This window comes from Carex rostrata, chromosome 1 (genome assembly GCF_964058835.1).
Source record: "Carex rostrata chromosome 1, lpCarRost1.2, whole genome shotgun sequence".
In the NCBI taxonomy this organism is placed as follows: Eukaryota; Viridiplantae; Streptophyta; class Magnoliopsida; order Poales; family Cyperaceae; genus Carex; species Carex rostrata.
Window position 1 is genome coordinate 10,791,453 of NC_135918.1, and position 128,649 is coordinate 10,920,101.

Genomic DNA, 128,649 nt, shown 5'->3' on the forward strand with positions numbered 1-128,649 from the left:
CTTGTCTCGTACTCACGGAGACGGCTTGCTCTACAAGGCTTTGGTTATTCCATGACAAATAACATGGATTCAGATATTATGTTCCGCACTTATGATTTATATTTTGAGTCTCTTTGGCATAGGACGGTCCTTAGGTTAAGGTGGGAAACTGTTTCTCCTTCCCCGAGGTGCAAGTGTTTGACCCCTAGATGAGATGTAATTGTTTGATATCTAGATAAGATGTAATTGTTTGGCTTTAAGATTCCCCAACATGATATTCTATTTTATTCAATTTAAATTTATAGGTTAATTATTTGCTCAAGTACTTGATTATTAGCAGTCTATATGGGGATCGATGTTGGTGTATGATGGAACCACCACCCTCGTCACCATTTTTTTTTTTTTTTTGATTAAATTGGTGAGTCCTAATCAACATTTAATCCTTTTGAGTAAGAAGACTTACATGTCAATCGGTTTTGTTAAAGCTGCAATCAAATAAACAAATAATACCATATTATAATCAGATCTTTGAAGAACTTAACAAATTTAAAAGAGACGTAAGGTGAACAACTGAAAATGAATATATCACTGGCCTTGCCAGTTGTCATAAAACCCCTGATTAAACACAAACTATAAAACAAAAAATTTAAAATAAATTATAGAGTATCAATGGACCCACATCAACTTTTGCTAGTAAATATAAAGGTCTATGGAATTTATCGAACATTCAAAAGTAAATATATTGTATTTCTGAAGAACATTAAAGAGAAGTTGGTATAATGATAATTTACTAAAGTAGTTGTAAACGGACCATTTGCTTCCATGGTGTAGGAAGACTTGCACACAAAACATTCTGCGGTGCCAACTATCGCATGTAAGTTTATGCAAAATAAAACAGGTATTAACTTGACGAAAAAATCCATAAATTAATCCTGCGACTATAATGTTAAAATTAGTGCCGTGCCAGTTAAATAAGACCATCAAACTTCTCTCATAAAAAAATAACAGAAGAAAATGCCACCATCTAAGATTTCACGGGTAGATATATATAGTTGCGAAAAATAATAAAGTTTAATATACTTGCATAGTGCATGTGACATTCTTCCCACCCGAATTAGGTCAGATACAAGCACTCAAGATCTTGCTCACAACTTTTCATAAAATATCTGGTTTAGCAATCAATATGAACAAATCGGAGTTCATCTTGTCAGACAGCACACTTTCTCAAGAGCAACAATTGCTAGATGTGCTAGGGTGTAAAAGAGGTGTTTTTCCTTTTACATATCTGGGTCTTCCTCTTTCCAACAAAATGTTGCCTAAAATGGCTTATTTGCCATTGTTGCAAAAGTTAAACAAAAGGCTGCAAGGATGGACTTCTAAGCAGTTATCAATTGCAAGAAGGCTGATTTTAATCAATGCAGTATTGTCTTCTATTCCTACTTATTTCATGACAATTTTCAAATTACCAGAATGGGTAATACAAGAGATTGATAAAACCAGAAGAAGTTTTCTTTGGAAGAATGTTAATGAGGACAAGAATGGAATGGCATTGGCAAATTGGGATTTAATCTGCAGACCAAAGAAATTTGGGGGGTTGGGTATAATTGATATCCAGAAATTCAATGATGCTCTCCTTGCCAAGTGGTATTGGTATTGGCAGAAACCTGAATCAAGATTATGGAAGTCAATAGTTCAGGCAACACATACTTTTAATCGTGCCAGTGATCTACCAGAATGTAGATTTTTTACTCAGAACCTTAGGAAGATTATAATCTTCTGTGAAAGTTCTATGCAAAGGGTATTACAAAGTGGGGAGAGGACACAATTCTGGTTTCACAACTGGGGTCAAGGAATATTAAAAAACGAGCTGCCATTGTTATTTGATGGAGCAATAGACAAGGGCATTTCTGTCCAGCAGATGTTTCAGACGTACTTCCAGGGTCAACTCTCAGCCGCTTTTTCACACATTGAGTCAATACTGGACATCAATCAAGGAAGATCTCAGGTCAACAAACTCAGGGGTATTTTAGGAAATCAACCATCTCTGGCAATGGGTCTGGATGATACTATCTGGAATAGAGAAGCATCCAAATCATTTACTATCAAGTCCGCTTATCATGGTCTGAAGGATCAACCAAGGTTTGATGCTAAGATTCATAGAGTATGGAAACTTAAAGTGCCGCCAAGGATGAAGGTGTTTGCTTGGTTAATGTTTTATGATAAAATCTTAACAACAGATAATTTGGCGAAAAGAGGATGGAGCTTACCAAGCATATGTTTTTTATGTAGAAGGGCCAACGAGAATGTCCAACATATGTTCTCTGAATGTAAATTCACCATGAAGGTATACGAGTACTTGTCAATTTGTTTTGCTTTACCAGAAAAAAGGTGGAGGTTAATCTTTCAGGAGGTAAGAGCTCACCATTGGATTACAGAAAAGGGAGGTCAGACTAAATCAAAAGAAATAATTTTAATAGCCATGTTTGTGTGCTCGAGAGAGAGATGCTCAAGGATTTTTAGAGAAGAATACAAGGAAGTTCATCAACTGATGCAATAGGTTATTGATCAGTGGTTATGGCTGCAGGGGTAGTGTTAAAGATAGATGAGTTTTACTATTTAGCAAAATCTTTTTTCAACAGCTTTCTTTTTCACATAAATGTTCAATAGGTATTGAACAATTTTGTAAATCTTGTAAAAGGTTTTTGTAAGGAAACCTTTAAACTTTTAGAACCAATAAATAAATTCAAATAAGGACTTAGATCCTTATTTTTTCTCGAAAAAAAAAATCGGTATCAAGCTTTGGGGGCCTTATTTTGGGAGCAAGTCTTCTAGATTTTCTCTTCCCCATTTTCTCTCTTGGAATTCCTGAAATAATAATATCGAAGTAAACAAATGTAAGTTAGGTTCCAAAATTAATTAAACATAAACGCAGACCTAGCTATTTATTGCTATCAACAATATATAGAGCAGATAGAAATATTCAGATATTACTTTTGGCCTTTTCAAAAAAAAAAAAGAGGAAGACAAAGAAGTTTTGATTTACTATATACTTAAGAATTCGTCGATTCAATATTTACGCTAACTTTGTTTGCGAGAAACCTTTGCGACATTTACGAAATACAATTCCAAATGATAAACCAAATTCAACACACAGTTATGGAAACAATCTTGAAATTGATGAATATACAGTATTAAAATTCAGAGTGCTCAATACAATTTTCTACTTTGTTTTTCGAAAATGATGTTTAGTGTAACAAAAGAAAATCAAGTAACATTTCATACTTGAGAAATAATAATATGAAAACTTTAAACAACCAAATGTGACATAATCTTTTGCAAAATAATCAGCACACAAGTCACAAAATGTATTTACCCAGTAGTGAGAGGGAACCTGTAATGGGAAGTTCTTCTGCTTATACGAAATAATGGGAAGATGGATATTATAGTGCATTGGAAGAGAACTAACGGGTATATATATAATATAAGGACATAAGTGTACGTATTGAATTTGGTCAAACTAGCTAGTGAACAATTCTCTTACAAAAGATCGACACAGGTAGAAAATACAAAATAGTGCTACAAATTAATGTGTGTATATATATTTTTTGTCATTATTTAACATATCTTTTCCATTAATTGTCCTTGGCATATATTTTCAATTGAATTAAGTTAGTATATCTTTATAAAAATTGAGAAGTTACTACTCAAGGACATTAAATCTAAATGAGTGTATCTTTATCTTTATAATAAAAAAAATCCAAATCCAAATTTATTAACAGCTCAGCGAGAACCTTTATCAAGACTCAAGCAAAACTGGGCCCAACTAGGTTTAGGGTTTAGGGTAACTATGAACTGGGCCTAAAATTAAAACTTACACTAGAGAGGACATGTTATACAATTCGTATAATATATGCAAATTAGTGAGGATATATAACTTGATTCATAAAATGATTCCAATATATATTTTTTTAGCAAGCGATGAAGATAAAAGTTCATCTTATGTTCAATGTTAGTTCCGAATTTTGATCTGTGATCTATGTCATAAATACAAAATTAATGAACCCGAAATTATTAGGTTTATACAGTGAGGAACCTCCAATACCAGAATCCATATCCTCCGCATTAGCGCACAGTTTGAGTTAATATTTTGGACCATGTGATCAGATATTACTTCGGCCTTTTTCAAAAAAAGAAAGGAAGTAAGTTTTGATTTACTATATACTTAAGGACTCGTCGATTTAATATTTACGCTAACTTTGTTTGTGAGAAACCTTTGTGACATTTACTAAATACAATTACAAATGATAAACCATATTAAATTTCAGAGTGCTCAATATAGTAATGTTTAGTACTAACGTTGTTTGGCCTGCTAATGTAATGACGCTATTCCAAACGAACATAAATGAGGAGAAGTTTATAAGAATATTACAGAATGATGTCACTTTTATTTTATTTTCCTTTTTAGTCCTCTTGATGATGGAAAGAATATTACAAAAATGCTAAAAGGGGTTGTTTGGCAATTGGCACACTGATGTCACTTTTCTTTTATCATCCTCCAACCTGGGCCAACTATTGCTTGAGTTTTGATAAAGGCTTTGGGCCTGATCATGTTAAGGTATAACAATTGCATATATATGGTCCAGATGTTAATTAGTTTGTAAAATTTTCTAAAGATTTACTAATTTAATGCCATCGAGCAGTACGTAAGGCTTTTAATTTTTTTCTAAAGATTTGTAAATTTTTATGAAGATTTACTAATTTAATGCCATTGACCAAATTCAAATGATCTTACATCTGTTAATCATTATATAAGCTGCTTATGTACTAATGCTATCTTCATCCAATGCTTTTTTTTCTTAAAAAAAAAGGCAATAAAGCCTGTTTCATTGACATGAAACTTTGAAGTTTTACAAAAAGGAAAGAAAAAAAAATTATATATCCCTACTAAAAGATAAACTGAGAATCCTAGAGCAGTTTTGTAGAAGCATATATATATGACAAGTTGTAATAAGCCACATCAGGGCTGAGGATATTTAACAAAACAAGTATGAATCAAAAGTTAGCCGACTACTCCCTAATCTAAGTTGAATCATCTGACAGCCACACAATCATTGTCTCTGCCTCTGGGTTAATTAGCTACTTGGAGTGGCACAGTATCCATATCCTGGGGCAGGGGCAGCCATTCCTGTACTGCTACTTTCATCTCCTTTGACATTGTCCCTGTCCAATATGTTACAATAGAAATAATAGTTAGGATAACTGATCTCCCAAAGTGAGTAACTGAATCGTTAAAGCAAAGTTCATTTCTCTGGCGCTAGATGCTCCAAATGGTAGCACTGACCACCAATAGTAGTGCAATTCGCCTGATTTTGGAAAGAGATAAAGCATATAAGATCACATCCTCTAAGAACTGCCAATTAGAAAATATATTTTGACACTGACCCAGATATCATCAGTAATTAGTATGTGCGTATATGGGTCAGTGTCAAAACAATTAATTAGTATGTGCGTATCTGGGTCAGTGTCAATTACAAACATGATCATGAGTAAAATCTGTGCTAACAATGGACATCAATTGATACCAATCTTGCAAGAGTCTGCTTGTCAGACTCCTACGAAACCTAAGAGTGCCACCCTGAGTAGAAACTACCTCTTGTACTGTTATATCAGGAGTAATAGAAATATCAAATAATTGTGAGTAAGTCATGCCAAGAGGGCATTGTTGAAACCAACTATCCTACCAGAATTTGACTTGCCCTTGACTGCCAGGTTGAATCTGCATCCCTATTTTACCAATGTGAACTATTTTTTTAATGGCATTCCAAAATGGGGATAAAACCTAAATCCTAAACCTCTCCGTATTTGGAGCACTCTAGTAATGTCTCTATATGGAAAGATAATAGGGCATTGGCAACTCTAACACAAAATTCCAATTGAAGGTGTTTCGAGCACTCTAGTAGTGTCACTATATAGCAAGCTAATAGGACATTTACAACTCTAATATAACACTCCAACTGAAGCCGTTTAGAGCACTCTAGTAGTGTCTGTATATGACAAGATAATAAGGCATTTCTAACTCTAAACCAACACTCCAATTGAAGGTATTTCGAGCACTATAGTAGCGTCTCCAAATGACAAGATAATACGGCATTTACAATCCTAATACAACACTCCAATTAAAGGTGTTTGGAGCACTCTAGTAGTGTTGCTATATAGCAACATAATAGAGCATTTACAACCCTAATACAGCACTCCAATGGAAGGTGTTTGGAGCACTCTAGGAGAGTCTCTATATGTCAAGATAAAATGGCATTTACAACTCTAATACAACACTCCAATTGAAGGTGTTTGGACCACTATTGTAGTGTCTCTATATTGCAAGATAACTGGGCATTTACAACCCTAAAACAACGCTCCAATTGAAAGTGCTTGAAGCACTCTAGTAGTGTACCTATATGGCAAGATAATAGGACATTTACAACCCTAATACAACACTCCAATTAAAGGTGTTTGGAGCACTCTAGTAGTGTTGCTATATAGCAACATAATAGAGCATTTACAACCCTAATACAGCACTCCAATGGAAGGTGTTTGGAGCACTCTAGGAGAGTCTCTATATGGCAATATAAAATGGCATTTACAACTCTAATACAATACTCCAATTGAAGGTGTTTGGACCACTATTGTAGTGTCTCTATATTGCAAGATAACTGGGCATTTACAACCCTAAAACAACGCTCCAATTGAAAGTGTTTGGAGCACTCTAGTAGTGTACCTATATGGCAAGATAATAGGACATTTACAATCCTAATACAACACTCCAATTGAAGGAGTTTGAAGCACTCTAGTAGTGTACCTATATGGAAAGATAATATTGCATTTACAACCCTAATACAACACTCCAATTGAAGGTGTTTGCAGCACTCAAGTAGTATTTCCAGATAGCAAGATAACAGAGCATTTAAGACCCTAATACAATACTTCAATTGAAGGTGTTTGGAGCACTCTAGTAGTGTCTCTATATGGCAATATAATAGCGCATTTACAACCCTAATTCAACACTCCAATTAAAGATGTTTAGAACTCTTGTAGTGTCTTTTTATGGCAAGATAATTGGGTATTTGCAACCCTAATACAACTCTCCAATTAAAGGTGTTTGTAGCATTCTTGTAGTATCTCTAGATAACAATATAATATGGGCATTTACAACCCATATTAATACTCTAATATAAGGTGTTTGGAGCACTCTAGTAGTGTCTCCAAATGGCAAGATAATAGGGCATTTACAACCCTAACACAACACTACAATTGAAGGTGTTTGGAGCACTGAAGTAGTGTCTCTAGATGACAAGATAACAGGGCATTTACAACCGTAATACAACACTTCAATTGAAGGTGTTTGGAGCACTCTAATAGTGTCTCTTTTTCTTTTTCCTTTTTTGAATGCTTGACTGATGCAGTCAAGGTAATTATATGCACAAATTTTCATTGCTTTGTTTATGTTGTTTTCTTGTCATTATATATTGGTTTACTTGCTTTACACACAGGTTTATATGCTTTAAAATGTGTTTGAAGAATAAGTTTTAAAATGTGTTTGTAAACACAGGTTTATATGTTTGTAAACATAGATTTTTCAATGTTTGTAAACACAGGTTTATAAATGCTTTAAAATATGTTTGTTAACACAGGTTTATATGCACAAATTTTCAATGCTTTGTTTATGTTGTTTGCTTGCTAGTACATATTGGTTTACATGCTTTACATGTTTACATGTACTGTTCATGGCACATTCTACACAAATGAAGAAAATTTGTGTTGGGGGACGCCCTCGAGGATTAGTACAAATTTAGAGGTGTAAATTTCGTGCTCGGGAACACGCTTGGGGATTGGTTCCAGTTTAGATCTGTAAATTTTTGCTCGGGGATGAATTCGGGGATTCGTTTTTGTTTTTAAAAATGAAAATTTAACTCATTTACAATGAAAGTTAAACATTTGAACGCAGCAGATTAAACGCTTTCCTTTATATATTCTGAAATATGCCAATCACGTAGACGCTGTTATGTGTAGTGTGTGATTGAGGTCATATAGCCGTTGTTATGTGTAAGGCATGACTTAAAACCAAAAATGAGTTTCAGTCGATCGCGTAGGCACTGTTATGTGTAGCGCATGATCGAGGCATAGAGTGCTCCATCATACTATGGTATTACCCTTACCTATCGTAAATATGAACAGTTGTGCATTTGACTTGATTAACAAATATAAAGCATATTTAGACAATGAGATAGTACAAGTAAACTGAATTGAACTCTTAAAACAGATGCATCTTAACATTAGAGCATTTGTCTTGATACATAAGAATTTCAAATTACGAATTTCTTGTTAAGTTTGATTGTTATAATTTTATTGACTGCTTTGCTAACTTGTAGATTTTCTTGGGGTGCTTGAGTCTTTCATAAAGTGAACTGTTGTTTATTTTGCTTGACTGATTATAATTGTTAAATTAGATTCTGTCTCCTAAATTATTGTTGTTTTCTATATTTTGTGTGCTTGGTGCTATTTGGTTCTAGTTGGTTGAATCTAAGAATATCTCGATTGGAACTGAATACCGCACTGGGAGATTTTCCATCTCTCACCCTTTTCACTTCGGTGGGTTGCAGGTAGGAAGCCCCAAGATGCGAGACAGAGCTTGCCAAAATAAATATTGCGGTATCATCAACCACAAAGAGAAGTATTTTGTTTTGGATACATATTTCTTATCAAATGAATCTGCTATAGTACTCCAATTGCACTTATTTACACTATAATAGATTTATTTCATTTTGTTTCTGTACATGTATAATATGAGACCAATGCAATTAATTAGCTTATTTATGTATAAGCTGAGTATGATAATATGATTGTCTTACGCAAATAAGTGCGGCGGGTTGTCAATCTTGTCGTCGGAACTTGTGACATGATCAGAAAAATATGAAATAAAAATATAAAATATTCATAATTCATAATTCAGGAATAATTCAACAAGTGCAACAATAATTTGCATATTAAAAGGCATTCAAAATGGAGAAAAGAAAATCAAGGAGAGCGCTTTTACCTAAAAGAATGCTGCCCGAGCTTTAGACACTGAGTTCATTGATGTACCCCGTCTGTAATTACGAAAAAAATGTGAAATGTGATATGCAACGTCTATAGTTAAATTTTTCTATTTTCATGATGCGTGGCTATTCTAGAAAAGTGTTATAAGAGAATAGAAAGTATTTCTGAATTATACTCACATTATGCTCGAACAATGAATTTTATACATTATATATGATACTTTTTTAAATCTTCAATTTTGTAAACAACAATTCTTTAGTTAAGCAAACAAATTGCCACACACCACGCGCGGCTATTCGACAAAAAACTGCATTCCTTAGACCATATCTATTACAGCAAATGCTTAAGATCACATTAAGCTTATTCTCCAAAACAACTCAGAATTCCACCATTCGTCAATAATGAATTGTATTTCATTATTTTTTCTAGTAAAATTTAGATTATTGTTTTGTCTTTATGATTTAGATCACAGATTCGAAATCAGTACTCACATTTGTAAATAAGATGAACTTTATTCTTCATCACTTGCTACAAAATTATATTGGCATCATTTTATGAACGAAGTTATCCTCGCTAATTTGAAATATACGAATTATATAACATGTCCTCTCTATTGTAAGCTTTTTAGGCCCAGTTTCAAGCCCGTTCTTGAGTTTTGATGAAGGTTCTCGCTGAGCTGTTAATAAATTTGGATATTGTTTTTTTATAAAGATACACTCATTTAATTTAATGTCCTTGAGTAGTAACGTTTTCAAGTTTTATAAAAATATACTAACTTAATACAATTGAAAAGATATGCTAAATAATGACAAAACAGATATGCTAAGGACAATGAAAAAGATATGCTAAAAATGACAAATAAATTAAGCTGGTACTCATTTATTTGTAGCACCAATTTATATTTAATTTGTAACTGTATCTTTTCGATCGAAGAGCATTAATGTTCACTCTAGTTTGACCAAATTCAATGCATGCACTTACGCCTTTATATACATATCCCCGTTAGTTCTCTTCCAATACATAATTTCGTACAAGCAGACCGGAGGACCGAAATATAGTGTGTGATATTTTTGCAATACATATCCCCGTTAGTTCTCTTCCAATACATAATTTTCCAGTACTTGCTCTCCTCTCACAGGTAAATATATATAGTGTGTCTTGTGTGCTGATATTTTTGCAAAACATGCATTATGTCATATTTTGTTGTTTTAATTATTCATATTATTGTTTCTGAAGTATGAAATGTTAGTTGATTTTATTTAATTTGTTAATTACACAGCATCATTTTTGAAAAACAATTGAAGTATAAATATTGTATTGAGCACTCTGAATTTTAATACTGTATATTCATCAATTTCAAGATTGTTTCCTGAACTGTGTTAAATTTGGTTTATGATTTGCAATTGTATTTAGTAAATGTCGCAAAGGTTTCTCGCAAACAATGTTAGCGTAAATATTGAATCGACAAGTTCTTAAGTATATATATAGTAAATCAAAACTTCTTCCTTTTTTTTAAAAAAATAAAAAGGGCCAAAAGTAATATCTGAATCTTTGTATGTGCTCTCTATATATTGTTGTTGATAGCAACAACTAGCTAGATCTGGGTTTATGTTTAATTAATTTTGGAATCTAACTTACATTTGTTTACTTGGATATTTATTATTTCAGGAATTCCAAGAGCGAAAATGGGGAAGAGAAAATCTAGAAGACTTGCTCCCAAAATAAAGCCCCCAAAGCTCGATACCGAGTTTGTTTGTCCCATTTGCAATTATGGGAAGAATGTCACATGCACTATGTAAGTATAATTAAATTTTATTATTTTCGCAACTTAGTGACTAAATATTTTGGGAGAATTATTTATTGTTTCGATAATTTAATATTTATAACCACATCTAGCACAAAGTTTCTTTAACATATGATATATCTGATGATATATAATACACACATACATACATACTCGTGAAATTTTAGATGGTGGCATTTTCTTCTGGTATTTTTTTATGAGAGAAGTTTGATGGTCTTACTTAACTGGCATGTCACTAATTTTAACATTATAGTTGCAGGATTTATTGATTTTTTTGCCAAGTTAATGTTACTGTTTTATTTTGCAGAAACCTACATGCGAGAGTTGGCACTGCAGAATGTTTTGTGTGCAAGTCTTCCTACACCATGGAAGCAAATGGTTCGTTTACAACTACTTTAGTAAATTATCTTTATACCCACTTCTCTTAAATGTTCTTCAGAAAAAAAAAATATATATTTAATTTTAAATGTTCGGTAAATTTCATACAGACCTTTATATTTACTAGCAAAAATTGATGTGGGTCCATTGATACTCTAGTTAATTTGTTTTATAGTTTGTGTTTAATCAGGGGTTTTATGACAACTGGCAAGGCCAGTGGTTAATTTTCAGTGGGTCACCTTACGTCTCTTTTGAATTTTTTAAGTCCTTCAAAGATCTGATTCTAATATGGTATTCTTTGTTTATTTGATTGCAGCTTTAACAAAACCGATTGACATGTAAGTTTTCTTACTCAAAGATTAAATGTTGATTAGCACTCACCTATATAATTAACTTTAGTATTTCTAGTAAGTTGTCAAGTGATCATAGAATTGGTCTCAAAGAAGGAAAAAAAAAAAAGGATGGTGTATACACCAAAATCCCCATATAAACTGTTAATAATTATGTAATGTAGCAAAAAAATTAACCTAGAAATTTAAATTGAAAAAAATAGAATACCATATATACGCACATACTAATTAATTGTTTTGTTCCTCTCAGATATCATCAGTGGTTCGACACTGTCGAGGAGAAGAACAACAAACGTGCAAGAACATAAATGAGATCCTTATTGCCTTTAATTTAAGCGACCTAGCTTTCTTGTGATTTCATGTACTTCTGTAGTTTAAATCAATAAATTTGAACATTTCTGTTCGTGTTTTGCAATATATATATATCAATGGGTTCCGATTAGTATTGAGTCAAATTTCCTTTTGCAATAGGTATAATTCACCGTGAAGATTAAGCTGGTATTATATATATATATATATCAAGGTTCTAAATAGCGTTTATAGCGGCATAGCGGGGAGACCAAAAAAAAAGCTTTAACGAATAGCGCAGCTATAGCGGAAGCTATCATAAATAGCGTTTTCTTATTTCAAAAATTATATTTTATATTTCTACTAATAGTAAACATGTCTCATCGAGAGAAAAAAAATACCAAATTGATTAAGAAGTTCTAATATTCATATTGAAGTTCAATTTCTCATGGACAAGGTCCCTAGACATTGTTTTAATTTTTCATTTTTGGAAAACCCAACAATAATGCATAATACAAAATTTAATTGATATAGCGGTATAGCCCGCATATGTTCCATTATATTGATATAGTTTGATAAAGTAAAAAAAAACCCATCTGGACATTAACGCCCATTGAAATTGCAAAATCATAAGCCCATGTAGCATAGCGGACCGCTATTGCCGCTACACGCTATAGCGGCCGTAGCTCGATTAGCGTAGTTTTACCCCGTAGCTTAACTTTCTAATTCCAAAACCGCTATAGCTAGCTATTTAGTTAGAAGCTTGATATATATATATCATCGATAATACAAAGTACAACAAATGGGAATTCTTATGCTGCTTGTTTCTTTGTTGAGAATCGTGCAAGCTTTGATAAAACCACCAAGATAGATGCCACATTAATGCCCCACATGGAACTTTTGCAACCTCATATCTTGCAATAAGATATATATGCTACACCAATCCTATGAAATTTCCACATAAGCACAATTTTTGAATCACACAATATGTAGGTCGTACTTAATCTCTATATTTTAATAAATTTCCCCAAACGTCATTTTTTAAGTATAACGATCGATGGAGGTTACTGATTTGATTAGTGAGATTTACATAAATCATAAATAATTAAAGTACTTGTCAAATACTTTACTTGTACTGAGACATAACTGAACACACTGATTACCATTTTCGTGTCAAAATATTTAACTTAGAAAATTAAAGTGAGAAAATAGAAGACCATATGCATCATACTGATTAATTGCTTTGTTTTCCTCTCTCAGCTATCATCAATGGTTTCGACACTGTTGAGGAGAAAAACAACAAAAGCACAGGAACATGAAAGAGATCCTGAAGGCCTTTAATTTAAGCGCCTTTCTTGTGATTTAATATATGTGTATTTTCCTAGTTTAAAACTTTAAATCAATATTTTTTTTTTTTTTTATAAAGTGGGTGTAGCCCACCAATTTCATTAAGAAACCATAATGTCAAATGCGAAGAGCTCCAACTATCTACAGCTCAAAGCATGTATACAAAGTACTGATAGCTGAACAAAAGAACGATAATAGCAAACTACAAAAGAGCAAACATGACAGCAAAATAAATGCTGGTCTAAACTACAAAGGGATGCAAGTAGTCAGCATATCTTCAAAAACTGTCTCCATCCTTGCACAATCAAGCTATGTAGTCGGGATTATACCAAGCATATGGATTGAACCGTCGACTATTGGGGTGGGTGCCCCTGGTAGCTCCTCTCTCTCCACTTCTTCCTCTAGGGAAGTGGCTTCTTCCTCGGAATGAGATAGAAGGTCCTGAGAGCAGAGATCATTAGTATCCATCGGTAAAATAAGAGATAAGTGTAAAAGAGATCCTGTATTAGAATTAGTACACCAAAATTTGACAAGTGAGATAATTTTAGATCCTACCGATTGCAAAGAGGGTAGAGAAGAGCCTTGAAAACGTATTTTATTCCGTTCAAGCCATAGGATCCAAAGTACTGCACCTCTAACAAATTCAACTAAAGGAATGTGTTTTAAAGGTATACATGCATTAATAAACCATATGTCATCCATAGTAGTGCCTGCAAAGGTGAAGTTATTATGTGATCCGATCCATTTCCAAATAGAATTGGCAAAAGTACACTGTACAAACAAATGGTCTGTTGATTCAAATTTACCACAAAAAGGGCAAGCATGATCCCCTTGCCATCCTCTCTTAATGAGATTACCTTTAGTGAGGATTTTATTTCTTTTCAACAAGTACAAGAAAATTTTGATTTTGAGGGGCATTTTAGACAACCAAATTGTTTTAAAAGTAATATTTGTAATGCCTCCAAACTCTAGCCATCGATAAAAAGAATGCACGGTGAATTTACCCACCGATGACCATCTCCAGTAAAGTGCATCAGGGGTAGAAGGATTGGGGACAAAGTTTTGTAGTTGAATGTGCAGGTGATGTCACTCATAGTATAAAGTACCAGTAAGTTGTCTTGTGAAAAGTAGTTGCCATGAAGAGTTTACATAGGCCTCAATAACCAAGAGATCAGGGTCTGTAGTGTGTAAAAAGAGGCTAGGAAAGAGAGAGGAGAGAGGTTGGTCAGAGCACCAACGGTCTTTTCAAAAAAGGATGGTTGAGCCATTCCCCAAGTGTCTAGTAAGACCTAATTCAACAGCATTTGTATGTCTCAGAATACCAGACCAGAAAGGGGAACATGTAGACGAGAACCCTAATAGACCATATTTATGCAGAATTATAGTTTTCCACATGCCAGAGATTTGGTGGTTCTTGAATCTGACCCACCATTTGGCTAATAAAGCCTGATTTAAGCGTTTAAGATCTATTATTCCCAAACCCCCCTGTGATTTGGATTTACTAACAGTGTCCCATGAGACGAGGCAATATTTTTTCTTCACTGTATTACCTCCATACCAAAGGAATCTTTTCCTCAATTGATCAATTCTCAATCGAATTTTAGAGGGCATCACAAAAACTGAAAGCCAATAAATAGGAATAGAAGATAGAACAGAGTTGAGGAGAGTAAGTCTCCCTCCATAAGACAAAAGTTTACCTTTCCAACCTTGAATTCGAGATTCAATTTTATCAACCACAGATTGCCAATCCCTAAGGGATGGCTTTTTATAATGCAAAGGAAGCCCCAAATAAGTAATTGGCAACTGAGAAGCTTTGCAACCAAATATAGCTGCCAGTGCAGCCCCCTCCTCAGGTGGTATATTGAGGGGGATCATTTCAGATTTATTATAGTTTATTTTCATACCTGAGAGATTTTCAAAAGCTATCAAGTGAAGCTTGAGTGCTTCAATCATTCTAAAATCAGCTTTAAGAAATAATAAGGTATCATCAGCAAATTGTAAATTTAAAACTGGTCCTAGAGATCCAAAATTACCCAAACCAGATATAAATCCTGCTGTTTGTAATTGTTGCAAAGATTTGTTAAGGGCATCAGCAACCAAATTGAACAAAAGAGGGGGACAAGGGATCACCCTGTCTCAAACCTCTTTTGCATTTGAAATATGTACCATTGGACCCATTAAAATTAATACAAGTCTGTCCACTATGCAATATAGATTTAATCCATGTGATAAAAAGATTTCCAAATCCCCTGGCTTGGAGAATTTCTAAAAGAAAGTCCCAATGGACTCTATCAAAAGCTTTCTCGTAATCCAGCTTAAATAAAACCCCTTTTAATTTCTTTTGGTGAATAGTGTGTAAGACCTCATGTGCACAAGCAATGTTGTCAGTAATTAACCTTCCCTTTTAATTTGAACATATTTTATTTTATGTTTCGTAATTTATCTTATATATCAATGGATTCCGATTAGTATTGAGTCAAAATTATACCTTTTGCAACAGGTATAATGAACAAATTGTGTGATCAGAAATTAATATAAACAACGAAGATTAAGCTTTCTCATTGAAACTATTTAATTACAAAAAAAAGAGCTAGTTGCCTAAGTCCAATTCTTACTCTTGCTAAAAGTCCACAAAAATAGGCGGCCTCAGTACACACTCTCCCCTTGTTGATAGAACGATCAACTTCTCACTACAACTAGCCCAGAGCGTGTCACTTCCATTACAATATTGGATCATTGACTATTTCAAGTAAACTCAAAATCACATCTTTGTGTCACCTGTAAAAGTTAACATAGCTATACTCATTGGGAGCTTATTATTACAATGAACTCTAAAACTCATTGTGCAGTATTCATTCATTCCACGTGTGGTTCATACACTTCCTTTTTTAGGCTACAACTTGTGTATCATCATGCCAGGTGCCAGACTTGCAATGAAATGCATTCAAGGTCCTCTGTACCCACTGTGCAGCAGCCTTTTTAATGGTATATTTACATGCCCTAGCCAATAATGGACACGAGATCGATGTAGTTCCCACTTTCCAGAATTAAATTCCTTGTGGTTTTGACATTCTTTCAGAAAAACAAACTTCGATTCTGTGTTTCTAGATAGTCAAACATATTATTATATATAAGAAAGGCAACTCTATTATCAGATGAGATCTCAAGCTCAAAGAAAATTAGATTATGTCCATCCACCATAAACCAATCTGTGAAATGATCCTGACACTTACATTCCAAAACCAAATATTTCTTATATCTCCATAGGTCAGAAATAGATGCGATACATCTTATGCTTGCCCACAAAAATGATAAGCTAAATTGCCAGTTCATCCTTGTTGTTTTGGCAAATTGATTTTCCACCATAGTAATGGTTGTGTCAATGTTACTCCCCTAAAATTTAAAACTTGTTTAAGGATTGACTATATATATTGTCAGAATTATATTCGTATCTCTATGCTATATATGTTGTCATGCAAATGTGTATAGGAAATACTTCCTAGTACTAATAGAATTTCAGACCATTCTTGTAGAAACACCTAATTGTTATGTGTTGTAAACATTTGGAAATGTCATGCAAAGAAATCCCAAGTATTTTATAGGGAATTGATATAAAGTGCATCTAAATATTCAAGTTAATTCTCCTGCCTCAAAAGCAAGTTAATAGGAAACATTTCAGTTTTTCATTGAAAATGGAAAATGCAACAAATGGGAATTCTTATGCTGCTTGTTTCTTTGTTGAGATTCGTGCAATGCTTGATATATAACACCCAGATATATCACATATTAATGTCGTACAGTGCGTAATATATACTAGTATATGTCCTTTGAATAACCTCTCTATCAAATCTTTTTGTTTTAGAACTTAGGAGAGACTGCTAAAATCAATTATATATATGGGTTAACTAATTATATTCTTTCGATAGCACTTCGGCCAAAATATCATAGGATCAAATTTCAAATTTTCAGTGGAAACGTCAATCTAAGTTGCTCAATAATTTGGTTATATGAAACTTCTAAAATACCAATTTTTACTAGGAATTTTGTTACTATATTTTTTGTAATTTTTGAAAGAGGGCACAAAAATGCCTAAAATATTGTTATTTTAGGTTTACTGTTCACCTACAGTAGCAAGGGTAACTACTTTCGTCCGATCTATTTTTGAAGGTTCATGATTGATCGCTATGCGTTACTCACTTTTGCTCTTTCGACGCATGTTCTTTCGGCGCACCTCGTCCTGTCCCCCTTCCTCGATCTATTAAATTCCTCCCCTCTTCCTCTCTTCCTTTTCCATATCCGCTTCCCACCTCGCTTTCTCCTCTCCTTCAAGCCTGATATCCTCTCTTCTGCCTCTCTCTCTCCCCTGCTCTATAATAGCCGACCTCACTCTGCTCTCCTCTCTAAGATCGGATCGAGCCACCAACGTTTCTCAATACAGCCCATTTCTTAGTTCCTCTCTGAAAAACCTAAAGCTTATCCACTACTAGCAGATCCCTGACCTCCCTGATCTCTCTAGCTCAAATCCAGCCGCAAGTTATTTTTATTCCAAAACAAGAAAAAATCGAGCCACAAGTTCTTTTCTCTGATACAACTTTCACACCTAGCAAGAGAATTGGAGGCTGATCTGAAGAGAAGCACAAAGTAGATTATTAAAAGCACGAACTTCTGAGGGCTGATTGCCTCTCTCAAATGTCATCTGGAGCAAGTCCAGGTAATTAAAAACAATCTGCGATTTTTTCTTGAAATGTAATATCATCTACGATCATCCTTTTTCTAGAACTTTTGTAATTAACCTTATCTCTTACAATAACGTATGCTAAAGCAAACCTATGAAAAATCCACATAAGCACAATTTTTAAATCCAACAGTAAGTATAGGGAGTACTTAAACCCCTAAATTTTAATAAGTTCACTGATCCCCCTATATTTCAATAAGTTCTTCCGAAAGCCATTTTTTAAGCATAACGACGGAGGTTACTGATTTGATTAAACGTCAGATTTAAATCAATAAATAAATGAAGTTCTTGTCAAATACTTTACTTGTAACAAGACACAACTAAACAGGCTGATTACCATTTTCCTGTACTAATTATACATGAAAAATTATTAATAGCAAGTTCTAATCAATTAAATCTAGTTTTGTGCACCGACTGAAAATATAACCATAGCTAGCTAGCTAGATCATCTATATATATATAAGTCCGGCATCGGTTATTATTTACATATCTTCCAAAATTTATTACATTTTTTTTATCATTCTGTTTCTGTTGCGTTTTTCTCAATTGTTCCACTCTTAAAGGACCAAAAATTATCTACTATTGTAGAACAAATCAGCATGAGCGGTTTAGGAAATGAAGAAGCAACAGCAAATGGCAACCTCAGGTAACAAAAATCATACTTATATTTTATTTTTTTATAGAAACTTTACTGAAGAACTTATTTTTAAATTTAATCAAATATTGGCGTTAATAATTTCTCTAAAGCTAGTTAAGATTAGAGGATTAAGATGGGAATTAAGAGCGGATCCGGTTGTAGAACGAGATGGGGATTAAGATATTATGGTGATTATGAGTGTATATAAGTAGGATTAGAAGAGTAAATCTAGTAAAATAGTAGTAGATCTAGGGATTAAGAGAATGATTAAAGGTGCTTAGAGTAATTTGAGTAATTTTGAGGATTTCATGAGAATAAAGAAGTTGATCTATGAATTAGAGTCACTTGATTTGTTATAAATACGTTTTTTATCTATCAAATTATTAGTAGGCATTAAAGTCACTAACTTTAAAAAAATAATACTTTTGTAACCTCTATGCTTGTAGCAAACTTTCAAATTAAATCCGTATAAAAAATTATTTATAGAGTAATAAAATAAAAGGGAACAATTTCATATTAGAAAAATATTTAGTAATTAATAAAATATAAACGACCAAAAAATCTCATGTAAGCTTAAAGATAATGTTTTTACAATGACAACTGTTTAATTATATAGACATGTAAATTTAACTCTTGTCTAACTATTCTGAAATCTTGACTAAAGAAAAGAGAGAGAAAAACCGATATCTTTTATAATTTTCAAAAAATTATTAGAGGTTAATGGGAGTCTAATTTAAGTACGTTTAAATTACATGTTTTGTTCTCTAGCTAGGCAACAAAGAGAGAAAGAAACACATCTTTTAATATAATTTTGGAGAAAAACAATGAGAGTAAATTGACGGAACAGAAAATTTATTATGAGTGGGTCCCATAGGAACGTTATGACAAGAAATTTATTAGATAATATTTTATTTTATTTTCAAAAACCAGATCAGTTTGTCAAATTTCCCATTGTTTGATCAATACAGAACAATTTAATAAAACTGCGTATACAATCTGTTAGACTGTTTCTATACTGCGCAAGTTATTCCTATTTGTAAGCTCCAAAATTGAAATTTTATGAAAAGATTATCGTACATAATACAGAACGTCATTCAACCTAAAAGTTATACGAACATCATTAGACTTTCCAATACCAATGGATTTTTTTTTTTTTTTACAATCCATAGCAAGGCATCATGCATGTTTTATATATATATATATATATATATATATATATATATGCCTGAAAGGTAACGAAAGTATTGTCAAATGACTATAAATTTTTTCATCGAATTTTATTTAGTATAAGAAGAATTTCATAAGCCTAAACTAAACAAACATACATAATACAAGTTTATTTTGTAACAAAAACAATTAATATGGTTATAAATTCATGGTATTTATTTATTCTTTAAAAAACAAATTAAGTAATAAATTAATAGATCATTTTAATATAGATATTCTACATGTAACTTATTCGGTATAAATAAATGTGGGTTCCACAACTATAAACAAATTATCACATCACATACTAAAAACAATTAGTTGAAGTGCTCATGCTTCAAGTAAAATGTACTAATTATTTATGCAATATAATCTTAAGAAATTAAGAAACAAATAAAAGTTAACCCTTTTACTAATCAATTGTATTTTTTTTTCTAGTTGCTCATTATACTAATAGAAGTTAAACATTCTCGTTGCTCGTCAATTAGCTAGAAAACCAACACAACAATAAAATACAGTAACATAAAATATTCCAAAATATAAATCATGAAAATAAATACTTTCGTGTAGTAAACTTTCAAATTGAATCCATACAATAAAATTAAAGTTAACAGTTTCATATTACAAATATATTACGTTGTAATTAATAATCTCTAAACGACCAAAAAAGCTCATGTTAGCTTAAGGATAATGTTTTTCTATCATATGACCGATACATCGCAAATAATACAACTCTTTAATTATATATAGGCATGTAAATCTAAATTCTAGTCTAACTATTCGGAAACCTTAGTTAAAGGAAAGCATTAATCCTCATAATTGTCACGCACTTCTATCTCCGCATTAATTATTCTCCCACTTAACTTCTATAACTATTCCGGAGATAAATTTTTTTTTTCAAAAGTATTAATACATATGCACGGAAATATTTATATCTATAAGGTGAATAACTTTTACATAAATAATTGTATCTCCAGTCAAATCTCAAACTACATAGGGGGGACCATACATGTTTTTATATTTTCTTTCTTCGTTCAATCTCGTCAACACTTCTAACAAACTATGAAAAAATTTGCGAATTTAAAACCACGAATGTCTTCTACGCAATTTTCTCTTTCAAATGAGATCCATGATAACGTGCTTTCAAACTCGCCGTCACAAGTGTTAATACATATGCACGAAAGTATTTATATCTAAGAACGGAAGTATTTATACCTATAAGGTTAATAAATTTTACAAAAATAATTCTCTCTACAACTAAATCTCAAACTACATGGGGGTCATACACGTTTTTAAAAGTGGATTTTTTTTTTCTTCGTTCAATCTCATCCACATTTCTGACGATTTATGAGAAATTTTGGGAATCTAAAACCACGAATGTCTTCTACGCAATTTTCTCTTTCAAATGAGATCCATGATAATGTACTTTCGGGTTCGTCGTCACACAAGTATTTATAACTCGTCGTGCAAGTATTTATACCTATACTTACAAGTTTTTTTTTAACATATGATACTGACTGATATCTTAAAGTATTAATATCAAGTATTACAAGTATTTATTCCTATGCGCTAGAGTTTTTATAACTATTTGGTCAACTATTGCTTGTTAAAGAAAGGTTAATGCTGGGACGATTGGAGAAGGTTGATGCGAGTATGCGGGGTCCCCACTACTTCATTTGATATAGATTGACGCGGGGACCATTGAGAAACTAGAAAAGAGGGTGGTCATATCAAGTTACGCATACAAGTATTAGTATCTTAGTTTGTAAATTATAATTTCTTATCCTCCAAGTATTTATACCTATGAAAGTTAACGCATGATGAGTGAGGAGATTGAAAAAAGAGGAACCATATAATTAGTGGGAATTATAGTACAATATTTTTTTACTATAGCTGCGGGGATAGAGAGGAGACAGGAGTGTAGGGTTGAATATAATTACTCAAAGAAAAAATAGAAAGATTAACCAAGTTTCAAAAAATTACAAGAGGTTAATGGGAGCCTATTTAAGTAGGTTTAAATTGGAATTTGGTTCTCTTGGCAACGAAGAGAGGAAGAAACAAAAAAAGTATGGAAGCTGTTTTGTTCTCTTTTCTTCCTATTTGTAAGTTCCAAAATTGAAAAATTATGGAAAGATCATACATAATACAATAATATAAAAAAAATAAAAAGTGTTTGTCGGTGCAAAAAAAAAAAAACTTCTGCCTGAATGGAAAGTTTTCCCTTTCTTAAAACATTAAAAGAAGAAAAGAAAAAGAAAACTGGGCCCACGGGCTCTCTTCACACTGACACTGGGCTACAAAAAAATAGCGCAAATATGGATTTAAGTGTTTGTCGGTACTTGTGATCAAGCAAATAGCAAAGCAAACAGGCGACTGCCCTTGTGTCCCTCTCCGTCTCTCGTTCGCCTCCTCCACAATCTCTGATCGATTCCCTCACCACCCGTCGCCTACTCACACTATAGCTACCCACCACCTTAATTTTATTTTTCTAAAGCAAAGCAATCTATATATTGTTCCGAACAGATCACTACTGTCTCTAGACTCTAGCTAGCTTCAAAAACATATGGCGCGCCGAGGACGGAAGACCCAACGCCAAGCCTTGTTTGGAGAAGAGAATTCTGATCATCAACCTCCACCACATGTATTCATTTCTTACTCTGCCGAGCTTGCTATTGTATTTCTTATATGTTATCTTTTTTCTCTAGGGTTACTTTCAAAAAATCACACACAAAAAATAGAAGAATTAATCTAAGTGCTAGACTACTAAATTCAGTTGGCATGGGTTGATGTAAAGCTTCTGGCATTTTTTTTTAATGAGTCGTATTAGGTATTCTGGGAATTTAATTTTATTGTTAGTTTCTTAAAAACAAAAAGATTAAAAGGGGGATGCTCTGTTGTTTGTATCACTAAGGTCAAGTTGTTTTGATGTGAATTTTAATTAGATTGGATTTTGCCTCTATATGAATATGCTTTATATATACTTAAACTGCTGTGACTCGTCCCACATTAATTGTCCTATCTTCAGTCTCAACCATCAATAGCAACCTGTCAAATTTGCTGCTGGTCATGCCATCAATAGCAATCATCTGCATGTGTAACATATGCATTGGATGGAGCATGAAACGCTCAGGTGGGACAATACACATGCGCCATATACCAGTGGATATACTTCGCTATTTCGGGATCCTTTTTTTTATTTTATTTTTATTGTGCGGCTCATACTACTTTTAAATTTTCATATATGTAAGGAATTAAAGATCAAGGGATGTCAGCTTTTTCTTTCCATGTACTTTTAAGTTAACTTGGCAATGACACTATTTTAAATTTTTAATTCAGGAGACCAACGCGATGACGATGGAGAGAAGGAATTGGTCTTCACTCCCTGAACTCGTAGTGGCGATCATCTCCAACTTTCTACTTTCTGAAGATGTAACAGAGTACATCCGCTTTCGTGCAGTTTGTCCTGGTTGGAGGCAATCTACTGCTCCTCCGTCCACCATTGAGAGCCTCTTTCGGCCACGAAATTGGATCATGATCATCTCTGGTAAACGTGAGAAGTATTCCCCTCGTGGGCTTAAAGATTGGAGTACCTTCTTCAATGTCTCAAGTGGACGCTGCCTTCTAGTCAACATTCCGCTGTTCCGTGAGGGTTACACGCCAATATCTTCTGCTGATGGTCTCCTTGTACTGCTAAGAAGGAATACGGGTGAATTATGTCTTCTCCACCCATTCACATTATCTATTACTCAATTGCCTAAGGTGGATTCCCTTCTTTCCATCATGATCCGAGATGAGCCAAGTAGTGTGAACTTCCTCTCATCTTCCATTGTTGTTTTCTTCTTTCAAAGATGTCATAAAGTTGCATTTGCAAGGATAAGAGGCAACAGATGGTTTGGTACGGATTATGAGGTCAATTGTACTTCCACTCTCTCCTTTCAAGGCCAGCTGTATGCGGCTGATCACAACACTGGAGAATTATTGCAGTTTGAGCTTGAGGAAGCGACTATTGGGCCTAGTTGGGATCCAAAACTCAACGTGACAACTCGGATCCCGACCTACAGTTATCCCTTGTATCTTGGTCTTCTTGAGTATGGAGGAAAAATGTTACTCCTACGGAAGTGCCGGGATGTGCCACCCTTATGGGGTTTACACTTTGAAGTATACGAGATTGATGTGGAGAATAGGAGGCTCATCCCAACCACCATACCTCCTGATCACACTATTTTTGCATCAGAGAGCCGATGCCTATCTTTACCTACTTCAGTCTCTCCTTCAATCTTGCCCCAATCCATTTATTATTACAGAAGGTTTAGTCCAGACATCGATGTTTACGGTTCTCACCGCCCAAACCTTGCACCCACAAATTCATGTTATCCTCATCCTGAGATTATCTACCGCCGCACCGCCCCATACCCAAAAAATTATATCGGTCCATTTTCCCTTTCCAGCTATCTTATTAGTCACTGTTCAAACTTTTTATGGTATGTGCCCATGCTTTTTCTTTTTTATTTTTCATGCTTATGCTTTTTATTTTTATTTGACATACTTGTGGGGTAAAACAAAGGATGATTATTATTATTATTTTTTTCAAGTTAACATTTGTATTACCACATGATGTTAGTGATCTACCGGCTTTGTTACAGGCCATTTCAGATGAAGAGGAAGTAGTCCAACTTTAGCAGCTCTTTCAAGCTTGGGTGTGGAAAACAAATCGATGATGCGCTTCTAAATCTTTGTTTCTTTATGGGATTTTTGTTGTAAAAATATTTATATTCGGGCGTTATTTATAGGTCTAGAACAATGTAATATCGTACTATAACTTAAAATGATATTACTGGTGCTAGGTTATGCTGATTTCAATGAAATCAGAGGGATTTTTTTTTCCCAGTTTTATCCAAAAAAAAAGAAGCTTCTATTAACTCGTCTCTTTCTCTGGTTGCTTGATTTTTTGTTTTTATTTAATATTTCCATATGGTTCTGTTAATAGACGTGAACTATCTAATACTTCCCCAAAAGTTTCATGTACAAGTCTGTGATGTAAACTGAAACGTTTGGAGTTGCCAACCTGTTGTTTCTTAAATATATTGCTTGTTGTTGGATTCCTTGTGTTCTTATTTTCTTGTGTTATCTGAATGCCTTGAGGTGGACAGAATATTAGAATTTCTGTCTTGAATTATGCCTCGGCCTACTAGATATAAATAAGCTGGGGCAGGGGCGGATTTATGTGTAGAAAAACAGGGCTAAGTCCCCTGTAAATTGAAAATTTTGTAATTTTTTTTATGCATCAATACTTTTTAATCGTCTATAATATGAAAGTGTATCTAGATCTGGTTCCTCTTTTGTTAGGACTATCTTAAGGCTTTGGTCTCGCAGCAAACTGTGCTACCGTCCTAGAACATTTTCTTCTAGCCGACTGTGCTACCGTCCATAAGTGTTATAAACAAGAGGGAGCGTTGGATGTTGGAGACTTGAAATATACACCATGATACGATGACATAAGATCAGAAGATGATTGGCAAACAAGACAGAAGATTGCGGAAGATTTGTTTTCCTTCAATATAATATTTAGGCAATCTTATATTAAGGAAATAATGTGGAAAAGGAAATATGTATATGTTAGGAAATATTCAATTAAGGCAAGATAGATTAGCAATCAAATTATATAGGAATAGATGATGCTTAGAAAAACATATACAAAAATACTTTGTAGTTCTATTTTGAATTAATAAAAATAAAGGGAGGGAAGGGAGCTTTATGGGAGTGATTGTGTTCTTATTCTTTGTCATACTATCATAATAATTTTGACATGATATCAGAGCATGGTTGTTTGGTGGTATAACTAGAGAAATTGTTGCTCTTCTTATCTTTAACTTTAATTTTTTGTGCTATATTGCTCTAAGGAGCTATCCATTCTCGATAAAACAATGTCTGAATCCAGTGAGACCATAAATCCTATGGATCTTCTAGAAAAACTCACACAACTTACCCAAGCAATAACCCTCCAACAAATTCAAATGGTGGCTATGCAAAATGCTGCCCTTACTAATTGTTAACCAACGGCACAACCTGTTATCATAACTGATGGGTCAATTCATCCTAACCCAATTGACGTAAAGATGGATGGCACCAACTATACCTTTTGGTGTCAAGCAATCGAGATGTATGTCAAGGGAAGGGATCAGATAAAGCATCTCACGGGGGTTCCTGCACCCTCGGAAGTGACACATCCTGGAATCCAAAAATGGGAAGTAGATGATGCAGTCATCGAAGGGTGGCTCATAAACTCTCTTGAGCCACAACTGTGAAGCAAGTACATTCGACATCCTACAGTAAAAGACGTGTGGCAAGCACTAGCAACCACCTTCTATGATGGAAGTGATGAGGCACAAGTGTTCGCGCTAAATTGGCGGGTCTCACATGTTAAACAGGACGAAAAAACCATAGAAGAATTCTATGATGAACTGCATGGTTTATGGAAAGAAATAGACTTCTGCAACCCAACTCCATGGTTTGTTGCAACGGAATAAATAAATCATCAGCCAAGTCTGTGACAGTTTAAATCGATCAGAACCGTCACCTGACGATCGGCATTACAAAGGATTAGCGTTGAGGGAACCATTACAATGGTCAATCTACCGTTATCAACAAATTCCACCGTTATGGTTCCTTCAATCCAAACCTATTCAAATTGACCTATCATTGTAACGGTCCATGTACCGTTGCAACGGTCAAAACCACTTAACTCATTTTTATCAACTCTTTATAAATAGAAGCAATACCAAGGTTTGGACAATCACTCTAGCCACCTCCAACTTTAATATTTCAAATTCTCAAGTCTAGATAAAGTCGTAGTTGCTTATGCACTTAAGCTTTAATACCCACAATCAATCTCAAGTTTATTCAATCAATACAACAACTGATCTTAAAGTGATTATGTGAGATCAAATCAACTATCCCTTGAGCCTTAGTTGCTCACCTTGTTATCCTTGAGCCATAATTGCTCACTTTGTTATCTTTGAGCCTTTAGTATTCATGAGCCGATTTCGTACTCGGGCCGTGTGACTTCCCAGAAGATTGTAAGGGCTCACAAGTTACACCTTGTAATCCTTTCTCATTGGATAAATAAAGGCGCACCATCTCGAAGGTCGCGGGCTCCGAAGACGTAGGCATTAGTGTAGAACTCCGTAAACAACTCTCATATCAAGTGTCTCTAAACTCTACTTTTATTTTACTGTTTATTAATTTAGTTTAGAACTAAGTTATTCTAGTTTTCGTCAAGAATAACTCTAAGACACACTGGGGACTTATAACTTAGATTAAAAGTTTAAAAAGGCCCTATTCACCCCCTCTCTAAGTGCCTTTGAGACCAACAAGTGGTATCAGAGTAGAAAAATCAAAAATTAAGATACACTTAATTTGATTATTATATTAGATTCTAAAAATGGCACTTCGTACACCAAAACATGTTAGAGATCTCCAATGTTGACTCCATCTACTAAAAACTTTAGTTATTGAAAACAAGATTATAACCAACTATTTGAAATTGATTGAAGTATGAGAAGCTGTAGAAAATGATTTCACACCAGTCTATAACTCAACCACCAACATAATTACCACATAATCCAAACTTGCCAAAAAGGTATATGACCTTGCCATGAATGCTATTATGGGTGTTATACATGAATCAATATGGATTGTGTTCTCAAATGTTATAAATACAAAAGAGATGTGGGAATCTCTTATACACAAATATGAGGATAATAACCAAATCAAATAAACCAAACTAACGGGTCTAAAAATAAAATTTGAGACCTTTGGTGTAGAAAATGGTGAGTCTATAGAAGACACCTATAATAGATTTTATAAATGCAAAATGAATTTATCAAACTTGACAACCACTATCTAACAATAAGATTGTAATAAAGCTTTTACAAGTTATGCTTAGGAAACCTGGATGGAAATCAATGGTGAGCGCACTAGAGGTATTGTCGAGAGTACAAGTCTTCACATCAGAGGAACTGTTTGCAAATCTCAGAAGTTGTAAAGAAAAACTCCAAGAAACCGAGGATTCTAAACCCAAAACTAAACTCACGTCCCTATATGCACAAACTCATAAACCTACAAAGCCAAAAGAATACAACCACTACTAGAATTCACAATATTTCCCTGGGTAGAAAATCGGCTTTTCCATAGGCATACCGTTGGAAAAAGCCCTAAAATCGTCATTTCCATCGGATACCGTTGGAAATACTACCGTGGCAACAACCCTCGAAGGAAATAGTGATTATTTCTGACGACACCGTGGGAAATACTCATTTTTTTTATTTTCCATGGGCACACCGATGGAAAAAAGACCGTTGGAAATACTTTCACGCCTGGGAACTGTCTGGAGTATTTCCAAGGGTTGTGAGTAGGACCCACCTAAGTATTTCCCAGGGCAGATTGCGTGGGACCCACCCCTGTATTTCCAAGGCAAACAAGCGTGGGACCCACATGTTTATTTCCAAGAGCCATGTACGTGGGACCCACCCCAGTATTTTCAAGGGCTAATATTTACCTGGAAAGATGATTTTTGTTATTCCATTGATTACCCATGGTAATAACAAGTCTAAATGGAATTATATAAGCATGCTCTCATTATACAATCCACCCTATACCAACACAGTATTGACCCGTTTACATTCCCCAATTGTCATTCAGCCAAATTAACAAACAAATTGAAATATAGAGAAAAATCATACAATTAATATTAATCAACATGGTATAATCATCATTTATCAAATAACCAAAAAATATTACAACACAAGTGCTAAAAGAAACTTCTATATATACCTAAAATATGCCTTAATTCAAGACCACTATCAAAATAATATTTAGAAGTGACTAAATTTGCAAAAATGTTTTTACAAGAACGATGCAATCACTCTTTCTTTTATCTTGCTATGTTGTCCTCCTTGCTGTAAAAATGAAAACATGAGTTAGTTTGTTTTGGAGAATGAAGTATTGTTGATTATTGGATATTTGAATATTTCAAGAATTGTTCAGTACTGTACAAAAAAAAATACATGTATATGAGCTTGATACAAATTTTGAATTTTTGAATTATAAGAAGAAAAAAAAGCTAGACTGACTAATATATACAAGCACTTGACAATAATTTTGAATTGAGCTTTAGCAAGTACGTGTATATATATATACACCATTTTTAGGCAATTAGCTGTGGACATAGTCGGTTATTGCGGTAAAACATGCAATGAATTTTATGAAAAATAGTTTGGTCAGATATTGCCCATAAACTTAAAAACTCATACCACCATTTAACCTAATAGGTCAACTATAGGATGTCTCTACTTAAGTATATGTATTGACTTAGGATAAACTATTCAATTATTAATTAAAGCATGCAAAAAGAATAGGCTATGTTTACAAGGATATGCATTTACTTTTGTATCAATTTGGAAGGACCTAATTCTGATTGAAGCTAACCTGCATGTAGATCTATGATTAGCCTTTTCAATCATATAAAATAAGAGTGAAAAATTACCTGAAACCAAATGTTTTTCAGGGGTCTACTGGGCAGCCAGTCCCTCAACCACCCATGTTTATGGAATATGCACATGAAAGGTGGAAACCCCACCACCTAGTACAATCCCCGATACAGCCTGTTATAAATCAATAATGAAATATAAGCACCTATCTCACAAGTTGTCAAGTTTAGCAAAAATAAAAAATCATACATCTAAAAGTTACATCACGCAAGTTTGTTCAAAACTTCCTACCTTCCGTTACAAAAAAAAGGACAAAGTAATTAGACTTGTTCCTTTCAATTAGATAGACTTGTTACTGCCTCACCTCATCACCTGCTATGTTAAATTAAATGAAGCTCTTCTTTTCATCCCTCTATATAAGCAACCTATTGGTTCATAAAATTTCTTTAATATTTTTCAAATGAAGGGCCAGAAGATATCACTCCATAATTAGAGTTTTCTTATTACTTACCTTATATAAGTACGAGTCTGTAAAAAAGTATTCACTCCGACAAGTTTATATTGGCATGGGATATTTATAACCTCATTAACAAATTCCATGGAAACGGACAGAATAAAGCATAAAGCAACATACAATAATTGTTTGCTTCAACATTGGAAAAGTGTTTTTGTATACTTCAGCAGTACCTAAGAGGAACTCATATGGAACTTTGGATTGAATGGAGCCTCTTCTCCTCTTGAGTTGTACACAGTACATCCCAATAGCCCTGAAAACGATGACAATTTATAAGAAAGAATATTCATATAGAATTGCTAGATGTGCTTATCAGTAAGTTGATGACAAATAAAGTATAATATATGGTATACTTTGCAGTAGAAAAAAAGAAAAAAGTCAAATTGTGTACTGTTTCAAGTGTTACCAATTAGGTTGTACCAGTATAATCACCATAATAAAGGTTTCAGTTGGCTTGCACAAACTGAGACAAATCCAAATAACTGGTAATCGAAACTGAAAATCCTTGAATGCAAAAAAAGGGTCAAAGATTCATAGTCATCTACGCATATAATCCAAATAACAAAATTCTCTTAGATGCAAATTAACTGAAACAAAAATATTCATCTTTGCTGCAATATTTGATGTAGACAGCTACCATAAGTAAAATAAATGCATAATAGTGGCTAATTTATATTAATACCTTCAGCACAGCACCCACAAACTTCTCTATATTATCAGATTTCAATATTCTGCAAGAACAATATGAAGAATCAATTAACACAATGAAAAAATAATCAAATAAATTGTATAGATGGAAATAAACTGTAAAAATAATCAAACTCCTCCTGTTGTTTCTCTCTATTTGAACCCCTGGCAAGTGGCCATTGGCTCGGAAACGGCATGAATTTGCCTTGATAACCCGTGCATTTATTTCTCTCTATTTCAAAACCAAAAACACATGAGAATCTTTTTCAAAGAAAAAATATTCAAAAATATTCAAAACCAAAAACACCTCACCAGCCCCGCACCTCGTCAGCGGATCAGCTCCACGCGCCTAAATCTCACCTCGCTTGACCAAAAGAACGATTTGGGAGAAGATGGGGATTGAAGGAGATGAGGGAGATCTGAGCGGGTTTGGGAGGATCGGGTCTGAGAGGAGAAGAAAGGAAGCGAAACGAGGTTGAGCGGGGCGATTTGGGAGTGATTTGGGTTCTTTGCTGGAGAAGGAACCGAAATTTTCTAAAAGTGGGAGAATAAGTGAAATTTTGAGAGGGAGTTGAAGGAGGGAAGCGAAAAATTTAGGGTTTTGCCGCTCAATCTCGGTTTTTTACGGAGAGTACACGGAGGAGAGTAGCAATGGAGAAATATTGGTCCAGATAGAAAATAGAAGAAGTTTGTTTGTATTGCACTGGGGGAATTCATGAACTCTGAGGTAACATAACTTTTGTGTTTAGATCAGGACCGTCTGATGATCATTACACACGAATATTAAAGGATCTTACACATCACTTAGGGTCGGATCTAAACAGAAATATTAGGTTACCTCGGAGAATAGAGACTCCCTATCCACAGCATCTAAAATTAAGACATCAAGACTACTCGTTACCTATCAAACGGCTCTGAATTTAATATTTACTAATTAGATAATGTACGTACAACAAGTAATTTTAAAAAATTCTAAAAAATTAAATTAAATTATTTACATCTTCTGTGACCAAATCATACTTATAATTGTCCATTTTATAGACTTTTACTATTATTTGTCACTTCATATTTAACAAAAAACTGTGAACCGTTCATTTTCACATGAACAATCAACGGTCGATCTGTAATGAAATTATTCCATATTTGTTTTAAAATGATCAAGGGAGAATATTGAACGTAACGAACATAAAAATTCTGAAATTTTATTATATTTGAGTTTCGATCCAATGTGAATTGTTCATAACCCTTTGATGTTTCAATATTCCGTCGGCTCGATGGATATGTAAATAAAAATAGAATTTCATCAAAATTTACTGGAGGAATATATATGCAGTGCTCTTCAATTTCAACGGTTCCGATCGACCAACGGACGACGTGTTTACGTGTGTCTTCATTAACTCACAAAGCAAGAGTATATGTTTTATAGAACATAAACTCTTGCTTTGTGAGTTAATGAAGACACATGTAAACACGTCGTCCGTTGGTTGATTGGAACCGTTGAAATTAAGGAGCACTGCATATATATCCCTGCAGCAAATTTTGATGAAAATTTATTTTTATTTACCTATCCATCAAGCCGACGAAATATCAAAACATCGAAGGGTTATAAATATATGTAAATCTGAACCGTTTGATTGAAGATGTGTTGTTCTAATTACCAATGGATACCTCCAACTATTCAATATTATGTCACAGACTAGAGGGACCCAATGTAGCAAATTTTGTGTCAGCCCTCTATGTAAAAATCGTCTCTTCTCCTAACTTTTATGTTTTTTTCTCTGAATTCAGAGAGGTCTGGATGGTCCTTTGGTTCAATGACTGACTGACCATTCGATCTAAAATAAGATGCGTGCACTATACTTCAATATCCGTGCATGAATGTTCAATTTTCGTGCGCACATATCTTAATGCAGATTGAACGGTTCTGAATCTTATTGGACTCGAAAGTTCCGCATCCCTTCATTCCTCCTCTTCCTATCTTCTGCCTCCGCCAAACTTCCCTTTTCCTCTCCGCTTTCTCTCTCCTCCGCCCTCCGCATGTCTTCTCCCGTTACTTAAGTTCTAATCCTTCGCCTGATCTTTACTCTTTCGCCCGTTCCTCCGATCTCTCTTCTTCTCTGTCTCTTTCGTTTCTTCTCCAGTTACGACGGAGGAAAGAAAAGCCCAACCGTACTCTGAAAGCAATTAGGTACGTCTATTTCCCAATTAATTTTTCAATTTCTCTCAATTATTTGCAAATGTTTTTGAATTTCTCCCAATTTTTAAGTAGTATGGACTGTATTTCATTTCTGTGATTCTTGATTTTGCCTCTGTGAATTGTTCATGCTTGTCTGTACCAGTTTAATACCAGAACCGGTACCATTCTTTACATTGATATGGGTGTGTTACTGACCTAATGAATTTACAGTTCATGCAGGCCACAAGTGAGCCAGCACATGGCATGCATGACAAAAACTCAAATGGAAAAAAAAATTACTCTCACATGCATTCTAAAAAAGTTACTGATTGTAATTACATCTCCAATTTACTGCCACCTATACCTATTACATTATTATTTGTTTTCATTTCCTTTCAATTTTCTAATTTGCAGTTGGATTTGTTACATTGGTTTCCACAGTATCATTGCACTTGCTGCTACTGCTTCATATGTGCATCGTTTGAGGTTCGTGTGTTATATTGTTTCTTAGATGCCTTCAGTCCCTTTTTATATGCTGACTGTATAAATGAAGATAGTCTTTTTTTACATACTGGTACATATTAGTACATATATAATTTCATGATTTTATTTTTACTATAGACAAAATCATACTGGTACATGCATTTTCACTGACACATACACATACACAAGAAATGAACTATATATATAAACTGTACCAGTATACACTAGTTTTGACGTGTTACCTTTTTTTAATAATGGGATATTCTTGACATTGCAACAATTTCATTCCATACCAGCAATGATGATCTAAATTTTTATTTACTCCTTAGAATAGACTCATTGCAAAATTTGTTGTTTTCTAATTGACAATGTAAATAAGCTGTGTATGGTTCCTGATATGCGAGGAAGCCACCTAAGTCTATACTTGCTCATGGGGAAGAGAACACAAAGGTCTCGACTAGAATTGCGTGGTAATGCCTCTTAATTAGTAATGAATTTTACCTTCACCAGATTCTTAATTATTATCCCTAAATTATCTTGAAGTTGTAGATTAAACACAAGAATTTGTTTGCTAATTATCACTGTTTACTAATTGGAACTAATTTTACTCATTTACTAACACTCATGTGTTTAAAAACATATATTGTAGGAGGACACAAGAGTCTTTCAAAGGAAGATCTTATGTATTGCTTGTATTTATGAAAATGTTTTGTATCTAAATTAAATAGATCAGTTTAATTCAAATACCAAAATATATATTTTCAATTTGTAGTGTTTCATTTTATATATCACAATTAAATACTGCTTGTTGTATGTTGTGATTTATTTTTATTGTTATAAAGGGAGATATCAAATAAACTTAAATGCTTCTGTCTCCATGAAATAAATTTTTCCGACGGTAGTCTCATGGAAATAATAAGTCTAACATAAAATAATGTAAACTGGATGAATAAAACATTTCCCAGGGTATAGTTCTCTGGTATTTCCATGCACCTTTGCTATAAAATAATATAAAAATATTAAGCAAAACATTTCCAATGGTAGCTCATGGAAATAATTTCTCTCTCAACTTCTCATTTATTTCCAACGGTATGGGGAGAGGTATTTCCATGAACTATCAATAAAATATATTTTTTTGGTCTATTTGGTGGGTCATGGGTCAGGCATTAGTATTTTCAACGGTATGGGGAGAGGCATTTCCATGAACTTGCAATAAAATATAATATATGGTCTGTTTGGCGGATCATGGGTCAGGCATTAGTATTTCCAACGGCAAATAGAAAACATTTCCATCAGCAAACAGGAAAGATTTCCATGCGCTACTTTTTCCATAGGTCTACCGTTGGAAATAATGGAGTGTGTCAGAAATCGCAAATTCTTTTCCATGGACCCTTCCTACCGTGGGAAATCACATTTCATACCGTGGGAAATATTGTAAATTCTAGTAGTGAACTCACCATCATCTAGCTCACCAAACTACTTTAACTCACAAAGCAATAACCCTCAACCAAAAGAAAATGACAAATTACTGAATGTATTAATCCAAGGGATGTTGTACTTTGAAATAAAGTACAACAAAAAGAGAGAAGATAACAATAAAAAAGTCATTTGTTTTGGGTGCAGCAAAGAAGGACATTACATCCAAAATTGTTTCAAACTATTCCCTTCAAAGAAAGAAGATGGTGATCAACATAAGGGATAGAAAGTTCAAGAGCAAGAAAGAAAAAGCAATGGTCGCAGACCAACAAACGGAGACAGACTACAGCAGTGGTGGAGAATCGAACTCAGAGTCTGAAAATGAGAAAGTCATTAACCTAGCATTGATGGCTACCCATGATAGTGAAGCATTTTCCTCCAGCTCAGCAGTCAAGGTACGCCTAACCCCTGAGTTAAATAAAGTACAAGCTTCTAAATAGCGTTTATAGCGGTGTAGCGGGGAGACAAAAAAAAAAGCTTTAGCGAATAGCGGAGCTATAGCGAAAGCTATTATAAATAGCGTTTTTTTATTTCAAAAATTATATTTTATATTTCTACTAATAGTAAAAAGAGTGATGCTTCTATGGACATAAGGGCATATTTGTAAAATGAATATATTTTTATTTTCAAAGTTCAAACAGCCGATCCGAACCGTTCATCTTGTTCTCCATATTAATATATCTTTGGAGACCAAATTTTACATTTTTATGAATTTATTTACTATTTATTAAGATGGGTATAAAACATATCAAATTCAGACCATTGAATTTTGTACCCATCTTAATAAATAGTAAAAAAAATCAGAAAAATGTAAAATTTGGTCTCCAAGCACATATTAATATGGAGAACAAGATGAACAGTTCGGATCGACTGTTTGAACTTTAAAAATAAAAATATGTTCATTTTACAAATAGGTCCTTATGTCCATAGAAGGCTTTGCCTAGTAAAAATGTCTCATCAAGAAAAAAAATATCAAATTAATTAAGAAGTTATAATATTATTCATATTAAACCAATACAAAGTTCAAATTTTCATTCAAAATATCCCTAATTCAAAAACTATCGATATATTTTATATTCAAAATATACCACTACCATATATTAATGCATGATACAAAATTTAATTGATATAGCGGTATAGCCCGCACATGTTCCATTGTATTGATATAGCTTAATAAAGTAAAAAAAAAAACCAATCTAGATATTAAGGCCCATTAAAATTGCAAAATCATGTTTTCAGAAAAAAAAAAAAATTGCAAAATCATAACTCATGCATGTAGCATAGCGGACCGCTATTGCCCCTACGCGCTATAGCGGTCGTAGCTTGATTAGCGCAGTTTTAGCCCGTAGCTTAGCTTTATGGGTCCAAAACCGCTATAGCGGCGCTATAGCTAGCTATTTAGAAGCTTGATAAAGTATGATGTGATAATGAATCTTTAAGTGTCAATGAATCAACTAGTGATTCAATTGCTTCTTTAGATAAGAAATTAATTGCTAAGGTGGATACCAGGTTGAACAACATGCTTGATGAATCACATGCCTTACTACATAAGAAAGATCGATGACGTCATCCAAAATTTAGAATCTGAGATTCTTGAGCTAAAACTTAAGATAACTAGTTTAAAGTCCACAATACTAGAGTTAAATACAAAAACAACTTGTGTAGGTGAAATTAAAAATCTTAAAATTGAATCTAAAGAATTACAAGATAGGAATGAAAATCTCAATTCAAAATTAATGATCGAAACAGTTGAATGTGAAAACCTATGTTATGAGTTGGAAAAATAAAGAACTAAAAATAAACAATATATGTAGAAGACACTCAAGTGAAATAGCAATTTTGAAAAATAAGATACAACACTTGGAGACCGAAAATAAGGCTTTGAGACCACCTAATGAACCTAAGAGTGTCATTAGGATAGATTCAATAAAACATGCATGTGAGGAAATTTGAAGTTCTATCCAAGCTCCCAGAGTCAAGAATGGTAACTTCTCATTTGGTCTCACTCACATGAAAAGCCATAACATCAAAGGGGAATGCACTCAAAGTTTTTGTAACATGACACCTCAATCATCCACACCTAGAAATAAACTTAAGTATAAGAAATGTACACCTATCGCACAGATCACAAAGAAACAATTTTGTTAGTCAAAGTATATAAGGTGGTTACAATAAGGATAAAATTTACACACATAACAAGATTCAAAGGAATTGATCAAATAGAGGTGTTCCCCTACATTCAAATAAAATCACAATACAAAAGAAAAATATGGCAAATAATGCAAATTATAAGGTTGTCAAAAACAAACACTATCAGAAAGTAAGTAGTGGTGTCAATAGGTCTATACACCTACATAATGCTCAAGAATCACATAGGTCTTACCTAAGCACATCAAATCAAAGATCTAACTTCTACTCAAATTCTTCGTCTAAGTCCATTAATAAAACAAATTCAATATTATGCAATTATTGTTGTAAACAAGGACATACGTCGGTGGATTGTTGGTTTAGGAGAAAGGACAATATGTCAAATGTTGTTTGGATGTCTAAATCAAGAAACAAATGAGTTCTACAAGAATCATCTCCCCAAAGTACTTGAAATTTTAAAATGATTAAGGGGAGATGAACTTAATATGTGTACTAGTATCCTTTGTCTAGTATACATTAAATTTAGGAAAAAGGAGTTAATATTTTTGAAATAAAATAATAGTTGGGTTATATGTTAAATGGCTCGTTTTAATATCTGATAAAGTTTAGAAAACGTCTAGATAGATAGAAGGCATATATAGCAACTACTAAAAATAAATTATTCGTCCAAAAATAATCAAAATGAACCAAAATGTTATCTACCGTTGCAACGGATCATTCATTCACCGTCACCCAACGGTAAAATTAGCAAATCTTCATAACATGTACAAATCATTAGAAAATTGAAAATTAAACGTTACTGCTCAATGGCATTAAATTAGTAAATCTTTAGAAAAATTTACCAACTTGTTAGCTTCTGGGCTATATATATGTAATTGATATCCCTTGACCTGGTCAGGCCCAAGGCCTTTATCAAAACCCAAGCAATAGCTGGCTCAAGTTGGAGGATGATAAAAGAAAGGTGGACATCAGTGTGCCAAACAACCCCTTGTAGCATTCTGTAATATTATTTCTACACCAAGAGGACTAAAAAGGAAAATAGAAGAAAAGAACTAATTAAAAGAAACAAGTCCCTCTATCCCTTAAATCTTCTTTTTCCAGACAAGGAAAGGAGCTTTCTTTCCCTTTCCTTCTCTGTTCTTTCTCTCGCCATCCTCTCCTCTCTCAACTCTGCTATCGATTTCTTCTTGCTCTTACCTTCGATTCTACTCACCTCTTTATCACCATTCAATGCCTCATAAGAGACTGGTTTTGCAAGGTACCATGGTTTATTTACGCCCTTACCAGCCAATCCGTAACCTAGCCTGTATTTCTCCTCCTCTGGATCAATAACCTTTGCCTCTTTAGGCTTCTCCTTCTCCTCTCTTCGCCTCTTGTGCTCTTTCTTATGGGACCCAGCTGCCTCTTCACGCTGAAATTTATGAGAATATGTTAATATATAGCTCAAGTTAAAGCTGGAAGCGTGTGTCATAAATTTTCAAAAAAAGAACTATCCTTTAGAATTATTTAATCTAACAAATCAATTGATACTATCCAGCAAACATTACAATGCTTCTAATAACATATAAAGAAACAAATTAGGGAAGCTAATTAAGAGATTCAGGCTGAGAAAAAAATTTCTCTTTTAGCATTGAGAAAAAAGAGCAGATTAGTACGTGATAATTAAGATCATCTCATCTCCATTGTTATTTTAATTAATAAGGCGATGTCCCTTTACAACATACAGTTAATCCAACAACTGCTACTAAAACTTTAAACAGTGTAGTCCTTAAATAAGAGGACAGGCAATTAGATAACCTCACAAAGACCAAAAGTAAATCATTTCATGAGACACTGATCAGTACACCTAACTTTTTCTGTTTCACTAATATATTGGTGTATATGACATTATTTGTTTGTTCTCCCTACCAAAAAACAATGCTTCAAAAACTAAAAAAGATAAAATCACGGTGTGATTTGAAGCATGTGAAGAAACAACCCTATGATTGACAAAATAAGGTTAAAACTCTTAAGAAAATTGAGCAAACTATTGTAAACCATCTCCTTCATAATTAAAAATTCAAACAATAAAGGCGTATAATGATACCATAAAGAAGCCAAATGTTAGCAAATACGTCCCATTAAACAACTGCGTGTAACACTTGTTTGTTGAGTCTTTGCGGGCCTAAATTAGTTTCACAGTTTAGCAAGCCATATGAAAAATGATTCATGAGGCTGCAAACAACTATTGTTGGGATACCTTTCGAGCTGAAACTTAACAGAGAACAAAAGGGTGCTAAAATATATCTTCTTGTGTTCTGTCTTCTTCAGGGGTAGCTTGTGAGTTTGAGAGATTTTAGAGTATCGTCACTAAGATTTCTATCTTAAGTGAGTGAAGAGAGCTTTCTAAATCTTGTAATCAAACTTTGTAACCGAATTTTATGATAGTGAATTGCTTGTCAGTGCTTCCGCCAAGGTGGATGTAGGGGAAACCTGAACCATATTAAACCATGGTGTCTATTTTTTTTTTTTTGCTTATTTTTCATTTCTCTTTTGTTCATTGCTATTGTTGATTGCCAAGTTGTGACCCAAGAAAGGTCCCAATTTTCTTTCACACACAAGGTGTTAGACAATTTGCATCAGAGATCCCTTGTGTTAAAAAAACAAAACCACACAGATAATGTTCCAAACCTAATAGTAGTTGAAAACTTCAAATCAAGGTGGGTCTGCAAAATAAATAAATAAATAAATAAAGAGAAAAACAAAGGGGGGGTAGAAGAACAACCTTAGCTTTCTTTGATTCCCTGCGCTCATCTGAACCGAGAAATCCAAAATCAGACAAGTCCCCAAATAAGTTTATATGGCCAGAATCCCCCTCCGATGCCTCGACACCCGACTCCGCAGCTTCAACTACGGGTTCTGACGTAGATGCTATCGTGGCAGAGGCCGTGGCGATGCCTCGGGCCCGGCGGAGGCTTTCGAGGCGGGAATCGGCCTCAGCGCGACGGGACTGCTCAAGGCGGAGCTGCTCCTCGCGCGCCGCGGCCTCCTCGTCCCGTTTGACCTTCTCGCGGTTGTCAAAGTTGTAAACGTTCCATCGTTTCTGAGGAAGTATGTTGAGACCGCCATGGCCTCCCATCGCCTCTTCTCGCTTGCTAGACTCGGAGGATTTGTTGGAATCGGGGAAATCGACTCGAAAGAAAGCGAGACCGGAAAATGAGGAAAAAAGCAAGAGCTAATTGGGCCGGGCCTATGTAATTGACAGCAATAATCATCAGCCTGTTATTAATATTATCCGAAGAGGCGATAGCAGATTAGCAGGAACGATGAACTTGATTGGATTAGTGTGGAAAAATAGAACGTCCGAGTCAGCTCTAGCTCTGTTATGGGAACAGTGCAATTAAAGCATGTGTGACTGTTACGTGTCATGACTTATGTGTCATCCAATCGTAAAAAAATCCAAAAAAATATAAAATTTGATCTGTAAGCACATTTTAACATATTCATTATGTTGAACAGTTTGGATCGACTGTTTGGACTTTGAAAACTTTAAAAATACACGATATCATCTGATGTCACCAAAAAAGAGTGTCATCCAATCCCTCCTCTATTTATATACATGATATTCACTTTTGTTTCTATTAACAAATAATTAATTGGATGTATTTCGGAGAAAATAAGCAATCGTAGACACGTACATAGTTAAATAATTTTGTCCTTTGGCAAACAACCACAAAACATATATTTTGGCTTCATCATTAATAAAATTAAAATATGAACAAAATATTATTTAGCCTTTTTTTCATCTATTCTTAGATGAGCACAAGGAAATATCAAATTCTATAAACATTTTCGAGTGCGTATTTGTGCGTGCTGCAATATTGTCGATTGATCTGTGACATGCCATTGAGCAAGTTGCATATAAAGGATGTGTTTGATTGTTATGGACTTGTACAAAATTGAGATTTCACGGATATAAGAATTTACAAAACTAATTTATGAAAATTCATATCCATAAAAGCAGATAAATGATTATGAAATTGTGCTGTGAAAATTATTGTGAGGTTTTTATTCTTCTTTTTTAAAAGCATGATGTCAAAACAATTTTTCTTTGTTTATAATTATTAATATATTTTAATGAAGTAATTGTTTTTCTTCGTTAAAAAAATTGAAAGGATTTGCAAGATTACCAAAAACCTTAGAGAATGATAATGGAAAGAGTTTTCAATAGTTATTAAAAAACAATGAACTACTAAAATTTATAAAGAAATCAAATAAAGGGGCTTGTCTAGAATATACAAAAAAAAAATGTTGACTATGCACATGAAATTACATCTGATAAAAAAAATATCTACTCCGGCCTCCAAATTTTTTTTCCCTATTGATTTGTGCATATTTTGGTTCCCATACATTTCTTGTTGATAATTTTAGTGTGATCTGATGAGGCCTTAATTGTTTAAATAATTTGCTCTATTGTTAAGCAATCGGAACGCCGCAGAAGATCAGAGAAGAAGAAGCTGGGCCCAAGCAACACAGACACACACACAAAAAAAAAATAATGAAATAAATGAATTCATGGTTTTATTCTTCAAAATAACATCTAAATTATGTTATGTTAGAGTGTATCACAGTTTTTTAATAAATAAAAAAAGGTACCTGAAGGTGATTCAATCAACGGCATTATTTTTGCAATTTTTTTGTCATCAACTTGTGACTTATTACTGAAAAAGATCTACCGCTTGTATATAAACTAAGAATGTTTTCCTATTTTTACTCTGAAATGGAATTATATGTCAGATAGAAGTTGAATTTTTGAATTAAGATTAAGACTATCATATTGAATACAGCATAAAAATATGCACAAAAATTTCGATAGAAAATTACACAATATAATAATTTAATTCATACAATAAATTATGTAGACCCTACACAATAACGAAGGAGCCTATGATGAACACTAAAAACAATCCAACAAAAAATATGAGCTGATTGTAAAATTAGCAAAGAAGCATAGCATCCAACGGAGGATCAAAATCTGTTGTTATTCTCGTGCATGAACAGTGTTCCTGCTATTCCTGTTTTTTCAAATCCAAACATTGAATTGTTTTGAGATGTGTGCATAGAAAAGTTTTGAAAAAAAGTTGATTTGAGATTCGTTCCAAAAAAAATTGATCGGTTGGATTCGGAAAAGGAGGAATATATAGCAGGATTACTATTCACGGGAAGAGAATAGTAGCGGATTTCATTCCTCCAACGGATTAAAAGTACACGTGATGTGACAAAGGTAAGAAGATAGAAAATTAAACCATTTAACCGATTATTATTTAGAACCCTCCGATACAAAAAATAAGCAGACTAAAAAGAACATTACATTAGGTGAGATCATTATTGGAGTAAAATTATAATTTTTATTTCAACATCCTAATAATTTTGTTTAAGAAAATAACTAAGCTCTTTTAATCAAAATTATCACATAAAACAATATATTATATATTTGTAAAACCTTTTGTACTTGCTTGATGCATATGGAGAATGACTGGTTATTTTTAAAAATTAATCCATGCAAAAGGTTTTATCTATGATATTTCTTCATCATAGTAAAAGGAACATCAGATAATTAATTATTCCTTTTATTTCATTTACCATGTGTGTGCTTGCTTGATGCATATGGAGAATGACTGGTTATTTTGATAATTTTGACATTGAATTCTTGAAAAATTAAAAATTAAAAATTGAAAAGAAAATTTTATAGATATGTTATTCAACATATAAATTGTTATACTGTCAAATTTTATGCAATTTAAGTATTATTTGAAGATGCATCAAGGATCGTTAATTTTGGACCATTGATATATTAAGTCACATGATGTACGGTGAAACATACACTAAATTTTATCATTTTATATTAAATAATATATATGTATAATATAGATTATGTATATAATATTTGTTTCAAATTTAAGTTTTATTTTTAAGGTTCTCAAAATTGTCAACGATAAGTTTTTCTAATGATTCCTATCATACATATATGCTTATCATTTTCTTAGCGTGTAAAATGCATTTAATTCATATTGTTGATGCATGGTTGTATTATTGATTTTTCAAGATAATAAAACACCAAGGATAAAAGCACGAGTTGTATTTAGTCAGAACTCGTAGTAGTATTTCTTTTGTTCATCCACAAATGGCATGCATATAAAGTTCTTGGCCTTTTGTGTGATGAGTTCAATCATAAATAATGAATTTAGTATTCATCCATATAATATTAAGAGTATATATAGAATGGCAATTAATAAAATTTGTAAATAGTGTAAGATGCACACACATTAATGTGCATATAATTTGATTCATATTGTGATGCATGTATTTATTATTGACCTCTCAAAATAACAAACAATAAGCGTTGAAAGCATGAGGGTTTGTATTTAGTCAAAACTCACCGTAATGTTTTTTTAGAACCACACATTGCATATAGTGTTATCCTTTTGTGTGATGAGTTCATTCATAAATTATGAGTTTAGTATTCTTATCGTGATGATCAGTTCATGCATCACACATTGCATATAGCGTTATCCTTTTGTGTGATGAGTTCATTCATAAATTATGAGTTTAGTATTATTATCGTGATGATCAGTTCATGCATCACACATTGCATATAGCGTTATCCTTTTGTGTGATGAGTTCATTCATAAATTATGAGTTTAGTATTCTTATCGTGATGATCAGTTCATGCATCACACATTGCATATAGCGTTATCCTTTTGTGTGATGAGTTCATTCATAAATTATGAGTTTAGCATTCTTATCGTGATGATCAGTTCATGCATAAATTATGAGTTTACATCTATAATAAGTTATGAATATATATAGAAAGACAATTAATAAAAAGAGGAGGGTTCCAATACCTCATGCCTTTCATACCTCATCATACCTCATATTTTATATCTTCATTTTTAAAGTCCAAATTGTTGATCCGAACTATTCAACATGATATATATATATATATATAAAATAAAATATGGTTAGGGATAAAGTTTTATAATTTTTGAAATTTTTTTACTATTTTTTAAGATGAGTAGAAAATTATTGTTTATTGAACGGTTCAAAATAGTGATTTTGTACCTATCTTAAAATTTTCAAAAAATATATAATTTGATCTCCATGCATATTTTAGTATAAATATTATGTTCAACAGTTCGGATCAATAATTTGAACTTTGAAGACAAAGATATAAAAGATGAGGTATGAAAAAGATGAGGCATTAGAACCCTCCTCTAATAAAAATTATTACCAAATAATTTCAAAAGAAAACTAATGAAAATTAATACATAATGAATATTTATCGTAGTTTACTTGACTAATGATATTGGAGAATAATCAATTTAAATATCAGAAATAAATTTTGTTGCTCATCATCTTATGTTGCTCATCGATAATAAATATATTAAAATATTAGTGATACGACATGCTAACAATGCCCCCAGCTATAACAATACCTGGATTTAGCATTACAATAACAAATTGAGTTTGGGGTTGATTTTATTTATTGAATTTAGCAATTTAAAAAAAGTTTGTTCTTCTATTTATTTATTTGTAAATATCGATATATTTTGATGTTTTGTATTGTGAAAATAATAATTTAAGTAATTTATTTATATTTTCTTTCAAACAATTTTAATTTATGTGTTATGATCAATATTTATGTGATGTTGCATCATATAAATAATCGTGGGTGAAAGTAGCATTTTAAGTTTTGTATGGAAGGTTACCAAAATGTTGAACGAAATATTAAAAAAATATAAATAAATAAATAAAGAAAATCTACTCCAACCTCTAAAATTTTTTTTGACTGATTTGTGCATATTTTGGTTCCCATAAATTTCTTCTTGATAATATTTCCCTTTGACCAAAAGACCACCGAACACCATTTTAGTTGTAATTCCAATACATATCAGTTCTCTCAAGTTCCATAATTTATGGGTGATCCATAGTTTTTGAGGGGATAATCAATTGTTCAAATTGATTGCTCTGATGAAGAAAAGGGAACGCCACAGAAGATCAGAGCAAAAGAGGTGGGCCCCGAGCGCACACGCACAAGATTCCAATGAAAGATCAGCTCTAAATTATTTACTGAAGAATTATTGATGTTGATCTAACCGAATCATTGTGCCTTTGTGCGTGTGCGCGCGGGGCCCACCTCTTTAGAGCTGATCTATCTTTTATTTACTCAAGTCTGAAGAATTATCAACATCAATAATTCGGTTAGATCAGCTCTAACAGTGCGGTTCCAGTGTTTTCTGATGTTAAACTTTCAATTTTTTGAAGGAAAAAAAAAAAAAAAAAAAACAATCAATCTCATTTTTTATTTTATTTTTATTTCTAAAACAATCAAAGTGTCATCATAAAAATAAAAATAAAAATAAAAATAAAAAATTCGTGTATGGTGACACATCCATATAACTTTCCGTCACGACATATCTAATGAGCGTTGAAGTATATAACAAGGAACAAATGCATTTCATTATTTTTATGATTTTATCTGAATACAATTTCTGAAACTCCCAAACTTTCACAATTTCACTGAAATAATCGTGAAATTTGACAAAGAATACTTGTGCGTGTGCACTTACATATACTTGCATACTATACATACTATATAACCACCATAATTTGCCAAAAAGCCGCAAACATGGAGGATAGTACAACAATTGACATATAGTTATATACATCCCTTTCAAAATAAACCATGAACCTATACTATATTTAAAAACAGAAAAAATGAACATGAAAATATAACAAATTAACATCATAACAAACTTGAACTCTCCAGATCTGGCAGTAGTTTCCTGTCCGAAATTTTTGTTTCCTTGCTATCTTTCTGACTACAAAACTTACATGGGCCCACGCACTCTTCGGAAGAAGGATGAGTGATCCAATCATCAGGAACAGTGAAAAAGTACTTGATCATGAATTTACGGAACCTCTTTTTGTACTCTTTTGGGGAGATAACAGTGGGAGATATATTCTTGGGGACGACTAGCGAGGATTTCACCCACGTCTCCAGCTGTTTGTCCCAAGTGTATTGTCTCAGGTAATCAATTATTCCAAATACAAGCTCGTGTCGGTGTTTGTCAACTCCAACTAGTAGAGAATAATCCATTACGTTGATTGACTGTATTGCAAGAAATATCAAGGGTTATATTGTCATTTTGGAAACAAAAACCATCAGGAACTTGCAACAATACATAAAAAAGATATCAACATGACTTGGGTAGAGTGAAGTTCTGTCAATTATACTTAAGTTTTTTTTTCTATTTGAACTTATTTGATATATTGTTTCTCTAAATTCTAATTAAGTTTTTTTTTTTTTTTTCCTTGAGTGTATGTATAGTGAAGTTCTGTCAATTATACTAAAGTTATAAGCCTTTGTGGCGGAGCTATAATTCAAAGTCATGTAACAAAGGATAAAGGTTTTATTTTTTTAAACTCCAAAACAATATTAGTGATTACAGTTGAGTGCCTAAAATTAGAAGTACTGAAAAGGACATGTGTATGATTTTCACCATTTAATGGACTAATAATATTTTACCCAGATGACAAAAAATTCAGCACTTACAGTGAGAAATGTCGTGTCATTCCAAATTGCGCGCTGTAACAGGTGTTTTGTTTTCACACCCACATAAAAAGGAGAAACTCTCAAATCTTCTATGAAATTCTGATCCAAAAACACTGGGTTCAGGTCTTTAGAAGAATCAGAACTTGAAATGTGTCGAGAGTAAATGGCTCCTTTTAGATCATAAGTGCGAGAAATATTCTTCCCAAAAAGAAGGTTTTCCATCACCATCAAATCCATCTTCATCTCTTTGCCATTCTTTATTTGCCGGACCTACATGTAAAATTAGATCACATTTTACCATTATTTTATTTTTGCTTTCTTAGTTTGATAAGCTTGCATTGTCTGGTAATGTTTATATCAGCTTTTGGATATTACTGACATTTCCAAGAGTCCAAGAAATAACTACAGAAACTTAATCAGATATAACATATCTATTATAAATAATCTGTTGCATCCTAACTTCTTTAAGAAAGTACCAATTATTTTAGCTCGTCTCGTATATTGACGAAAAATATGATCTTAGTAGCACACAAGAAAGATATTGTAAAACTAATGATGACAATGGCAACGTCACCATCATTTTTATTACATAAAATTACCTTATCTTGGTCCACTCCCCATTAGTCCAAAATATTGTTATCATGAATATGAAAAGAAACAAAAATATTTGCTCAATTTATGAATGTGTGTGTGTACATCCAAATTAACATAGAATAAGTACCTCATAGATCCCAAGAATCTTAGCAAGACCTGTCGGGTTCCCCGAATCTATCGACTCATTCACATACTTGAAATATTCCTTCTCAATTTTCAGAAATGACTCAAATTCAGCCCTCTTAATCTGCTTTATGATAAACCTGTCATCTTTAGTCTTCGCAAAAAATGCTTTGCTTTTCCCACCTTGTGCATCCCACTTTTCACACCTGCTCGTAAGTAGTTTATACTGGTTCAGTTATTTCATTTTTGAACTAAACCGAACAATTTTCAATCAGTAAAAGTTCACCTAACCCGACCAATTAAGATGTTCCCATTGCATTTTAGCGGAACTTGGTTTGAGTCACATTTCTTGACCTCTTTGGCATGATGAACATGTCACCCGGACATTTTGTCACTTAATTTCAATATAGTCATGAAAATAATAAGGTTAAATTTAAAGTAGCATAAGAGTTTCACTTAGGGATGTATAAAAATGACAAATCATCTGTATACGCCCACACCAATTTTGACAATTTGAGATTGCTCAACTCATTTGGGTCACAAAATGGTCACCAATTTTGACACATGTTTTGTTCACTGTTTTAATTCTCAAGGTATTCAACTCAGTACTTTTTCCAAGCTACGAAAACCTAACTAACATTCAATTGGTTTACTAATTTTAGCAATTTTGAAGAAACAAACCTGCTCAGCGAAATTATATATCCCATTTCTGACGGGCAGCATTTCTTTCTCAGATTATAGAATTCCTCGGCGCATACGCACACCACTATGTACTTTCCTTTTAGTCCCAACCCTCCGTTGACAATAACTTCTGGGTGCTGATCTTTTGAGAGTGGGACCGCCTCGTCAACGGAGAGAGAGTACTGACTACCTTGTGAGTCCAATGAATCTGCTGAGTCGATAGAAGACCATTTATTTGACGATGCCCACGAGCTCATAGATAAAAGACTCTCAGATTTCTCCAAGGTTAGTTCATGAGTGAATTTATTATTGTGCTTTATTTCAGATACGGCCAAGGCACGTGATATGATGCTTGATATCTCATCTTCGCAGACTAAGAGAATGCTGCCATCAGGCCCCACCGAAAACCGAATCGGATCTCTCTCTCCGTTTAAAGGCGAGAGGAGCAAATGTACTGGTGTGTACTTATTCAACATGTTGAACCTCGTCAGATAGAAATTCGAAATTTCACTATGATACGTAGACTTCAATTCAGCGAAAGGGGTCCAGACCCATTTCTCGGTGTCTTCTTGGGTTGAATTTTCAATTAAGGATTCTCTTGGCTCAGGCACAAGATAAGATTGGGTCATGTCAGTGTCCAACTGTGCTTTGCCGGCATTCGAGATGGCTTGACTGGAGACCTCCAGTGATTCTAACTTGTTGATGGCTTCTTCCCCGTTGTTTTCAGTGTGCTCTTGTTCTTCATTTGATGATTTGTATTGCAAAAGGTGGTGTAGGCGGCGGTCCCACACATAAGTTTGGAGGACAAGGTCCTGGTACACCAAATTTAGACTGAGAAGCTCATTGGCTGCTGTATCCTCATTTTTCTCACTCTTCTCAATACTTTCTAATAAGCTCTGTTTAATCCACGAGAGAGAGCAAAATAAAGATTAGTATGATAGAAGGATTACAATCTCATAAACAAAATGTACAAGCACAGTGCCAGAAGACCATTTCTCTTTACTTTTTTTTTATTGCCTAATTCACTGTACTACAGGTGTTACCAATATTAACCAATTAAGAGGGGAAGAATTAACCTCAAAGTCGGCTTTTTCTCTGTGAAACATCTCTTCAACACCAGGAAGTTCTTTAGATGCAGAGATATAATACTCTTGCTTACTCTTCAAGCGTTGTAATATGGTTGCAATTTTGGAGAAGAGTTGTGAGCCTCTTGGAAAAACCTTCTACAATAAAAAGTAAAAATATTGAGCCTTAAAATCACAGAATCATACTTCAGAGAATATATACTAAAAGTTCACCAAAATACCCCTTTCTTTCAAAACAGACATACTCCATGTAATAAGTCACTGCATGCCCCATGAATACTTCTTCAAACTTTTAAACTTTATAATTTTGGTAATTCACATTAATATCCTATATAACAATAGCCGCATGCCTTCTTTTTTTTTTGCAAAAAGTTAGGCGCATTCCACCACCTGTTTTCATTGAAACTGAAAACACCCTGTTTCTACATCATACAAGAACCAGAATAAAAAAAACCTGAAACAAGAAGTATACCCTAAACAATCTAATGCCCAAACATATTCTTAGTCAGTTAGTTAGTTGGAGAGAGAGAGAGAGAGAGACGAGTCCAGCCTCGGTCAAACCGCCACTGACTTCACTACAGAAACTAAGAAAGCAAAAACCGAACAATCAAGCAAACACTCCAGACTGATACAGACCCTTTTGTAAAATAAAAAAACTGCATGCTTTGCCTCTAATTCAACAACAATATAACAGTTATTGTGAGATTATATCATACCTTTCTATATTCATCCTTGAGCCATCCCCGTCTGTTGGGATTATTAAATTCAAGAATTGATGGTGGCTTGAAAGCAGAGAATACCTCTACAGGAGTGTACCAAAACACAGCAACCTTTGATCCCAATCTGAAATAATAAAAGGAAACAGAAATATGGTATTTAATTATTTAGCACATCTACTCATAAACAGAGATGTCTGTAATTTTCATGTTTATCACACAAAGAAGATCAACTGCTAATTAATAGCATTGTAAGTTGTAACTTATTGGGAATATAATGAGGTCCAACGTGCTTTTGCAATAACATGGTAATTTACGCATAATTGAAATGTGCGTCTTTTTGCAACATGTTATTTAAAAATGGAACTTTCTAAAAGGAGATAAGAAAAGAAGAAATTATAGTACTAGTGAAACATACCCAAAGAACCTCAAACAATCTCGATGCAGTAAATGGCCACACTTAGAGAGTCTTCTAGCTGCAGACTGACTGGAAAAACTAAGTTCCAGGAATTTCCCAAAGGAGAGACTACATGCTGACGTGGACATGACAACCCTAGGGGTTGCTGTGGAAATTCCTGTTTCACTCTCACATTTGAGACAGCGAGACCACATCCAAATCTTCCCCTCATTTTCCCCTGACAAGTGGTGCTCTGGATGGAGATGCCTAACAATTACTGTCAGGTTCCCATTCCGGTGAGTGTACGAGTATTCATGGGCCTCTTGAGGCTCGCCACATGTACAGCAACTGTACTTCTGTTACAGAAAAGAATGCACCAAATTGGAATCACTTTTACCATATGAGTAGTTGAAATTATCTAAACATGGAACAATATATGCGACAGCCCAAGAATTAGTATCTCGTGATTATAAAAAAGTCTGGTTTTACATATGGATCCATATGGAGGTTAGAAAACAAACCTGACTATACAACAGGTTTTGCAGATACCGTCCCAAGGAGATGTCGCTATTTCCATAGTATTTTATACGGTTGTACCGGCTCTGTTCACACATTGACTGTTTTGTGATGCACTGACTTGTTGTCAGAACCAATATCGTCTCCAAGTCATTGCCATCCATTTTCCCTTTATTTACACAACTACCACTATCATGTCCTCCGTATTCAGTAGAGCCTACAGACCCTTCTTTCTCACAAACTTTACAATCAACGCCTTCTTTGTCGGTATCAGTTGCTCTTTCTTGAGTAGAGAACTCTGCAGCTGAATCAGCACTAATATCATACAAATCCATGTTTGAAGAACCGTTCACGCGGTAAAAACCAGGTAGTAATGGGAGTTCTTTAGCATTTTGTGAAGGCTTTGGATTATATTGTGTGTGTCCATTAGACAAAGATGGGAGATGAGGGACCGCCGAAGGCTCCACTTTGGGGGCAATTTTGTCATTTAAAAACACCCTTTGGTCTTCAAAAAATGAGGTTTCTAGGATAAGGTGGTAAGCGGCAAAGACGGTGTATTGAAGCATGTGCTTCACCTTCTTCAGTTCTTCACTATTAGCTCCTCTTAGAAGTATCTATAAAATGATAAAGACAATAATGTTAAACCAAAATCAATAAAAAGTGTCATTATTACAGCATGTAAATCTTGTATGAATGAGCATGCATTAATGATAGAGTTATGCAGACGAAAAAAGGAAATAATCAAATGAAATGAAATGTCAAAAGGAAAATAGTAAATAGATGCAACCGCATAACTAACCGTGCACCCAAGCGGTCTCGGGAACCCCTCCAAAAACATCAAGGTCTTAGCTGGTTTTTTTCCACCTTCACCAACACTATTGTGTTCCTCCACAAATTTCTCTATGTGAAACGACTCACAAGACTTCAATGTGGGATCTTTAAACACGTCAGAGAAGGATATGACAGTTGACCCAGTGCACCGAGAAATTCTCTCTAGGCGGTTGAGCTTCATGTCGAGCACAAGCGAGACGCCTTTTTTCAGAAGGAGCTCTTGAATGTCACGTGACACGGTTTTCTCAACCAATATCACATTTGGTTGGCATATCTCTATCATTTGCATGATTGATTTTTGCAAATGATCATTCTCCTGATTACATTAAAGGGAGACAGGTTATTGTTATACTGGAATAATGTTCTGATAATTTTATACTGGAATAAAGTTGTTATGCACTTCATAAGAAAGGAGGAACCAAAAAAAGTCGATTAATTGAAGAATACGAAAGCAAGTACCTCTCCCAAGGCATCGAATGAAGATAAACCAGAGTCAGAGTGACCCAAAACTCCCTTGAGGAGTAGAAGCTTAGGGTTCTTAAAGCTACTCAGCATGTGCTTGTGAGCTGTGTTCTTCTTGAATACTAAACCTTTGATCACCACACTACAATTCCAAATTAATAAAAAAAATACATATGAAAATAAAATCAGATTGATAAGATACTAAATCATGAAAAAGACCTTATATTTTTCAAAAATACCAGACTTTTTAGTTAGGTTAAGACATAAGCCAAAGAACAAGAACTAAAGCTGGATGGTAAACCCACATGATGCAGGGATACTTTTCTTTCTATTTTCATACTATTCACAGGTGCTCATATATTCAATACAAAAATAAAGAAAAAAAGGAAAAAAAAAAGTGACGGTACCTCTGATTGGGGGTACCACTAGCAACACACTTGACCTTAACATATGACCAAGGGTCCATCTCCTTTCCCTCACTAGGTTCTGGTCTTATAAGTTCAGCTGCTTCCCATGAAATATTGGCCACCACATCAAGCCAACTGTCACCTTCATTTGACATTAACGGAATACCCTCAACCTCAAGGAAACGCCTCACCAGCAGCTTGAACTGTCCATTCATCGCCTCCTTCATCGCCACCTGTCTCTCCCCATCAGAAATAGGATTAGAATTAGAGGTGGGACTTGGGCTAGGGCTTTCATCCTCCCATTTTGTCCCAATCCCACCACCAAAATCATCTTCGTCTTCTTCAAGATTCGTGCTGGTTAAGGAAATATCATTTTCTTCTTCTCTGACAGCTGGGTCGGGCGGTACCAGAATCAATGGGTTGATACTAATATTTGATATGATGGGAGGACTAATCCTCCCATTAGATCCACCGGGTTCTTCTCCAATGCGGATATGTTCAGTTCCATTAGTTCCATTTTCATAATGCAAGCTGTTTCTTCTTGCCAGATCATGGGGCTCTTCATCCCTAACCAATACAAGGGCATTTTAGTAATATACTAACACCTTCAAAGAACTTCTAGAAGGGTAAATCTGGCAATACAATTTACTCTTTGTTTAATCATGGGTTACATGCATAACATATCTATTTAGATGTCTCGTCAAATCGAATCCAGTCAGCAATGTTTGAAATGAATATATAAAAAAAAATGACCTAAAAAGAACAAATCTATAAACCTGGCCTTAATAAAACTTCGGTTTTATTTCCTACACTAAAGTATAGCTATACACAACACGCCAAAAATAAACAAAAAGAATTCAAAGTACCTGACAGGTGGATTCATGTTGCTGGAAAGAAATCACCTAAAAAGAACATAGGATTAATAAATGGATAGATTTGCAATTTGAAGTAAAACCAATCATAATATCATACACAGCGTCCTATGATAGGATCTATACCAGTAAGTGGAGAGATGTGCACCTGCACATATCACAGATTCAGTATGTATGGTCGGACTCTGGAGGTGTATTATTATGAGACCCCTGATATAATACCTGACAAATATAGCCAAAAAAAAAAAAAATTAATTATACTATCATGGTATAAACAACAGTCATGTTTTTCAAGTCTACTACCTCAAGTTATCACAAAGACTATTTAGGGAACTGACTAAATATGTAAAGAGTTCTAAATGTACATAATTTTTTTGGCAAACTATACCATGCAGATAGCTAACTTGAAATATTTTGAGTTAATTTGTAAAAAGGAACAAATAATGATTTTTCCTTGGCATCAGTTCACTCCGCTTGACATAGTTTTTGGGCTTTGAAACCTTCTATTAAAAAAATTAAGTCAAATGGAAAGAGATAATAGTAGCAAACCCCCCCACTTTGCCAAACTCACTAAACCGATCTACATTAGTAAACAAGCAACCTTTATACAACCTAACTTAGAGAAAAGAAAGCTAGTTTCATTTGTATTGCCTAAAAGGATATTAAATTTATATTGTTTCCATAACTTCTTCTCAGCATTCCATGGAATCAGGATATAAATTTTCCAAAAATTAGTAGTCTTGATCAGTTACATGATTTGGACTTGCACACAAAAAGCTATGCTTAAGACCAAAAACGCAACCAAAAAGGAAACAATAACAATCAAATATTTATATCTTCATATTGAATCGTGGAGAACAACTACTATTACTGTAATTTAAATTTTGGACGGGATAATTGGAAGCATAAAAAAATACCAAGAATTAAAAAGGAAACATATTTTATGCTGTTCTTATTCTGACCTACAAACGATGTAATTTATTTCTTGACTTTTCTCTAAGGTCAGAGAAAATACAAAAATCCAAATCCAAATCTAAAAAATCTGGGAGGTAAATATCCCAGACCCAGAGCGCTTGCTCAAACCTATGAAATTAAGACCTTTCACAAAAATATATTTACTTGTAGAATTTGAGGTTTTCCCTGTTAATTTCATCTTTGACCCAAAGAGCTGGGTACAAATTTCTCAGAAAGGCGAAAGCAAAAGCTCGACTTCAAATGTTCAGATGAAATGAACTTGGAGGTAGGTGAAGAGTAGAGGCAATTGCTAACCTGAAAAGGCACGAATTACAGGAAACTGTTCTTCCTGCGCTGCTGGATCTATTAACAATTTTGTTTGTCTTCCAAGAAAATGAATGAAAGAACGAGAGAGAAAATTCTGAGGTGCTTGTTGCACTTTTCTACTCTTCAGTGGAGCCCACACATTCCATCTTTGTTTTTCGTTGAGACATTTTCATTATATTTTTTTTATTATCCGTGTTATTTTCAGGTACATCCTTCTGAAAAACGAGTATTAGATTCTCATCTCTGTGGAAATGTTTTTTTATCCTCTTTGAAAAGAGAAATTATTCTTGCACCTCATATTTTATTTTATGTATCAATTATCTACACATAGAAGAATTTTTCAGTTTCATTCGTATGACAAATATTGACACAAATTGAAACTAATAAAATTTGGATCGAAGATATTTTCAAAACCATCAAAACTCAAAAAAAAAAAAAAAAAAAAAAGTTTGACTTATGTAATGTACGGAAGGATAATTGCAAAATAACCGAATCTTTGTAGGGTATTGGCGTGATTTTGGAAGACACTAAAAAGGAAAACATAAACATATTTCCATTCTCAGTCTGAAAATTAAAATAAGTATTTAACTTTTACTGTACGCCAAGCTAGCCGACAGAAATGATTTGTTTCTCAAATTCAGGAACCGAACAAGGAAGAAATACTATAATTGAGCGTTATTATTCTTACTTACACCTGGTTCAAACCGTACCAAATTATTCTTTGATTAATGAGTCGGCGGGACAGCGTTATGTTTGAGAGGTCCATGTGACATATCTAGACCCGGTTTACGTGTTTTTATGAAAATCAATATCGGTGGGAAACGAAACCAGACGTTGTTTGCACAGATTTTCTGTGCACATGAACGTGCGGATAAGTAAGTGTCGTAACATCTATTTTGTTAGATTTTTCGGATGATGCTCCAGTAGACCACTCCAGTACACCAAAAATATTTTTGACGATTTATATTGATTTTATTTAATCATTATAATTTAATTAAAAATTTCATAGTTATAGTGAACCTCATGTGTTAAGCTTTCAATTATCAAACTTTTAAGTAATAGATTTATTCTTATAATAATTGAAATTATAAATTTAATTTATAACATTGGTATTGATTAATTAAACGACTGAAAATACTTGTAAGCTTGTAGCATCTTATTCTATTAAAACGACTGAAAATACATTGTTTCTCAACCATAGACGTCTGAAAAAGGCCTCAAATCCTAACGTGTGATGAATAATAAATAAGAAATATTTGATTGGTATTTTATTTTAAATTAGTTCCAATTTAACCATTATTCATCATTTTTAAATGAAAATGTTAAATGGCAGGACTTTTCGAAATTTTTTATTTTCTTAATAGAATTATATAATGGAAATATTTAGATTTGACAATTTCTACAATACATCATTCAAATAAATTTGAATTGAATTCTTAAGTCATTAAATTATATTGTAATGTTATTATTAAAATCATATTATTTGATTTGATAGGTACCAATTTACTACTTGGCTGTTAATTTTTGCCGCTTCTCGCTAGATCAAGACCGATGCTTGAAATGTAATATTTGGACAATCAAAATTGCACACATCATAGAATATCCAGTCCATTTTTATTTGTGAATACAAGATTTTTTGTAAAAATAAAAAAATAAACTATTATATTTAGCTCGGTTAAAACATAGAAATATATATATTTGCTCACTTTTTTGTTGTTTTTAATTTCTACACACAAGGTATTACAGTTAGTAATATTCACATAATGCACACAAATAAACAACATATGCATGATAGATCATGCAAAATATCCCCTCTTCCTCCACGTGTAAATTTTGTTTTAATGTTAATTTGCAACGAAAACTTGTAAAATATAATACTATTAAATTTCAAGTACCTTTGGGGCAAGGGCATCCAATCCTAAATTAGTTTATTTATTTTTAATTTTTAATTTTTAATTTTTAAATGATGATGGGCTCAACAAAAAATTAAAAAGAGAAATTAAAATAAAATAATTTCTCAGGTCTGGGAACCTGTGTTGGGTAATGGTCGTTCATTACTGAATTTAAAAAATATTTACAACGTCATTACTGAATTTAACAATATACTCGTGATAATTCATTACTGAATTTAAAATATTCATTAAAAAAAAAATTATTAGAATCGTTTACATTTACCTAATTTTCTGATGTAACGACGTTGTAAATATTTTTTTTTCTTTAATGAATATTTTAGGCAGGCAATTTTCGGCTTCCTCAAAAAGATATTCATTGTTTTTGAAAGCCGATGACTAGATATTCGGTATTTTTATTCATAGCGCTAATAAATAAATTAAACGATAGCATCATTTAAATTTTCAAAATATGTCCATTAAAAAAATTTGATAATATAAACAAAATAGGTAATGTATATTTAGCTAAATTAATTAAGAAAAAATTATAATAAAATTAAAACTATAGGAAACAGTTAAACAATAAAACTCCAAGCTATATAGTACAATATATTTTTATATGATGCCTTAAGAAAAGAAACTCATAAAGAATAAAATATAATGATCGATAAATTAAATTCAACACATTTCAGTATATAATTTACGTTAATATAACAAAAAAAAATTAGAAGAATAGAAAATAATTTATCAAATATATTCCATATATTGCACTGAAGGTATGTTTTAAAATATAATATCATTTTGCGCTCAAAATAGATAAAACATCATTACTCAACTTATAATTTTCTGAGAGGCTTCAATATATTATTTTATATATTCAAAATTAAACATAGGTGTGTCAACGGATACGATATGGGTCGGGTGGAAATATTTTCATACCTGTACCCGTTATGATAACGAAAAAAAATCTTTACCCTTACCCGTCTTTTCCGATACGGTACAGGTCGGGTAAACAAATAAAAAGTTTCATTAACATTTCGATTTGTGCTTTCGATAAAATATTTTTTAAAATAAGAAAAAAATAATGAATGCAACTAATTTGTATTATGAAAATTTAATAATAATACTTGACAACCACTGTCAAGGTTAAAAAAAAAAATTTAATAAAATACAAAAATTGATTGTGTCATGTATCATCTTCATACAAATATATCTCTATATATATATAATTTTATTTTTAAAAATTATTTTATACAAAAACAGGTAATGTAACGGAAAAAAATCATTATCCTTATCTGTACCCGATTAGCTAACGGAAAAAAAATCTTACTCTTACCCGTGTTTTCAGATACGATATGGGTCGGGTAAACTGGTAAAAGGGTGCCATTGACACCCCTAATTGAACCATATATACCTCTGATTTGACATTTTTTTTCTTAATTACAAAGTTAAGAAAACCGGGTCAATTTAAATGAATTAAAACAAAATATAGTTTGATTCATCAAATGAATAGAGACACTTTCACAATTTCACCCATTTTTTTATGCAGCGTTGATTTTCTGATATATAATTGTTTTATGCTCTATTATTATTATTATTATTATTATCAAAAGACGAAGTCGAGATTAAATTTTCGTTCGTACGTTATAAAACAAAACCGTCGTCTAATTAGGATATTGACATTTTTTTTAATTAAAATAACGATTATGAAATAATATAAAAGATCCGGTCTATTATCCACGTCCGCTCTGACAATTGTGCAAATAAAAAAACATATCTCTAATAAGCCGCCTTTGACCACAGAGAGAAAATAAAAGAAAAATGATTTCAAACCATGTCAAAATGTAAAAGGTTGAATAACTATGTTCTTTGAATAAATGAAGAGTCCATTTATTATTAAAAGAAAAGAAAAGGAAATGAAGATTCCAAGAAATTTCAGGATAAAACACATGTAGAGAAGAGTTCAAAATGTTATAATTTATGATAATATTTTTTTGAAATACTTTTAATATCAATTCCAATAAAGTTGAAAATAAAACAAATACGGCGTTAAACATTAGATGATATATACTAACAAAATTTTATGTAATTTGTTAATTGTTTGGTGATGCATAAAAAATTGTTAATTTTATAATGTATAAAGTTAACTCACTTGATAGTAAATTTCATTATATTTTAAAGCATGGTACGAAAACCACATAAACATGCTCTAAATCGGATTTTAATTTGGAACATTATTATTAATGATATTCAAAATTATTAAATAAATAATTGTTAAATAATTATATATGACCAAAAACATGTTGTGGCACAAAAAAAAAATGACTATTACAACCGAGCTTTTGCAAGAGTATGCAAATTTTTTTAATTAATTTACAAATTTTTATCATCGGCTACAATGTAGTAAGAGAATAAAATAAACATTTAGTAGCTGCAACTAAAAATATTTCATGACATGTTTAATTTTAAATTAGCGGCGAAGTTACTTACACTCTGTTTGGATGGAGAGTTGAGGAAGAAAGGGGAGGTGAAAAATAAAAAAAGGAATGGAATAAAAAGAAAGATTAATATATTTAACATTTTCCTATTTAGATGATTAATGAAGGGAAATGAATTTAATTTTTTTCCATCTTATTTCTTGAATGGTTGATTAAAATTTACAAGGTTAATGAGAAATTCAACAACTGTTGTAGATTTGTGACAAAAAACTTGTATGAAAATTATATAGGTATGATATAGAGTTGGACATTTGTGTTATTTTTTCAAAAAAATATTTGCAACAAAATATCTTTACATCCGTTACACTCTAAATTGGATGGAAAACCGATTCTATTTATTACAATGATACAGGGTTAAACCTTTCACCTCCTGTACCCTTCAATTCCGACATAATTTTGCCAACTAAACATAATTCAACGAAAAGTTTTATTTTTTTTCCATTCCCTCCCATCCTCTGCTCTCCATCCAAACAAGGTTAAGTTTCAGGGAGACATTTACTGCCCTGCTTCATTTTTTTTTTCAGAAATATACTTTTGTTATTGTATTTTACAGAAAAATTGTAAAAATATGCTTGTTAGTTGTTACTCAAATAATTACAAAAAAAATTTAGTCCATTATGAATTTGTCCTATTTTATCATATATTCTGACGCCGCCCTAATTTTAAATAATATATTTTTAATTAATTGAAATTTATCTGATAAGGAATAAAGCGGGTATATGATGCATAAAGTCAAAACTAATCAATTAAAAAGTTTTACCCGGTATAAGGTGAGAATTCGGATTTATTGCACTACCGGACTCAGTACAATGAGATACCTGAGATGCAATAAATAGATCTACACCGTTCTTTCAATCTGATACAAATCTCAAAACAGACTTCCTATAGTTTCACCTAGTGTTATAAAATGCGGTTTCTATGCGGTATGCGAAAAGCCACCGCATACCGCATATACGGTATACAGCTGCATATGCGGATTTTAAAATAAAAATTCATATATATTTGGAATTGAAAGCATAATCTCACAAAAGGAATAAGAACACACATGTTTGTAGAACTATTTTATATCCATTATTCTCTAATATTTAAGCAACATACATATATAAGAATACACAATAGCAAGATAATAAAAGCATATATATTTTAAAATCCACTGATTCAAAAATCTCACAACAAGAATTTTATGCGGATCATATGCGGTTCATATGTGGTATACGGATCATATACAGTATATGCGGTTCATATGCGGGTCATATGTGGTATGCTGTCAAAATTACGCGGCCACATAAGCGGGTCATATGCGATATGCGGTCAAAATTATGCGGAACCGCATATTAATTTTTTATGCGGTTTGGAACAGCATACGCATATGCGGCCGCATTTTGTTACACTGGTTTCACCAGACACCATATTCTTTTGGTCCAGTTGGGACAAATCCATACCGTTATTTTTAGTGCAATACTTTCAGACATAGTAACGAGATTCACAAATAATTTGCATGCAAATAATTCGCGAATTTTTCAGATTTGAGTTGTTAGCGAATCAATCAGCGTATTATTCGGTATACCCAAATTATTCCGAATTTTACGAATTATCTCGAATTATTCTCTGGACAAAATAATTTCTAGTATATATTCTTTTTTGCTCTCTTATGAGACTATAATTTTGAATTATTTTCGAATCACGAACTTCTGACTCCGTCAAAATTTTCCAAAATCATAAAATTATCACTATAGTGTCAAGTGTCTAAGGAGATATGGATTCAAATTTCACTCGCTCAACTAAAAGTTAATATCAGTTCATTAAGGGTGTGCTTCAATTGGGGTTACACAGAGAGAGATAAAGGAAAACACACTGTGCGGAGGGGAACCGTGCCTCAGACTGCAGTTGTTTGAAGATTTCATCTACTCCAGAACTGAAAAAATGGAGAGGAAGTAAAGGTGAACGTGTACTGATTTTTAACAATCTTCACCTCCAAATTAGAGTGCAATGATCAGTGTTCAAGGTGAGCTTCTTCCTTTCTCCTTGCATTAATGAGAGTTTTGACATCAATTGCGGAGCACACCACAACGAGCACGGTACCGTTGAAGATACGGGTTTGTTGAGCCCTTCGGTCAAAAAGCCAGAAATTAACCTCAGACTTTTCCTGCAATGAGAGGTCGCAATTTGTCTCCCTTGATTTTGTATACCACATCTTGTTTCTTTTGCAAGCATGGCCAGCGATTTTCACCCATCATAAAGGATAATGAAACCCGGCACATAGTCTAAAACAAAGATACTGCCACAAGAACATATATAAAGTTCAAGGAACTTCTTAGAAAGATCGATGAGCTTAGACAGAGATGGGATCATGGGATGTTCGTTCTCGCCTTCTCTTCCAACATCTTCCGATACAATTAAAATTTATTATTTGACAGTAACTTTTTAGTAAAGTAACATAACATTGTACAATTATATAATTTAAGATAAGATTAATTAATGTTATTGTTAGGATAGAGTACATAATATATATTGTCAACCAGCTTTTAATTATAACAATTCTCCTGGGAAATTAAGACTGCGCAGTATTTTATTATTTCAGTAATTATCCTTATCTTATCTGGTTGATTGATCTTGGGAGAATTTTATAACTCTGATTTTTAGCTTCATTGTCAAATATTTTATTATTTCAGTAATTAATTATCCTTATCCGGTTTATCTTAGTAGAATTTTATAACTGTGGTTTTCAGTATGATTGTCAAATATTTTTCCACACGAGTACTTATCCAAATATATATCCGATTGTTAAAATGTATACTTGAAATTGTGAACTTCTACAGTTAATTATGTCCATATATTCGCTGAGTCGATTCTGCAATAAATTATGATTATATGTGTTATCACTTATCATGTTGAAAATATAACTAATTTATAACAATAATGAATGAGCATGCTGTTCTAATAAATGTGTCGACTTTTGTTTATGAAAAAAAAAATGCTTATTCTTATGTTTTCTATATTTTTACGGTTGTTAAGTTTATCAAACCAATCAGTCATCATTATATATATTTCTTTTAAAGTTATTTGTGTTACACCATAAACATTAATTCATAAACATTAATTCACTTATGGTGCTCATTTTAAAACCATTTAGTGGTATACCATAAAGCATACAGCTTTGACCAAATACAATGAATTATTCCTTATACATGCACATAATTATTATATAGAGCTAACTTCCATGGATTCTATTTCTCAGCAAAAATATGTACACTGTCCAAAGGTCCATATGTTATATTTTCCAGTCTAGTATAAAAATAGAAATCAAGCATAAATTATTTTAAGTGAAAAAATAAAATTTACATACTTTATTTCTTATTAGATGTCTGATTTTTGTAATTAATAAATGTAATTTTTTAAATTAAAACTGTAGGAAAATTAAATGAATTTTTATAGAATTATATTTGCATTAAGCAAATTTTAAACACAAATAAATATCTTTTTGTCCAAGCAAAAAATTATTTATAATGAAAAATAATACGTGTAATATTTTTTTCAAGAGATTTAATTTAAACCTGTATTTATTACACATTATATATATCTTCTAAGATGAGCTATATGATTGTGCAATTTGCCAATTATTGATGATTGCACATAATTACAAATAGTCAAATATAATTTATCTCCTTTCGCCAATCATCATAATAACGACTCCTCTATTATTGTTAATTTTAAGCCAGGTGGAGCAAACCTCATCCACATTTAAATTTACACCTAATTTAAATTTTGGTAGAAATAAAATTAAGAGATAATCTGAAGCTTAATTTCCTCAAAGTGAAACAAGTGTATCCACAAATCGCCAAAAAGGATTTAAATTTAGATTCTTTAAGATTAATATTCAAAGATCTGGTGCTGCTGATGAATTTTGATTGCAAATAAACTTCTCAATAATTCTAGAATTTTCCACCTAGAATTAAAAAAACACGTGCATGATATATCATGCAAATATCTCCTCTCTGTCCACGTATAATTTCTTTTTTTTTTTTATATTAATTTGTATCGAAAACTTGTAAAATACAATACTATTAAATTTCAAGTACTTTTGAGGTAAGGGTATCCAATCTGAATATTTCATTATATATAAGGTGATAACAACTGCTTGATGATTCTATCAAGAAATATTTCATTCGTGTTGTTGATGATACTAATCTGGACATCTGCAAATACTTAGTAGTGGTTGAAAATATTACCAAATCACATGTACTGAAGATAAGAATGGAGTTAAATTTTCTAACTATAGATCAAACGCGAATGAGAATCAATTACATGAAATTTATATACAACCAATACTACTCATGACATCTTACTCTAAATTATATAAAAAAATTATATATAAATACAAAAAGTTTGAAAGAAAAATACTCCGTTCAATCTACGTACATAGCTTTGTCTCTGATCAGACCTTAATTCAGTTCAAATTTAGTCTGTGATATGAATCGCTTGATCTACATGGTGATTTATGTGTCCAATTTAAAAGTTATAATTTGAATTGTACGTACGAATCTTGACGGGAGTATTTGATATCAAATCAAATTTAGTTGAAAGTCCATAAAAAAAAAAACACTCCGCTCTCCTCTACTAAAGTTTCTAAACTCTAAAGCATACAATTTTACTGATGAATAGCTGATGCATATGCATTGCACCAACGAATCCGGATCCTCCGAAATAATTCAAAATTTCAAATCTTAAATTTAGATTTAAACCAACGAATCAAAATCCGGACCAATCTGATTCGACACAGAATGCACGAAATTCTTTTAATATTCATGTCATAGCAGATATGACGGGTTTTTTTATCATTTAAATTCGAGTTAAATTTAGTTGATATAAATTCTTGCACCAACCACTTACAAATTACCACAAAAGTCAAACTGTCCCACATAAATAAATTGACAAAAGTACCTCAGCTGACGTCATTGAACACGCGTTCTCATAAAAGAGAGCGACCTTCAAACTTGTTTGATACTTTGATTTGAACGCCCAAAAACGGACGCTCAAGATAAGGATATATTACGGCGCAATAACAGTCTATGACGTAATAAAGACTGATGAAAAAGATAAAAAATTAATAAACTTGGAACATAATTCACCTTCAATTTTCTTTTTTCTTTTAAAAAAAAAAAATAGTGATATGATCATCAATTTCATAGAAATAAAGCATACTTAATTTCATATCCAAAATAGATACTAAAATCAAATACGTTAAATCTTACAACAGTTTACTATCAACATCAAAAAACATAAAAGCATACAAGTAAAAACAATATCACATCAAAAACTAATCTCCCAACAAAATGAAATACTAAGCAAACAAAAGCTTAAAAGTCGGTCAAACTCTGGAAGACTACTCATCCAGTAAATCATCATCCGTCAACTCATCTCCAAACATTTGACCTGAGGGGCTGCCAGCTTCAAGAGCTTTGATTGACTCCTCTTCCTCTTCCATTATCAGATCTGGGAGGTCCTTAACATCACATGAAAGCATTATATTTAATTTTAAGTATGAATTTTCAGATCTAGACTTACACCAAAAAGTAGCTAAATAAATTATCTTAAATTCTAATGATTTAACGGAAATGAGAGTAGTATCATCATTAAAAATAACTCTATTTCTTTTTAATCATTCATTCCATAAAATAGATTCCCTTAACAATTCTACAAGTAATCTATCTTTTAAGGGTATAGAAGCTTAAGTAACCACAAATCATATAATAAATTACATTCAAAGGTGAATGAATTGTATGTTGCAATCCAATTCCAGATCAATCGTACATAAGAACAATGTATAAATAAATGTTCAGTACTCTCAGGTTGTTCACAAAATGTACAAGCAAGATCCACTGGCCAACCTTTTTTTTTGCTAAGTTAACCTTATATAGAATTTTATCTCGTCGGACCAGTCAAAGAAAGATTTTGATTTTTGAAGGGATGTGAGATTTCCAAATGGTATCATATTCATAATTTGGTATACCACCATACTCTAACCATTTATAAAAAAAAATGAACAGTGAAGTGGTCATCTTGTGATCATCTCCATATCAATCTATCTTTTAAATTAGAAGACAAAGTAAAATGTTGGAACTTGTGATGCAAGGCAATCAATTCGGTTCTATATATACCAGTTATTTGCCTTTGAAAAGACAAACTTAAATAAGAATTAGAAAAGACCCTTGCAACAAAAATAAACTTATCAGTAACAATAGAAAAAAGGTTTGAAAATTGATGTTTTAAGGCATGTTCACTACACCACCTATCTAACCAAAAAAGAAGTATTTTCATTTCCAATCTCTTTATTTAAGCCTAAATTGATAACTACAAACTTTTAGGATTGATCTCCAAAATGACAAACAAAGAGAAGGAGAAGTTCTAGTTTCATATTTACTTAGTAAAATATTTTTTCATCTACCATAAACAAAATTATCTAGAAAGCAATACCACCATTTAGCCAGAAGGACCTTATTCATAAGCTTAAGATCTAAGACTCCCAAGCCTCATTGATCTTTACTTTTGCATATAATTCTCCAAGAGACTAAGACGTATTTTCTTCTAGTAGAGTTAACCCCATGTCATAAAAATTTACGTCTAATTTTATTTATTTTATATCTAATTTTTGCAGGTAATCTATATATTGATAACCAATATAAAGAAGAGTCTGGTTAGTATGACATCAGTGTCATATGACACCAACTACAAAATTGATTGGAGAGACTTCAAACGACTAATTCAAACCATTCAAACCGATTTACTTTATGAGTGACGCGTTTGCATGCAAAATATTTATTTTTCTAGTTATTTTAGCATCAAATCAAGCGGTCAAAAATGTTGAAAAATGAATGAATTAAAATTAACTTAAAAACTCACACGTTTGACCGCTTGACTAGATACTAAATAAATTCAAAAAATTATAAATGTTGCATGTAACGCACAACAAATGAAATAGATAGGTTTGAACAGTTTGGATTCACCGTTTGAAGTCGATTCGATAGGTTTTGAAGTTAGTGTTATATAGGCTGAAATGACACTGATGTCATATAGCCAAACTCTATAAAGAAATAACAGAAAGCACAAAATTTAGAAGGGTTACTCTACCCCCAAAGATAATAAAGAGTATTTTTACTCTTGCAATCTCTTTTTAATTTTATCAATTAAAAATTGTCAATCAATATCATTTAAAAATTTGTTATTAATTGATCTTGAATTAGCATTTAGTTGTCCTGGGTGCTCCTTTTCTTTGATTTTGACTGGACCTAATATTGGTGGTCCCCATGTGGCACGCGTTTTTGTCTGGTACAACAAGCAATTGCTCAAAAAAAAAAAAAAAAAAAAATTGTAGTGTGGCTCAGATGACTTGAGTTTTGATACCAAAATCGAACTCTTTATCCTCTCGGTTTCTGAAATCACAAATATTCTGCTGCGCTGAAATTCGTGCGAGCACGTTGTTTGAGAGGACGAACGGCTGGAATTTACTTGTTCAGTATATAGTATTTGTGTTTATGAAAGGGTTTTAAAAAAAAATCATCATCCTAATGAAATAGACGGCTGCAGGAGAATCAGTCTTTGATCTCTACGTACGAGGTCGCAAGTTCAAAATAAAATAAAAAATTATAAATTTAAATAATTAGGTGACTTAATCTTCAATATCTACGTACTAAAAAAATAAAATAAACGGCTGATATAAATTATGAGTTGTCTTCTGGGAATGGCTTGAAATTCACCATAATACCTTTTAAAAAAGAAATTCATGCATATATTTGGATTTGATGGACATAATTTGAACCATTAATACGAATTGAGGCCTTTATTTCCATAATATATATATATGTCGTATCTTTTTGTTTTTTCATGGGATATTTCACAAGAATTGAGGCCTTTATTTGATCGATTTATTCAAAAAAAGAAAAGAAAAGAAAAGAAAAGAAAAGAAGGCCCATTCGGCCATAGTTTGATCCAGCGAATAAACCTTCGCTTTAACGGGTAAATATTTTAACAGAGTAGTTTGGACTTGATGCAGCGCACGAACTATAGAATCAAAACGGAACTGCACTGATTCGTGCCCTGCATGAGCCAAAAGTGGTCTGTTAAAATCTTTACCCCATTAAACCCCTACCGTTCTAGTCACACCACTCCAGTGGTCGCACAAAACCTTGAGCTCACTGCTCACCCAGTAATGGCACGAGGGAGGATACCGAGACTGCCACGGGAATCCGTACCAGACGAGGTCAGACGCACTCCCACTACGAGAAAAGCTGGGAGCTCCTTTCAGCGTCGGCTCCTTGGCGGTACCATCCTCTCCAAATATCATACGCAATCTCGATTCCAGTTTAGACTAACAAAAGCTAGGGCTGGGCTTAAACCTCTCCAATTCCTTCTAAGACCTACAAAACCTAGATCTCAGGTTAAACCTCTCCATTGCTACAAGCGTCGCAAGACCCTTCTGCTCAATCCAGGCGCCGGTAGAGACTCGCTTTCGCCAGGAGTCTTTGGTGCTTCCACCGCTCCAATTCAAGGTTTGTTTGCATGTTATGAAATCCGAAATTGAATGTGTATCTTTTGTACCGATTAACTATCTCCAGCACTAATTGCTACTTTGGATTAGTTTGATAGTTTTCCAGATGCTCAGTTGTTGCCTTTTTCCCAATGATAGTTAATCTTAATGTTAATGAGGTGTTTGGTTGGGCATAAATCATACGCAATCTCCAAATACAGATTAATTAGGTCCACCTAACTAAGCCTAACTCTAAAATTGGCTCTTTAAGTTTAAACCACCTCCTCTCCAGGTGGTTTAATAGTTCCCCAATGGCCCCATTGTCAGCAACTATCCAATTTTTCCCTCCTTTCTCTCTTCTTTTGTCGATTCTATTTCTTAAGGTGGTGTTTGCTTGTGGATTAAATAGTGGAATAAGGGCTTCGTGCTTCTATTATTCCACCAAATGTGGTTTAAATGACCCGGTTTAAGATGGCATAAGCTGAACTTTAGACCGGCCTAATATGCAAAAAGTTAAGGTGCCTTAACAAGTGGTTTATCATTGAGTCCACGCTTAAACTATTTTTCCTTTTTTTACTTGACAGTATTTCTTACTAGTAACTAATTTCTAACAAGTATATGAATTTGTGTTGTATTTGTAAGCTTGCCTTAATTATCCTGTTGTATGTGCAGAAATTTCTAATCGCATATATATAGGGGTGTTCATCGGTTCGGTTCGGTTGAAACCGAACCGAACTAAGCAAACCAAACTTTTATTCCGGTTTTAAAAATAGAACCAAACCGAACCGAACCGTTTTAGCCTATCAACCGAACCGAACCGAACCAAATTTTATTTCGGTTTGTTCAGTTTGAACCGAAATTTAACTGCACATCACATAATAACCAGAAAACCGTGTATAAAAATTAACACAAAGAGCAAGTATTAAAAATAGAAATCCAGAAATCAACGTAATAACAGTACTTAGCAAGAAATCCAAAAAACCATCTCACTAATGATCTCTTTGTTCATTTCCAGAAAATCCAGTATAAAAATTAACGGGTTCAAAGAATCATCATAACCCATTATGAATTTTATGAAAAATCATCAGATCTATTGTTAAAAAGGGAAAATTACATTGTAGTCCAAAAATTATAAAAAATTGCATCATCAGCCTATTTTATTAATATCAACGTAAAAGACAAAAATATTCTAAAACTTTGCAACTTGCAAGTGAATGAGCATGATGAAGTATTCTCCAGCCTCTTGCTCTTCTCCAGCCCATTCTACCACATTCACGTAATTAATCTAATTGAACAAAAACAAAGAGAGAAAGGGCTTAACTTTCAAAGCTAATTTCAATTCTTGCGCAACTGAGAGAGCAAGGCAAAAGGGTAGCAAAGAGCCAAAGAGTCAAAGAGAAGGAAAACAATTATTGTTCAAGAAAATCAGAAAACTCAGTGAGAGAACTAGAGAAGGAAAGAGGATACTCAGAAAATTATTTCAACTTTCAAAAAGCTTGTTATTCGCAAGAGATTAAGAGAGACTGAGAGAGAGATAAAAGGGGAAGCTATAGTATCGTATCTGGGGATAGAAGAGGACATCGTGCTACTGTGCGAGACGATTCGGCGATTTGACGTTGGGGTAGGTGAAGGCGTGAAGCTGTGCGACAGGACAGGACGGGTGAAGGCGCCGCACGTGAAACCCTAGGTCCTAGTCACGCGTGTGAGTAGGAGAAGCTGGGTTTTAATCGTGTTGGGGTCGGGGGTGGGGGCTAATGAATTGAATCTGAATAGTTCGGTGGTTCAGTATAAACGGTTTTGAAATATTTAAAACCGAACCGAACCAAAGTAGTATATCGGTTCTGAAAAACAAACCGAACCGATCCAATAAACCGAAAAAACCGAACCGTTTGAACCGAACTAATTCGGTTCGGTCCAAAACCGATTAAACTAAACCGTTTGAACACCCCTACATATATGTGTTTATTTATAAATATGTTAGAAAATTTGGCTGTTTTTTTGTCCTTTCCGTATTTTTCTTATTCTTCTACTAATGCATGCAACACACTTTCTAATTTTTTTCTTCTTACATCTGGGGTGATTAGTTGTCTGGCATGGTGTGCTAGAAATATTTTACTGGTTCATTTCATGAAGTTCAAATTCTTACCAAATGAGGAACAACTTAAACCATAACATAATTTTAGACCTCAACCCAACATGAATAACTTAGGTCGGTTTAAGTTGGAATAACCAAACATGAATAGCCGGCCTAAGTTGGAATAAACAACTTAGGCCTCCAAAAACTTGCAACCAAACACCACCAAATTTATTATTCATTGGGTCTAAATAAGCAATAATAGGGAGTGATGTAATTGGTACCAGTTGTTTGGTATTGATAAAAACATTCTGTTTCAATGAAACAGGTGGCTTGCCTCCACTTTTGTATATAATAAAAATGCAATATTAGAGAGAAATTAGTGTAGTTTTGGTTTGTATTACAGGTTCCTCGGATACTGCCAACCAAAACCCAAGCTCTGTTGTAGAGGATCTGGTTCCAGCAAATGCAGGAACTAAAGAGGGGACCCCGAATTCTGAGGCATCAGTGTCGGCCACAGAAAACTATAATGCTGACCCTAACCCTAACCCTAATTCTAGCCCTAATGGGTTCCAAAAGACCGCGTCTATTTGGCAAGCAGTAGAGAAACTGAAGGTATTCAGTCAGGCCCCACAGCGACCTCATTTCACGAAACTACAAAGGTAACTCAAATGTAATTTGTGTGGTTCTTGGTACCATATTTAATTGGTACAAAAGTATTTCATTGCATGGTTCTTGTTACCAGATTAATTAATTGTGTTTTATTTTCACTTGACTTTTGCTACCACAGAACCTTTCTCATATGCATTGTACATTATTTTTTTGCAAATTGTACTGAATACTATTGCCTTTAGAACCTTTCTCATATACATTTTACAATACCAGCATCTCACTTTTTTTGGGCAAGTTGTGAGAATACCAAAATGACTAAAATGGCCGAATCAAACACCTATATGTACTGGGTCCGATTTAATTATAATTTATGCATAATCCGTGTTCCTTTCTTGCCAATCCACTTTTAAATTCTCAAGTGATTTTTACCCAACACGTCAGATCAATCAAAATTGAAATCACAAACAATATTGGCTGCAATTCACAAGAGAGTATATCTGCGCGCCACATAATACACCTATATAACAGTTTTTTCCCCTACTATATAACAGTTTATGTCCGGAGATGCGGGAAGGCATAGCATTGGGTCTCATGGTCACATATGCAAACCTGACAGACTCGATCAAAAACCTCTCTTATGATGATGATGTGGCATTGATTATGGAAAAAATATCCTGTCTCAACCCTCTTGAGGAGAATGGGTTTGACATGGGTCAGTATCGGGCCCGCCTTAGGCAACTCCTTTATATTAAGACCGAGTATACAGATTCCGAGTCACAGATCTCCAGGCTGGAGGTACAGCTGGCAGAGAAGGAGACAAAATTGGCATCTCTTAAGAAGGTTCAGTTGGAGATGGGGGATGTATCAAGAGAGATAAATCTGGCCAAGGAGAGGATTAATTTTTTGATGGTCAAGAGAGATCGGTTGTTGGATCTGACGGTAGGGAATGGCCATGAGATATCAAGACTCAAAGAGGAGATTTCGAACCTTAGGCTGAATGAATCGGCAAGGCAAGAGTTTGCATCTCTGTTAGTTAAGCCTCTGTGAGGTTTTCTTCTTCTCTTTTTTTGTAATTTTAGATGTGAATAATATCTCTTGCATGCCTGTAGTAGGCACACCCATTCAGAACACGGTTCAAGTGTTTATTTTGTCTGTGTTTAGTGGAAGGCAGTAATGTATCAATGGTTGTTGTAAGATTATGGAAGAGTTTAGTTCGGGTAATGTGAAATTGGATAGAGGCAATTTAGTTTTTTTTGGTAGACTTGGTTTCAATTTCAATTTCAATTTTAATTTCAAGAACTTGGTGTAGCCATTAGCAATGGTATGTTTGTTCACTATAGGAAATCAAATGTTTATATATTACTTGTACTAGGAGTGAAATTGGTGATGAGTCACCTTGATTTACTGTCTCAAGGTTAGGAGTGTTTATTGGATCCGGTCTATTCGGTTATAGAAATTTTAAATTCAATGATTTGGTTTTTGGGTTTAAATGATTCATTCAAAATGGTTTTGTTTTTGGGTTAAATAATTCAGTTCGATTGAATTTTTGAATTACTTCGGTTGTTTTATTTGATTTGGTTTAATATTCGACCAAACCAATCTGAATTTAATTAATATTTATTTGAGTTAATTCAATTTAATCTCTTATCGAACGAACTGATATATTTTGATGTTTATTTTTATAATTGTTAAATGTATTTGTGTATTTATTGAGTTTTTATCTTTTAAAATTTAATATTAATTATTTCAATTTAACTAAATAAATGAAAATTTACTTGAGTTATTTTTTTTGTTGACTGGTTTAATTTTAGTTTGACTATTTTAATTCGGTTTTGAACCGACCGTTTCAACCGTTCTCAACTAATATGCCAATAATTTGCTTGAAGAGAGAGTTGGTGATAAAATTCACAAAAAGCTAACAGATGCAGCATGAAAGCTAGCTGGATGTACTTGCAATATAAAGTTGCTATTTAACCTGATCTGATATAATATCATTTGTTGTATGATTTCACGAAAGTGCTTAATTATATAGTTTTGGGGTCCTGGAGGTAGAAATTCTCGTAATTACTTGAAAAGTGGCCTTGTTGAGTTGTTGTATACTTGCATGTATAATTTATGGTTATGGAAAGACTAAATACTACGCCTAAATTGCATAGGTGTATACGCGGTACAGAAAAGAGTACCAATTGTTACTTATTAGTTGCATATATGATATATAGTGTTGTTCTTGTTAATTATGTTTAAACTTTTAAAGATATCTACATCAAGTTAATTAATAATTGAGAGGACACAGCCATACATGCTGTGTGGCAGCTGCCAGCTGGTTACAAAAGGGGAAACAAAATAAAAATAATTACATAATAGATCATAAAATTAAGAACTGAGTGAGGGCTATGCCTGTATGGTAATATATTTCGGATCGACTGTACTATGAATTTATATCTTAATTTTCAAAGTTAAATTAAAGTTCAAACGGTCGAGAGCTATATCAAAGTTCAATGTCTTAAATTTTTTTCATCTTTATTTTGAACACAACCAGCATTTATTACAACTTACTATATATTATCAGTTCAGTATTAGACATAGAACCCCTAAATCATCTAAACAAGCAAGCAAACGAGTCACAGACCAAATTTATATCTAACTACCGGTTCTCTTCTCATTTCCACCTCTCTGAACTTTCACCGGATCTGCATCCTCTCCCTCATTGCGGCGTTGGTTTGCTTGGTCGGCCGTGTGCGCAATTCTATCAGCACTCTCAAAAAGGTTGACCGGCTTTGAATCGGCAATCTTACCGGCTTCTAGTGGCGTGCCGTTATGGTACCCGGTTCTCAGCATCTCGTCCTCTGACAGCCTCACCTGTGCGGCGCCATGTTTTATATCTTCTTTGCTTATTGCCATGTTCTCCTTTTATTGCTTTCCTTCCCTTTTTGTTTTTTTTTCTGTGTTCTCTATTGCTTTTCTATCCATGGAGAAAGTACAGATGCTGCTATATAGTGTAAGTAGGGGTTTAGGAGGATGGGTTTGTAGGTGACACGTGTCTCCAGTTACATGTCTACGTGGCCTTGGAAGAGGAATCCATATCCCAAGCTGGATTAACAGCTTGCACTTTTCCAGTTATTCCACAAGGATCGACAACGGTGAAGTGTTTGTTTTCTATTTTAATGTACTTAAAATTTGGTCTATTGATTTGGGCTATGGCCCATACAGTAGTGGATTGCGGCCATGTGCCATTCATTTCTTTCATTTCTGATTTTGCTCAACATTTTTCTCATCTTTTGGGTTCTTTTTATATTATCAGAGTATTCGATTTTCATTCAACCCTGAAATATCGAGATGCATGTGCATCTACTTCCAGAAAAAAAAAACATGTATTTCAAAATTACAGCAGGTGTTAGTATTATCATGCATTGCTCAAAGAAACCTGAATAAGAGTAATAATTCTTTTGTAATATTTATTTTCTCCTTATAGAGTAATATTATATGATAAATATCTGTTGCTTTAGACGATCGGAAACTTTGTTACTGTTCAGCGGCATCATCACAAGGCACAATCTGTTTGGTCATTTTACGTATGAGAGATTGCAAGTTAGAAATTATTCCATGTAGATATTACAAGTAGTAAGATAATTTGATTTCTAATCTTAACTTAAAAAAAAAAGGAAGGTCAATAACTCTTGACTATGTACTGCATTTCTTCTCATATTTTTTGTTTTTTGTTTTTTGTTTTTTTAATATATATTTTTTGGACAGTAGAAGTTGTTGGATGATTGCATACTATTAATTAAGTAGGAGACAAGGGGATTGGTGTTCCAGCAAACATCATAATGATGATAGCTTGACTCCTATTTCTTACTCAAAAAAAAAAAAAAAAAAAAAAAAAACATCATAATGATGATGATTGTGATTATGATTACTACATTATTGTTTCAAGCCATAAATTTACATTAACCAATGACTGAATTTTTGCATACTCATTTTGTTATATATGAAAAAACATAATTCTCCTTAAAAGCTATTCCCCTGGGAGATGTATCTTTTTCCAGGAAAATTTATGTTAACAATGATTATGTAATGGTGAAATGCCCTTTCCACTCACACCTAAAATATATGTAATTAAATAATATTATCAATTTTGTGTTTCTATCATCTTGCTTGACCTCTCCTTTTCCTGGTCTTGGACTGAGAGCAATGGCAAACGAATTATTGCAATGTACTATTAAATACGCTAGTGACTGTTCACCCAAATCAATTTAATGCTTCCCTCACTTAACAAACATCCTCTCAAGATAATTAATATTGCATCTCTTATACTATTATACATTTTAAATATGCTAGGCAAGACCCACAATAACAATAACACAAGTATCTATATGGAATGAAATAGATTTAAGATTTTGTGTTAAACACCTAATTAGAAAGGATGAAGGTGGCAGTGGAGGTGATAGAGGCAGCTGATTTGTTACCAAAAGATGGCCATGGTGCTTCCAATCCATTTGTCGAAATCCGTTTCAACAACGAATCACAGCGCACACAAACAAGATTCAACACGCTCTCTCCTACATGGAGCGAGACATTTTTCTTCTCTGTACCTGAGTCATCTCTTCTGGCGAATTTAACTGTCACCGCCTCTGTTTTACATGAACCGGTGAAAGGTCGCAGCCAGTTCATGGGTCAAGTTGTATTATCTGGATCCTCCTTAGGGCCCGCCATTTCGTCGTCCATCCAGTGGTTTCCCCTCGAAAAACGGTTCTTTTTTTCGCGCGTGCGTGGCGAACTCTGTCTTAAAGCATATTTTTTGGATGATGAAGATGAATTTATTACTAAAAACACATCACAAAAGAAAGAGGATGAAAAGAGCAAAACGGATACAGAACATGTCAAAACTAAGAAGCAAGGTAATGTTCTGAAAATAAAATAGAAGCGGTAACATTAGATTTTTTTTTCTTCCTGTAGTTTTTTTGTCTGATCAAAGTAAAATCAAATTATTATCAACAGATCCAGAGACGCGTGTTTTCCATGCGGTCCCAGCTGGCGGTGACAAGAAAAAAACAGCTCCATCACCATCAGGAAAAGGTGGTGGACCGGCGCAACCAGATTACAATTTAATAGATACCTCACCATCAATCCCTGCTCTAACTCGGGAGCATGTAAACAGCAAGATTTCATCAACTTACGACTTGGTAGAAGTCATGCAGTACTTGTTTGTTTATGTTATGAAGGCACGGGACCTCCCGACAAAGGACGTCACCGGATTCCTTGATCCCTATGTGGAGGTGAAATTAGGCAACTTTAAAGGAATCACAAAATTTCTCGAGAAAAACAATAACCCGGTGTGGGGCCAGGTTTTTTCCTTCTCGCAACACCAGATGCAAGCTGATTATTTTGAAGTAATTGTCAAGGATAAAGATGTGCTCTTGGATGACTATGTCGGCCGTGTAAAGGTAAATTTTTAAAAATGATCCATGAAAAATAAGTTTTTTAAGTAATGATATTTACCAGTCCAATTAATCATCTAATGATATACGCGCAAGATAAAACTCTAGTTAATTGTGGGACGACAAAATGTAGGTCAACCTTACAGATGTACCACACCGTACCGCTCCAGACGGCCCTATAGCGCCTGTGTGGCATCGGCTTGAGTACAAGGATGGATCTAAACTCAGGCATGGTGAGGTCAATTTTGCTGCCTGGTTCGGAACGCAAGCCGATGAAAGTTTTCCCGATGCATGGCAATCTGATGCACATGACGTGAATTACATGGGAGTGATAAACACGAGATCAAAGGTGTACTTCACACCTAGGATGGCATACTTGCGTATATCAGTGCTGGAGGCACAGGATCTTGTGCCAATCGATAAATCCAAACCATTGAATGCAACATTAAAGGTTCAATATGGTCAACAATCCCGTAAAACAAAACCAGGTACAATTTAAGAATAACACTGAAAGTATTTGAGAATGATACACAATTCATTATTTCAATAAATGGTAAAAAGAAGTATTTGAAAAGTACAGCTGGGTCAGCGAATCCAGCATGGAAGGAAGATATCTTGTTTGTCGCGTGTCCGCCATTCAAAGAGCTGCTCATTATAACAGTCGAGAATTCTGGTCAATCACTGGGACGATTATTCGTACCGCTCTCCAGTGTGGCAAGGAATGATCAAGGGAAGAGAATACCCCCGAAATGGTACAACCTTCTATCACCTGATGCCACAATTGATGAGGCGAAGAGAGAAGAGAGGTTCTCTAGCAAGATCCATCTCAAGATCACTTTAGACACTGGTTACCATGTAATAGAGGAGTCTGTGCAATACAGTAGCGATTTCCAGCCTGCTTCGAAGAAAATTCAGAAATCTGCCATTGGATTGCTTGAGCTTGGCATTCTATCGGCACGCAATCTGAGCGGTAATTACGTGTACTGAATCGATAAATAATTAACAATAAACCATCTTTAAATAGAAGAGTGAGGCTATGATACTATCCATAGCTCATATTGGTTTGTACTTTGGATCAGTATTCTCGTATTTGAAGTTTTTATATTGAGCTATTGGTTTGTACTTTGGATCAATATTCTCGTATTTGAAGTTCTACCGTTCGACATGATTAATTGCCATATGAAAATGTACTTGCATACAAAAGTTTACATTTTTTTTTAAATCTTTTTACTATTTTTGTAGATATTTAGAAAATCACTTAATCTAAAAAATTTAGACCATTCAAAAGTAGTATTTTCTACTTATTTAAAAAATTGTAAGATAATAGTAAAAAATGTAAAATTTTATCTACCAGTACATTTTCATATGAATATCATGTTGAATGGCTCAGATGTTTGGGCTTTGAAAACAGAGATATTTATTCCGTGCTATGCATAGTACCATAACCACACTCCTTAACAGCATTTCTGTTAATAAAAACAACTTGAGCTCTGAATTAAATATAACATGACAGGTGTCAAAGCCCCATACTGTGTAGCCAGATACGGACCTAAATGGGTGCGAACCAGAACTCTCCTTAGCACAAATTCGCCACGATGGAACGAGCAATACACCTGGGAGGTATTTGACCCGTGCACAGTCATAACCGTGGCTGTGTTCGATAATGGCCATGTCAGTGACAAAGGAGGCACCGATAAAAAAATTGGCAAGGTACGGATACGTATCTCCTTACTACAAACCAACAGAGTGTACACTCATTTCTTCCCCCTAGTGATACTGCAACCCTCCGGTTTGAAAAAGAACGGGGAGCTACATCTTGCGGTGCGTTTCACGTGCACCGCTTGGGTAAACATGTTGCTTCAGTACAGCAAGACGCGGCTCCCAAAAATGCACTATTCACAGCCAATTTCAATCATGCAACAAGAACAACTACGCGCTCGGGCAGTTGCCCTTGTTACAGAGAGACTTGGCCGTGCTGAGCCTCCTTTACGAAAAGAGGTTGTGGATTACATTCTTGAAGTACCTTCAAACATGTGGAGCATGCGAAAATCCAAGGCCAATTTCTATAGGGTTACTTCATTGATGTCGAGTTTTTCCTCGATAGGCAAATGGATCGATAGCATACTTAAGTGGAAGAACACTTTTACAACCTTACTAGTTCATGTCCTCTTCATTACCCTAGTTTTCTTTCCCGAGTTGATCTTGCCGACCGTTTTTTTGTACCTGTTTGCGGTTGGGGTGTTTAATTATCGGTTCAAGCCGAAACGTCCAGTGCACCTTGACCCAAGGTTATCTCAGGCTGACGTGGCACATCAGGATGAGCTAGACGAAGAGTTTGACACATTCCCTACTTCAAAGAATATGGACACTGTCAGGTTCAGGTACTTAAATTAGCAAATTAATCTAGATCATTATTCTGTATAATATTTCTTATTTACAATTGAGCAAATTAATCTAGAACAGTGTTCCGTATCATAATATGACTGATTAAACAAGAAATGTTTATTGTTTATAATTTTCCTTCTCTGTTTCAACATGCTATCAGCAAAATTGAAAATAGATTAGGCAGGTTAATTTATATTTATATAATTATACATTACATAATATTATGATGCTTTTAATTAGCTTAACGAAACTACATAAATTAATGGTTCTTGTAATACATAATTTTAGGTATGATAGGTTAAGAACTGTTGTGGGGCGGATACAGACAGTTGCAGGAGACATCGCAACACAGGGGGAGAGGTTCAACGCACTGCTGAGCTGGCGAGACCGAAGGGCGACATGGATATTTATCATCTTTTCTCTGCTACTGGCAGTGGTGGTTTTTGTAACTCCATTTCAGGTGATGGCATTGCTGGTTGGTCTATACATTTTGCGGCACCCGAAATTTCGTAGCAAATCGCCTTCCCCGAGTTTTAACTTTTATAAGAGGTTGCCTTCAAGAGCTGACACGCTTCTCTGACTTTGATTTTAAATTGTTGAAATAGAAAAAAGGGATATGCATGATTCATGCTTTGTGCTTCTCCAAGAAGTTGAAAGAAAAACATGATTTGAAGCACAAGTCTATTGTAAAGCTTTTCGGCAAAACCTTGCTTAATTTGTTGAATTTACATGCACAATAAAGTAACTAAACATGTTATTATTGAATTTCCTGTGTAATTATTTTAAACTGATCCCTGACAAGAAAAATGTCACTGCAATTATAGTGAAAATCTATCTCTCAAATTTTAATTACTATCTAAATTGAATAATTTCAACTTTTTCCATCCATCTATTCTGATGCAAAAATATTAATTTCAATAGCTGAGGAGTCAAATCTGGAACATTCAATTATTATTCCAGTACCAAATTGCAAATCAAAAGCATTTGTTTAATAGTTTCTTTGTCAAAGTAGCAGTCTGTTCAATCAATCCTCTTTAGCTCAAGATAATTGACATATCAACCAAATTTGTTTCAGAAAATATCAGTGATCTGTTTAATTTCCATTTCTTTACTTTTAGAACCAACTAACTTTATGTTATTAACTAGGAAAAAACTTGATTAACATAAACACGTAAATATAAAGATTATCATTGCTTACTAATTCAAGAGACCCAGTTTTTAGTTAGTGACAGAAGGTAATGTCACATAGGGGTCTGAAATCCGTATGATTTTTTTTTATGAATATTAAAATTTAGAAAAATAAACTCCACATTTCTTCTTCTTCTTCAAAAAAAAAAAAAAATACTAATTCAAGGTTTTGGGCTTCTACTTGACCTTCCTAAAGTTGTATAAAAGGCCCTCTACAGGAAAGCCCAAAATCAGATAGTTTAGATTTATATAAAAAAAAATATTTACTTCTAAAAAACAAAATGTAATTCACCTGTTTAATGTTAGTGGGTTGTTTTCTGTGTGTATATATATTGGCATACATTTGTTGTCATCCCTTTAATATATATAAACAAATACAGACTCAAGAAAGATGGAATGAATTTGACTTTACAAAATATGCGTTTTGACCAAAATAAGGAAAAATTAGTGAATTTACCCATAGAGGACATGAAATATTATAAAAGAAAAGAAAAGGAATATAAATATAAATATTTTAAAAATGTTCTCGTTATGGTTTAGCCTTTCATTGATGCATTATTATAAATTTGACACAATCATTTATTAGTGTGTCATATATAGCTGAAGTGCTTGACAGGGACAAATACTAGCAAACACATAAATCCAGAGCAATACAGAGAAGGACAGAGCAGAGGCTGTACATTGCAGGGTGGTGCATTTGTTCCCTCTCCATCCCTTTCAATTACTTTTTGTATAGGATATTTTCAATGGCCGAACTAGAAAACTGAAATTGAAAGGGATGAAAAATTTAATATAGTATAATTTTATTTTATAAGGAATTGAAAGGGCTGAAATATTTAATATAGCGTAATTTAATTTTATAAGGAAGACTAAAAATTCTTGATGTATATAAAAATTACAACATAATTACAAATATTTAATTTATAGGAGCGCTTAGGACCCCTATCCTTATTACCTTCTGCCTCTGGATAATTTTAGCATACATTCAATATTGGGTAACTAAACTTTGTGTTTTATTACGCTCGAGTTTGATTTGTCTTTTTGTTGTTAATATTGAACTTTTTATTTATCTCAATCAAGTCGCTCTATAATTTTTCCATCCAAAATATTGAACTTTTTATTTAACTCAACAAGGCGTTTAATTAATAGTCGTTGTTCAGTTGTTCTTTTTGAATGAGAGATACGTATAACCGTAAGACAACAATTTTCCCTACTGTAAAATTTATACAGCTCTTTATATAAAGTCCCAAATATCCGTGATTAGTCCATTATTAATTTTTAATTTTTGTTAATTATTTTTTCGGTATTAATGACCCTCGGCAAAAACTCTAGTGCAATTAAACTCCTTTCATTCACCACAAGGCAAATATTAATTGTAGGATAATTATGCTACAATATTTTTCTTAGAAAAAGATGGTCTAAAGGCTAAAGCTTTCTAAATTTTTAATGTCTTTCAAAAAAATTCATCCGAATTTTGAACATGAGAATATTACCCTTCGCTATTTAATATCTTAATTGTGCTACAATATTATATTGTACATAACTTTTATGGTACGCATACTCTGGTAACAATTGTCAAATTTAGATTTTAGAGAGCGGTCTAATTAAGGAGTGATAAATACAAAAATAAAATAAAATAACATAGACCTGATAAATACTAAAAGAAGCAACAAACCATGTCCACTATGTCTTCATTTTAAAATTTTAAGATTTAAAATTGAAATATCATCAAAATACAAACTTTTAGATGTATTCCACTATTGATTGTAGAACCTTTCCCAAATTAAATTCAGCAATTTTAATTCCAATAATTAAACACAGATCTGGACCGGAAAAGAAAGATGTTATGGTGGTCTGTTGTAAAAATGAATTAACGGAAAAGAAGGCAAGTAATTACGGTTTAATTATTCCTTCAGATACAAAACAGGCAAGAGTTTGATGCAACCATCAAATATTACTCCTTTTAAGTCTTATACCTCAAAAAACAATTCCTCACATAATTAATTAACTAACCCCAAGACATTGAAAAGCACTTGCATATATCTTGTTATAATTAATTAATTAATTAATGAATTAATTAATTAGCCAGTGAGTTCTTCCTCCTTGTGGGTCTCGAGGACGAGATCGGATTTTGGGTATGCGACGCATGTAAGCACCCAGCCGGCTGCTATCTGGTCGTCGTCTAAGAAGCTACCGTCAGATTGGTCTACTTCTCCAGACACGACTTTGGCAGCGCATGAGGAGCAGGAGCCGGCTCTGCAGGAGTATGGCAGGTCAATCCCCTCCTCCTCTGCATGGTCTAAAACGTAGATGTCCTCTGGCACCTCTAGGTTCACCTCCCCTTCTGGAGTTATCAACTTCACATTGAACGCTGTACGTAATTAAAACTTTAATAAGTTTATTTTAAAGTTGATATATAACTCCACATATATATGAAAATTAATTGTACCGTACCTGCTGGCACCACCAAGGATCCAATCTTGCCTCTGCTGGCAATTGCTTCTTTGTTCAACCCAAAGCTGACACGCGACACACTGTTGCCGGGAGCCTGGGGGCGGGCGAAAGGAACAGTGGAGATGGATAGAGCAGTGGCGGTGGCGGTGGCGGTTGAGGCTGCCATATATGTTGGTCCTTAATTAATTACAAAAGATAATTTAATTTAGGTCAGTGCAGACTGTTGGTGTGTGAGGCTGTGAGCTGAGAGGAAGTGATGAAGAACGTAACTACCGAGTAATTAATGAAGGGATGGTAAGGGACAGGATGGGGGTAATGAAGGGATCCCAGGGATGACACGTGGCGGCATTTTAGTGGATGGAGGCTTGTGTCTTTTGAGATTGCGTTCAGGAGGTTCACAGGATGCTGATGAGCTGCTTTAAGGATGGATATGGTCCATCTATACTTTACATACACATGGCTTTGCATTTAATATTTATACTTCGATCTGTTGCCATGATCGAACTTCACAAATTAATTAATCATTACTGATAATTACCTTGTCAGCAACAGTAGTGTTAGTACAAGCTCAAATTTGTTCTCCAAACACATTTTAATATGAAAATTATGTTGAACGGTTCAGATCATCTCTTTGAACTTTAGAAATGATGATATGAGACTCAAGTAAAACCCCCTTCCCAAAATAACTAATGTCTATCTCATTAGATATTATATTATTAAGGGAAAGAAGTAATAAAAGAGAAAACACACCGCCAGATACACTGATATTGGAACAAGTTCAATTTTTACAACCTATCTCCATCGTACACTTCTTTTTTAAGGATCAAATTAAAAGAAAAAAAATCTATCACACAAAATAAAAAATAAAAATAAAAACAAACACCAAAAAGAATCTTGGTTCCTTGTTCCAGATTTTTCATCAGAAAAGTCTCCTTCGATTCATAGGAAACATTTCTCGTTGGTTGAAACAAATTGTGGTGCCAAAAAAGTTCAATATATACAAAGGGGTTGGCTAATATCAAATCGATTGTTTCTAAGGTCTCGTGCAACTAAGTCGTTTTTTAATTTTCAAAGTTTAAAACGTCGATCTGAACCGTTCAAGTTAATCTATATATTAAAATGTGCTTAGAGACCAAATTTTATTTTTTTTGGAATTTTTTTACTATTTATTAAGCCCACTTTGAAAATTGGTGATCCAACGGTGGCTTAATAAAACAGTAAATTCAGAAACCACCGTTGGATCAGCGATTTTCAAAGTGTCAAAAAAAAAACTTAATAAATAGGAAATAAATTTTGAAAAATATAAAATTTGGTCTCCAAGAACATTTTAATATATATATCAACTTGAACGGTTCAAATCGACATTTTGAACTTTAAAAATTTAAAAATAACTTAGTTACATGAGACTTTAGAAACAATCAATTTGATATTAGCTAAATGCAGAAACAGGTCTATGCAATTATGCACTCCCTCGTACCCACCTCCAACGAATTTGATGCCACGTGTCAGTATCGCAACCATACATTATCTCGTCCTATTTTGCTCCTTACATTCCCTTACCCCCAAATTAAAGACTCTATCCTAATTAAGTTTGTATACAGTACACCACCTCCGTTTAAAATACTGACAAAGTAATTGACATCCCCTAACACTCAACCCCAAATTAAGCACCAGATGGCCACCTCAGCCACCACTACTCTATCTCTCACAAGTTTGTATACAGTCGACATGAAATGTAGCAGCACATCACATGTCGATTTCGGTCTGAACAAATTAAGAGGATACATGTAGCTAGCCAAGAGGGGCAAGGTGACATGTATCATATGACAACATACAATGTCAAATTGGCAAGAAATTGATAACACCGGATGGCGAGGTCAGAGGTGCCTGATAATGTCTTCACTGACCTAACATTCTTGTGCCGCACCGGTTCCTACGTACTTCTCCTGTGCCGGAAAGATCGTGTCTGGCGAGTTAGACCAGTCTGATGGCTGCTTTTTGGATGACGACCAGACCACGGCTGGGTACGTGCTGACACGTATGCACCGCATTTCCCAAGGATGAAGAAATTAATGCAAGCTAGATAGCTTTGTAAAATGTAAATGGCCTACCAGTTATTTAGAGCATGTAAGGTACTAGAGGGGGTGATATTGAAGAGATCATGGATTTGAATTCTTTATGTAATTAATGATGTTTTTTTTTCTTGAGTAAAGTAACTGATGATGGACTGTTATATATTGATTTGTATTGAAAAAAAAAAATATATAGCTTCTTTTGTTTCTCAAAATTGGAATTGGAATGAACGACTGAGGTTAGTCATTCTACAAGTCTTTTCCAGTTTTTGGTGAAACTGAGAGGTTAGCTATAAATAATTTGATTAAAAAAAATACAAATATCCAAATTAATTAAGGATAACATTTTAAAACTTCAAGGACACAATATATACTAAATATATTTCACTGGCATCATCGTCACACCCTTTCGCTCTGGAATAGCGTGTTATTCCGTCAAAATAATTCCACTCCTTTTTGGCGATTGTGCTGTGCATCAGCTGGAATATTCAATCTGAAATGGAAGTTGCCAAACAATTCCACTCCTTTTTTTTCTTGGGCCAAATGCTGTCTATTCTTTTGTGCTGGGTCACAATTGGGCTTCATTGGCTTTATGTTATGATTTACAATTGGGCTTCATTGGGCTTCATTGGGTTTATGCATGATTTTCGGCTCACAAGTGTGCGCTGTTGTTGTCCCGAATATTTAATTGTTTGAGCTCGGGTACACATTGAGCGTAAGATATGGACATGACAAACTGTTGTGTCAAAATGTGTACCTTTTAATATTTAATATTTTAATATTTTAAGTTTTCAAAAAATAATTATTTACAAGTAGAAACTAATTATAAGGAGTTAGTTCTTGATATGTACAGGGGTTATTTCTGAATAGAAAATACACATGCTGCTGACCTTAATTAGTTTCACAAATTGCCATTAGCTCTGTGATATCTCACATACAGAGAAAAAGGACTCAATTGTGGATACTAACTGTTGGAATTTTGGGTATGTAAATTATTTTAATGTGACGAAGGGATGCGTCGAAGTGATGTGTTGTAGAGATCGATATCTTTTTTCGATGAAGAGATGTGTCTTAAAAAAGACATCTTTTTGCGAAATAATATGTTATTTTGCGAGAGTCTCTTCATCTTTTATAAATAGGATGACATATTTCAATTATTTCTAACACTAACATTAGAACTTTCTAAATTTGAATTGGAGAATCAAAATTAAAAAATAATCCATTGTAAATCAGAATTATTAAATATTTGTTAGTCATAACATTTTCATGTGTAGAATGTTGTGAGTTAGAAATCTAGTATTAACTGAGATTATAAATTGAAAAAGAAAAAAGATTCTGAGTTCTTCCCTTTGCTATATAAGAAATCTCAAATATTTATCCATTTTTCTCGGTTCAATACTTCAATCCGAATTTTTTATTAATAGAAAAAAAAATTAAAATATCGAAAAACAGTATTACTTTTGAATTTTATCCAAAACTAAGTAGAACGGGTTGTGTAAACCCGTCCCACCGGACGGGCCTATTTAACCCGTCCCGATTAATCCTAATCTGCCCCCTTTTGCCGTAATAAAAAAAAAAAAGACACCCGGACGGGTTTAGAGGACCCGTCTCGAAAAAAAAAAAAAGAAGGAAAAACGCGGACGGGTTAAGGCGTCCCGTCCATACGCAAAAAAAAAAAAAAAAATTAACCCGGACGGGTTAAGACACCCCGTCCTGTCCCCAGCGCGTAAAACCCCCCTCCCTTCCCTTTCGCTTTCGCTCTGCCCTCCTCACCCGCTCTTCCTTTTCCTTCTGTCGGACCCAGCAAAGCAAACCTCGGACCCAGCAAAGCAAACCGGACGAAGGGAAGCTCGAGGACGGACTAACACAATCCGTCCGGATTTCACCTTGGTGGCTGTGGTTCTTCATTTCCATTCCTCATTGAAGGTTTTTTTTTTTTTTTTTTATATAACTAAAATAAATTAGTGTTAAAATCTGTTAATTAATAATAATTTATATTTTGATTTGTTATCAAATTATTAATTATAGTAAATTTTATTAATTTGTTAACTGCATTTTTAAAAAACTAATAAATTAGGGTTTTAGAATTTGGAAAAATTAATTTATTTTTAAACTCATTTGATATGGTATAAATTAATTTAGTTTAAATTAGTTCATAGCATAGAATTGAGAGTGTTGATTAGGGGTGTTCAAATGGTAAAAATTTAAAACCGAAATAACTAAACCGACTGAATTTTCATATAATATGAATTTGATCGGAACCACCCCGGTTTATTTGTTAATACCCCGGTTTATGAACACCCCTAGTGTTGATAGCATTATTTTAATTATTCTTGAGATTAACTATCTACTCTCAATTATTAGTTGCAATTTATTAGATATGAATAATTCATAGGATTATTTTGACAATATTCTAGCCTAAAGTTCATAGTTCATTAATTTTAGATTTTTTGGTAATACAAGTAATTTAGGTAATGTAGGTACTTATTTTTCTAATCTATTATGAAAATAAATTGAATTAATTAGATTTCATTTTATTAGTTTGGTAAGTGTATTTTGCAAGAAGTGATAAATTAGATAATTTATTCATCTCGTATTTTATTTATTTCTCAATTCATTTTATTTAGTTCGGATAGGGTTCAAAGAAACTGGGATCCGCATAGTTACCACTATATTGGGTATGTCGAGGGTCTTGCCTCGGTGTTTGTTGTGTCTGATAGGGTTCGAATAAACTGGGACCCGCATAGTTATCACTATAATGGGTCTGTCGAGGTTCTAGATTTGTTTCCGGCACCATACTATTAACGAATAACTGCGGTTGTATTTCACCGATGATTGGAACCAACTCAATGTATAAATCGAGAAAAGTATACTGGGTTTGGGCACACATACTTTGGATATAAATACCTCTCCAACTCTGATCGCACACAATTTCAATTTTCTCATAATAACATCGGGCTGTTGTACCAACATTAACCCGTGCATGTGCTTTTAGGTTATACTCATTCTCAGAATATCCAAGTTGGCGATAAATTTCACCTTTCACATCATACCAACCGTATTCATCAGTCACACTCAATGAGAATCGAGGACTAATACTATACTCTACTCCTTTACGACCGTGTCGTATTTTACCACCAAAATAAATTCTCAGCATCAACATGATTATTTTTTTTATAAATTAACCTACACAATAATGAATAAATTACATGTTATTATTACATTAATAAAAACTAATATTAATTAAATTATTTTACAAAAATTACTGAATGACATAGCAGAAAATAACAAAATCATTTAATTGAACAAATATAAAGTTCAATAATTACGTAAAAACAAATTAAATTTGATAACATTTTAGTGATACCATTACAAAATTTACCTATTGAAATATATTCGTAACTAATATTAATTAAATAAAAATTACATAACCTACACAATAATGAATAAATTACATATTATTATTATTACGTTAATAAAAACTAATATTAATTAAATTATTTTATAAAAATTACTGAATGATATAGCATAAAATATAATTGAGTTACCTGTTTGAAATTTGATTTTGCAATTAATAACTTCTTTCTGTCTCTGTTTGAACGTCTTCTGCTGTCTGACTGAAAATGAGGGAGCTTTCTGCGCGAAGTAGAATGAAAATGAGAGCTCTCTGCGCAGAGGAGGCTAATAAGTGGACGGGACGGGTTTAACAAAACCGTTCGGGGTATTAATTTTTTTTTTAAAACGCGGGACGGGTTCAAGCAGACCGTCCATAGTTTTTTTTTTTTACGGGTCGGGACGGATTTAAGAATCCCGTCCAGCGTTTTTTTTTTTTCCGGAGGGACGGAACCATTAAACCCGTCCAGATTTTTTTTTTTTCCGTGATGCTGGTTAGGGATTAACGATGATTAACCGGGACGGGTTTACAGAGCCCGATCTACTTAGTTTTCGCAAAAACTCAAAAGTTATGTTGTTTTTAAATATTTATTTTATTTTATTTCTATTAATAAAAAAACCGGATACTTCAATTCTCCTCTTAGTTAAAATAATTAAACTTTGTCCTTTCAGATTCAAATCTCAAAAAAAAAGAATCATTATCGGCTAATTAATGGCAATTTGTATAACATCAATAATAGTAGAGGCAAAGTAACGATCACTAGGACAAAATCATTCTCGGCTTACCCACCAATAAGTGCTGCTATATGACTTATTAATGTATAAGATATTCAGAAAAGAATGCGACTCTTTTTAAAAGTAAATAAATAAATAAAATATTGCACACAGGAAGAATCCAATTAACAGCACAGATACTTTTCCAGTTGCAGATATACTTCAAGCAAGGGATGTTCTGTAGCGCCAGCTCCCGCCATTTTTATTAATACCCAACATTAAAAATAAAATTATAGATATATATAGCTTAGCTGGGTATTTACAAAAATATCCAGACTGGTCATTTTTTGCCCAGTTTTGAATTTAAATTAGGACCGGCCATAAACGTCAGGAGGTTTTTTTTTCTTTAAATATTTATTAGATTTCTTCTTTTAATGTATAATTAGCATTATTATACTAAAATATGCTAAATTACAAATTACACTAAGAGAGACAATATCTTCACTGAAAAGACGAAAAACGATGACAAAACTTCAAACGGCCATAAAATAGCACTCAAGTATCCAATTTTAGTAAATGACCACTTTTCAGAAAAGTTTGCGAAAAGATGCATGTGTAGGTGACCGCTTTGCCTTTTTCAAAATTCAGGATTGCCAAAAAAATAAAGGGAAGAGCCTCAAAACTTGAGTTGAAGTTTCCGATTAAGATTTTCATTTCTATTTTTCGATCTAAGTAGCCTAAAAACTTGTAGAATCCCAATTTACTATTTTTGAAAATTTGTTTACTATTTTTCATGATTTATGAAAGATGGCACAAAATCGGCCTAATTTAATATAATTTAGCATATTTTAATGTAATTTAACATAATTTCAAGTAATTTAACGCATTTTAGTAAAAAGAAGCGGTCCCATTTTAAATTTAAAACCTGCCAAAAAATAACGTATTTGGGCATTTTTAAAAATATTAAGAAAACATGAGTAATTATGTTATTTTGTATTTAATATTGGATATTAATAAAAATGGCGGCGCCAAGTCCTCACTGTTGTTTTTATTTTCATTAATATAAAATTAAATTATAGAAAATAAGTTCATTGGATTCTTTGAGTATTTATAGAGATGGAATTAATTGTTTGGTCCCTGTATGATACTTATTACAGAAATTTAGAAACTATATAGACCGTCAAAATCGAGTCCCCCACTGAAATCACATAAATTAAATCCCTACATAGCTCATAGCTCATAGCATAGGCTGTCCAATCGACCTTTTCTCTTCGGACATGCATTTATAGAAATTAAAGGGACCAATAATTCGGTTTATCTACGGTTTCAAAAATATAATCCATCCCTATCCAATAAATTCTTTTTCTCTCCATCCTATCTAGTTTGGAAAAATCATAATAAAGGAAGGTTATATTTTCTTTTGCTAGAACTTGCCATATTTTAATGGAACATAAAGAACAATGGAAAAAGCAACATAAAAAGTTATTGCATATTCTATTATTCTCCTAATGCTTCCATCCATGATACTAGTAAGTATTATTATAGGGACCTGATTTTTATTTTATTTTAAAGTCATTTTCTGTGCACTAATTAGCTGGGCTATGTTATTTTTTCTTGGAAATTTTAAATATTTATATATGAATTTAACAGTCATATTTTCACATAATTCGTTTTGTCCTTAACATTTTAATCATCACAAAAAAATTAAAAAAGTTTGTTTTTCTTCTCCACAAATAAATGTTTCTAACATCTAAATTCAACATTTTTCACACCTTAATTTTAGTCATTCTCACACTTCTTTTCAATTAATTCACTAAAGTTCAAAATTATCAATAAAAATCAGACATAAAAATTAGGAGTTCAAAAACCTCCACTATGCCGGCACTATTTAAATTTTTAGTATAAATAATTAAGAACTATGATCAAAACTATTCGATATGATCTATATTATTTTCTTACACATATTTTAAAAATTATATTATTTTGACTTTGTTTTGAAGTAACTAAAAAAGAACTTGGAAAATTGGCGTTCGGAGACTTCATATGATGGAAATTTTAGATGCTCTTAATTACCAATCAAAAGTTCGAAATAATATTAAAATATCATAATTTTGCACATGTAAAAGATGACATGCATTACATTTAAAACAAGTATTTGATAAAAGGTTTCCCACGTAAAATGAATAAAATATAACAAACAAAAAATGCAAATAATTTAGTTATTATATTTTCGATGAAAAATCTAACAGAAATAACGCAAATAATTTAGTAAATATAGTTTTTATTTTCTGAAAAAAAGAAGAGAAAAACAAACAAAAATAAATAAATATACGCAATCGGCCGGATCATGCGTGCACCCCACTAAAAACCAAACCCAAATCAGACCGACTCGTCTCCATCTCCTGCTTTCAACTTTCAAGTATCCATATCACCAGAGGTAACATGAAATTTGACTTTAGATCCAGACCGTCCTATATCTTCGGTACAGGGCCCGTGAGTGGCCAGATTCTCATCGGACGGTCTAAATATAAACTTAAATATTCTGTTACCTCAGAGGGAATCGAACTCTGCTTTCCAGCCATTTTAGCTCTCTCTTTTCAGTTTTCACATCGATATCTAAACATTTTTTTTTTTTTTCTTTTTTTCTTTTTGAATCACTCTAGTCTATGGTAATTGGTAACTCGACCCTCAAAAAAAGGGGCTAGAAACACTTACACACTCTTACACTCTCGCTCTCTTTCTCTCTCTGCATCGGAGCGCGTGTCGTTTGCACAAACAAAGGGTATCTGTGCAAGAAGAACACAAGAAAAACAGGGGGAGGGGTCAAAGAAAGGTGCGAAAGCTGTCGTCTCTCTCACCTCTCTCGCCTTCGCTTGTGCCAAAATCTCGGCTGTCTGTTCTTATCTCTTCGATGTCTTCGTTTTTCGTCTCGCATTGAGCTTTGATCTGCGGGTGATTCGCGATTTGAGCTGATCTGACCGGAGAATTCGGTGGATTTTAAGCTTCAGCGGTACTATTATGTTTCCTCTTCTCCAGTGTGCTTACGATTGAGTATTGCGAGTTTTTTTTTTTTTTAATCTGGTAGTAGAATTTGGTTCGATTTCTAGTTCAAGTAGTAGTTCTGTGAGTTGGGGTTTGATTTTGAGCTATTTAAGTTCTCGAGTTTGTCAATCCTTTGTGCGTAGTTGGAAGGTTTAATGCGTTAAGCTATCTGATAGTAGAATTCAGTTCGATCTAATGTAGAATTGTGATAGATTTTTCTGATATTAGAGTACAATTGAAGTCTCATAATCTCATTGCAGTAACTGTTTGAATTTATTGATTTTTAAGTTTTTCTCTGTAGCTCATATTGTGATTACATTTGTTGCAGTGATATAAAATTTCAATGTTGAATTATTATTACACAAATTATAGATCAGGGTTTTCCTGAGCTGGTTTATCCTTGCAAATTTTGACTTATATTGTAACTTGGCCCACGATTTGACTAGACCTAATTTCTCTCTCTAACTGTACTCATTTGCTGTTTCAATTTTAGTAAGATAAAAATGCCCGAGGGAGACAGTTCCATGTTGCCACAAAGTTTCACTGATTTGGAAATTATGCGAATGATGTTTGGAGAAGAGTTTCTCTTTGCTGCAACAAGTGATGGGTTTGATGGGTCGAAAGAGGAGTCAGACATATTTAAAGAAGTATTTGGAAATGAAGTCAGAACCAAATCCTATTCTGGAAACGGTTTTGAAATTGTCTCAGGCATGCCTTTGTGTTCGCAAGAAATAAATGCGGTGGATAATAATATTTTGAGAAACCAGAATGAAGGACCAAGTGAGTCACATTTGCAAAACGAGATATCTGAACCAAACCCATCAGAGGAAGACCCATTAGGGTTTCAGCCTGAGGATCCAGTCAAGCCTGATTTGTCAGAAACTGGCCCAGGAATAGATAAAGGCATTGCCTATGATAGTTATTCGGATGTCCAAAATGAGAAGTTGAGTGGAAATAATAGCATTCTGGAGCTCAATGCGGTTATGCACCCGTTAGCACCAGATCCAAATATGGGTCCATCTGAGGTTGACCTATATGCAACTATGGTGGGTAATTTGGGTGCTCCAAATGGGGATTTCATAGACACGGACCCACTAGAGTTTGATCAAACCATGAATTTGCATAGTCACTCAACAGAAGATCAAGTATATGGTATGAAATGCTTCAATACCCTTGTCATTTGCTCATACTCAGTTTTGCATGTAAATGGTGTTTCATGCAAGTAAACTAGCTTGTAGTTTCTATGCAACGGTAATTGCACAGACTTGCTGCATGCATGCGTGCAAGCTTTGGTAGTTCTATATATGGACGTTACATTGTAGCTACTTGATGTCAAATTTTATTTTTATTTTTATTGTTTTGTTGTTAACTTAAAAATTGTAATCTCAGGAAATATGGATGAAGAAAACGAGAGATCTATTGGGTCAGGCCAGTTGGACTATGATTTGGATATGGATAATGAGGTGCAGGAACCGGGATGTGGTAAGATTGACCTTACATATAACTCTCAGTTATACCTTTATCTATCTTTAGATCTTAATGCTGCTTTTTAAATATTGTTATTATATTGACGAAATGTAAATGTCACATCAGCCTTTTCAGGTGGGTCTGGTGAAAACCCAGCAACAGGACGTGAACCCAAGTCCTTGAGCAAAGACCTATCAGACCAGTTGCGGGCTCATGCGAACCGGTTGCTTACTGAAGCGGGTTGGCAAATTGACCCGCGAAAGAGAAGTGACCGTGCCAAGCTCGCAGCCTATTATAAGTATCCTCCAAACGAGCTCATTTTCACAACCTTCTCCAAGGCATGGCGCACTTGTGGTGAGATATTACAATCTTACTTAGGTGGGACCCACTTGCCTGTGCCACAAGGACAAGAGAGCCCCAAGGAGTGGTCTGATGTTAGTACATTTTGGGTAGACCTGGCAGAGACATTTTCTAGGCTTGAGCAGAGGCCATGGGGCCCAGTGGTTGGGTTATCCCTGTTTGACAGGTGGCGGGCCCTCGACCCGTTTATAGCTGTAGTGTGTATCGACAAAAAAGTGCATGTGTTGAGGAACCGGGGGACACTTCGGGTGGTGGGTTGTGAAACCATGGTTGTTAGTGAAGGGAGGAGAAAGAAGGGGATGATAAGAGAGGAGATTGCTGGTTTTACAGATCCATTTGAGGTTTCTACAGGAGATGGTAATAAAAGCAAGGGGAGGAGAGTGAAAAGAAAGAAATGCAGTTGTGGGGACAACAATGGGTCATGCCAAGAGACGAATGATGCTTGCCTGGTTGCATGCAAGTACAGTTACGATGATATTGATGGGGGTGAGTTAAAGGAGAGCGTACAACATTCGTCTGATGTGGGAAATCTCGGTATGTTTCTCCCTCCCTTTCTTTCTCTCTTTCTGTCACAGTAATTTCTCCTGTATAGTGTGTGCATGCATGCATGCACTCACCCACACATGTGCATGAGATAGAGAGAGATGTAACGATGTTTATATTCCGATTCCTGCAAGTACAAGAAAGAGATATTTAAAGAAAGAAGGTATAAAATAGTGATACACTGACATGATGAACCACATAACCAAAATAGAGGAATCCAAAACAAACGACAAATAAGAAAAAGAAAATTGGATTGGATCTGATTTGGTATATATTGTTGACCCACTATTACGGTATTACCTAGTTCTATATGTGCACTATATTAGTATATTGCTGACTGTTACTGTAACATATTGAACTCACGAGTCATTATGCTTAAATTCGTGATTTTTATGGTAAATGGTGGAAAGCCTAATAGTGTAATTGGTGCAGAATATAGAGGTTTCAAACTTTTGTTGTTCTAAAAATGTCGTAGATTATGAGCTCCAGGGGTCTCCATGGGAAGCAAAACTGGTGAACAACTCAATCAAGAAGGCACGCAAGAGGTCCAAACGCATTTCCGAAATCGATACACCAGGCTTAAATGGGGTACATTTCTTTGCTCTGTGGTATTGGGTTGAAAATAGATGTGTGATTTAGAAACTACTTGTGAACATTTAAATTTGAATTTGTACAACAGATCACAGCTTTGAATTCACATAAAACTGCTAATTAGCTTAAAAGGAATTACTTCTTAAGAGAATGGGCACATGCTTTTAGGTTTTATCCATTCATTTTGTGAATTTATTGCAATCTAGTTTCCTTACCATATTAAGCTTCTGGTTTGGCAGGAAACTCCTGATATAAAACCAAAAAAGAAGCCTCGCACTTGTGAAACCAAACCCAAAGCACGGAGATGGTCTAAAATTGAACTGCCTGAAAATTACTTTCCTGAAAACCACTTATCTGAAAACATCTTATTTGGGGACCCCTTGGCGGATGACCAATTGCCAGAAAACCGCTTGCATGAGACCAGCTTTGACATGGAGTCAGATCTCACCAAATCAATACCAGATTCACTTGTCATTTCAAATAGCAGCTCTAACATCATAGAATCGCCTCAAATTGACAGCAACACCTTTACACCAGCAAAACGTCGAAGAGGCCCGAAACCTAAGAAACAGGCAGGCCCAAAACCCAAAAATGGTCGTAAAAGACCTCGTGGGTTTCACATTTATGATGATGACCTCCTAATTACTGCCATAATAAAAAATAAAGATTTTAACTCTAGCGGGAAATTCACGTCTGGGAATTCATCCCAACAAACCAATAAAAGGAAATATAAAATGCAGAGGTTGAGGAAAACTCCTAAGAGAAAATTCCAATTAGCCCTGAGAAATAAAGGCGGTAATAAGAGTAAAAAGAATAATAGTGGCTTTGACTCAAGACGGTTAATTCTTGCACGAAAAACCGTGCTGTCGTGGCTTATTGCGACCGGTGGAATATCATTGAATGAGGTGGTACAATACCGAAATGTGAAGAGTAGCGATGTTTTTAAAGAAGGGTGGGTCACCCTCGATGGGATATTGTGCAATTGTTGTGCTAGGATTATGTCCCTGTCAGAGTTTAAGGCTCATGCAGGGCCCAGGTGTCAGAGGTCAGGGAACCTCTTTCTCCAGTCGGGTAAGTCATTTACGTTGTGCCAACTGGAGGCATGGTCAGCTGAATATCGGCTGAGGAAGGGAGCTGATCGGGCTAGTGGGTCGGGTTCTGGATCTGATAAAGAGGATCAGAATGATGACACTTGTGCGCTCTGTGGGGATGGTGGCGAATTATTGTGCTGTGACAGGTGTCCCTCTACGTACCACCCAACTTGCTTGCCTTCTCAGGTAATACCAATATACATACTTTTGTACAATTGCCAGTATCAAATGGGTATCTGCATCATTAGGTATTGAGCTGCGTAAACTGACATGTGAGTGTAAAGGAGCCTTGTGGTCTTGTCCCAATACTAAATGCCAAATCAGCAGGTTTGAAGAGTACTAATATGATGGCTTGTGCTGATGACAACTGACTGTTTTATAAGTATAGGGTATATGAAATGGTTTCACCTGATATGTTTACCTTATTATGTATTGCATCCATGCTTGTACAATCAAATATAAGGACCAAATATGTCAGGCCCGAGCCAATATGTGCCTAGCTGTACCAACAAAAATGTGGAAGGGACTCCATGTGAGTGAGATAGATAAAGCTGTCAGTAGATCGTATTCGGATTGGATTTTTGTATAATTCAAATGCGACCCATTACAATTTTTACAATATCGACGTGAGGATCCAAATGCAGATCTGCATCCATTACCATAGCGGATTTTTTATCAGTTTGGATCATATAGGATATTTTAGTTAACATGTTGGAACTTATAAGATGCTTGCATAACATGAGTGAATATAATTATTTTATGTCATATATGTACATATTAAAAATAATGATAATTAAATTATTTATATGGCTAATTATGATTTATTATTTTTTAATATATGAAATATAATGATTTTAATTAAACTAATTTATATGACTAATTATGATTTAATATTTTTGAATGTACGTGATATATATAGCTTTGAAACAATTGAAATCATATTTAGATATTAAAATAACATTAGTTATTAAATCTTTAATGGGTTTCAAATTTGGATTGTACAAGATCCCAATGCCAATCCAATAAGGTGGATCCCTTTTCACGATGCATATGTGGATCCAATAAGTTGTTGGATACATTTTTTTTAGATCCATTCATGCTAATTCGGATCAGATTATCAAATTATAAATATCCATTGACAACGTTAACAAAGAGGGATCCGGACAGGACTATTCAGCCTATACACTAGTATGCAATAGCTGTCAGGTTATAAATGGTGGTTTTAAGTAATTTTAGGGTATGAAAAAGGGTAATTATGCAATATTTTTTTGTTATCAATTGTGCTCAGGAGGAGCTTCCTGAAGGTAGCTGGTACTGCTGGCATTGCATTTGTCAGAGCTGTGGGAATGCCATTGGGGGCAAAACTGACATTTCCACTTCTTGTGATCTAAAATGCTTGCAATGTGGAGATTCATGTATGTTTCTAGTATATCATTTCAATTTTGTTTTTATTAGTCTTCATGTTCAATTTATTTGGGTGAGGTCAAATGTTAATATTATTACCAACACTGTTGTATGATTTTGCATTTATTTCGTTTTCTGCAGACCATGATACTTGCATTGGAGGTATAACATGCGACGGAGAGATGGGACCCAATGCATGGTTTTGTGGGATGATCTGTCAAGAGGTAAAGGATTTTATTTCAATAGTTTATTTAAATTAACCATACAATATTCTTGGAAAATAAATAAGTACACTTAGCTTGCCATCTTCTCATGCACCAAGTAGCTAATCTTTTCCGATTTAATGTTCCTGTTTCTTCCGTTTGGGTTTCATTTCTAGCCTACCCCAATGTTTGGGACTAAAGGCTTTGTTATTGTTGTTGTTGTAATGTTCCTGTTTCCTCTTTAAATGGCAGAACTACTACAGTTTAACTAACATAAAATTTTTTTGTAGATATATCAATGGTTGAGATCACACGTTGGGGTTGCAAATTTCTTTGAAAATGGGCTGTCATGGACTCTTCTGAGGTGCAACCATGAAGAGCAAAAGGTGCATTCGGCCCAAAGAATAGCTCTGATGGCCGACTGCAACACCAAACTTGCTGTTGCCTTAACCCTAATGGAGGAGTGCTTTGTACCAATGGTTGACCCTAGGACTGGTATTGACATGATACCACATGTCATGTACAATCGTGGGTACGTCTCTCGTGCTACATATATATTTTTTTTCCTTTTGTCTGAATAGTATTGTAGAGTGCCTATTATTCTTGAGGACTTGAGGTTCAAATTTGTTATTGTGACCTTGAAGTATCTTAAAAAATGTAGAAACTGTACTTTAGACTCTGAAAAATAAAAATTTTCTTGTGCCAACATTTGGTTAATTTACCAAATGATATCTGCTTTAAGTATCCACTTCCCATTGCTGAACCTGACTATAATACCACATGTTGTCTACAATCACCAATGCCAATTGTGTAGGATATTTTGTTTTTCATTTTACTTTGTATAATACAACGGTGGCTATTTTCTTATTATTATTTATTCTTTATTTTCTTCTTATTATTTATTCTTTATTTTCCTATGGTTTAGTTATAGCATTTTATGTTTTTCAAACTCTTATAAGTTTATTTATTGAAGTAGTAGTATATTTTATGTTTTACTATTTGTCTACAATCACCAATGCCGATTGTGTAGGATATTTTTTCCCTTTTCTCTTTATATTAATTTGTGTCAGAATAGGATGGTACAGTGGCTATTTTCTTCTTCTTCTTATTTATTCCCTATGGTTTAGTTATAGAAATTATGTTTTTCGAACTCTTTTATTTTTATTTATTGAAAAATTAGTATATTTTATGTTTTACTCTTTTAAGTTTGGTATATTGAGGTATCCTTTCATTGGTTCTTTTTATTTTGGCTTTTCATCCTTTGAAATTATGTTTGTATCAGGTCAAATTTTGCAAGATTGGATTATAAGGGATTTTACACTGTTGTGCTTGAAAAGGGTGATGATATTGTGTCTGTGGCATCGCTAAGGTAAGCACTTGCATACTTGCAGTTAGTGTATAGGTGTCCATGTGCGTGCCAGCTTGTTTCTATTTCCTTAAGTGGGGTGGTGCTTATTTACTATAGAATGTATGTAATATTAACTAAAAGTGCTTATTTACTAGGCTCAAAGGTGAGACAATGAAAGAATATTTGATCATCCCTAATTGCTACAAGAATTTTTTATACCTCCCTCTCTACTCTATCCGTATGAAATTAACATCGATCATCTCCCTCTTTTAGTAATATTAAAAATAAAGAGGTTTCCTTGTGAAAGGTGAAACATTAAATAATTTAAAGAAAAAAAATCATATTTTCCTATATTTATTTTAAAAATAAGATGAAGATGTAAAGCTTTTGGTAGTCTTCTTTTTTATGGTTCTATAATTTAATTTTTCACCCAAAATGTAGGATTCATGGAAATAGAGTCGCAGAGATGCCATTGGTTGCAACAAATAACGAGTACCGCCGCCAGGGCATGTGCCGACGCCTTGTTGATACCATTGAGAAGGTACTTTAAAATTACTGTTTGTGTTTTAGGAAACAATTTCATGTGTGCCCCTAAAAAACTCAAAATATTCTTGATGTCTAAAAATGAGAAGTTTCTTGTATAGCACTCTCCTTTCTCTTCAAAAGCCTGCCCACGCCCCTCCTTTTTTCAGTGCAAGAAGTGGAGAGAAGGGAAATTTGGGTTCAAATTTAGAAATTTTGGAAGGGGTATAGATAGCATATGTTATTTTGTGGGGTATATTCTAGATTTCCTATCGTCTGGAATATTATGCATGAGATTTCATATTCCTTGATTTACTGTGGCACACGTGAAACCTTTTAGTATTATTAGTTTCTTTCAAGAAATGGTAGATGTGCTTACAAATTGATCCTGTTATTATAATCTTTTTTTTCTTATTTGTGGGAAGCAGATGCTGAAATCATTTAGAGTAAAATTGCTGGTTTTAACAGCAATTCCAGATTTGGTGGAGACATGGGTAACAGGTTTTGGGTTCAAACCCATTGAAGAAAATGAGAAGAAGCTTTTAAATAACATCACCCTTATGTTGTTTCCTGGTGCATCAATGCTTACCAAGAGTCTTCTAGATAACGAATCTGAAAAATCAGGTCTTTGTTTTTGCATAATATTATGTTTCAGGACTAAAGATATACTTCCATCATAAATTTTGTTCCCAAAATGCCCCTCTGTTAATATATGTATTTTCATTTGTTTGTGTTTGAAGTGCATGACACCATTTGGTTGGGTAAAGTTAAGGCTAAGTATGATCAAATTTTTTTTAAAGTTGAGACATGATTGCACAACTGAGGGCTTAATCTAAGAGACTTGGGTTTAACTGTACAGGGAACAAGGTTGTATAATTTTAGTTTACTTTTGAGTATTATATTTTCTTAAATTGCTTTAATAATAGTGAGTCTGATATTCGCACAATATTGGGTCGTGCAGGACTACAGAAAGATTTATATGAAAAAGAGCTCGACACTTCTTTAGAGGAAAACAATTATCACAATTTTGGGGGGGAGATGAGTGAAAATTCAAACTTCAGATTTTACCCCGGTGTCAATGGAAAAATGGATCCTGGCATGGACCCAGATATAAAACCCACGAACCCGGAGTCAACGGGTCCCATTGACCAGGTGGTGGTGAAACCAGAGAACTCAACAGGAAATTGTTACTCTCTTATTTGAGGCTGCATCTTTTTGGAGGCAAGAATTAAAGACAAGGTGTGAAAATTGTGTTCTCTATCAATTTTAACCAGATTCATTACTAAATAAGGAATTTAATCCATGCTAAGGAAAACAACTTGGAGAATTCTTTGGTAGAGAGGATGGGGATAGAGAGAGTAAGACAAATAGTAAATTTACAAAATTGAGGACGGGTTTATGGAGAATTTTTGGCAAATGCAAGCCTAACAAAAAGGAAAAAATGGAATTTCTGAGTTGGGATTTGACATGAATTAGTTGCTTAGGAGAAAGAAACTAGGTAGTGAGGACTTTTAGTTGGCCCGTACCTGCTCTGACCGGACTTAATTCTGACAATTTGTAAAATGAGAAATTAAAGTTGGTATATTAGGCATGGTAGGATTTTTTTTGTTGCTTCCTTGGGTATACTTTTTCCTTAATATTGTCTCGTCTCTGACAATTTGTAAAATGAGAAATTAATATTGGTATAGTAGGCATGGTAGGATTTTAATTGCTATTCTTTTGGTCTATTTTTTCCTTTCTAAATAGTCGTGTTTCTTATTTATTTTATTTTCAAGTAACATGTTAGAAACATTCTTTTCTAAATATATTTTTGGTTTATTTTATTTTTTGCTGCCATTTGGCAAAAGAGGAGTAATAAAAGATAAAGGTTAATGAGGTTAAGTTTGTGAAATTATAATTAATGCTCTAATTCTGCCGCATGATTTTGTTAGCTAAAAAGAGCAGCGATACGCTGTCATAAAATGGTTGATTACTTGAGAAATAAAATAAATAATAAAATAGGGTTTGATAATTGTCCTCCCACTCTCATTATCTCTCCAATTTTATTTGTTTAATCTTGTTCACATTTCTCACGATGTATAATGAATTTTGTGAATCTAAAATTACGAACGTCTTTAACGCAATTTTATCTTTCAAATAAGATATATGATGACATACTTTCGAATTTGTCGTCGCACAAGTATTTATATCTCGTCATTTAAGTATTTATACTTAGTATTTTACACATATAACATTGCTGACATTTAAAAGTATTAATATCAACTACTACAAGTATTTATACCTATGTGGTCAACTATTTTTGTTATATAAAAGTTGACGCAGGGACGATTGGAGAATGTTGATGCGAAGATGTGGGGTCCACGATTGGGGATAAATACTTATAAGTATATGTATAAATATTTGCACGATGAGGTATAAATACTTGTGTGGCAATGAGCCCGAAAGTATGTTATCATGGATCTCATTTGAAAGATAAAATTGCGTAGAATACGTTCGTGATTTTAGATTCGCAAAATTCCTCATAGATCGTGAGAAATATGGACGACATTGAAAAAAAAAACTCACATCTAAAAACGTGTATAATTCTTCTCCTCATGTAGTTTGAGTGGTCCTCCCATATAGTCATATCAAGTTAGGCATGCAAGTATTAATATCTTAGTTTGCAAGTATTAATTTATTATCTTCTAAGTATTTATACCTATGAATTTAATTAAACTTGGAAGACCACAGTGTTTTGAATAAATTTAATTAAACTAGTTAGTTAAGTTTTATGAAAGTTAAACATGATTGGGGATAAATACTTACAAGTATAGGTATAAATATTTGCATGATGAGGTATAAATACTTGTGTGACGATGAGTCCGAAAGTATGTCATTATGAATCTCATTTGAAAGATAAAATTATGTATAATACGTTCGTGGTTTTAGATTCGCAAAATTCCTCATAGATCGTAAAAAATGTGAATGACATTGAAAAAAAAAATCCACCTCTAAAAATGTGTATGGAGGATTATTAAGAGATGGAGGGATAATGGGAGGATGGGAGTGGAGGGATTCATATAATTATTCAATAAAATAAATAAAAGAGCAGCCATATCATATGCGTTGCTCTCGATAATGAAAAATTAGCAGAACAAAATGCATTAAGTCGAGTTATATACTAAAATAAATACCTTTCTCAATATAGATATAAGCAGGTAAAATATAAACAAAAATCAAAATGAGCAAAATCAAAATTATTAATAATATATAGAAAGAATACAGCTTACAAATTAGGAAATAGAGCATAGTTTTCAAATTATTAGGGTCCAAGGTTGTACGAGCAAAATTGGTAAAACTACCTTTATCAATGATTATGTTACAATTTTTGAAATATGTTCTCTCTTTGCTGTTCTATCTCATCCGCCTTTACTTGGCCAGTCATGCTTTGCAACAAGAGCCAGGTAAACCAATTCGTTATCTCGTTCTCAATCATCATCTCCTTATTATTTCTCATGATCATAACCCTCTTGTTTGGACATTGAGGTGCTATGTGACTATCCCAGACACTTTGAAGCACTTCACAAAATCCTCTTTTTTTTTAAAAAAAAACTTTCCTTTTTTTCTTTATTGCAGCAAACTTCCTTTAAAGATTAAAAATACTTTTTCCTTTTTTTTTACAACATAATTTCCTTCCTTCTATTCTCTGTTTTTTTTTTCATTCTTTTGTTAAGAAATAGTGAGATACAAGACTTGATTTGAAATCTAAGCTCTGATACCAAATTATGCAAAGAAATTGAAATAAATCCAAGAAAGTCAGAATCAATTTGATGGAAATCTCAACCCGTCAAATTTGGTTTCAAGAACCAAGGAATAATATATAACTTATCCTTGATCCGTTGAAGATTTTCAGAGTTTCAGTAACCAGGGAGAAGAAGAATACCACAAAGATTGATGTCTCTTTAATAATTTCAAAGTTCCGTCAAGAAAACAAAGAGAAAACCTCTCTCAATTTTTATAAAAATCACTGTCTTATTACAATGGAAGCAGTTGTATTATATAGCATGCTGTCCGAAATTGGAAAAAGAAAACAAAACTTAAAATAACAAAATATAACCAACAGTACTGCTATTTTCATAAGCCCAAACTGAAGCTCATAAGCATAATTAAACAGGGCTTAATATATCTAAACTATTCAATTATAAACATAACAATTAATCTGTAACAGTGGTGTTGCTGCTATCTACGGCTAGAATCAAATTGATAAAGTTTGGTTCCTCTTGTAAGCCCATCTTAAATGGCGAAGCCTTACTTGATAATGTTTTCATTTCAGTTCAAGTGGATTGCACCGATACTTACATTGCTTCCTTGATTTTTTTTTACTCGTAACTGTGTAATTGGTTTGTCTGAAATTTGCAAAAGGTCTGATCTATTTTAGAGCCCATCAGTACAAAATTCAATGGTCTGAATTTGATTAGTTTTTGTATCCATCTTAATAAATAGTAAAAAAATTTCAAAAAATGTAAAATTTGGTCTCCAAACACATTTTATTGTAGAGATCATATCTAATATTTTGATCGACGATTTAGACTTTGAAAATGTAGAAAATAGTTGTGGTAACTTGTTGTAACTCAAAAATTGTTGTAACTTGATCCCTCCTCATATAATATATGCATAAGGGATCAAGTTACCACAACCATTTTCTACATTTTCAAAGTCTAAATCGTCGATCCAAACTGTTAGATGTGATATCTAAAAATGTGCTCGGATACCAAATTTTACATTTTTTGAATTTTTTTTTACTATTTATTAAGATGGGTACAAAATTCAATGGTCTGAATTTGACTAGTTTTTGTACCCATCTTAATAAATAGTAAAAAAATTCCAAAAAATGTAAAACTTGGTCTCCAAGCACATTTTATTGTAGAGATCGCATCTAACGGTTTGGATCGACGATTTGAACTTTGAAAATTTAGAAAATTATTGTGGTAACTTGTTGTAACTTGATTCCTCCTCTATGTATATATAATATGTGTGTGTGTGTGTGTGTGTGTGTGTGTGTATATATATATATATATGAGTTAGGCTGAGGTGCTATGGATAGCATAGTGGCCTCTATGCTACGGCTCAATATTCGAGTTTTCAAAATCCAAACGGTCGATCCGAACCGTTCATCTTATTCTCCATATTAATATCTGCTTGGAGACCAAATTTTACATTTTTCTGAATTTTTTTACTATTTATTAAGTATTTTACAAAATTGTTGATCCAACGGTGGCTGCACAAAACAGTAAAACCGTTGGATTAGCGATTTTCAAAGTGGCTTAATAAATAGTAAAAAAATTCAGAAAATTATAAAATTTGGTCTCCAAGCAGATATTAATATGGAGAATAAGATAAACGGTTCGGATCGACCGTTTGGATTTTGAAAACTTGAATATTGAGCCGTAGCACGGGAGGCCACTATGCTATCCATAGCACCCCAGCCTAACTCTATATATATAATTTGACCTCTGCTAGTAAATTAGCAAGTCTGGACTGATACAGGGATCAAACTATAAAAATGATTACACCAGCATGTAGAGCATTAAAAAATACACAGAATTGACACAAATTTCAATTTATTTGGATTTTTCTACAATTAGTTATGAATTTTCAAAGTTCAGTTTTCGAAAAAACTTAAAAAAATCATAACTTTGGCTAGGAAAGTCAGATTTGCGCGTATGACTACTTTTCGAAAAGGGGGGACGAGACGGATTCGAATATCACCTCGAGGGTCACCTCCGAGCAACCAAAGTATCAGAATTTCAAAAAAAAGTTGTTTAGTGACTCAAAAATTCAGTTTAAGTTTTCGTTCAACTGTAGGCATACAACGATCGGTATTTTGTTTAGTATAATTTAAGTTTTTGTAGTGTAATTATTAATTGTAGAAGTTTTTAGTTTGCATGTAGAGTAATTTAGCTTTTTGTATAATTATATTATATTATATAATTGTAAAAAAACCTAAATTATATGTAATTATATTATATATACATATAAGAGTGAGTCTATGGTACTATGCATATTACGATTTGGCACTGTGCTACGGCTCTATATTTGAGTTTTCAAATCCTAACGGTCGATCCGAACCGTTCATCTTGTTCTCCATATTAATATGTGTTTGGAGACCAAATTTTACATTTTTTGAAATTTTTTTACTATTTTTTTAGATTTATTGAAAATCACTGTTTTTGGATGGTCCAGAATTTTCAGATCAAGTGATTTTCTAAATATCTAAAAAAATAGTAAAAAAATTTCAAAAAATGTAAAATTTGGTCTCCAAACACATATTAATATGGAGAACAAGATGAACGGTTCGGATCGACCGTTAGGATTTGAAAACTCGAATATAGAGCCGTAGCATAGTAACAACCCGTGATATGCATAGTACCATAGACTCACTCTACATATAATATATATATATATATATATATAGAGTTAGGCTGGGGTGCTATGGATAGCATAGTGGTCTCTATGCTACGGCTCAATATTCGAGTTTTCAAAATCCAAACGGTCGATCCGAACCGTTCATCTTATTCTCCATATTAATATCTGCTTGGAGACCAAATTTTACATTTTTCTGAATTTGTTTACTATTTATTAAGTATTTTACAAAATTGTTGATCCAACGGTGGCTGCACAAAACAGTAAAACCGTTGGATTAGCGATTTTCAAAGTGGCTTAATAAATAGTAAAAAAATTCAGAAAATTATAAAATTTGGTCTCCAAGCAGATATTAATATGGAGAATAAGATGAACGGTTCGGATCGACCGTTTGGATTTTGGAAACTCGAATATTGAGCCGTAGCATAGAGGCCACTATGCTATCCATAGCACCCCAGCCTAACTTTATATATATATACACATATACATATACATATACATATACATATATTATAAATATATTATAAAAAAAATGAGTTTATAAAAAAAAACCCAAACTGTCGATATTTTCTTTCTCCAAACCCTATTTATAGTAAACAAAAAAAAACACCCGTGAAATTTTTCCATGGCCGGGATTAAAAATTCTGGACCATGAAAAATATTCACGGCTTGAGTATTTTTAAAAATTCCCTCAAACCTTAGTTATTTTTAATAAAATATTTATAAATTTAGTTATTTTTAAAAAAAAATCAGATTCTAGCCTGTAGGCAAATTACAACCCAAAAAAACCCATCTTCTATTACATACCAGCATCTCTATCTTTCTCCCGTTTTTTTTTAGTTGCCACCCGAATAAATTAGAATTAATTAAATACCATCCGTTAATTCAGAATTAAGATTCCGCCACGAACTCTAACCCAATCTGCGCACGGATCTCAAAGCCGAACTCTTACTGAATATGCGGACCGATCCGCACTTTCCCTAGATACGCGCACCTATCCGCACGCATAACGGGTCCGCACGCCGACCCGTCCGCACCCTGGGTAAAAGTTCTTATTATAAACTGCTATAAATTCATTCAGAAGGCTCCCTTATTCATTCAGAAGGCAGCAACAGAGAGGCAGCAGCATAAGAAGCAAGTATTTTTACAATTTCGTCCTTTTTTTTCAAAAAATTTATATTTTACAGATTTTTTAATTTAGTGTAATTTTTTAATTATTAGGTTTGTCCATTGGTTGTTTCAACCAATTATGATTGGAATTGCTTGTTATTTTGGTGGTGAAATATTACAAGGACCAAATGGAGTTTATTATAGCCACAAAATACCGAAAATGTTCAATATCGACAGAGGTTTTGATTTTAGAGGTATAAATAGGAAAGTGTACCAACAACTCGGTATTGACCACTGTAATTATGAACTGGTAATTTCCACAAGAATCAATATTGGCCAAGGCAACCAAACATGGTTCCAGTAGTTTCCGGTACAAGACGATAGCAGTTAGGGGTTATATGTCGAAATGACAATGAATATGACCACTCCTTTCAAGTTCCTAGAGTTATACGTGGTAGCCAACCCCAGACAAATCCCTAGACAGAACTCCAGACAGAACACCAGACAATTGTTGCAGTTGACTCAGGGTTTGGGGCTCGAGCAATCTGTAGCGGGCCCTAGTAGCGTCCAATCTGATAGGGGTCGATCTCCGATTCCATTCTCGTCCTCTAGCCGAGTCCAATCTATAAGGGACTGATCTGAAACCCCAGAACGGCTTTATTATGCTGACAATACGGACGAGGATCCTGAAGAAAGGGAGGCAGAGGCTAATTGGGATGATAATGGGAACGGTGGGGTATCAGATCACAGTGATGAGGATACTGGTATTCCTGTGCTTGGTGGGCGAAAGTGGCATTTATTGGGTCGTGGGGAAAGACATCTGTTTGAGGAATTTAATGACACATCAGGGTTTGAAGAGGCCGATAGCTCTTTTTTTGCGACATGTGAGGTATGTTTGTTAATTTATATTTAATTGAAATTTAATTTAATTATTAAATTGTTGTTATTAAATTGTTGTTGTTCAATTTTTGTTGTTTCTTTTGTAAATTAAAAGGGAGAAAGACATCAATTGTCTGAGGGGATGACGTATGACAGCAAGGATAAGATGAAAGATACAATTAACCACTGGCACATCAAAGAAAATAGGGAGATAAAAAATACACACAGCGCTACCACCAGGCTGAGGTATAAGTGTGTTAGCGCCCGGTGTAGGTGGGCGTTGGTTGCGAGGGCTACAGGCTTTGGTAATACTTGGGCCATCACGAAGAATGTGGCTAAGCACACATGCCACGCATCAACATCCAGGTTAGATCATGCACAGTTGACGTCTGCTATAGTCGCCAACTGTATAAAATTGTCATTAGAAAAAAATGCTGATATTTCTATCCGGGTAGTCGCTGATTAATATCCGCCCGGCCCGCCCTTTACCCGGTCGGCCCGACACAGTGACGGGCCAGGTAAGGCCGGGCCTAAAGACGGGCCAGGGCAGGCCTGGGCTTCACTCTAAGCCCACGGGCAGCCCGTTGGGCTTATATGTTAATACAAGTATATTGAATTAGGGTTTTAGTTTTAGCCATCCAGTGAGCAGCCGCTCTTCACTCATCACTCTTCAGTCCGAGTCTCTCTCGCTCTCGCCTCTCTGTTCCCTCTCTCTCCGTCTCTTAGGCTTCTATCTCTGTCACCACCTCCGCCACCAGATCGTTGCCTCCGCCACCACAGTTGTGATCTCTCTCCTTCACTCCATCTCTCTCCGCCACCAGATCGTCTCTTTCACTTCTTCGCCACCAGTCCGAGAGGTGATGGCACGAAGGCTTTTCCGGTAATTTCGCCTTAACCCTTTTGTTTTTTCTTGTCTATGTGATGGCACAAAGACTTCAACCTTCTTTTGAACTGTTATTTGATTTGTTGATTTTTGAATTGAATGAAATGTGATTTGTTGATTCTTGAATTGAATGAGCTGATTTAATATGTTAATGCTTCAATGCTTTGAATCGATTAGAATATGAGTATATGCTTGAATGGTGACTGGTATTGGCGTGATACCAGTTTTCTGGTACTTGCTACAGTCCATACCAGTACAGTCCGTACCAGTAGGATGAACAAACTTCCTTTTCAATTTTGTACAAAAGATCTCCAAACTGTCCCTCCCTCTATTGCACTTGCTTTGCTTCAATTAAATGAAAGATAAGGGTAGTTTAAGATTTTTTAGAAAACGTAATTAGTAGAGGAATAAGTGGTGTTTCCCATATTTGACGGCATGCATGATATTTCATGTTTTATGCACCTGATATTTTCACACATTTTCTTTTACTTTTTATTTATTTTTTATTTTCTGGTTTGATTATCCTGACTGGTACTCTTGTCTTGCAATGCAGTACGGTGTCAAAATATTTGTGCTAACATCTTTCAAGGATACATGCTACATAGAAATTCTTCCTAAAGTTGAGAAGTCAAAACGAGGTACAATTATAATATATTCCATGATTTCCATCTTTTCCAACCCCACTTCCAATTAGAAGGAGAAATCCTGTGTTTTAAATTAAGTTTGTGCATTTTATTGCTGTGCAGTGATATTTTTAAGCTTTTGGGCAGAGGTACATTACAACTCGATTTATCCCAAAGGAGGTGAGTAGGTACATTCACTTCCTTGACCTCTTTTTTTTATTATTCTCTTTCTTTTCGGAAAGGTATGATTTTGTGCTTCTTTCCTTCAGGTACGGTGTTAGAATGATTGCTATTAATATTTAATATAGATACTAATGAAGGGTTGCAGTTTTAATTATCATTTTAATGAAGGTTGGCAGTCAATAACTATATGTGTATTTTTTTGCAGGATTTGCGAACTAAGTAGAAGTACCTTGTAACATTCACAGTTGAGTATGATCAGAGGCACAATATAGATAAGGCTGTAAAAAGGTAGAAGTTCCCACCATACTGCTCTGGTAGATCACCCACTCAAAATTATGTTGGCATGCTGTAGTATGCCTACTAAAATTTGTACCAACATTCACAGTTCCGGTTCAATGTATGATAAATCATTTATTTTTTGTAGATGAAATTTGTACCAACGTATTTTATTAATTGGATGTTATTAAAAAATTTGTACCAACATATTTTGGGTATATATAGAGGCAGCTACTATTATGGTATCACTTTATTCTTATTTTTTAGTTTTGATTGTAAGTTTGTATCGAGGCAGCTGTTGTTGTGAGCTGCTGTTTAGAGGCAGCTGCTGATTGTAATTTTGTATATATCTAGGGTAGCTGCTGCCTATTTTTTGCATATATATAGCTGCTGCCTATTTTTGTAAATATGCAACTACTGCCTATTTTTTGCATATATATAGCTGCTGCCTATTTTTGCATATATATAGCTGCTGCCTATTTCTTCTATTTTGTATATATATAGCTGCTGCCTAATACAAAGGTTTAGTTTGTTGCTGTAAAAATTTTATTTGGTTTTTTATGCTGTTCCATAGTTCTGTGTCAGCTGTTAAGGATTCTTTTTCATAGATTATAAATAATAGCTTATACAAAATAGAAGAAATCACTTTATATTAAACTTCCTGTATGAATTAATTATTGCAGATGAGAGCAATAGAAGAAGAGGAAGAGTAGTGGGTTCAATGCTTTGTTATTACCAATGATGTTGAGGTAACTTTTTTCTTTTATGAACTACTAAAACTATACATTTCTTATAATTTGTACAACCGTAAAGTAATTAGCATTTTGTACTATAGCATGACATTGGTATTGGTTGTTGCATTATATGACAAAACAGGTTGGAGCAAGAGAAGTATTAGATGAAGAGCGATTGTTATTTGTGTAATTGTGTTGAATTATGAAAAACTATGTTGTTTGTTATGTTAATTTACATTTCGTTGTTGTTTTGCTATTTTAGACTTATTGTGTAATTCTGCCAGTCTTTCTCTTTTTATTTTGACTTGTTACTTGTTAGCATCATTTCTTTGAGTAATTGCTTATTTGTGTAATTGTTTCGGCTCTGCCTTAGTTGTCTCTAATTTTCTCGTCGTAAAAATTATATTTACAGTTATACTTGTATTTGAAATTAATGCATAGTGCGACAACCAACAGGCTATAATTTATGGAAAAGAAAATAAAAAGCTGGAGAAATTCAGCCTCAAAAAATGAATTGAGCATGGCCGGGCCGGGCCGGATAAGGCAGCCCATGGGCATAGGCAGGCAGGCATGGGCAGGCCTGGGCCTGGAGAAAAAGCCTATGGGCAGGCCGGGCCTAGATTTTCAAGCCCGTCAGACTGGGCCAGGCAGGCGGGCCATTAATTTTTTACGGGCAGGCCAGGCCTGGGCTTGGCAAAATACCCGTGGGCTAGGTCCATTGCTATCCCTAGTCTTACGGGCTGATTGTCCCTTTGTTGGAGGCAATAAAAAGGACAAATCCGGGAACCCAATATAAAATTGTTTCAAAGCCAACCAGTATGGCAGGGTATCATTTTTTCATGAGAGCAGCATGGGCATGGGGACCATGTATTGCCGTAGTCGGTCACCTCAGACCTGTCATCAGTATCGATGCTTGTTTCTTGTCTGGCAGATACAAGGGTAAGCTGTTAATTGTAACCGGATATGATGCAGAGAACCAGTTAATCCCGTTAGCATTTGGATTGGTAGAGAATGAGGATTTTGAGAATTGGAGATGGTTCATGAAGTGGGTGCGGGAGTTTGTAATTGGGCAAAACAGATAGATGTGTGTTGTATCTGACCGACACAAGGGCATAAAATAGGTGTTTATTCAAGATGATTTGGGTTGGTGTGAGGAGAAAGGGGAGTGTGCTCACCGCTACTGCTCTCAACATGTGTTTGAGAATTTTGGAAAGCACATTAAGGATAAGGTTGCTTCCACTTTTTTCAAGGTTATGGTTAAAAAAAAAAAGAGAAGAAGATTGCAAGAAGGACTTGATTCAATTGGGAGGTGAAATCATGCTTGGTTGGCTTATTTGGATATATGTGGCAAATATAATGAAAATGACGATGAAGAATTGCCTAAGCCATGGAAGGTGTATCAAGCTATGGATGATGGATCTCGTTGGGGAATAATGACTAGCAACGGTTCTAAATCGCTCAACAATGTCTTCAGAACTTCTCGCAGGTTTGTATTCTATAATCCTCATATTTTTTATTATCATTTTCTTCATTTAATTATAATTTTTAATTCTCGTAGGTTACCAGTTGCCGCAATCATTGAGGAGACGTTCTACAAGTGTGTCAATTGGTTTGTTGAAAGAAGAGAGAATGCTGTGGAGTTGCAAGCAGCAGGTCAGCTTTTTTCCATTCGCGTACATAAGAAGCTGAATAAGTACACTGAGAAGGTTAAAAAAATGTCAGCGCTTGCATTCGGCCATCATGGAGAATTTATGGTGACCTCACATGGCGAAAATATTAATTTTGACATGGAGAATGGCAGATGGGTGCACACGTCTAGTGACTGCAGGTACAAGGTAATTGTGAAGAACGACCATGAGGTGGAATGTCTGTGCCAGAAGCCTAAGATGGTCGGAATATCATGTGTTCATGTAATGGCGGTGTGTCGTTTAAGGTAAAATTATGTTATATTTAATTTGAAACTTGATATTAGGGACGGCATTACTTACTAATGTGTTAACATTATAGGAACTTGGATCCAAATAACTTCGTCAATTACTATTACAACATTCAAACACTCATCGACACATGGAGTGGTGAATTTCATATGTATGACAATCAATGTGATTGGCCGGCACACGAAGGAGATGTCTTAGTTCCAGAGCAGCGGATGGTGAAGTTGGGTAGGAGACGGCACAACCGCATCCAAATGTGGATGGATGTATTGGAAGGACGACGAAGGGGTCACCAAACAAGCAGAGAAACTCTCGAAAGGAATGCGAGAAGAAGAAGGGATGCGAGAGGAAATACTCAATAAGGTAATTTAAAAAAAAAGTTGGAATAATAATTTGGATCGTTAAAAAAAAAATGTTTGTTTAACATGTACGTTTTCTCAATGCAGTTTCATCGTTCAAGAGGTGGTAGAACTTATATTGAAACAAAACCTTTTATTGTAGAACAACTTATGTCTATGACAACTTATGTGTATTTTATGTATTTTGTTTTGTATTATATGACAACTTATGTTATGTATTTTATTTTGTATTGTAGGACAACTTATGTTATGTATTTTGTTTTGTATTGTAGGACAACTTATGTGTATTTTATGTATTTTAATTTTTATTGTGAATGATGTACTCATGTTTTGTTTGAAGTCGGTAGTGTTTATGGCAGACGTAAATAAAAGACAAACATAAACCAAATAAAAGTCAGAATAAGTGAAACTAACAAAATAACAGTTTGAATATGTTACGTTACGAAATTTTAACAATTAATTTTTAATGATTTAAAGGCAAGAATAAAAAAAAATTGTGCTAACAAAATGGAAATTAAAACCTTAATTAAGGTTCCTCTAATTAAGTAAGTTAAGTGTGAATCGAAACCGCGTCGAAATTTCGAGAATTTGAGACTTTATAGGCTCAGTGCGTCCGCACTGGTGGTGAGTGCGGGTGACTGACCCGCATTGACTTCTGTTTTCATTAAATTTCCTTTGAAATTTCTGTGAGTGCGGGTGAGGCCACCCGCACTGCTGGTGGGTGCGTCCGCACTCATGAAGTTTCTGTGTTGAACTGAAATTCCTAAAATTGGCTAAGTACTGAGTGCGGGTGGGTGCGTCCGCATTACGCTCGGACTTTTTCTGAAATTCTGTCAAAAATCTACTAAGTTCTGACTGCGGGTGAAGTGACCCGCACTGCGGGTGATTTCTGTGTTAAATTTCATTCTGAAAACTGACTAAGTGCCGAGTGCGGGTGAAGTGACCCGCACTGCGGGTGGAGGACCCGCACCGACACCGATTCTTCTTCTGGAAAGCGCTGGAAAGTGCTGAGTGCGTCCGCACTCAGGTCCAGTGCGGGTGAGTGATCCGCACTGGATGAATCTGAGGGCTTATTTGCATAAATCCTTTGCTCTCTCTCTCTCCCACTTCATTCATTTCCCCATTTTAAGTGAAATTTCACCCGAGAGAGAGAAAAAGAGCGAGAGAGTTTCCCGTTCCCTTCAAACCCCCGATTATTGCGAGAAATCAAAACTGGAACCGAGTAACCGAGTAATTCGAGATTTGTGTTCGAATTGCTCGAGGATTAGTTCCTCTACACTCCTTGCTTGTTTATTTGTCAATCTTTTTTCCGATTCCCTTCCGATTTGTGGATTTTGATTTCTAGGGTTTCGTGCCAAAACCCAAATCGAGTATAATTGCAAATTGACCAGTTTAATCCAACTGATTAGACTTATAATCGGTAAGGTTACCTTTTGATCTTGAATTTTTAGAACGTTTAACGGTTAATTTGAGGTTTTGACCAAATTAGGGTTTAACCAATCGGTAAATTGAATTGACCCGAGAACCAAAGTAGGGAAATGGTGAATGAATGGTTACATAATTGGAACTGTGTAGGGTTTAGAGGACCCAGAAGTAAATGTTGTGAATTCTAAAGGTTTTAAGTAAGAAATAAGGAATCGAATGAATTGGTACCAAAGGATAAGAGGTTAATTAAGGGTAAGCCTAATATGACTCAAGTAAACATCCCACTCGTGAACCAATGCTAAACCAGTATACGTGTAAAATAGGTGTAGGCTCGGTCGAGCAAGAATTAGCGAGACAGTTCGAGACGCCCGATCCGTAATTAAGCGGTACGCTCGTCATAATAAGGTGCGGGATTCTTGGACTTGCTTGATACTTTATTTTCAGGAATTAAACTGTGTATTCGTTTGTCATGTTGAATATCATTGATTGCATCATTGAATTGTGTAAAGCATTTGCATAGCCCAATCAAATTAAACTCGAATTGATATGACTTGAGTGATTTGCATGCTGGTATGGTTGTAGGTTGTGTCGATCTATTATGATCTGATTTGATTGAACGTCACCACGATTTGATATGTATGTCAATGGATTTACGAAGTTAAGCACTTGGATCCAATGAATTTACAAAGTCGGGCTGTATGCTGGCTTTGATTCCCAGGATCCTAATGGCCTTAGGTGAACGACCCTCGATATTTCCCAGTACCGGTTGGGACGAGGGAGGGTGATTATGTTATGATGTGTGATTTGGAATCGTGGGTGACTAGTGTGTAACGTCTATGGATCGGTGGCATTCTCCTACGTATTAATGCATTTGGAAGGTCAATTGAATATTGCGAATATTGGAAACGACATCTCAAGAGAATTTTCTTTATGTGACTTGAACCAGACCTTAATAACTGTTAAGCCAAGCAATTGCAGATGGGTGTCAGATAAAGGGTCCAGCTCGGTTGGCCATCTGTAGGTGTCAGTAACCCTACAGCTGTGGGTTTGATAAAGGGTCCAGCTCGAAAGAACATCTGTAATTGCTACAAGCCCTAATGAGCCGAGTTAAGCCATAATATGTGTTGTGTTTGAAATTCATCTTGGAAATTTCGTAAACTGTGATTCATCTGCTTAATTGTTGTCGAGCATTGGCATTCTGTTATTTATGAATATATATCTGTTTGAACTGTTGTGGTTTGGGTTTCATTGTTGAATATAGAGTTTGATTGCAAGTCCAATAATCTAAACTGTGGCAAATTTCGCACTGGGAATTTATTCTCATCCCCACCCTTCGGGTTATATTACAGGTACTGGTGTGACTGATTCCGGAGAGGCACGCGAGTAGTAGGCCCTAGTAGCTTACCATTACATGACCCTAGATTCGTTTTGTTGTATAGATTTAGGGTAGGCCTCATGGTTAGTATCCGGATGAGATACTTTTGTTGTATTATATTCTGACCAGACTGTGTACTCTGATTATATATTTAGAAACTTCCTTTGTATTACTTGTGGTTGTGATTGAATTGTGAGTAGCCTTGTAAGCATACACGGCGTTGTATGCTTACGGCGGGGGACTGTTGCGACCCGTGGCCGCGGGGTGTGACAGAATAACAAACCAGCAAGAAAACAACTCCATGATGTAAGCCCTTGTCCACCGATCAATCATCTCCAAAGGTGCATTTTCTCGCAATTTCCCTCTATAAGAACGATTTAATTTTTAGTACAGAGTATGAAAACTACAATCAAATAATTACTATTAAAAATAAAGCTTACTTGAATGTCGTACGCAAATAAGGAATACTAATATCATTCTTCGATAGACCCTTCGACCTCTTGAGGGTCCTTTCCTTCATCAGATTTGGGCCCAACAGGTCTTCAACTAACTGTGTGAAGTCCCCGTACTCCACACCCGTCACAGCCCGTCCAGTAATAGGCAGTCCCCATAGACAACTCACATCCTGGAAAGACACCGTAATCTCTCCAATAGGCAGGTGGAATGTGTGTGTCTCCGGCCGCCACCTTTCGACCAACGCAGATAGAAGCGCGACATCTGCAACAATGGGTGTCAACTGTGAGACATGCCACAGACCCAAACTCTTTAATGCGAGAGCGTATCGATTATCGTAGAGGATATTCATCTGATTGTTCCGCGTCGTCATCAAGGTATGAGTCTGCATTCAATTTCATAACAAACAAACATATAACTTATCTATTTTATCAAAATGAAAATTTAAATTATTTTCTCAAAACGTAAACTTACATATGAGTTTATGATCTTGTACTCCTCGAATTTATACCAGCAAAGAGGGTTGATACTCTCTTTCATCATATTTGGAAATATGGTACGAGCCAATGATAAATCCAACTGTAAATCATCTTGCGTACGGTTTTCATTGCTAGCGCTGGTTGACGCCATACTAACATCAATTTTTCAGAAAAATTATACAATCTACGGTAATTCAAAAAAATAAATTTCTGATTTGGTGCATTTCTACTCAATTTTGATATATTACAATTTTTGGACACTAGTCTAACTATTTAATTTAAATTGGTGCATTTCTAAATTGGTCTAAATACAATAATTGGTCTAAGTTCTAAATTAGTCTAAATTATAAATTAATTCATTTCTAAATTGGTCTAAATAAAATAAATGGTCTAAGTTGGACAATTCTAAATTTGTACATTTCTAAATTCTAAATCATAAATACAATTCTATTATAAATTGATCTGAATACACAAATATTACAATATACTACTATTTTGGTACCCTAAACCCTAAACCCAACTAAACTACTAAATAAAACAATTAAATTAAAAACTTTAACTAAAATAAATAAATAAATAAAAAACCTGTTTTAGGGGCTCTGTTTTGCGCTGAGAGAGAGGGGACCAGCTGGGATGGTAACAATGACACACCCAGCGGCTTATATTCAAATTATAACACGAACTCTAACCCAGGGTGCGGACGGGTCGGCGTGCGGACCCGTTACGTGTGCGAATGGGTGCGCGTATCCAGGGAGAGTGCGGATCGGTCCGCAGATCCAGTATGAGTTCGACTTTGAGATCTGTGCGAGGATTGGGTTAGAGTTCGTGGCGGAATCTTAATTCCGAATTAACGGATGGTATTTAATTTATTCTGATTTATTCGGATGGCAACTAAAAAAACGGATCTTTCTCTATCTTTATCAGCCAATAAATTTAATGAAGGACAAAACAATCTTTTAATTGTTTATTAATATTAATTGTAAATTTTAAATGTTTAAATTAAGAGATGGGAACATAACTAAATTGTAAATTTGATTGGAAAAAAATCTAAAAGGAGAATTTTGATGGGATATATATATAAATTTCTCAAAATTCTAAATTTTTAAATGCTATTTTATATTTATATTTATATTTATATTTGAAATTAGGCCGTAGCCCATTTGCATTAAGCTATTTATTCAAACAAAGACTAACGGAGAAGAAAAGTAAAAGTTAGAACAAGCACCTCTAATTTCTCTGTTGCTCTTGCGTTCATTTTCTCGGAAGACAAACAAAATTGTTAATAGATCCAGCGAAGAAAGAGCAGTTTCGTGTAATCCACGCCTTTTCAGGTTAGCAATTGCCTCTACTCTTCACCTCAAATTAATTAATTTCATCTGAACATTTGGAGACCAAGCCTTTTCTTTCTTTCTTTCTTTTTTTGAGATATATTAATACCCAGCTCTTTGTGTCAAAGATTAAAATAACGGGGAAAACCTCGAATTCTACAAGTAATTCAATGTTTGTAACTGAAATTTTTGTACGAGGTCTTAATTTCATAGGTTTGAGCAAGCACTCTGTTCTTATATATTCTGATCTCCAAACGACACAATTAATTTATTTGACTTCTTTTAAGCTTGGAGAAACAAAAAAAATACAAAAGTAAAAATCTAATGGAAGTTGGCTTGACTTCTAATTTATTTGTTTTCTTTAATAAATATATGGTATATTTTCTCTATGAGAGAAATATTTATTTTCTTTAATGAACAAATTCAATGTCTAAAAACTATTGAAGTTCTCTTTGATGTCAAATTTATAGTTTAAATGATGTTTAATCAATATAATTTTCACTTTGATCGTTTTCTGTAATTATTAAATCATCAATATGTACTAAAACGATTGCGGTTGTAATTTTCATCAATTTTACTAGCATAGATGAGTCGGTCAAATTTTTTTATAAAACCGAACTTTACTAGTGCATGGCTTAGTTTTGTATGCCAAACGCAGATTATTATTTTAGGCCATGATTGGTTTGTGCAATTTACATGCCAAGATTTTGTTATATTCATTTTATTTTGTGGCTAGCTAGTTTTTATTCATGTTTATTGGTCATAGGTTTGATTACATTTTTTTTAATATTTTGAAAAAAATAAAAGTTTTATAATTATATGGCTCAGGAATAGTATATGACTGAGTTACAAATCATATTCTTTCTTTGTTACAAATTAAGCCAAAATATTATGAGTTAGTTTTCTGCATGGTACAGTTTGCCAAAAGAATTATGTGCATTTATAGGTATCTTTACCATATTTGGTCAATTCCCAAAATGGTATTTATGATAACTTGAGGACTGAGGTTAGTAGACTTCAAAAATATTACAATTGTTTATTCCATTATAGTATAATTTAAAGATATTTTTGGCTATTTTCCAGGTATTATACCAGGGGTCTCATAATAATACACCTCCAGAGTCCGACCATACATACTGAATCTGTTATATGTACAGGTGCACATTTATCCACTTACTGGTACAAATCCTATCATAGAACACTGTATATGATATTATAAAAGGTTGTACTTTAAATTGCAAATCCATCCATTTATTAATTATGTGTTCTTTTTAGGTGATCCCCAGCTAATATGAATCCACCTGTCAGGTACTTTCAATTTGTTTTGTTTATTTTTGGTTTGTTTTGTCCTTAATATGTTTGTGTTGTGTAGGAAATAAAACAGAAGTTATATTAAGGCCAGGTTTATAGATTTATTTACACCAAAAATAGGCACAGCGCAAGTCTTTGCAGGCCATGGACCATATTTGTTGATTATATAATGCATGCATTAATTCATTTATTATTTTATATATTCATTTCAAACATTGCTGGCTGCATTTTATTTGACAAGACATCTAAATAGATATGTGATGCATGTAACCCATGATTAAATGAAGAGTAAATTGTATTGCCAGATTTACCCTTCTAGAAGTTCTATGAAGGTGTTAGTAAATTACTAAAATGCCCCTGTACTGATTAGGGACGAAGAGACCCATGATCTGGCAGTCAGAAACAGCTTGCGTTATGAAAATGGAACTGAACATATCCACATTGGTGAAGAACCTGGTGGAACTAGTGGAAGGACCAGTCCTCCCATCGTATCAAATGTTAGTATCAACCCGTCGATTCTGGTACCTCCCGATCCAGCTGTCAGAGAAGAAAAATTTGGTGAGAGACAGGTGGCGATGATGGAGGCGATAAATGGACAGTTCAAGCTGCTCATGAGGCGTTTCCTTGAGGTTGAGGGTATTCAATTAATTTCAAGTGAAGGTGACAGTTGGCTTGATGTGGTTACCAACATTTCATGGGAAGCGGCTGAACTTATAAGACCAGAACCTAGTGAAGGAAAGGAGATGGACCCTTTGTCATATGTTAAGGTCAAATGTGTTGCTAGTGGTACCCCTAGGCAGAGGTGCTGTCACTTTTTTTTTTCCTTTTTTTTCTGTAGTTTTGTATTGAATATATAAGCACCTGTGAATAGTATGAAAATAGAAAGAAAAGTATCTCAGTATTGTGTGGATTTACAATGTAGCTTTAGTTGTAAATGTTCTTTGGCTTATCTCTTAACCTAACTAAAAGATCTAGTATTTTTGGAAAGTCAAGGTATTTTTCATGATCTAGTATCTTATCTGTCTGATTTTATTTTCATATGTATTATTTTTGTTAATTTGGAATTGTAGTGTGGTGATCAAAGGTTTAGCATTCAAGAAGAACATATCTCACAAGCACATGCCGAGCAGCTTTAAGAACCCTAAGCTTCTACTCCTCAAGGGAGTTTTGGGTCACTCTGACTCTGGTTTATCTTCATTTGATGCCTTGGGAGAGGTACTTGCTTTTGTATTCTTCAATTAATTGACTTTTTTTAGTTCCTCCTTTCTCATGAAATGGTTTTGATTCGTCCATGAACTGCGTACCAACATTTGAACAACAACAAAGCCTTTAGTCCCCAAACAAGTTTGGGTAGGCTAGAAATGAATCTCAACCGGAGTCACAAGTCAAGGTATATGAGATAGCACCAAGTTGGGGTAGGTTTGAAAAGAACAGGAATTTTCAATTTCTAGTGAAACTTCTAAATATTGAGATAGCACTTTTGGGTGTTCCCTAAAAACATTTATGCTCTCTTGGAAGGTAAGTTAACCATACTGTGTTTGTTCTTGTGTTGGTTTAGTCAGGCTTTTGTGTTGGGTTAGGGAGGTGTAATTTTCAAATCCTGTCTCCTTTAATGTAATCAGGAGAATGATCATTTGCAAAAATTAATCATGCAAACGGTGGAGATATGCCAACCAAATTTGATATTGGTTGAGAAAACCGTGTCACGTGACATTCAAGAGCTCCTTCGGAAAAGAGGTATCTCGATTGTGCTCGACATGAAGCTCAACCGCCTGGAGAGAATTTCTTGGTGCACTGGTTCAAATGTCATATCCTTCTCTGATGTGTTGAAGGATCCCAGATTAAAGTTTTGTAAGTCATTCCACATAGAGAGGTTTGTGGAGGAGCACAATAGTGTGGGCGAAGGAGGAAAAAAACCAGCTAAGACCTTGATGTTCTTGGAGGGGTTCCCGAGACCGCTTGGGTGCACGGTTAGTGAACCGGTTGCATCTATTTACTACCTTGCTTTGACTTTTGGTTTTTATTTGTTTATTTCCTAATTTCCTCTGCTTAACTCTATCAATTGTTCAAGGAATTGGTTTTGGTATGAAGTATGTATCATTTACTGTTTGTAATAATGCATGTTCACATTTAAGATCTACATTTTGTAATAACAACACTTCTTATTGATATTGGCTAAGCTTACCCGTCTTTATTATTTTATAGATACTTCTAAGAGGAGCTAATAGTGAAGAACTGAAGAAGGTGAAGCACATGCTTCAATACACTGTCGTTGCCGCTTACCACCTTATCCTAGAAACTTCATTTTTCCAAGACCAAAGGGTGTTTTTAAATGACAAAATTGTCCCCCAAGTGGAGTCTTCAGCAGTCCCTCACCTCCCATCCCTCTCTAATGGACACACACAATATAATCCAAAGCCTTCACAAAATGCCAAAGAACTCTCATTACTACCTGGTTTTAACCGCATGAACGGTTCTTCAAACATGGATTTGTATTATACTAGCGCTGATTCAGCTGCAGAGTTCTCTACTCGTGAAAGATCAACTGATACTGACAAAGAAGTTGCTGCCTGTAAAGTTTGTGAGAAAGAAGGGCCTGTCAGCTCTGCTGAATATGGAGGACATGACAGTGGAAGTTCTGTAAATAAAGAGAAAATGGATGGCAATGACTCGGAGTCAATATTGGTTCTGACGACAAGTCAGTGCATCCCGAAACAGTCAATGTGTGAGCAGAGCAGGTACTACCGAATAAAATACTATGGTAATTGCGACATCTCCATGGGACGGTATCTGCAATATCTGTTGCATAGTCCGGTTTGTTTTCTAACCTCCATATGATTGTTTCATGATAAATAATTTCAACAACTCATTTGGTAAACATGATTCCAATTTAGTGCATTCTTTCTGTGACAGGGGTACTGTTGCTCTTCATGTGACGAGCCTCCAGAAGCGCATGAATACTCATACACTCACCAGAATGGGAATCTGACAGTATTTGTTAGGCAGCTCCATCCAGATCACCATTTGTCAGGGGAAAGCAAGGGGAATATATGGATGTGGTCTCACTGTCTCAAATGTGAGGGCGAAACGGGAATTCCCATGGCAACCCCGAGGGTTGTCATGTCCACATCAGCACGTAGTCTTTCATTTGGGAAATTCCTGGAGCTTAGTTTTTCCAGCCAGTCTACAGCCAGAAGACTTTCTAAGTGCGGCCATTTACTGCATCAAGATTGTTTGAGGTTCTTTGGGTATGTTTCACTTGTACTATAATTTCTTCTTTTCTTGTCTTTTTTAGAAAGTTCCCAAGAGTAGGGGTGTTCATTGGGTGGGTTCAGTTAAAACCGAATTAAAATAGTCAAACCAAATTTTATCCGGTTTTCAAAAGTATAACCGAACCAACCGAATTAAACTTGTCAACCGAAAACAACCGAACCAAAATATGTAGATGTTCTAAAATATTCAAACCAAAAAAATTCTTCATTTTACGTCCAAAAACCGAAGCATGAAGTTGAACCATATAGAGGTTGGACGGTTCGGTCTTTTCGGTTTTGAAAAAATCTAAACCAAACCAAATATAAAAATCCAAAGTAATTAAAAACCGAACCGACCCATTTAAACCGAAAAACCGAACCATTTAATCCAAACTTTTTCGGTTCAGTTGAAAACCAAATAAACCGAACCCAATGAACACCCCTACCCGAGAGGCCTCCATTTTTATATAACATGCTGGGTTGTATGCAAAAGACGCATATTTCAAGTATGTGTAAATTACCTTGTTATTGCAAAAGCATGTTGGGCATATATTCCCAATAAGTCAACAAAGCTTTTGATGTTTTCTCTTTGTGTCATCTGTTACTGATCCTGATGTTCTGTTATTAATTAGCAATTAATCTTATTTGGGTGATCAACGTGAAAATTGCAGACATCTCTGTTTATGAGTGGATGTGCTAAAAAATTGAATACCGTATTTCTGTTTATTTTTATAATTTCAGATGGGGATCGAAGGTCGCCGTGTTTTGGTACACCCCTGTGGAGGTATTCACTGCTTTCAAGCAACCAACAGTTTTTGAATTTAATAATCCCAACAGAGGGGGATGGCTTGAGGATGAATTTAGAAAGGTCCGTAATAGTCTGAAGTGTTTGCTTGCTTGTTTGGGTTCTCCTTTCTGAGTTTTTTTTTTTCCAGTAAAGTCAGTGATGGTTTGACAGAGGCTGGACTCTCCTCTCTCTTTTTTTTTTTTTTTTTTTTTTTTGAAATGATGGCAGTAGCTGCCATACAATTATATTTAAATTAAGCAAAGTGTTACAATTACATTTCTCTCCATTCATCACATCAATTCTACCCTAACCTACAGAAATAATTCTGTCATCCATCTACCTCATAGACCGTTAAACCAAAATAAAGTAGAATTAAAAGGACACAAAAAAACACCAGAACCAAAACCATCCCGGAGCTAGTCTGACTAATCAGGGTCCTGTAGCAGGTTTGTACCCATCATCCTGCGCACTCCTCTGTTGCAAAACTTCAACCACAACCTTGCATCCATCATGATTCTATCCGCTAAAATCCTTGATGTCGTTTGATGACCAGAAAAAATCTTTTCATTTCTTCTCTTCCATATCGACCAGCATGTACATGCAAAGAAAGATCCCCATTCCTTTGCTATTCGGCCCCCTCTCCTTTTTGCCTGTTCTCTAGAAACCTCCCAGATTTTCTCCAAGGTCAATTGTGGTACCATCAATCTATATCCCAAGCGTGCCGACATCTCAAACCATACTTCAGTTGCCACAGGGCATAGAAATATAAGGTGCAGGGCCGATTCAACAGGGCAGTTGCAGCACATCATACACCCTGAGTCAGTCCCCATTTTTCTATACTGCATCACATCCTGTGTGAGGATCTTGCCCTTGAGCAAAAAATGGATAAAGATACGTACCGTTGGCGGTACACATAATTTCCAAGTCTTTATTGGAGCTCTTATCTTACCGAACCCTATCATAATTTTATAAATGGAACATGCCGTGTATACCCCTTCATTTGTCCACTTCCATTGCATTGTATCTCTCTGGGCCGTAAAGGTGACATCTTGCATGGTTGGTAATTCATCATGGAGGCTCTCTCTTATTGGCATTGCATCTCTCAATGAAATCTTTGGTTGCCTCGGTCTCTGCCCTTCTCGAAGCTCATTTACCAGTATGAATCCTTGCCACAGATCATACCAGTATGAGGTGCTTGCGCCATCTCCTACTACCCATCTTAAACACCGTTTAAACAGTGGTAAAATCTTTAGCAAGTTTTTCCAGAAAAAGGTTCCCGCCTCAACCCAGAAATTCGGTCCAGTTTCATAAATCCCTATCCATCTTATTTTGGTGATAATGACAGTCCAGAGGCAGTTTGGAACACAGTACGCTCACCACCACCATCGAATTAGAAGAGCCGTATTATGCAGTTGTAAATTATGTACTCCCATGCCCCCCCATTCAATCGGTACACAAACCTCATCCCAGTTTATCAAAGACACACCTCGTCGATTTGTATCATTTTTGCCCCATAGGAAGGATCTTCTTATGATGTCAATTCTTTGCACAACCCATTTTGGCAACCTAAAACACGACATGAAATATATAGGCATAGCCGAGAGGACAGCCTTCACTAATTGCAATCTACCTCCCCTCGATATTAACTTCCCCTTCCACCCCTCCATTCTGCTTTCAATCTTTTCAATCAACGGTAGAAAATCTCGTCTATTCGGAGCTGTCACAGTCAATGGCATTCCCAAATAAATGACTGGGAATTTTGTTTTGGTGAAGCCCAATATTATTCGTGTCTCCTCCATCTGTTGTTGTCCCAGGTTCAACCCCACAAAACTACTTTTTCTAAAATTGATAGTTAAACCCGATATTTTTGCAAATATCCTCAATATTAGCCTTAGGGTTATTAGGGTTTCCTGCTTAGCACTGGCTATTATGGCCGTATCATCGGCATACTGGAGTGCCAATATTCCTTCATCAAAATTCCTTGATAGTGAGTGAGTCAGAACCGAATTCGCAGCTGCCACCAGTTTTTGAAACACATCCGTTGCTATTATAAATAGCATAGGTGAGATTGGGTCTCCCTGACGAAGACCCCGTTTATGCTGAATGTATCTTGTTTCCTCTCCATTTACAAGTATTCTAGATTTGGAGGTACTCAACAGCCTTTGTATCCATGTTATCCATCTCTTCGGGAAGCCCCTCGCCTTTAATACCACAATAAGAAACTCCCAATTTATTGAGTCAAAGGCCTTACTAAAATCAATCTTTGCAAACACTGTTTCTCTCCCCGAATTTGTGACATGGTGCAGAATTTCTCGAGTGGCTATAAAATTTTCCGCAATGTGTCGGTTCTTTATGAAGGCCGTTTGCTCATTCGAAATGAGTTGAGGAAGATACCCTCTCAAGCGATTTGCAAGGACTTTAGTGATCAGTTTTGGGATGATATTGATTATGCTAATTGGTCGGTAATCACTAAGGTGGAGAGGGTTATCTTTTTTCGGTACCATGACCACATTAGCACAATTAATAATCTCCAAATTTGCCTTATGGTTGAAAAATTCAGCAAAGATTTTCATTATATCTCCCTTCAAATATCCCCAGAAATTCTTTATGTACTCATGTGGCACTCCATCCGGCCCTACCGCCTTGTTGTTTGCCAACTGCATTACCGCAATATGCACTTCATCTTCGGAAAACATAGATTGTAAATTTGTTAGTTCGAGATGACCTGAAGGATACAAAGCCGTCACCGCAAATTGCATCGGTTCTGCCTCCACCCCAATAATATCCCTATGATAATCATGAAAGGCCTCCTTTATTTTTTCCTGATCCGAGATGATCACCCCCTCTATTTCTAGTGCTTTCACCGTATTTTTCCTAGTGCGTGCTGATGCGTACGAGTGAAAAAATCTGGTGTTATTGTCTCCTTGTGCTAGCCAGTTACATCGCGACCGTTGTTGCCATCGCAATTCAATATTATTGGAAAGTTCATAAGCTGTTTCTCTTAACTTCTGCCTCTGCCTGAATTCATCTCTTGCAAGTGGACCGTGTTCTTCTTTTTTGTCAAAGTTGAGTATACTCTCCTTATACTTCTGTAATTGATCATTCATCTGCCCAAAATGCTTTCTATGCCACCCTCTCATTGCTACATGAACCACATTCATTCTTTTTTCAAAGATCTTTATCACATCTCCCTGTTGCATAACCGGGCCTTCCCATGTTTTGCGGACCGTTTCCGCCGTGTATGTATATTGAAGCCAGAACCGCTCCAATCGCATGGGGGCCTTCCTTTGCTGCCTATGTTTACACTGAAGCAGCATGGGTGCATGATCTGACACAATCACTTCTAGTGCTTGAAGTGATATGTCTGGCAACTGCAAGGTCCATTCTGGGGTAATGAAACATCTGTCAATCTTTGATAGGATTGGAGCCGGTTGCTTGTTTGACCATGTGTACTTTCGATTCTCCAGTGGCACATCTACTAATTGCAAATCTCTTATTAAATCATTGAAGGCACACATTAAACCAAATCCTCTCATATCCCCCGAGCGATCCACCAACCAACGAACTAAATTAAAATCCCCAACGAACACCCATGGGTGCTGAACCAACTCGGCCAGCTTCCTTATTTCTTCAATGAACAAAATCTTCTCATTATCTTCAGATGGGCCATAAACTGTTGTGATATGCATAATTTTTCCGGATCCCGGTTGCCTCAAAATTGCCGAGCAGGTATGCTTTGTAACAAAACAGTTTATCAACTGATAGTCTCTTTTCCACGCTATAATACACCCCCCCGAGCTACCTTGTGCATTTAGCATGACACATCTCATTTCAAAATATGAAGGTAAAACACTAGCAACATAAGCAAGATCATACGTGTTCCATTTGGATTCTTGGATACAAACTATATTACATCTAGATCTTCTTATAACATTTCTAACAACACCACACTTACTAGCCCTTCCCAATCCCCTCACATTCCACAGTAATAATTTAAATTGCTTGTAATTCATTAAAAACAATATAAACATCTCAACATAACCACTTAAACCGTAGTTGGCAGCCTAGTCCCGATCGGACTCCATCTCATCCGCCGAGTCCGGGTCAAAGGTTACTTGGTGATCACCAATAGGGCTCTCTTCTATATTCTCTTCTTCTGTTTCCCTCTCCTTTTCTTCTTGCGCCATCATCCTTGCACGGTCTGTATTATCTTCCCCTACTATTGCACTTAAATCCCCTTCTGCTAGCCCACAAGCCCTTGCTAAATCCCTTGTTGTTGAGGAGCCCATTTGAATTTCATATCGTCCATCTTTTGTTTCCATTAATAACGCAGCCTGCTGCATGTTTTGGGCCTGTTGAAGCCGGCTAGATGGGCCAGAAGACCCTTCTCCTGCATCTTTTATCTTTCTCTTATGCCGTACTGTTTGACGCAAATCTTTGAGTGTTTGGAACTCATCACTTGTAGGAGACTCTTTATTTAATGTTGTGGGTCCCATGTCTCCTGCCTGTACTTCATTTTGCCCCAAAAACACTGTTCTCGGAGTCCGAGGTGGGGAGGCGTGCCTAGTCGTTACCTCAAACTGTCCTTCTTTCACAGTAGTTGGACTTGGAGAGTGTTGTTGTCCCATCTCCTGAAACTGATCAACTTCTTCCATCCTTTGTGTTGCCACTGGTGAGGCGAATAATACTTCTCTTTCATTGTGACTTGTTTCACCATGATGTACACTTCCTTCACCTTCATCCATCCATCTTTGGAAGGGAGAATTATGGATGACAACACTTCCTACTAACCTTTCTCCAGAGGCTAGGTTTTCCCGTACCTGGCTGTTAGGTGAGCCCCTTTGGATTGTCTGTGGCCCACAAATAATAGATTTGAGCTTTCCTTGTTGAGTTGCATCCGCCTCACCAATTTGCAAATCCACCTGTGGATTAAGATTGACCATGTCCCTGGACCGTGTGTCCATTGGTGTTGTAGCTATTACCATCTTCTTGACCTGGTTAGGGTTTGCTTGGTCCCCTGAATTCCTATTGATGAAATCCTGAACTCTCTTTGGTAACGATTCTATATCTCTGTCTCCCACTATCTCCATCAGTGCTTTTCTGCTTATAGGGACATAATCCAGTTCCTCTTCATTATCCCCAATGCCTTGATCATCTTCCTGCCGAATCACCAGTTGAGTCGGTTCAATGGGTTCTGGCTTTTGAAATACCCTTGGTTTTTTCGGCATCTCTTCTTCCTTGTAAACATCCCCTCTTATCCACTTAATAGGTTTGATAACCACCGGGTGTTCATGCCCCTGCGCCACCATAGCAACCTTGTACGGCACTTCTTCTAGTTCCTTTGTGGCCACCACCGCCGTCCACACTGATGCATCCTCTTTGTCAGCTTGAGCCACTGTCCCTAGATACATGCCCACTTGACTAAGTGCTTTGACCACTTCTTTTTCTCGGTAGAGATGCGGTGGTATGCCATGCATTTCTAACAAGACCTTGTATTTTGGCATTCTTAAAGTTGCCCCCTCCGTTTGATCCCATTTTTGAAAGGAAAAACCATCCTCCCAATGCTTAGGCAAAGTGGCCATGATAAAGGTATCAGCCGCCAATCCCTCCGGCAAAAAAATAACAAATTTGTTCTTCATTATTTTTGTAATTGATATTTCTTTAGCGGCAACACTTTTGGTCTCTTCAGCCATTTCAGCAATCTTGTCAATTGAGACGTCAAAAATTACACTTTGGTGCAGCTCAGCCACCACAGCTTGTCTCAATTTAGCAACCTCCTGAAAATGGATTTCATCTCTGTCAACATAAGAAACAATCACCTCCGGTCGGTTTGCAGGCATGGGCATAGGGTTTAAAGGTTTAGGACCCAAGAAAAGCTCCTCAAACCCTGGCTCTTTGCTTGCCGGGTTTTTTTTATTTCCTCCCTGAGCCGGCTGAAATGGCAATGCAGCCGGGTTGAGTGCGGCAGACTTGCATCTATTGCCAGTATGACCATCTTGCCAACAGCGGCCGCACTTCTTAGGGTTACGGCATCTCGCCGCATTGTGTCCTTCTCTGCAACACTTGAAGCAACGTCCCCTCCATTCCGTGAAACGGTGAGACGGTGGGAAACGTAGACTTGTAGGGCTGTGTGGGGAGACATAATATGTAGGTTGTCTAGTTGTGGGGTGGGGGGCAGTGGGGGAAGAAGTCGGTGATGTGTCAGGCGAGGTGGTTGGGGTAGTTTTGGCTGTTGCAACCACTTGGGCATATGTGGGTTGGGTCTGGAAAGGTATGTATGGCTTGGTGCGTGTGGTTAGTGCCGCCACTGAGACTACGGGAAGCCGCCAGTGAGTCGGGTAAGGACGTTTCCTGCGCACTACCTGCCATTCCCCCTCCTTGGACTGGTTCACTGCACTCGCAGCACGGTTCCTAGCCATCACCGCCTTGTGTCCATAGTAGTTCATCGTTAAACAGGCTCTGTCTCTCTTCTGATCTCTCTTGGACTCTCCTCTCTCTCTATCTCTCTCTCTCTCTCTTCTCGCTCTCTCCCTCTCTGGCTCTCTCCTCTCTCTCTCTCTCTCTCTCTCTCCCTCTCTCTCTCTCTCTCTCTTGGACTCTCCTCTCTCTCTCTTTCTCTCTCTCTCTCTCTCTCTCTCTCTCTCTTTTTGAAAAATTGGCAGTAGCTGTCCAAGGGTTTTATTATAACAACATAAC

At 34.5% G+C, this 128,649-nt stretch overlaps 11 protein-coding genes and 2 long non-coding RNA genes across 21 annotated transcripts; 7 read left to right on the forward strand and 6 right to left on the reverse strand.

Moving 5' to 3' along the window:
- Positions 1-18,568: 18,568 nt before the first annotated feature.
- On the forward strand, positions 18,569-24,589 carry LOC144566173 (uncharacterized). Of its 4 annotated transcripts, XM_078316104.1 has the most exons (3): positions 22,302-22,458; positions 23,154-24,298; positions 24,461-24,589. In XM_078316104.1, the coding sequence occupies exons 1-3, from the start codon at positions 22,381-22,383 to the stop codon at positions 24,483-24,485; spliced, it is 1,248 nt and encodes a 415-aa protein (XP_078172230.1). In that variant the 5' UTR covers positions 22,302-22,380; the 3' UTR covers positions 24,486-24,589. The 4 variants fall into 4 exon arrangements, with proteins under 4 accessions (XP_078172240.1, XP_078172230.1, XP_078172220.1 ...); XM_078316114.1 differs by lacking the exon at positions 22,302-22,458 and adding an exon at positions 18,569-18,620 and having other exon boundaries at positions 23,154-24,583; XM_078316094.1 differs by having other exon boundaries at positions 23,154-24,583.
- Positions 24,590-28,534: 3,945 nt separating this feature from the next.
- Positions 28,535-31,149, reverse strand: LOC144566190 (uncharacterized). Its single transcript, XR_013515155.1, has 5 exons — positions 30,819-31,149; positions 30,502-30,738; positions 29,993-30,072; positions 29,362-29,479; positions 28,535-28,774 (listed from the first exon to the last, which is right to left on the reverse strand). It is a non-coding gene; the product is annotated as an uncharacterized LOC144566190 (long non-coding RNA).
- A 72-nt stretch (positions 31,150-31,221) lies between these two features.
- Positions 31,222-34,005, forward strand: LOC144557475 (uncharacterized). Its single transcript, XM_078306084.1, has 6 exons — positions 31,222-31,233; positions 32,295-32,307; positions 32,454-32,694; positions 33,097-33,168; positions 33,574-33,635; positions 33,815-34,005. Exons 1-6 carry the CDS (start codon positions 31,222-31,224, stop codon positions 33,865-33,867), a joined length of 453 nt encoding a protein of 150 aa, XP_078162210.1. The 3' UTR covers positions 33,868-34,005.
- A 3,754-nt stretch (positions 34,006-37,759) lies between these two features.
- On the reverse strand, positions 37,760-39,994 carry LOC144558137 (leukocyte receptor cluster-like protein). Its single transcript, XM_078306880.1, has 2 exons — positions 39,554-39,994; positions 37,760-38,200 (listed from the first exon to the last, which is right to left on the reverse strand). Exons 1-2 carry the CDS (start codon positions 39,905-39,907, stop codon positions 37,865-37,867), a joined length of 690 nt encoding a protein of 229 aa, XP_078163006.1. The 5' UTR covers positions 39,908-39,994; the 3' UTR covers positions 37,760-37,864.
- A 5,323-nt stretch (positions 39,995-45,317) lies between these two features.
- On the reverse strand, positions 45,318-54,466 carry LOC144558144 (putative 1-phosphatidylinositol-3-phosphate 5-kinase FAB1D). 3 transcript variants are annotated; one of them, XM_078306908.1, is made up of 15 exons: positions 54,338-54,466; positions 53,195-53,290; positions 53,063-53,098; positions 52,197-52,763; positions 51,787-51,931; positions 51,296-51,643; positions 50,753-51,110; positions 50,502-50,722; positions 50,002-50,336; positions 49,584-49,710; positions 48,859-49,005; positions 47,783-48,678; positions 47,106-47,307; positions 46,385-46,654; positions 45,318-45,940 (listed from the first exon to the last, which is right to left on the reverse strand). In XM_078306908.1, the coding sequence occupies exons 3-15, from the start codon at positions 53,077-53,079 to the stop codon at positions 45,575-45,577; spliced, it is 3,999 nt and encodes a 1,332-aa protein (XP_078163034.1). In that variant the 5' UTR covers positions 53,080-53,098; positions 53,195-53,290; positions 54,338-54,466; the 3' UTR covers positions 45,318-45,574. The 3 variants fall into 3 exon arrangements, with proteins under 3 accessions (XP_078163034.1, XP_078163026.1, XP_078163018.1); XM_078306900.1 differs by having other exon boundaries at positions 48,859-49,002; positions 50,502-51,110; XM_078306892.1 differs by having other exon boundaries at positions 50,502-51,110; positions 54,338-54,459.
- Positions 54,467-66,913: 12,447 nt separating this feature from the next.
- Positions 66,914-71,224, forward strand: LOC144558160 (uncharacterized). The gene is made up of 3 exons (XM_078306922.1): positions 66,914-67,282; positions 69,741-69,996; positions 70,498-71,224. Exons 1-3 carry the CDS (start codon positions 66,943-66,945, stop codon positions 70,991-70,993), a joined length of 1,092 nt encoding a protein of 363 aa, XP_078163048.1. The 5' UTR covers positions 66,914-66,942; the 3' UTR covers positions 70,994-71,224.
- Positions 71,225-72,461: 1,237 nt separating this feature from the next.
- On the reverse strand, positions 72,462-72,934 carry SMP1 (seed maturation protein). Its single transcript, XM_078316141.1, has one exon. The coding sequence runs from the start codon at positions 72,845-72,847 to the stop codon at positions 72,587-72,589; it is 261 nt and encodes an 86-aa protein (XP_078172267.1). The 5' UTR covers positions 72,848-72,934; the 3' UTR covers positions 72,462-72,586.
- A 1,344-nt stretch (positions 72,935-74,278) lies between these two features.
- LOC144558169 (multiple C2 domain and transmembrane region protein 5-like) lies at positions 74,279-78,599 on the forward strand. Its single transcript, XM_078306935.1, has 6 exons — positions 74,279-74,844; positions 74,945-75,390; positions 75,518-75,872; positions 75,965-76,354; positions 76,898-77,765; positions 78,058-78,599. The coding sequence occupies exons 1-6, from the start codon at positions 74,370-74,372 to the stop codon at positions 78,347-78,349; spliced, it is 2,826 nt and encodes a 941-aa protein (XP_078163061.1). The 5' UTR covers positions 74,279-74,369; the 3' UTR covers positions 78,350-78,599.
- Positions 78,600-80,838: 2,239 nt separating this feature from the next.
- LOC144558174 (ferredoxin-like) lies at positions 80,839-81,671 on the reverse strand. Its single transcript, XM_078306947.1, has 2 exons — positions 81,412-81,671; positions 80,839-81,328 (listed from the first exon to the last, which is right to left on the reverse strand). The coding sequence occupies exons 1-2, from the start codon at positions 81,575-81,577 to the stop codon at positions 81,039-81,041; spliced, it is 456 nt and encodes a 151-aa protein (XP_078163073.1). The 5' UTR covers positions 81,578-81,671; the 3' UTR covers positions 80,839-81,038.
- An 8,547-nt stretch (positions 81,672-90,218) lies between these two features.
- LOC144558207 (increased DNA methylation 1-like) lies at positions 90,219-99,875 on the forward strand. Its single transcript, XM_078306990.1, has 13 exons — positions 90,219-90,600; positions 91,126-91,784; positions 92,022-92,114; positions 92,226-92,993; positions 93,478-93,590; positions 93,833-94,870; positions 95,973-96,099; positions 96,230-96,312; positions 96,582-96,823; positions 97,574-97,660; positions 98,081-98,180; positions 98,590-98,785; positions 99,123-99,875. Exons 2-13 carry the CDS (start codon positions 91,136-91,138, stop codon positions 99,362-99,364), a joined length of 3,738 nt encoding a protein of 1,245 aa, XP_078163116.1. The 5' UTR covers positions 90,219-90,600; positions 91,126-91,135; the 3' UTR covers positions 99,365-99,875.
- A 9,147-nt stretch (positions 99,876-109,022) lies between these two features.
- Positions 109,023-109,257, reverse strand: LOC144547388 (uncharacterized). Its single transcript, XR_013509081.1, has 2 exons — positions 109,147-109,257; positions 109,023-109,052 (listed from the first exon to the last, which is right to left on the reverse strand). It is a non-coding gene; the product is annotated as an uncharacterized LOC144547388 (long non-coding RNA).
- A 1,358-nt stretch (positions 109,258-110,615) lies between these two features.
- LOC144570794 (uncharacterized) lies at positions 110,616-111,544 on the forward strand. Its single transcript, XM_078320528.1, has 2 exons — positions 110,616-110,737; positions 110,810-111,544. Exons 1-2 carry the CDS (start codon positions 110,658-110,660, stop codon positions 111,186-111,188), a joined length of 459 nt encoding a protein of 152 aa, XP_078176654.1. The 5' UTR covers positions 110,616-110,657; the 3' UTR covers positions 111,189-111,544.
- A 4,931-nt stretch (positions 111,545-116,475) lies between these two features.
- LOC144558185 (1-phosphatidylinositol-3-phosphate 5-kinase FAB1A-like) lies at positions 116,476-122,171 on the forward strand. Of its 4 annotated transcripts, none has more exons than XM_078306958.1 (9): positions 116,476-116,607; positions 117,688-117,783; positions 117,880-117,912; positions 118,286-118,717; positions 118,986-119,130; positions 119,538-119,885; positions 120,121-120,729; positions 120,829-121,163; positions 121,908-122,171. In XM_078306958.1, exons 3-9 carry the CDS (start codon positions 117,896-117,898, stop codon positions 122,083-122,085), a joined length of 2,064 nt encoding a protein of 687 aa, XP_078163084.1. In that variant the 5' UTR covers positions 116,476-116,607; positions 117,688-117,783; positions 117,880-117,895; the 3' UTR covers positions 122,086-122,171. The 4 variants fall into 4 exon arrangements, with proteins under 4 accessions (XP_078163084.1, XP_078163091.1, XP_078163095.1 ...); XM_078306965.1 differs by having other exon boundaries at positions 117,688-117,761; XM_078306969.1 differs by having other exon boundaries at positions 117,688-117,761; positions 117,891-117,912.
- Positions 122,172-128,649: the final 6,478 nt, after the last annotated feature.

Bases quoted from the DNA above. Each gene is read 5' to 3' on its own strand.
- LOC144566173 (XM_078316094.1), top strand. From the start codon at position 22,381: ATGGCGCGCCGAGGACGGAAGACCCAACGCCAAGCCTTGTTTGGAGAA. The intron at 22,459-23,153 runs GTATTCATTTCT...TTTTTAATTCAG, and splicing joins ATCATCAACCTCCACCACAT to GAGACCAACGCGATGACGAT.
- LOC144557475 (XM_078306084.1), top strand. The intron at 32,695-33,096 runs GTACGTCTATTT...TCTAATTTGCAG, and splicing joins CGTACTCTGAAAGCAATTAG to TTGGATTTGTTACATTGGTT. The intron at 33,636-33,814 runs GTAATGCCTCTT...CATATATTGTAG, and splicing joins GTCTCGACTAGAATTGCGTG to GAGGACACAAGAGTCTTTCA.
- LOC144558137 (XM_078306880.1), bottom strand. From the start codon at position 39,907: ATGGGAGGCCATGGCGGTCTCAACATACTTCCTCAGAAACGATGGAAC. The intron at 38,201-39,553 runs GTTGTTCTTCTA...CATAAATTTCAG, and splicing joins GGGAATCAAAGAAAGCTAAG to CGTGAAGAGGCAGCTGGGTC.
- LOC144558144 (XM_078306892.1), bottom strand. The intron at 49,006-49,583 runs GTATGATATAAT...TTTTTATTGTAG, and splicing joins TCAAGGATGAATATAGAAAG to AAGGTTTTTCCAAGAGGCTC. The intron at 46,655-47,105 runs GTACTTATTCTA...TTTTACATGTAG, and splicing joins AGATTCTTGGGATCTATGAG to GTCCGGCAAATAAAGAATGG.
- LOC144558160 (XM_078306922.1), top strand. From the start codon at position 66,943: ATGGCACGAGGGAGGATACCGAGACTGCCACGGGAATCCGTACCAGAC. The intron at 67,283-69,740 runs GTTTGTTTGCAT...TTTGTATTACAG, and splicing joins TTCCACCGCTCCAATTCAAG to GTTCCTCGGATACTGCCAAC. The intron at 69,997-70,497 runs GTAACTCAAATG...ACTATATAACAG, and splicing joins CATTTCACGAAACTACAAAG to TTTATGTCCGGAGATGCGGG.
- SMP1 (XM_078316141.1), bottom strand. From the start codon at position 72,847: ATGGCAATAAGCAAAGAAGATATAAAACATGGCGCCGCACAGGTGAGG.
- LOC144558169 (XM_078306935.1), top strand. From the start codon at position 74,370: ATGAAGGTGGCAGTGGAGGTGATAGAGGCAGCTGATTTGTTACCAAAA. The intron at 75,391-75,517 runs GTAAATTTTTAA...GACAAAATGTAG, and splicing joins ACTATGTCGGCCGTGTAAAG to GTCAACCTTACAGATGTACC. The intron at 76,355-76,897 runs GTAATTACGTGT...ATAACATGACAG, and splicing joins ATCGGCACGCAATCTGAGCG to GTGTCAAAGCCCCATACTGT.
- LOC144558174 (XM_078306947.1), bottom strand. From the start codon at position 81,577: ATGGCAGCCTCAACCGCCACCGCCACCGCCACTGCTCTATCCATCTCC. The intron at 81,329-81,411 runs GTACGGTACAAT...AATTACGTACAG, and splicing joins ATCCTTGGTGGTGCCAGCAG to CGTTCAATGTGAAGTTGATA.
- LOC144558207 (XM_078306990.1), top strand. From the start codon at position 91,136: ATGCCCGAGGGAGACAGTTCCATGTTGCCACAAAGTTTCACTGATTTG. The intron at 91,785-92,021 runs GTATGAAATGCT...TTGTAATCTCAG, and splicing joins AACAGAAGATCAAGTATATG to GAAATATGGATGAAGAAAAC. The intron at 94,871-95,972 runs GTAATACCAATA...AATTGTGCTCAG, and splicing joins CAACTTGCTTGCCTTCTCAG to GAGGAGCTTCCTGAAGGTAG.
- LOC144570794 (XM_078320528.1), top strand. From the start codon at position 110,658: ATGGATGATGGATCTCGTTGGGGAATAATGACTAGCAACGGTTCTAAA. The intron at 110,738-110,809 runs GTTTGTATTCTA...TAATTCTCGTAG, and splicing joins GTCTTCAGAACTTCTCGCAG to GTTACCAGTTGCCGCAATCA.
- LOC144558185 (XM_078306958.1), top strand. The intron at 119,886-120,120 runs GTTAGTGAACCG...ATTATTTTATAG, and splicing joins CGAGACCGCTTGGGTGCACG to ATACTTCTAAGAGGAGCTAA. The intron at 121,164-121,907 runs GTATGTTTCACT...TTATAATTTCAG, and splicing joins GATTGTTTGAGGTTCTTTGG to ATGGGGATCGAAGGTCGCCG.